A 144179-nucleotide genomic window follows, 5' to 3' on the forward strand; every position below is an offset into this window, starting at 1 on the left:
GTCATGGCAGCACAGCTCGCACCCGTGATATGCTCCTCCTGCACTATGTGGGAAGTCATGGACACTACCAGTGTCCCTGGCGACCATGTGTGCAGGAAGTGTGTCCAGCTGCAGCTACTGGCTAACTGTCTTTCGGAGCTGGAGCTGCGGGTGGATTCACTGTGGAGCATCCGCGATGCTGAGACTATTGTGGATAGCACGTTCAGTGAGGTGGTCACACCACAGGTAAAGATTACGCAAGCAGAAAGGAAATGGGTGACCGCCAGGCAGAGTAAAAGGACTAGGCAGGTAGAGCAGGAGTCCACTGGGGCCATCTCCCTCTCAAACAGATATTCTGCTTTAGATACTGTTGGGGGAGATGGCTTATCAGGGGAAAGCAGCAAGAGCCAGGTTCGGGGCACCACGGGTGGCACTGCTGCACAGGAGGGGAGGAAGAAGAGTGGCAGGGCTATTGTGATAGGGGATTCAATTGTAAGGGGAACAGATAGGCGTTTCTGCGGCCGCAAATGTGACTCCAGGATGGTATGTTGCCTCCCTGATGCTAGGGTCAAGGATGTCACGGAGCAGCTGCAGGGCATTCTGGAGGGGGAGGGTGAACAGCCAGTAGTCTTGGTCCATATTGGTACCAACGACATAGGTAAAAAAATGATGAGGTCCTGCAAGGTGAATTTAAGGAGTTAGGAGATAAATTAAAAAGCAGGACTTCAAAGGTAGTGATCTCAGGATTACTACCGGTGCCACGTGCTAGTGAGAAAAGGAACTGGAGAATTGACAGGATGAATGCGTGGCTGCAGGGATGGTGTAGGAGGGAGGGATTTAGATTCCTGGGACACTGGGGAAGGTGGGACCTGTACAAGCGTGACGGGTTACACCCGAGCAGGACCGGGACCAATGTCCTCGCGGGGGTGTTTGCTAGTGCTGTTGGGGAAGGTTTAAACTAGAGTGGCAGGGGGATGGGAACCTGAGCGGAGAGTCAGAATGGAATAAAGTTGAGAGCAGCAAAAGAGGGGAAGACCCAGGGGAAATCTACAATACAAATAGTACAAACAGTTGTTCAAGAACAAGTGAAAGGGAAAAGCATAGAGCAGCGGAAAGAAAGTGTACTTTAGGCACGACAGATAAAATATAAACTAGAAGGCGTAAGGCGATTAACCCAGCATCAAAGCTGTGGCAGGGGGTTGGGAACCTGAGCAGGGAGACAGAGGAAAGCGTGTCAGGAAGGGACAGAAGGTATGGAGTAAAAGGTAAAGTGTTAAAAAAGGAAAAAGCAGGAACTAAGTGTCACAAAACATATTTGAAAGTTCTTTATCTGAATGCACGTAGCATTCGTAACAAAATGGACGAGTTAACGGCACAAATAACTACGTATGGGAATGATCTTGTGGCCATTACAGAAATATGGCTGCAGGGTGACAACGACTGGGAATTTAAAATGCCAGGGTATTTAACAATCAGGAAGGACAGGCAGGAAGGAAGGGGAGGTGGGGTGGCTATGTTAATAAAGGACGGAATCACTGTAATACAGAGAAATTATATTGGGACAAAGGATCAGGATAATGAAACAGTTTGAGTAGAGATAAGGAATAATAAGGGGCAAAAAACACTCATGGGCGTAGTATATAGGCCTCCTAATAGTTGCAACTCTGCTGGAAGAAGTATTAATCAGGAAATAGTCGGGGCGTGTAATAAGGGAACAGCTATAATTATGGGGGATTTTAACTATCATATTAACTGGACAAATCAAATTGGGCAGGGCAGCCTTGAGGAAGAGTTTATTGAGTGTATTAGGGATGGATTTCTTGAGCAGTATGTAACTGATCCTACAAGGGGGCAAGCAACCTTGGACCTGGTCCTGTGAAATGAGCCAGGATTAATTAATAATGTCCTAGTTAAGGAACCCCTGGGAATGAGTGACCATAACATGGTTACATTCCATATCCAATTAGAGGGTGAGAAGGTTGGTTCTCAAACAAGCATACTGAGCTTGAATAAAGGAGACTATGATGGTATGAGAGCGGAATTGATTTTTGTGGACTGGGAAAATAGATTGAAGGGTAAGACGGTACATGAGCAATGGTGTTCATTTAAGGAGTTATTTTACAACTTTCAAAAAGAATATATTCCACTGAGGAAAACAGGGTGCAAAAGAAATGACAGCCATCCGTGGCAAAGTAAAGAAATTAAGGTTAGTATCCAACTAAAAACAAGGACACATAAGGTAGCCAAACTTAGTGGGAGGATAGAAGATTGGGAAGTCTTCAAAAGACAGCAAAATGTAACGAAAGGATTGATTAAGAAAGGGAAGATAGATTATGAAAATAAATTAGCAAAAAATATAAAAACAGATAGCAAGAGTTTCTACAGTTATATAAAAAGAAAAAGGGTGGCTAAGGCAAACGTAGGTCCCTTAGAGGATGAGACCGGGAAATTAATGGTGGGAAACATGGAGATGGCAAAAATGCTGAACAAATATTTTGTTTCAGTCTTTACGGTAGAGGACACTAAGAATATCCCAACACTGGACAAACAGGGGGCTCCAGGGGGGGAGGAGCTAAATACGATTAAAATCACTAAGGAATTGGTACTCAGTAAATTAATGGGACTCAAGGCGGATAAATCCCCTGGACCTGATGGCTTACATCCTAGGGTCTTGAGGGAAGTGGCAGTAGGGATTGTGGATGCTTTGGTAATAATTTTCCAAAATTCTCTGGACTCGGCAAAGGTCCCGGCAGATTGGAAAACTGCTAAAGTAACACCCTTATTTAAAAAGGGTAGTAGGCAGAAGGCTGGAAATTATAGACCAGTTAGCCTAACATCTGTGGTGGGTAAAATTTTGGAGTCTATTATTAAGGAGACAGTAACGGAACATTTAGATAAACATAATTTAATAGGACAAAGTCAGCATGGCTTTACGAAGGGGCAGTCATGTCTGACAAATTTGCTTGAGGGTGGATAAAGGGGAACCAGTGGACGTAGTGTATTTAGACTTCCAGAAGGCATTCGACAAGGTGCCACATAAAAGATTATTGCTCAAGATAAAGAATCACTGGATTGGGGGTAATATTCAGGCATGGGTGGAGGATTGGTTATCTAACAGGAAGCAGAGAGTTGGGATAAATGGTACATTCTCGGACTGGCAACCAGTAGTCAGTGGTGTTCCACAGGGGTCGGTGCTGGGTCCCCAACTCTTTACAATCTATATTAACGATTTGGAGGAGGGGACCAAGTGTAACATATCAAAGTTTGCAGATGATACAAAGATGGGAGGGAAAGTAGAGAGTGAGGAGGACATAAAAAACCTACAAGGTGATATAGACAGGCTGGGTGAGTGGGCGGAGATTTGGCAGATGCAATACAATATTGGAAAATGTGAGGTTATGCACTTTGGCAGGAAAAGTCAGAGAGCAAGTTATTATCTTAATGGCGAGAAACTGGAAAGTACTGCAGTACAAAGGAATCTGGGGGTCCGAGTGCAAGAAAATCAAAAAGTTAGTATGCAGGTGCAGCAGGTGATCAAGAAGGCCAACGGAATGTTGGCTTTTATTGCTAGGGGGATAGAATATAAAAACAGGGAGGTATTGCTGCAGTTATATAAGGTATTGGTGAGACCGCACCTGGAATACTGCATACAGTTTTGGTGTCCATACTTAAGAAAAGACATACTTGCTCTCGAGGCAGTACAAAGAAAGTTCACTCGGTTAATCCCGGGGATGAGGGGGTGGACATATGAGGAGAGGTTGAATAGATTGGGACTCTACTCATTGGAGTTCTGAAGAATGAGAGGCGATCTTATTGAAACATATAAGATTGTGAAGAGGCTTGATCGGGTGGATGCGGTAAGGATGTTCCCAAGGATGGGTGAAACTAGAACTAGGGGGCATAATCTTAGAATAAGGGGCTGCTCTTTCAAAACTGAGATGAGGAGAAACTTCTTCACTCAGAGGGTAGTAGGTCTGTGGAATTTGCTGCCCCAGGAAGCTGTGGAAACTACATCATTAAATAAATTTAAAACAGAAATAGAGAGTTTCCTGGACGTAAAGGGAATTAGGGGTTCCGGGGAGCGGGCAGGAAATTGGACATGAATTTCGATTTGAGGTTAGGATCAGATCAGCCATGATCTTATGGAATGGCGGAGCAGGCTCGAGGGGCCGATTAGCCTACTCCTGCTCCTATTTCTTATGTTCTTATGTTCATTGTAAAGGAGCCTCTAGATAGCAATGATCACAATATGATTGAATTTCGCATTCAGTTTGAGGGAGAGAAGAGTAAGTCTAAGACTAGTGTTTCAAACTTAAATAAGGGCAATTATGAGGGCATGAAGACAGAGCTGGCTAAAGTGAACTGGGAAATTAGGTTAAGGGATAGGTCAGTAGAGATGCAGTGGCAGACATTTAATGAGATATTTCATAACACTCAGCAAAGATACATTCCAGTGAGAAAGAAAGACTCTCGGGGAAGGATGTACCATCCGTGGCTAACTAAGGAAGTTAAAGATAGTATCAAATTGAAAGAAAAAGCATACAATTCCACGAAGATTAGTGGCAGGTCAGAAGATTGGACAGAAAATAAAAAACAGCAAAGAATGACCAAAAGAATAACGAGGAGGGAGAAATTAGAGTACGAGAGAAAGCTAGCTAGAAATATAAGAACAGATCGTAAGAGTTTATACAGGTATTTAAAACGGAAATGAGGAAGTAAAGTGAGCGTTGGTCCTCTAGAGAGTGAGTCTGGGGAATTAATAATGGAGAATAAGGAAATGGCGGATGAATTGAACAGATATTTTGCGTCCGTTTTCACTGTAGAGGATACAAACAACGTGGTGGAAATAATTGTGAATCAAGAGGAGAAAGGGAGGGAGGAACTTAAAACATTTACAATCAGAGAAAGGTTTCTGAAAAAATTACTAGAACTAAAAGCTGACAACTCCCCAGGTCCTGACTGACTTCATCCTATGGTCTTAAAAGAAGTGGCTGCAGAGATAATAGATGCATTGGTAATAATTTTCCAAAATTCCCTCGATTCTGGAAGGGTCCCATCAGATTGGAAAATAGCGAATGTAACTCCTCTATTCAAGAAAGGAGGGAGACAGAAAGCAGGAAACTACAGGCCTGTTAGCTTAACATCTGTCATAGGGAAAATGCGAGAATCTATTATTAAGGAGGTTATAGCAGGGCACTTAGAAAATCTCAATGCAATCAGGCAGAGTCAACACGGCTTTGTGCAGGGACATCGTGTTTGACTAATTTATTAGAGTTCTTTGAGGAAGTAACAAGCAACGTGGATAAAGGGGATCCTGTGGATGTGGTGTACTTGGATTTCCAGAAGGCTTTTGACAAGGTGCCACATCAAAGGCTACTACACAAAATAAGGGCTCATGGTGTAGGGGGTAACATATTAGCATGGATAAAGGATTGGTGAGCTGACAGGAGACAGAGAGTGGGCATAAGTGGGTCATTTTCAGGTTGGCAAGATGTAACGAGTGGAGTGCCACAGGGACCTCAACTATTTACAATCTATATCAATGACTTGGATGAAGGGACCAAATGTATAGTTGCTAAATTTGCTGTTGACGCAAAGGTAGGTAGGAAAGTAAGTTGTGAAGAGGACGTAAGGAGTCTGCAAAGGAATACAGATATAAAGGAATTTAGAAGAATGAGAGGTGATCTTATTGAAACATATAAGATCCTGAGGGGACTAGAAGGGGTAGATGCTGAGAGGATGTTTCCCCTTGTGGGAGAGACTAGAACTAGGGGCCACAGTTTAAAAATAAGGGGTCTCCCATTTAAGATGGAGATGAGGAGAATTTTTTTCTCTCAGAGGGTCGTGAGTCTGTGGAACTCCCTTCCCCAGAGAGCGGTGGAGGCAGGGTCATTGAATATTTTAAGGCTGAGTTCGATAGATTCCTGATTAACAAGGGAGTCAAAAGTTATAGTAGGTAGACGGGAAAGTAGGGTTGAGGTCACAATCAGATCAGCCATGATCTTATCAAATGGCAGAGCAGGCTCGAGGGGCCGAATGGCCTACTCCTGCTCTTAATTCCTATGTTCGTAAATTCGTATGCCCCATTCCTGTACACATATGGAACACACACAGATACCTTAATAAACCTCACTGCTCCATTCCTGTACACGTCTAGTGCACATACGGATATATTAATAACTCTCACTGTCAAATTTGTGTATACATCTGGTACACACACAGATACATTAATAACACTCACTGCCCCATACCTGTACACATCTACTGCACACACTGGTGCCTTTATAACTCTCACTGCCCCATTCCTGTAGATACCTAGTACACACACAGATAACTTACTAACTCTCACTGTCATATTTCTGTACACATCTGGTACACACACAGATACATTAATAACTCTCTTTGCCCCATTACTGTACACATCTAGTGCACACACAAATAACCTAATAACTCTCTTTGCCCCATTCCTGTACACATCTACTGCACACACAAATAACCTAATAACTCTCTTTGCCCCATTCCTGTACACATCTAGTGCACACACAAATAACCTAATAACTCTCTTTGCCCCATTACTGTACACATCTCGTACACACACACTGCCTTGTTTTTTGTTCATGTTGTTCAAACACTTTTTTGGAAAAATGTTTTTTAAACGATCAAAATGTTGTCTTTAATGTGACAGAATTGAACTAAGAGTGAATGCTTAGTTAATAAATTAACTGGTTAATTTGATGAAGAGATTTGACGAATGGGAGCTTTGCCCTTCTGTTTTCTGTAACTGGCATTAACTAGAAATCAGATTCCCAGCCCAATCAGCAGCTTCCCAACAATGGACAAGAGCCCAATCGGAAAAGTCAGATTTGACTAATTTCTGATAAATCCGCACGACAGTTCCTCACCAGTTGTGAGCAGTGAGTTGTGTCTGTGCTCTGCTGCCCCGTGATCTCAAGGAATGGACTGAGGCTTTGTGAGCTATGAGGGTTTAATGTGGGATCTTTCATAGAATCATAGAATCATAGAAAGTTACGGCACAGAAGGAGGCCATTCGGCCCATCGTGTCAGTGCCGGCCGATAAAGAGCTATCCAGCCTAATCACACTTTCCAGCATTTGGTCCGTAGCCCTGTAGGTTACGGCACTTCAAGTGCACATCCAAGTACTTTTTAAATGAGTTGAGGGTCTCTGCCTCGACCACCCTTTCAGGCAGTGAGTTCCAGACCCCCACCACCCTCTGGGTGAAAAATATTCTCCTCAGCTCCCCTCTAATCCTTCTACCAATTACTTTAAATCTATGCCCCCTGGTCACTGACCCCTCTGCTAAGGGAAATAGGTCCTTCCGGTCCACTCCATCTAGGCCCCTCATAATTTTATACACCTCAATTAAATCTCCCCTCAGCCTCCTCTGTTCCAATGAAAATAACTCCAGCCTATCCAATCTTTCCTCATTGCTAAAATTCTTCAGTCCTGGCAACATCCTCGTAAATCTCCTCTGTACCCTCTCTGAACAAACACACCTTTCCTGTAATGTGGTGACCAGAACTGTACGCAGTACTCAAGCTGTGGCCTAACTAGTATTTTATACAGTTCTAGCATAACCACCCTGCTCTTATATTCTATGCCTTGGCTAATAAAGGAAAGTATCCCGTATGCCTTTTTAACCACCTTATCTACCTGTCCTGCTACCTTCAGGGGTCTGTGGACATGCACTTCAAGGTCCCTTTGTTCCTCTACACCTCTCAGTATCCTCCCATTTATTGTGTATTCCCTTGCCTTGTTTGCCCTCCCCAAATGCATTACCTCACATTTCTCTGGATTGAATTCCATTTGCCACTTTTCTGCCCACCTGACCAATCCATTGATATCTTCCTGCAGTCCACAGCTTTCCTCCTCATTATCAACCACATGGCCGATTCTTGTATCATCTGCAAACTTCTGAATCATGCCCCCAACATTTAGGTCTAAATTATTAATATATACCACAAAAAGCAAGAGACCTGGTACTGAGTCCACCGGAACCCCAATGGAAACTGCCCGAGAGATAAAATGACCTGAGCCTCATTTCTGGAGCAGCGGGTGTGTTTCTAAATCACACCACTGCTCACTGCACAAAAACATTGCAGAGTTAAAATTGGGCCTATTGTCCTTTGGACATCAATCAGTTAAACCACCTTTACACCCGGCCGAATGGTCGGCTCCATTGAAGTCAATGGTTGTAAAATGGGGTGTGAGTAAACAGGGTGGGTGTAAGTGGGGTGGGTGTAAATGGGGTGGGTGTAAATGGGGTGGGTGTAAATGGGGTGGGTGTAAATGGGGTGGGTGTAAATGGGGTGTGAGTAAACAGGGTGGGTGTAAGTGGGGTGGGTGTAAATGGGGTGGGTGGAAATGGGGTGGGTGGAAATGGGGTGGGTGTAAATGGGGTGGGTGTAAATGGGGTGGGTGTAAATGGGGTGTGAGTAAACAGGGTGGGTGTAAGTGGGGTGGGTGTAAATGGGGTGGGTGTAAGTGGGGTGGGTGTAAATGGGGTGGGTGTAAATGGGGTGGGTGGAAATGGGGTGGGTGTAAGTGGGGTGGGTGTAAATGGGCCATCCATCCCAAATATGCCTTGTTCTTGCCAGGGGCTTTAGTTTAAAATCGAGGCTTTTATTCTCCTTGTCATGGACTTGTTTTTCTCCCCCATGACCTCCGACCCCCCCATGATCCCCGATTCTCCCCCACAATATCCGACCTCCCCACGATCTCCGAATCCCCCCCCACCACGATCCTGCCCCACGATCTCCGAACCCCCCCCCACCACGATCCTGCCCCACGATATCCGACCCCCCCCCCCCCCCGCCACGATCCCCGATCCTCCCCCATGATCTCCGACCCCCGCCCAAAAACCTCGACCCTGCCCCACGATATCTGCCCCCCCCCCTCGATGATCTTCGACCCCCTCATAATCTCCGAACCCCCCCACGATCTTCGACCCCCCCACGATCTACCCCCATCTATGACTTACCTGCTGGCATCTGCTCCCTGGATGTTCTCCCATCTGACTGAGGCTGACCTGTTAAGCCGCTGGTCTGTCGGGCGAGAAACCATCAAAAAAAAATTAAAAGACGTCCTTACGTCAAAATCGTAAGGACATCTGGACTTCTGGGTTTCCCATCAGGAATTCCCTCCCCCCGCCCTCTTCCCAGCTTCCGATTAATATTTACCCCTTGATGTCAGTGAGTGAGTGTGACAGCACAGAAGAGGTTGGGGGGCGGGCGGTGAGTGAGGTGATGGAGAGATGGGACTGGATGTCACCAACATACATGTGGAGACTGGCCCTGTGCCTGCAGATGATGCCACCGAGGGGCAGCTTGTAGATGAGGAAGAGGAAGGGGCCAAGGACAGATCCTTGGGGGAATCCAGAGGTAATGGTGCGGGAAGAGAGGAGAAGCCATTGCTGGAGATGTGCTGGCCACATTTGGAGAGGTCGATGTTTAACCGGCGAGGGCAGTCCCACAGAGCTGGAGAATGGAGGACAGGCAATGGAGGAGGATGGTGTGGCCAACTGTATCAAACACTGTGGAGAGGTAGAGGGGGACAAGAAGGGATTCTCACCACAGTCACAGAGGATGTCATTTTGTGAATTTGGCCAGGGCTGTTTCAGTGCTGTGGGGAGGGTGGAAACCAGACTGGATGGATTCAGACAGATTATATCGAGAGAGACGGGCATGGAGTTGGGAGGTGATGATGTATTCGAGGATCTAAGAGAGGAAAGTTGTAGATGGGGCACCATTGGGGGCAAGGTGGGTTTTCTGAGGAGGGGCTGATGATGGCGGTTTTGAAAGCAATGATCCCTAATGAATGGCAGCTGTTCACAATGTCCACCAGCATGGGGTCCACGAGCAAACGTTGAGTGGCCAAGAGTTGAGTGAGTTCTAAAGATGGGCTAGGGGGTAGATGGAGAGAAACTGCAGAGTGATGAGGATCTGGGCTGAACAGGGTGGGGGAGAGGAGGAAAGACAGTGCAAGGGGGAGAAGAAGGGGAGAATTGGCAAAAACAGCTGTGGAGATGGTCTCAATCTGGGAGACAAAGAGGCCCGTGAGATCTTCACACTTGATGTTGGAGGTAATCATAAACCAGGAATTATTTTACTCATTGACATCCCTCTGTTTTTCCCCAAAGCCTCGAACCCTGGAATCTCTTGGATATACAGCAATCTTCATTTGTATCACGGCGATGGAAACAAGGAATGAAAGTACAATGAATGCTTTAAGGACATGCGGTGACTCATTTGAGGTCTGACCTTCTATTATCTGTCACGACTGTTACCTGGAATCAGATTGTCAACCAGGTGAGCACAGTCCTGACAACAGACAAGGGTAGTTCTTGGAAAGTGAGATTGGGACCATTGCTGAGGTGCTGTGATAAGAGGGTATATAAGGAGCAGGAGGAGAGTGCAGCTCATCACTCGACATCACAGCTCGGGAAAATGAAGCCACTTGGTCTTCTAGTGCTGTTAGCCGCATTGGGTGCGATCAGCCTCCATTGTGCTGCAGCAGGTGAGTGACTATAATGCTAATTATCGGTTCAATTGGGGTCTGAACTCAACTAAGACTAACAGAAATGCAGACTCTTCTGGAGATCCATGAACTATCTAAAGGAGAGTAGGAGTGAATGTATTTGGGCTTCTACCACTAGATTCTGAGGACAACGAGTGGTCCTTAGTCTGAGAGGAGTAAGAGATGTTAACATCTCTGCAACAGTGTCAGAGAATTCAGGAGTGACTCAATGTGTTTAGGCTAAAACCACAGCTCAGTGCTTGGTGAGACACCTCCTTCCAACTGATCTCATTATAATGAAATATCGGAACGGGTGGAACCATTGAAAGAGCCCAAAGGTGGCCTGATATCAAGTGAGCAAGGGATAGTCATTGTGCGAAATTAATTCTTCTTTTCTGTGTTCAGTGACCGTGGACAGTCTCCCCATCTTAGTATTTACATTTCTGGGAGAAGTGCTGAAAGAAATTGAGATTTGAGAAGGAGGTCACTGACAGACTGAGGGAGTTGGAGGAAGATGAGGCACCAGGTCCCAGTTGGCTTCATCGAATGTTACTTGAAGAAGTGGCAAGGAAGATTGGCCTTGTCCTTGCCCTTGTCTTAGGGAATCATCAGAAATGAGAGCAGTGCCGGAGGTTTGGAAAGTAGGGAGTGTAACAGCAATCTTTAAAATGGCCACTGGATGACCCAGGACCCAACAGGCCAGAGACTCTCTCATTGGTGGGGGTTAAATCATTACAAGGCATCGTGAAAGAGGGGATAATGAAACTTGGGTACGGGAGGGGAAGAGGGAGTGGGCATCGAATCATGGGAAGAAGATCCTGCCAGACAGACAAGGAGGACCTGGCAGGTAGTGAAGGAGTCCCCTGAGGGCATCTCACTCTCTAATCGGTACTGGTGAGGGAGAGGGTTCCTCTGCGGAGTGCAGCCAGGGCCAAGACCGCAGCACCATGGGTGGCTCAGCTGTACAAGAGGGGAGGAGAAAGATCAGGAGAAGAATAGTGATAGGGGTTTCAATAGTTAGGGGAACAGGCAGGCGTTTCGGCGGCCGCAGACGTGATTCCAGGATGATATGTTGCCTCCCTGTTGCCAGGGTCAAGGATGTCACTGAGCGGCTGCAGAACATTCTGAGGAGGGAGGGTGAACAGCCAGAGGTGGTCCATATAGGTACCAACGACATGGGGAGAAAGAGAAATGAGGTCCTACAGGAAGAGTTTAGGGAGTTAGGAAAGAGATTAATAAGCAGGATCTCAAAGGTAGTAATCTCTGAATGACTCCTGTGACACGCGCTAGTGAATATAGAAATAGGAGGGTAGAGCAGATGAATGCGTGGCTGGAGAGATGGTGCAGGAGGGAGAGCTTTAGATTCCTGGGGCATTGGGATCAGTTCTGGGGGAGGTGGGGCCTGTACAGGCCGGACGGGTTGCACCTCGACAGAGCTGTTATCAATGGCCTCGCAGAGAGGTTCACTAATGCTGCGGGGGAGGGTTTAAACTAATTTGGCAGGGGGATGGGAATCAGCATGTAGCATTGGAAAGGAGAAACAAGGTGTACAAAGGATTGGGAGAGACAGATAGCACTGGAGTAAGAAATATACGGCATTAGGTGAGATCAGACCAAACGAGAATATAAGAAGGTCTAAGATAGGTTTAGATTGCATGTGTGTAAACGTACGAAGCACAGTAAATAAGGTTGGTGAGCTGCAAATAACCACATGGGAATATGATGTCATGGCGATAACGGAGACCTGGTTCAAAAAAGGGCAGAACTGGGTTCTAAATATTCCTGAATACAAGGAGAATATTGCAGTGCTGGAGAGAGAGGATGTCCTGGAGGAATCAAGGACAGAATCTATTTGGTTGGAGTTAAATAACAATACAGGTGCCATTTTACTACTGGATGTATTCTATAGGCCACCAACTAGTGGGCAGGATGTAGAGGAGCAAATTTGCAGAGAAATTACAGAGAGGTGCAAGATCCATAGAATAGTGATAATGGGGTCTTCAACTATCCTAATATAGACTGGGATAGTAATAGTGTAAAGGGCAAAGAGCGGGAGGAATTTCTAAAGTGTGGTCAGGAGAACTTTCTTGACCAGTACGTTTCCTGCCCAACGAGGAAGGAGGCATTGCTGGATCTGGTTCTGGGGAATGAGGTGGGCCAAGTGGAGCAAGTGTCTGTGGGGGAACATTTAAGAAACAGTGATCAAAGTATCATAAGGTTTAGATTAGCTGTGGAAGAGGACCAGGAGCAATCTACAGTAAAAATACTCAATTGGAGGAGGGCCAATTTCAGTGAGATAAGAACGGATCTGGCCCGGGTAAATTGGAATCAAAGATTGGCAGACAAAACTGTAATTGAACAATGGGCGGACTTTAAGGAAGAGATGGTTCAGGTCCAGTCTAGGTACATTCCTACAAGGGGGAAAGGTAGGGCAACTAAAGCCAGAGATCCTTGGATGACGAAAGAGATGGAGAGTAAGTTGAAACAGAAAAAGGACATAGATTTAAGGTGATTGGCAAAAGCACCAAAGGCGACATGAGGATAAACCATTTTACACAGCGAGTGGTTATGATCTGGAATGCACTGCCTGAGGGGATGGTGGAGGCAGATTCAATTGTGACTTTCAAAAGGAAATTGGATTAGTACTTGAAGGGAAAACATTTCCAGGGCTGCGGAGAAAGGGCGGGGGAGTGGGAGCAGCTGGATTGCTCTTGCAGAGATTTGGCACGGACTCGAAGGGCCGAATGGCCTCCTTCCTTGCTGCAACCATTCTATGATTCTATGAATAAGTTTACTGGAGGTCTTCAAAGAAATGGTGAACCTTGCTGACCACAGGAATTGTGTGGGTGCCAGATATCGACATTCCAGCACAGGATACAATCCAATATGTTCTATTTATTTCAGAAGAGTCACTGCGTGGGGAGGATAATTCTGAGTCTGATGTTGCTGACCTACAGATGCGAGAGCTGGGTAAGTGTCAGAAGTGTTAACACGTCCATCTGCCTTTCTGCCTTTCAGACCACAATATGCCCAGGTGCCCCCGACTCTGCATTGGATGAGAGAATTTCAGGGGCACCACAATCGGGGGCAGCGCCCTGGGTTAGAAAAGGGTAAATTGGTCACGATTCCCACCTTCGATCACTCGGCAACCTCCCCTGCTGAGGGTCACCATTCGAGGGCAGGATCCTGGGCCTAGGACTTCCTCCTCAGTAGCCTAGCCTGCCAGCACCTCCTGTCGAGGCTCAGGCAGGTGCCTAAAGGGTGACCATGGCCATGGAACCTCTCCTAGTGAAGAGGTCAATGTCTTAAGGAGTGGGTTGGAATGGAGAAACATTGGAGAGGGAACTACAAGGCCCATTGTCACCCTGAAATTAAATTTATGGGGGACTAAAGGGAGGGAACAGGTTGAAGTGTGAGTGAGTCCGGGGGCAGCCTCTCCATCCCGCTGTGTTCAATGGGCCGAGAAATGAAGATTTCCTGGATTTCTATTGTCAGCATCCTACCCTGACACACAACCCGTGTAAAACAGGAATACAAAGTAAGTAAGCAGGAGACAGCACACATCCCTCACCACTCTTTACTCAGAGAGTGGTTAGAATGTGGAACTCGCTACCATATGGAGTAGTTGAGGTGAATAGCATAGATGCATTTAAGGGGAAGCTCAATAAAGACGAGGGAGAAAGGAATAGAAGGACACGCTGATAGGGTTCGATGAAGAGGGGTGGGAGGAGGCTCCTGTGGACCATAAACACCAGCATGGACCAGTTGGGCCGAAGGGCCTGTTTCTGTGCTGTACATTCGATGTAATTCTATGAGCAAACATCTCCTGTCTGCTGCTTCGAATATCGGAGGGATTGTGGTGAGGATTGATAATGTGAGGAGATATTCTACACTGATAGCAGCGCGAAAATACAACACTTTCTATTGATTTCAGAAGAGGCACTGCGGGAGTTGGATGAATCCGAGTCTGAGTTTCACAATCTACACAATCAAGAACCGGGTAAGTGTCCGGAGAATTAACAAGTCGGTCTGTCGCTCCGCAATAAAGGCCCTTTGCTGTGGAGAAACAGACTGAGGTACAAGTGAGTGGGGCAGCAGCCATTCCTTGTAATCCACTCATCACTTTGAAAAATAAATACAGCTGGGTTTCTGATTTCAGTCCCTGTGTGAATTCAGCCCTGGTGAGAGACTGGATGAGGGTGGGTTATATTCCCCTGGAGATAAGGGCTGGTCTGATTGAGGTCTTTAAACTAATGAATGTATTCATAGTGTAGATGGAGAATGGGGTGAAATTGAACTTCAATGGGGATGGACACAAAACAGGAGGCAGGGGATCGACTGCCCACTATTTGAAGTAGAGGAATATACAGGGCTGTGGGTGGAGGGGGTGCTGGGCAGTGAGATGAGTTCTGGATTACTCTGGTGAAGTGCCGGTAATGTTACGATGGGCTGAACGGCCTCCTTCTGTGCTGTAAACTTGTAACTTTAGGATGAAAACACTTTTGAAATGCTCAAATATCACAGGGTCTGATCTTCCCGAGCTGGAGAGCAATCTTGAGCTGGAAAACATTCTCTCACCCATGGGGCATTCACACTGTAACCTCTTGTATGGATTCTCACCACCATGGCAACACACGAGAGCATTAAATGCCTCTCTCCAAGGCTCATTCCTGCCTTGAGAGTAAATCCTCGCTCTGTGTGGGACTGAGCCATTCAGACCAGCAATGCTCCAGGTTTAGTGAGTGACAGATTAAGTGAGGGGGCTAAACTGTGGAGATGGAGATTAATCTGGGGAAGTGTGAGGTCATCCACTCTGGAGCCGAGGAAGATAAATGGGAATATTTTCTAAATGGGGAGAAACTAGGAACTGTAGAGGAGCAGAGAGATTTGGGAGTCCAAGTTCACAAATCATTGAAAGCCAGGAGACAGGTACAAAAAGTAATCAAAAAGGCCAGTGGAATGTTGGTCTTTATCTCAAGGGGGCTGGAATACAAAGGGGAGGAAATGATGCTTCAGTTGTTTCGAGCCTTGGTCAGACCCCACCTGGAGCACTGCGGTCAATTCTGGGCACCGCACCTCAAGGTGGATAAGTTGGTCTTGGTGGGGAGGCGGTGTGCGGGGGTTGGTGCAGCACAGCTTCACCAGAATCGTACCGGGGTTTAAAGGGTTAAATCATGAGGACAGGTTGAATAGTCTTGGTTTGTATTCCCTCGAGTTTAGACGTTTGAGGGGTGACCTGATCGATGTGTTTAAAATATTTAAAGGAATCGATGGGGTAGATACAGAGAAACTATTTCCTCTGATGGGGGAATCCAGATCAAGCAGACATGATCTTAAAATTCGAGCTCGGCCCGACAGGAGGGAAATCAGGAAGCACTTTTTCACACAAAGGGTGGTAGAAATCTGGAACTCTCTCTCCCAAAAGTCTGTGGATGGTGGGGGACAATGTGAGCTTTCAAGACTGAGATCGATAGATTTTTGTTGGGTAAGGGAATGGAGGGATACGGATCAAAAGGCAGGGAAATGGAGTTGAGATACGGATCAGCCATGATCTAATTGAATGGGGGAGGGGCGAAATGGCCTTCTCCTGTTCCAGGTTTGATCGCTGGTCTGCGCTGAGTGAGCTGATCTGAGATAGATCAGAGTCGGGAGGTTATCTGGTTCAGGAGGGAGTGGGTCCCCTTAAAGGGGCAACACTGCTCGTATTCCCAGATAGACCGTGCTATTTTTTGTCCGTCTGTGTAAAGTGCAGAATAAAACAAGAAGAAATGGGATTTTTTATTGGGAATATAGTTTCTGTTGTCACTGCAGCATTGAATGCTGTAATATACTTTTAGCAATTTGACAATCACCCAGTGCTAAGTAATAACTAGCGAACTTTACCAAACACAGAGGGTGGCGAATAGTAACCGTCTCTCATCCTGTTTCTTTAGTTTCTTCTCCCCGTGAGCTCATCCGGCGCAGTTTCTTCGGCAAAATAAGTAAGTATTTCCTTTTAATGAATGGAACAATACAATAATGAAAGGATTGACAGAGGGACCTGGTTAGAGTAGAGATTCGACCGCTGGGACCCGGTGGGTGTTTGACAAATGGAGCCCAGTGGGCAGGAGGCACCGTGGGTGGACAGTGTCTGACAGGAAAACTGTTTCGATGATTTGTTCTTAGGATGTGGGAAAGGACACATTTATAGCCCAGCCCCCGTTGGCAGAATATTCATTTCATACATTGTATGTACCCATATTTATCTGTGTATACTTAAAAGTATGTATATGTACCTGTACATAGAAGTAACAGTATGTACCTGTATATACTTCTAAATCCCTATATGTACCTGTATGTATTTATATGTAAATATATGACCTGTATGTATTTATAAGTAAATATATATACCTGTTTGTGCTTGTAAGTACATGTATGCTCGCATCGAATTGCATGCTGCCCCTCGGTAACATCAAGTGTAGGCACAGAGTCATCTTTCCAATGTGTGCTGATGACAGCCAGTTCTACCTCTTTACCACTTCTCTGTACTCCCCAATTGGCTTTGTGTTTTCAGGATGTTTGTCAGACAACACAAAGCCTATCAGTGGTTGAAAGAATTGTGGAGAATAGAGTTGGTCGTCAGTCCTGGATGAGTCACAATTCAATTTAAAATCTGTGTCTTTGCCCATAGATCCCTCCTTGGCTTTGTCCCACCGTGTCTCTGCAATCTACTCCACCCCATATCTCCTTCTGAACAGTCCATTCATCTGACTCTGGCCTTTTCTACATACCCAATCCTTTGAACTGGAAATCTGTTCCAGTCTTTTTTCTCCATGTGATCCACTGTCTGGTCCCACTTGCCCCCATATCCTCTTTTTCAAGCAACTATCTAATTCCCTTTGAAAAGAATTGATGGATTTGCTTCAACAGTGGCTTGTGGCAGAGAATTCCACATTCCAACCAGCCTCTGTGTCAAGAATTTGTTTCAAACCTCCCCTTTAATTCTTTCTGTGATGGTCCTAAATTTGTGCCCTCTAATTAGTATGTTGAAGACAGTGGAAACAATCTCTCACAATTTATCTGCTCACAACCCTCCACAATCTTGACAATCTCTATCAGATCACCTGTCTCGGATCCCATGAAAAGAAAGCCCCACCTTCTCAAGTTTCTCTCTATTACTGGGGCCCCCCCATCCCTGGTAACATCCCAGTCAATGATGGTATGAGAGCGGAATTGATTAAAGTGGACTGGGAAAATAGATTAAAGGGTAAGACGGTACATGAGCAGTGGTGTTCATTTAGGGAGTTATTTTACAACTTTCAAAATAAATATATTCCACTGAGGAAAAAAGGGTGTAAAAGAAATGACAGCCATCCGTGGCTAAGTAAAGAAATCAAGGATAGTATCCGACTAAAAACAAGGACATATAAGGTAGCCAAACTTAGTGGGAGGATAGAAGATTGGGAATTCTTCAAAAGACAGCAAAAAGTAACGAAAGGATTGATTAAGAAAGGGAAGTTAGATTATGAAAAGAAATTAGCAAAAAATATAAAAACAGATAGCAAGAGTTTCTACAGTTATATAAAAAGAAAAAGGGTGGCTAAGGCAAACATAGGTACCTTAGAGGATGAGACCGGGAAATTAATGGTGGGAAACATGGAGATGGCAAAAATGCTGAACAAATATTTTGTTTCAGTCTTTACAGTAGAGGACACTAAGAATATCCCAACACTGGACAAACAGGGGACTCTCGGGGAGGAGGAGCTAAATACGATTAAAATCACTCAAGAGATGGTACTCAGTAAAATAATGGGACTCAAGGCGGATAAATCCCCTGGACCTGATGGCTTCCATCCTAGGGTCTTGAGGGAAGTGGCAGTAGGGATTGTGGATGCTTTGGTGATAGTTTTCCAAAATTCCCTGGACTCAGGAGAGGTCCCGGCAGATTGGAAAACTGCTAATGTAACACCGTTATTTAAAAAGGGTAGTAGGCAGAAGGCTGGAAATTATAGGCCAGTTAGCTTAACATCTGTGGTGGGTAGAATTTTGGAGTCTATTATTAAGGAGACAGTAACGGAACATTTAGATAAGCATAATTTAATAGGACAAAGTCAGCATGGCTTTATGAAGGGGAAGTCATGTCTGACAAATTTGCTTGAGTTCTTCGAGGATATAACGTATAGGGTGGATAAAGGGGAACCAGTGGACGTAGTGTATTTAGACTTCCAGAAGGCATTCGACAAGGTGCCACATAAAAGATTATTACTTAAGATAAAAAATCACGGGATTGGGGGTAATATTCTGGCATGGGTGGAGGATTGGTTATCGAACAGGAAGCAGAGAGTTGCGATAAATGGTTCATTTTCGGACTGGCAACCAGTAACCAGTGGTGTTCCACAGGGGTCGGTGCTGGGTCCCCAACTCTTTACAATCTATATTAACGATTTGGAGGAGGGGACCGAGTGCAACATATCAAAATTTGCAGATGATACAAAGATGGGAGGGAAAGTAGAGAGTGAGGAGGACATAAAAAACCTGCAAGGGGATATAGACAGGCTGGGTGAGTGGGCGGAGATTTGGCAGATGCAATATAATATTGGAAAATGTGAGGTTATGCACTTTGGCAGGAAAAATCAGAGAGCAAGTTATTTTCTTAATGGCGAGAGACTGGAAAGTACTGCAGTACAAAGGGATCTGGGGGTCCTAGTGCAAGAAAATCAAAAAGTTGGTATGCAGGTGCAGCAGGTGATCAAGAAGGCCATGATCTTATTGAATGGCGGAGCAGGCTCGAGGGGCCGATTGGCCTACTCCTGCTCCAATTTCTTATGTTCTTATGTTCTAATCTACACTGTACCTTTTCCATTGCTTTTATATCCTTCTTTTGGTAGTTTCACACCAAGGTCCCTGTCTCCTATCCTCCATTTAAACCTTTACAATTCAGGGCTTTTAATTTTCCCTATTCTTATTTCCAAATGTATTTCTTCATGTGTTTTGCAACATTGAACTGCATCTCCCACTTACCTGCCCACCCCATGGCCAATCAGTGTCTTTCACGCTCTTTGCCGGAATGGACCACACTCCCCAATTGGGTGTCATTGGCCAATCACAATATTGTTTCCTCAATGTCTCAGTGCCGATCATTAATGAACGCAGTAAATAAGAGGGGGCCACAATGACATCGGGGAAGATCATAAACCGCACCTTTCCATTCCGACTAACTTCCTTTCCACCCTCGGTCAGTCGTGGTGCTACCGAGCCACTCTTGGTGATGGACATTGAAGTCCCCCACCCAGAGTACATTCTGTGCCCTTGCTACCCTCAGTGCTTCCTCCAAGTGGTGCTCAACATGGAGGAGGACTGATTCATCAGCTGAGGGAGGGCGGTAGGTGATAATCAGCAGAAGGTTTCCTTGCCCATGTTTGACCTGATGCCATGAGATTTCATGGGGTCTGGAGTCAATGTTGAGGACTCCCAGGGCCACTCCCTCCTGACTGTGTATCACTGTACCGCCATCTCTGGTGGGTGTGCCCTGCCGGTGGGACAGGACATACCCAGGGATGGTGATGGCAGAGTCTGGGACATTGGCTGAAAGGTACGATTCTGTGAGTATGGCTATGGTCAGGCTGTTGCTTGACTAGTCTGTGGGACAGCTCTCCCAATTTTGGCACAAGTCCCCAGCTGTTAGTGAGGAGGATTTTGCAGGGTCGACTGGGCTTGGTTTGCCTTTGTCATGTCCAATGCCAGGTGGTCCGTCTGGTTGTATTCTTATTATGACTTTTTGTGGTGAGATTGTATAACTGAGTGACTTGCTGGGCCATTTCAGAGGGCAATTAAGAATCAACCACATTGCTGTGGGTCTGGAGTCACATATAGGCCAGACCGGGTAAGGACGGCAGGCTTCCTTCCCTAAAGGACATTGGTGAACCAGATGGGTTTTTACGACAATCCGGTAGTTTCATGGCCACCATTACTGATACTAGTTTTTTTTAAATTCCAGATTTTATTTAATTATTTGAATTTAAATTCCCCGGCTGCCGTGGCGGGATTGGAAGTCATGACTCCGGATTATTAGTCCGGGCCTCTGGATTACTAGTCCAGTAACATAACCACTGTGCTACCGAACCTGCAGAAAACATCCCCCTGGACAAGTATATCACACCGGGCAGTAAAGCACTCAGTTCTCAGTCCCAATAATGCAGCCCAGCCCTAACCTTATAATCGCTCACTACATCGGTGTGTCATTTCCATTCCCCACATCAGTTATCTCTGAAAGAAAATTTAGTGCCGCATTAGGACACAGTTCTGTGCTACGGCAGTGCATAAGCTAAGCCAGACTAACTGGAGGGGTTTTAAGTAATGCAGCGGAATGAATCGTTAATGAAATAACCTGCAACTTGGAGCAAAATCCCAAAGTGAAAACGGCAGAAAGGTGTAATATTGTCTCCTATTTCAGAAAAAGGTGCGAAGAAGGCATGGCAGAAAATAAAGAATATATTCCGCAAGCCAAAAGATCCAGCTGCTCAGGGAGAAGGTGGGGGAGAGGCTCCGGCTGGGAGAGAGGCTGACACTGAGAAGCGAGTCCTGGGTAAAGTAGCAGAAGTCATTCCCAGTTCCTCTTGTCTCTGAACTGAACTGAACTGAACTGTGAATCGCGGAGAAGCAGACTGCGGAGCTGAAGCACGACTGTCAGATTATTACCTTACTGAAATTTCTTTTTATTTTTCGAAAAGTTTGAATTTCTGGTCCTGCTAAAAGGAACAGGGATTACTGTGCCCTCATCACATACTGATTGACAAACACTCACTTGATGTGCTGTGCCTCCGTGGGGAGCACTCGCCTCTGAGTCAGAAGCTTGTGGGTTTAAGCCCCACTCCAGACACTTGAGCACATAAACCAGGCTGATACTCGAGTGCAGTACTGAGGGAGCACTGCACTGTCAGAGGTGCTGTCTTTCTGATGAGATGTTAAACCGAGGCACCGTCTGCCCTCTCAGGTGGATGTAATAGATCCCATGGCATTATTTCAAGGAGAGCAGGGGAGTTCTCCCTGGTGTCCTGGCCAATATTTATCCCTCAACCAAAGTTCATCACGAAAACAGATCATCTGGTCATTATCACTTTGCTGTTTGTGGGATCTTGCTGTGCGCAAATTGACTGCCGTGTTTCCTACATTACAACAGTGACTACACTTCAAAAGTACTTCATTGGCTGTAAAGCGTTTTGGGATGTCCTGAGGTCATGAAAAGTGCTTTATAAATGCAAGTCTGACTTTTTTCTTACAAGTCCCTAAATGAAACAAAGGCACTAAAGGAAACAATGTGCTCTCCTCACATCTCTGTGATATGTTTGAAATGATTTCTAACTATCACCAAACTCTGGCTAGTTTACTTAACGTAAATCAGCCATTAAATACACAGAGAATGGAGACCCTGATTTCCTTCCGTTGTATTTCCTCAGTTACCTGAAAGGTGATTTACCCTTGTTCCTATCTGATCTAAAACGCTGCACACTGACTGGATTCCCTGAATACCGTGTCTTATTAAACTCGATGCAGTTCGCACGGTTAGTGAAACCTGTCGTGAGTGCAGAGCTGAGATCGGTGCCAGTGAGAAATAAACCAGGGTCAGTTTGGATGTGAGACGGGGTGGGGTCCGTAATGAGCATGGGTAGAAGATGCAAATCAGAGGCAGGTTCGAAACTATTCATAACTTCCTATTCCTTCCCAAATAAAAGAGTTGGTGCCCAAGTGGCATCCCAGCTGGTGTGGTAGAATTTGTCAGCCCATGATCTGGAGATTGGAAGACCCCAGGGTTCCTGGTTGGGATGGCATCCAAAATTTCCAAAGTGTGGACGGTGGTTCTTTCTCCGACTCTGGAAACTCCATGTAATCTCCAGCAGGGCTTTCCTCCCACCTCGCTCTCCCTCTCCCTCAGGCCCTCGCTCCTTCTGTTCTATGGAACCATGAGCCACACAGCCTGTCCCTACCCCACCCAAATGGCCATTCTTCAGCTGTGGCCCAGATGTGTGAGGGCATCAAGTGGCCATTGCAATCCAGCCTGATTCTGTCCTTGCCCCAAGTGTCTGAGCAGCACACACTGCCGAGCGATCGTGCAAATGGGGAGGGTGGGGGGGGGGATGCTGGGGGAATTCACCCTCCTTTCCTGGGAGGAGCATGGAAAGCGTTTGTAGCCCCACCAGCCCTGCTCCACCCAGCAGCTCACAATCAGGCAAAGAGCAATGATGGAACTGGGATCCTGCATTACCAGCAGGGACCACAGTTACCCACCGAGCCACGAGGGGCAGACACCAACCCTGAGTTCAACAGGATTGATGCTGGGATTTTACAAATATTCTTTCTCGTTTCTGAAATATAAAACCTGTGCAATCAGGAAACATTATTCCCAAAAGCAAATTCATTTTTGTTCTTTCTCTTTTTATGCTGTTACATTTCTCATTTGCATTACACAGAGCAGGTGTAATACAGAACAAGGGGGTTCATTACATGGAGCAGGTGTAATACAGAACAAGGGGTTCATTACACAGAGCAGGTGTAATACAGAACAAGGGGGTTCATTACATGGAGCGGGTGTAATACAGAACAAGGGGGTTCATTACATGGAGCGGGTGTAATACAGAACAAGGGGGTTCATTACATGGAGCGGGTGTAATACAGAACAAGGGGGTTCATTACATGGAGTGGGTGTAATACAGAACAAGGGGATTCATTACATGGAGCAGGTGTATTACAGAACAAGGGGATTCATTGCATGGAGCAGGTGTAATACAGAACAAGGGGGTTCATTGCACAGAGCAGGTGTAATACAGAACAAGGGGTTTCAATAAGAACACTGACTAATTTATTTTCTATCTGGTGCAGTTTGATTGATCACAACCCCCACTGGAGAGGACCATTTATTGAAGGATGAACACATCACGCTGTAACTCTGACTATTCGCCTACATGTGCTGAAATGAAGAAATTACTGATCATAATCTGAGCTGAGCAGGAAAATGAGCTGAAATTATTGCTGCTGATTTTGAAATATTTGCTTGTGGGGGTCGGTGTGACTCTGAGACACGGAATTACATCAGCTCATTCCGAAAATACAAACGGGAAAATTGCACAAAACCCAATTATTACAAATGGAAAAAGCAAATATCACTTTAAATTACAGACCAGATCTTCCAACAAGTGCCCGAAAACATCAAACAAATCAGTGCAACATGTTCATAGCGGGCACTGATCGGAGCCCGGGAGAATACTGCTGGTTCAGTCCATTAATAACTGGCCCCAATCAGACTTTAGTTGAAACAGGGACACCCTTTGAACCAGTCACTGATGACGTTCTGATGCTGTAATATTTCAAACAGAATATTGTTAATTAAAATCATATCACTGATGGATTCAGTGCCTCACAGCCCCTCCATTGCCTCACTTGCTCTTAGTGCCTGTACGTTAAACACAACCTAAGGTTGGTTTGCAAAGCATTTTTAAAAAGAATAAAAATAAATAGATGAAACAGTTGGTGTTTCTCAATTTCTTCTGTGATTAATTCTGACCTTCTGCACCGATAGCAGATTCATGTCGTCCATAGAATTCACATTGTTATAACGCAGCCCACACAATATTGGGTGCTGCTTCCATAGCTGAACCATTGCTTACTTGTTGTACTAGTGCAGCATTTACTACAATGTTAGAGTCACTTACAATAATGTACTGAGTCCATTCATTTCCTCAATGTCCACAATATTTACAGCCACCTTTCCCAGGCACTTCTGCCTGTTGATACTGAAGATACTGAACCCATTTCTACTGGAGCATAGAAGGTTCAGAGGAGATTTAATAGAAGGTTTTATTAATAAAACTGTGACAGCAAGTGGCACCAGGGAACGATGTTGAGTAATGACATTGGCCAGTCAATCTCTCTCAAATTTTACAACAACTTGTATTTATATAGAACCTTTCACGTTGTAAAATGTCCCAAGGCGCTTCACAGGAGTGAAATCAGACCAAAAAAGATTGACACTGAGCCAAAGAAGGAGACATTAGGACAGGTGACCAAAAGCTTGCTCACAGAGGTAGATTTTAAGGAGTGTCTTAAAGGAGGAGAGCCAGAGAGGTTTAGGGAGGGAATTCCACAGCTTAAGGCCTAGACGACTGAAAGCACGGCCGCCAATGGTGGGATGAAGGGAGTAGGGGATGGACAAGAGGCCAGAGATGGAGGAACGCAGATTTCTCAGAGGGTTGTAGGGCTGGTTGTGATTACAGAGATAGGGAGGGGTGAAGCCATGGAGGGATTTGAACACGAGGATGAGAATTTTAAATTTGAATTTTAATATAGGTCAGCGAACAGGTGTGATGGGTGAACGGGACTTGGTGCGAGTTAGGATACAGGCAGCGAGTTTTGGATGAGCTCAAGTTTACGTCGGGTGCATGATGGGAGGCCGGCCAGGAGACCATTGGAATAGTCAAGTCTAGAGGTAACAAATGCACGGGTGAGGGTTTCTGCAGCAGATCGGTTGAGGCAGGTGATGTTACAGAGGTTGAAGTAGGCGGTCTTGGTGATGGAGCAGATATAGGATCGGAAGATCAGCTCAGGGTCAAATAGGATGCTGAGTTTGCGAACGGTCTGGGTCAGCCTCAGGCAGCGGCCAGGGAGAGGGATGGAATTTATTCACACCAACTATCAGTATTTCATTCGGACATCAGTCTTTTGGGGACCCAGTCAGCACACCAAACCTCCCCCCTCTACATCTCCTCCCCACCTCCCACCTCAGTCCATCTCCTCCGAGTCCAGTGACTAACTCACTGAAAAGCCCTCACTCCTCCTCATTGCATGCTCCCAGTGTTACTGGCCCCGATTGCCACCTCCGTATACTGTAGACAGGAACTCTGGGGAGAGGGTCGATGTGGGAGATGTTGGTCTGGTTCATCTCTCAAAAACCCAAATGTTACTGTTTCTCCTTCTTAAGATTTTTAAAAATGTATTAATTGTGGAGTTTCTGGCATTCTCACTGGCAGAAGGCAGTCTGCAGGAAGTTCAGAGTCTGAAAGGGGGGGTGGGAGTCTTTCGTTCTAAGTTAGTGCCAGTCAGTAAACAATGCTGACTCAAAGTGAAGGCAAGAGCTGATCAATTTATTAATTATGAGGAGAGATAGGGACGAGGCAAATCCCACTGTGAAAACAGCATTCTGGATCATTCACATATGTCATGGAAAATGGACCAGTTTGTTGGTTTGCAAATCATCTCCCTCCTCTTTTAATTCGGACCAGGAGCCAATGTAGGTCAGTGAGCACAGGAGCACAGGGGTGATGGGAGAACGGGGCTTGGTGCAAGTTAGGATGTGGGCAGCAGAGTTTCGGATGAGCTCAAGTTTATGGAGGGTGCAGGATGGGAGGCCGACCAGGACAGTATTGGATTGGTCTTGTCTGGAGGTAACAAAGGCATGGATGAGGGTTTCAGCAGCAGATGAGCTGAGGCAGGGGTGGAGACGGGTGATGTTACAGAGGTGGAAGTAGGCGGTCTTGGTGATGGAACGGATATGTAGTCGGAAGCTCATCTCAGGGTCAAGTAGGACGCCAAGGTTGCGAACGGTCTGGTTCAGCCTCAGACAGTGGCCGAGGCAGGGATGGAGTTGGTGGCTAGGGAATGGAGTTTGCAGCAGGGACCAAAGACAATGGCTTCGGTCTTCCCAATATTTAGTTGGAGGAAACTTTTGCTCATCCAGTAGTGGGTGTCAGACAAGCAATGTGACAAATGAGAGTTAGTGGAGGGGTTGAGGGAGGTGGTGGTGAGGTAGAGCTGGGTGTCGTCAGCGTACATGTGAAATCTGAGGTTGTGTTTTTGGATGATGTCGCCTAAGGGCAGCATGTAGATGAGAAATAGGAGGGTGTCGAGGATAGATCCTTGGGGGCCTCCAGAGGTGAGGGAGCAGGAAGAGAAGCCATGCTGATGATTTTCTGGCCACGACTAGATAGATAAGAATAGAACCAGGCGAGTGCAGTCCCACCTAACTGGACGACGGAGGAGAGGCAATGGAGGAGGATGGTTTGGTCATCCGTGTCAAAGGCTGCAGACAGGTCGAGAAGGGTGGAATGTCATTTGTGACTTTGATAAGGGCCGTTTCAGTGCTGTAGCAGGGGCAGAAAACTGATTGGAGGGATTCAAACATGGAGTTGTGGGAAAGATGGGCACGGATTTGGGAGACAACAACATGTTCAAGGACTTTGGAGAGGAAAGGGAGGTTGGAGATGGGGTGGTAGTTTGCATGGACAGAGGGGTCAAGGGTGGGTTTTTTGAAGAGGGGTGTGATGACGGCAGATTTGAAGGGGAAGGGGTCAATACCTGAGGAGAGGGAATCATTAAAAAATATCAGCTAACATGGGGGCCAGGAAGGACCACGACCCTCTTTCAACCACTTCGACTCTGTCTCCTCCCTTCCAACCAGATTTTAATCCAATTTGCTCCTCTCCCCCTAATTCTATTCCCCTTAAACTTCTCCAGTAGTCTCCTGTGTGGGACCTTGTGAAATCCTATCTGAAAGTCCCTGCATTTCCAAATCTGCTGCATTTCCCACATACATCATTCCTGCTGCCTGAAAGAACTCAGATTCAGATTGTTGAGCACAATCTTCGTTTCCAAAATCAATTTTGGCCGATTCTATCGGTGCAGGGTACAGTCAGGAAATCATTTCATGGTGGTTTCAGTTTAGGATACAATCAGGAAATCAGTTCACGGTGATATCAGTGTAGGGGTACAGTCAGGAAATCAGTTCACGGTGATATCAGTGTCGGGGTACAGTCAGGAAATCAGTTCACGGTGATATCAGTGTAGGGGTACAGTCAGGAAATCAGTTCACGGTGATATCAGTGTGTGGATACAGTCAGGAAATCAGTTCAACGTAATGTCATTGTGGGGGCATAGTCAGGAAATCAGTTCACGGTGATATCAGTGTCGAGGTGCAGTCAGGAAATCAGCTCAAGGTGATTTCATTGCAGGGGTACAATCAGGAAATCAGTTCACGTGAGATCAGTGTAGGGGTACAATCAGGAAATGAGTTCAAGGTGATATCAGCATCGGGGGAAAGTCAGGAAATGAGTTCACAGTGATATCAGTGTAGGGCTCCAGTCAAGAAATCTGTTCATGGTGATTTCAGTGTCGGGGTACAGTTAAGAAATCATTCCACGGTGGTATCAGTGTAGGGGTATAGCCAGGAAATCAGTTCATGTCGATATCAGTGAATGGATACAGTCACAGAAATCATTTCAAGGTGCTATCAGTATATGGTGTAGTCAAGAAATCAGTTCAAGGCGATATCAATGTATGGTTACAGTTCAAAGTGATATCAGTTTAGGAGTATGGTCAGGAAATGAGCTCACGGTGATATCAGTGTCGGGGTACAGTCAGGAAATCAGTTCACGGTGATATCAGTGTCGGGGTACAGTCAGGAAATCAGTTCACGGTGATATCAGTTTAGGGGTACAGACAGGAAATCAGTTCACGGTGATATCAGTGTAGGGGTACAGTCAGGAAATCAGTTCACGGTGATATCAGTGTAGGGGTACAGTCAGGAAATCAGTTCATGGTGATATCAGTGTCGGGGTACAGTCAGGAAATCAGTTCACGGTGATATCAGTGTAGGGGTACAGTCAGGAAATCAGTTCACGGTGATATCAGTGTCGGGGTACAGTCAGGAAATCAGTTCACGGTGATATCAGTGTCGGGGTACAGTCAGGAAATCAGTTCACGGTGATATCAGTGTCGGGGTACAGTCAGGAAATCAGTTCACGGTGATATCAGTGTCGGGGTACAGACAGGAAATCAGTTCACGGTGATATCAGTGTCGGGGTACAGTCAGGAAATCAGTTCACGGTGATATCAGTGTCGGGGTACAGTCAGGAAATCAGTTCATGGTGATATCAGTGTCGGGGTACAGTCAGGAAATCAGTTCACGGTGATATCAGTGTTGGGGTACAGACAGGAAATCAGTTCACGGTGATATCAGTGTCGGGTACAGTCAGGAAATCATTTCGAGTATTGAAGTCAGTCACATCCTGGCAGGTTTTTTTTGGCACTGAAAATAGGAATCGAGGCTGATGATCGTAGAACGACAAAAGTAATTCCAATTTATAAAAGACGAACTTGAACTTATTTGGTGCCTTTCATGACCTCAGGATGTCCCAAAACTTTTCACAGCCAATTAAGTATTATTGAAGTGTAGTCACTGTCGTAATGTAGGAAATGCAGCAGCCAATGTGTGCACAGCAAGATCCCAGAAACAGCAATGTCATAATGACCAGCTGATCAGTTTTTCAGTGACGTTGGTTGAGAGATAAATGTTGGTCAGGACACCGGGGAGAACACCCCTGCTCTTCTTCGAATAGTGCCATGGGGTCATCTACATCCACCCGAGAGGTCAGACGGGATCTCAGTTTAACGTCTCACCCGAAAGACGGCACCTCCAACAGTGCAGCACTCCCTCAGTGTCAGCATGGATGATTATGTGCTCAAGTCTCAAGTGGGGATTGAGCCACTCAGCGGCGAGAATATTCCCAACTGAGCCACAGGGTATAAATGTAAACCAGGGAACTACAGGATAGTGAGCTACCACTACCCTCTGCTTTCTGTCCCTCAGCCAATTTTGTATCCATGCTGTCCCTTTAATCTCATCGGCATTAATTTTGCGAACAAGTCTATTGTGTGGCACTTTATAAAATGCCTTTGGAAAGTCCAGATACACAACATTAACCGCACTGCCCTCATCAACCCTCTCCGTTACTTCATCAAAGAACTCAAATCAAGTTGGTCAAACATGATTTTCCTTAAAAAGATCTGTGCTGACTTTAATTTATTGGCCCATACTTTTCCAAATGCCAATTAATTTTGCCCCGAATTATTGACTCTAAAAGTTTCCCCACCTCCGACGTTAGGCTGACTGGCCTGTAATTGCCGGGTTTCTCCCTCTCCCCTTTTATGAACAGGGATGTAACATTAGCAATCCTCCAGTCTCCGGCAATATCCCGAGAAATAGAACATATTGTATTGTATCCTGACATTTCAATGTAGAATATTTCCTAAATTACTGCCTATCTCTCTGTTTAATGATCTCCACACACCTGAGATCAGTTATGACTGTTCCTACTTCTGATGACTGCTTATTTCAGTTTCACAGGAGCTGCATGGGGATGGAAAATCGGGTGGTTGTATAATGGGAGGGGTGTATAATGGGCGGGGTGTATAATGGACGGGGTGTATAATGGACGGGGTGTATAATGGGCGGGGTGCATAATGGGCGGGGTGTATAATGGGCAGGGAGTATAATGGGCGGGGTGTATAATTCGCAGTGTGTTTAATGGGCGGGGTGTATAATTCGCATTGTGTATAATGGGCGGGGTGTATAACGGGCGGGGTGAATAATGGGCGGGGTGTATAATGGACGGGGTGTATAATGGACGGGGTGTATAATGGACGGGGTGTATAATTCGCAGTGTGTTTAATGGGCGGGGTGTATAATTCGCATTGTGTATAATGGGCGGGGTGTATAACGGGCGGGGTGAATAATGGGCGGGGTGTATAATGGACGGGATGTATAATGGACGGGGTGTATAATGGGCGGGGTGTATAATTCGCAGTGTGTTTAATGGGCGGGGTGTATAATTCGAAGTGTGTATAATGGGCGGGGTGTATAACGGACGGTGTGTATAACGGGCGGGGTGTATAATGGACGGGGTGTATAATGAACGGGGTGTACAATGGACGGGGTGTATAATGGACGGGGTGTATAATTCGCAGTGTGTATAATGGGCGGGGTGTATAATTCGCAGTGTGTATAATGGGCGGGGTGTATAATTCGCATTGTGTATAATGGGCGGGGTGTATAACGGGCGGGGTGTATAATGGGCGGGGTGTATAATGGGCGGGGTGTATAATGGGCGGGGTGTATAACGGGGGGGTGTATAATGGGCGGGGTGTATAATTCGCAGTGTGTATAATGGACGGGGTGTATAACGGGCGGGGTGAATAATGGGTGGGGTGTATAATTTGCAGTGTGTATGATGGGCGGGGTGTATAATTCGCAGTGTGTATAATGGGCGGGGTGTATAATTCGCATTGTGTATAATGGGCGGGGTGTATAACGGGCGGGGTGAATAATGGGCGGGGTGTATAATGGACGGGATGTATAATGGACGGGGTGTATAATGGGCGGGGTGTATAATGGACGGGGTGTATAATGGGCGGGGTGTATAATGGGCGGGGTGTATAATGAACGGTTGTATCATGGATGTGGTGCATAATGGGCGGGTTGTGTAACGGACGGGGTGTATAATGGACGGGTGTATAACGGGCGGGGTGTATAATGGGCAGGGTGTATCATGGAAGGGTTGTATAACGGGCGGGGTGTATAATGGACGGGTGTATAACGGGCGGGGTGTATAATGGACGGGGTGTATAATGGACGGGTGTATAATGGGCGGGGTGTATAAAGGGCGGGGTGTATAAAGGGCGGGGTGTATAATGGACGGGGTGTATGATGGGCGGGGTGTATAATGGGCGGGGTGTATAATGGACGGGTGTATAATGGGCGGGGTGTATAATGGACGGGGTGTATGATGGGCGGGGTGTATAATGGGCGGGGTGTATAATGGGCGGGGTGTATAATGGGCGGGGTGTATAACGGGCGGGGTGTATATTGGGCAGGGTATTTAACGGGCAGGTGTATAATGGGTGGGGTGTATAATGGGCAGGTGTATAATTGGAGGGGTGTATAACGGGCAGGTGTATAATGGACGGGGTGTACAATGGGCAGGTGTATAATGGGCAGGTGTATAATGGACGGGGTGTATAATGGGCGGGGTGTATAACGGGCGGGGTGTATAATGGGCAGGTGTATAATGGGCGGGGTGTATAATGGGCGGGTATATAATGGACGGGGTGTATAACGGGCAGGTGTATAATGGGCGGGGTGAATAATAGGCAGGTGTATAATGGACGGTTGTATAATGTGCGGGTATATAATGGACGGGGTGTATAACGGGCAGGTGTATAATGGGCGGGGTGAATAATAGGCAGGTGTATCATGGGTGGGTATATAATGGGCGGGGTGTATAAAATTGCAGGTGTATAATGGGTGGGGTGTATCATGGGTGGGGTGTATAATGGGCGCGGTGTATAATGGGCGGGGTGTATAATGCGCAGGTATATAATGGGCGGGGTGTATAATGGGCGGGGTGTATAATGGGCGGGGTGTATAATGGACGGGGTGTATAACGGGCGGGGTGTATAATGGGCAGGTGTATAATGGACGGGGTGTATAATCGGCAGGGTGTATAACGGGCGGGGTGTATAATGGGCAGGTGTATAATGGACGGGGTGTATAATCGGCAGGGTGTATAACGGGCGGGGTGTATAATGGGCAGGTGTATAATGGACGGGGTGTATAATCGGCAGGGTGTATAACGGGCGGGGTGTATAATGGGCAGGTGTATAACGGGCGGGGTGTATAATGGGCAGGTGTATAACGGGCTGGGTGTATAATGTGCAGGGTGTATAATGGGCGGGGTGTATAATGGGCAGGTGTATAATGGGCGGGGTGTATAATGGACGGGGTGTATAACGGGCAGGTGTATAATGGGCGGGGTGTATAATGGGCAGGGTGTATAATGGGCGGGGTGTATAATGGGCGGGGTGTATAATGGACGGGGTGTATAACGGGCGGGGTGTATAATGGGCAGGTGTATAATGGACGGGGTGTATAATCGGCAGGGTGTATAACGGGCGGGGTGTATAATGGGCAGGTGTATAATGGACGGGGTGTATAATCGGCAGGGTGTATAACGGGCGGGGTGTATAATGGGCAGGTGTATAATGGACGGGGTGTATAATCGGCAGGGTGTATAACGGGCGGGGTGTATAATGGGCAGGTGTATAATGGACGGGGTGTATAATCGGCAGGGTGTATAATGGGTGGGGTGTATAATGGGCAGGTGTATAACGGGCGGGGTGTATAATGGGCAGGTGTATAACGGGCGGGGTGTATAATGTGCAGGGTGTATAATGGGCGGGGTGTATAATGGGCAGGTGTATAATGGGCGGGGTGTATAATGGACGGGGTGTATAACGGGCAGGTGTATAATGGGCGGGGTGTATAATGGGCAGGGTGTATAATGTGCAGGGTGTATAATTGGCGGGGTGTATAATGGACGGGGTGTATAATCGGCAGGGTGTATAACGGGCGGGGTGTATAATGGGCAGGTGTATAACGGGCGGGGTGTATAATGGGCAGGTGTATAACGGGCGGGGTGTATAATGTGCAGGGTGTATAATGGGCGGGGTGTATAATGGACGGGGTGTATAATGGGCGGGGTGTATAATGGGCGGGGTGTATAATGGACGGGGTGTATAACGGGCGGGGTGTATAATGGGCAGGTGTATAATGGGCGGGGTGTATAATGGACGGGGTGTATAACGGGCAGGTGTATAATGGGCGGGGTGTATAATGGGCAGGGTTTATAATGTGCAGGGTGTATAATGGGCGGGGTGTATAATGGACGGGGTGTATAATGGGCGGGGTATATAATGGACGGGGTGTATAATGGGCGGGGTGTATAATGGACGGGGTGTATAATGGGCGGGGTGTATAATGGCCGGGGTGTATAATGTGCAGGGTGTATAATGGGCGGGGTGTATAATGGACGGGGTGTATAATGGACGGGGTCTATAATGGGCGGGGTGTATAATGGGCAGGGTGTATAATGTGCAGGGTGTATAATGGGCGGGGTGTATAATGGGCGGGATGTATAATGGACGGGGTGTATAACGGGCAGGGTGTATAATGGGCGGGGTGTATAATGGGCAGGTGTATAATGGGCAGGTGTATAATGGGCAGGTGTATAACGGGCAGGGTGTATAATGTGCAGGGTGTATAATGGGCGGGGTGTATAATGTGCAGGGTGTATAATGGGCGGGGTGTATAATGGGCGTGGTGTATAATGGACGGGGTGTATAATGGGCGGGGTGTATAATGTGCAGGGTGTATAATGGGCGGGGTGTATAATGGGCAGGTGTATAATGGGCAGGTGTATAATGGGCAGGTGTATAATGGGCGGGGTGTATAATGTGCAGGGTGTATAATGGGCGGGGTGTATAATGGGCAGGTGTATAACGGGCGGGGTGTATAATGGGGAGGGTGTATAATGGACGGGGTGTATAATGTGCAGGGTGTATATTGGGCGGGGTGTATAATGGGCGGGGTGTATAATGGGCAGGTGTATAATGGGCGGGGTGTATAACGGGCAGGTGTATAATGTGCAGTGTGTATAATGGGCGGGGTGTATAATGGTCGGGGTGTATAATGGGCAGGTATATAATGGGCGGGGTGTATAATGGGCGGAGTGTATAACGGGCAGGTGTATAATGGGCGGGGTGTATAATGGGCAGGTGTATAATGGGCGGGGTGTATAACGGGCAGGTGTATAATGTGCAGTGTGTATAATGGGCGGGGTGTATAATGGTCGGGGTGTATAATGGGCAGGTATATAATGGGCAGGTGTATAATGGGCGGGGTGTATAATGGGCAGGTGTATAATGGATGGGGTGTCTAACAGGAAACAAAGAAAGAGAAAGAACGAAGGAAAAAGAAAGAGAAAGAAATAAAGAGAACAAAAAAGAAAGAAAAAAGAAAGCGACAGAAAGAAAGAAAGAGCATGAAGGAAAGATCGAGAAAGAAAGAAAAGGAAAGAGTCAGAATGAAAGAGCAAGAAAGAAAGAAAAAGAAAGAAAGAAAGGAAGGAAGAAAGAAAGAAAGAAAGATAAAGAAAGAGAGCAAGAAAGAAATAAACAAAGAATGAGAAGGAAAGAGAAAGAAAGAAAGTGAAACATAGAAACTAGGAGCAGGAGTAGGCCATTCGGCCCTTCGAGCCTGTTCCGCCATTCAATATGATCATGGCTGATCCTCTGTCTCAATACCATATTCCCACTCTCTCCCCATACCCCTTGATGCCTTTTGTGTCTAGAAATTTATCCAGCTCCTTCTTAAATATATTCAGTGACTTGGCCTCCACAACCTTCTGTGGTAGAGAATTCCACAGGTTCACCATCCTCTGAGTGAAGAAATTTCTCCTCATCTCAGTCCTAAATGTCCTACCCACTATCCTGAGACTGTGACCCCTCGTTCTAGACCCTCCAGCCAGGGGAAACATCCTCCCTGCATCCAGTCGGTCTCGCCCCGTCAGAATTTTATATGTTTTAATGAGATCCCCTCTCATTCTTCTAAACTCGAGTGAATACAGGCCGAGTCGACCCAATCTCTCCTCATACGACAGTTCTGCCATCCCAGGAATCAGTCTGGTGAACCTTCGCTGCACTCCCTCTTTGGCAACTATATCCTTTCTTAGGTAAGGAGACCAAAACTGAACACAAAACTCCAGGTGTGGTCTCACCAAGGCCCTGTATAACTGCAGTGAGACATCCTTGCTCCTGTACTCAAATCCTCTTGCAATGAAGGCCAACATACCATTTGTCTTCCTAACTGCTTGCTGCACCTGCATGTTTGCTTTCAGCGACTGGTGTACAAGGAGACTCAGGTCCCTTTGTACATCATCATTCCCCAATCTATCGCCATTTAATAATACTCTGCCTTTCTGTTTTTCCTTCCGAAGTGGATAACTTCACATTTACCCACATTATACTGCACCTGCCATGTATTTGCCCGCTCACTCAACTCATCTAAATCACCTTGAAGCCTCTTTGCATCCTCCTCACAACTCACAATCCCACCTAGTTTTGTGCCATCAGCAAACTTGGAATTATTACATTTGGTTCCCTCATCCAAATCATTGATATATATTGTGAATAGCTGGGGCCCAAGCACTGATCCCTGCGGTACCCCACCAGTCACTGCCTGCCACCCTGAAAAAGACCCATTTATTCCGACTCTCTGTTTCCTGTCTGTTAACCAATTTTCAATCCATGCCAGTATATTCCCCCCAATCCCATGTGCTTTAATTTTGCGCACTAACCTCTAATGTGGGACTTTATCAAAGGCCTTCTGAAAATCCAAATACACCACATCCACTGGTTCTCCCTTATCTATTCTACCAGTTACATCTTTCTTTCTTTCTCTTTCTTTCTCTTTCTGCCTCTTTCATCAAGAAAGAAAAGAGAAATAAAGAAGGAAAGAGAAAGAAGGAAAGAGAAAGAAACAAAGAGAAGTCAAGAAAAAGAGAAGGAAAGAAAACAAAAGGAAAAAGAAAGAAGTAAAGAATGAAAAAGAAAGAAAAAGAAAGAGAGAAAGAAAGAGAATGAAATTAGGAAAGGAATAATTAGCGCCTTTGATGACCTCAGGACGTCGCAAAGTGCTTCACAGACAGTGAAATACGTTTGCTGTGTGGTCACTGTAATGTGGGGAAAGGCATTAAGCAAGTTGTTGATCCGTTACTATTTTTAAATTCATTCTGGAGTTGTGGGCATCACTGGCAAGGCCGGTATTTATTGCCCATCCCAAGTTGCGCTGAGAAGGTGTCGCTGGACCGCCCTCTTGAATTGCTGCAGTAATGGTTTTCCTACAGATGAGAGGCATGCTGGGCCACTTCAGAGGGCAGTTAAGGGTTAACCACGTTGGAGTGGGACTGGAGTCACAGATCAGCCATTACCATCCTCCATTACCATTACTACCTTCCATCACCATCCCTGGGTATGTCCTGTCCCACCGGCAGGACACACCCGCCAGAGATGGCGGTACAGTGATATACAGTCAGGAGGGAGTGGCCCTGGGAGTCCTCAACATTGACTCCGGACCCCATGAAATCTCATGGCATCAGGTCAAACATGGGCAAGGAAACCTCCTGCTGATTATCACCTACCGCCCTCCCTCAGCTGATAAATCAGTCCTCCTCCATGTTGAGCACTACTTGGAGGAAGCACTGAGGGTAGCAAGGGCACAGAATGTACTCTGGGTGGGGGACTTCAATGTCCATCACCAAGAGTGGCTTGCTAGCACCACTACTGTCCAAGCTGGCCGAGTCCTGAAGGACATAGCTGCCAGACTGGGCCTGCGGCAGGTGGTGAGCGAACTAAAGGAGGGAAAAAACTACTTGACCTCGTCCTCACCAATCTACCTGTCGCAGATGCATCTGTCCATGACAGTATTGGTAGGAGTGACCACCGCACAATCCTTGTGGAAACAAGATCCCGGCTTCGCACTGAGGACACCATCCAACGTGTTGTGTGGCACTACCACCGTGCTAAATGGGATAGATTCAGAACAGATCTAGCAGCTCAAAACTGGGCATCCATGAGGCGCTGTGGGCCATCAGCAGCAACAGAACAGTATTCCAGCAAAATCTGTAACCTCATGGCCCGGCATATTCCTCACTCTACCATTGCCAACAAGCCAGGTGGTCAACCCTGGTTCAATGAGGAGTGTAGAAGAGCATGCCAGGAACAGCAACAGGCGTCCAGTATATGAGTTCAAAAGACAAGGCTGAAGCGTTTGCAACCATCTTCAGCCAGAAGTGCCGAGTGGATGATCCATCTCGGCCTCCTCCCGATATCCCCGCCATCACAGAAGCCAGTCTTCAGCCAATTCGATTCACTCCACGTGATATCAAGAAACGGCTGAGTGCACTGGATACAACAAAGGCTATGGGCCCCGACAACATCCCAGCTGTAGTGCTGAAGACTTGTGCTACAGAACTAGCTGCGCCTTTCATCAAAATGTTCCAGGACATCTACAACACTGGCATCTCTCCGACAATGTGGAAAATTGCCCAGGTATGTCCTGTCCACAAAAAGCAGGACAAATCCAATCTGGCCAATTACCGCCCCATCAGTCTACTCTCAATCATCAGCAAAGTGATGGAAGGTGTTGTCGACAGTGCTATCAAGCGGCACTTACTCACCAATAACGTGCTTACTGATGATCAGTTTGGGTTCCGCCAGGACCACTCGGCTCCAGACCTCATTACAGCCTTGGTCCAAACATGGACAAAAGAGCTGAATTCCAAAGGTAAGGTGTGAGGGACTGCCCTTGACATCAAGGCAGCATTTGACCGAGTGTGGCACCAAGGAGCCCCAGTAAAATTGAAGTCAATGGGAATCAGGGGGCAAACTCTCCAGTGGCTGGAATCATACCTAGCACAAAGGAAGATGGTAGTAGTTGTTGGAGGCCAATCATCTCAGCCCAAGCATATTGCTGCAGGAGATCCTCAGGGCAGTGTCCTAGGCCCAACCATCTTCACCTGCTTCATCAATGACCTTCCCTCCATCATAAGCTCAGAAACGGGGATGTTCACTGATGATTGCACAGTGTTCAGTTCCATTCACAACCCCTCAGATAATGAAGCAGTCCGTGCCCGCATGCAGCAAGACCTGGACAACATCCAGGCTTGGGCTCATAAGAGGCAAGTAACATTCACACCAGACAAGTGCCAGGCAATGACCATCTCCAACAAAAGGCAGTCTAACCACCTCCCCTTGACATTCAACGGCATTACCATTGCTGAATTCCACACTATGAACATCCTGGGGGTCACCATTGACCAGAAACTTAACTGGACCAGCCACATAAATACTGAGGCTACATGAGCAGGTCAGAGGCTGGGTATTCTGTGGCGAGTGACTCACCTCCTGACTCCCCAAAGCCTTTCCACCATCCACAAGGTACAAGTCAGGAGTGTGATGGAATACTCTCCACTTGCCTGGATGAGTGCAGCTCCAACAACACTCAAGAAGCTCGACACCATCCAGGACAAAGCAGCCCGTTTGATTGGCACCCCATCCACCACCCTAAACATTCACTCCCTTCACCACCGGCGCACTGTGGCTGCAGTGTGTACCATCCACAGGATGCACAGCAGCAACTCGCCAAGGCTTCTTCGACAGCACCTCACAAACCCACGACCTCTACCACCTGGAAGGATAAGGGCAGCTGGCACATGGGAACAACATCACCTGCACATTCCCCTCCGAGTCACACACCATCCCGACTTGGAAATATATCGCCGTTCCTTCAACGTCGCTGGGTCAAAATCCTGGAACTCCCTTCCTAACAGCACTGTGGGAGAACCTTCACCACACGGACTGCAGCAGTTCAAGAAGGCGGCTCACCACCACCTTCTCAAGGGCAATTAGGGATGGGCAATAAATGCTGGCCTTGCCAGTGATGCCCACATCCCATGGACGAATAAAAAAAAAGCCCAGAGCGGGTAAGAATGGCAGGTTTCCTTCCCTGAAGGACAATTGTGAATCGGCTGTTTCACGGTCACTTTCACTGATGTTTTTGTTAAACTGAATTCAAATTCTTAAACTGCCACGGTGGGTTTTGAACTCGTCTTCTGTGGATTATTAGTCCAGTAACATAGTCCACTGCACCACCGTACCCGGTCTAAGGAGACAAAAATGATGCCAAGTTCCCCATGGAGCAACAGGGGTGTGAGCCCTTGATCTTTTCCCAATGATAGGATTTCCCAAAGTGCAGGGGCACACATGTCAAGCAAAGACTCCTCCTCAACTCCTCTGCGTTGACCACCTGCATCGCAGCCTATGAGACTGGGCCAATTGTCCACACAGCAGGCCCGGTGCCTTCACTTTACGGCAGCCTTCCATTCCCACCAATCTCTGAATATCCTCAGACTGTGAAGGGCCGACTCCTGGGAGATCAAGGATGCCCACCGCAGCCTTGCCTTGTGACCCCCACCGCACACAGAGGCCAAGCACAGATATCACCAGGCCCAATGCCTCAAGGCCCATGTCCACCGAGAAAACTGGCAAGGGCTGACCAACTGCTCCAAAAAACGCCAAACCAACTGACGAAACAAGAATCGCCCCGACATATGAAAACTAGTGGATACACGGGCTTTGTACCTTACGCTGTAGTTATACCCAACATTGTATTGGAGGGACAAATACATGGGAACCTGAACCAAGTCAGAGTGCCACCAACTGAGGCACGCCTGACACTCTAACTGCCTTGAAGTGTCATGGCAAATGTGCCGCCCCCACTATCTCCATTTAAATCAGATGAGTCTGAAGTTCAGGCCTGAACTGGATGTGAAAAGGACATTTCATTGCAGACAGTATTCATTCACATGCCACCATAATTCAAAGAAAAACACTTTTCTGATACCAGCTCCCAGGACGGGTCGGTGGCAGCACACAAGCTGACCAAGTGGTTTCCATTTCTTGAGCTGTGATGTCCCAGTAATGAGCTGCTCGTCGACAGGTGTCACCTTATCAGCACCTTCTCATGAATGCTCCTAATCTCACTTTTCCAAGCAGGCACCTGTCAATTCCCTGTAAGTCTGGTTATCAGGGAGATGATGTGATACCAGTTTCCAGTTAACTACAACGACAGATACTGGACCTTTTGTTCATGTTACTCGAGAGTATCAATTTTTAACCTATTAATGTGCTTGGATGTTGGACTTTGCATTCACAGCTTCACCAACCCCCCTTCATATAGTCTGAATCACCCCAAATGGGCCTTCTGCCTCAGTGCCCAACAAACAATCCCTTCTTGCCTTGAGTTGACACACATATTACACACACACAAACACACACACACGCACAGACACAGACAGATGCCTTAACAACTCCCACTGCCCCATTCCTGTGCACATCTAGTGCAAATACAGATAAGAACATATGAAATAGGAGCAGGAGTCGGCCGTACCGCCCCTCGAGCCTGCTCCACTATTCAATCAGATCATGGCTGATCTTCAACCTCAACTCCACTTTCCTCTCCTTTCCCCAAATCCCTTCATTCCCTCAGTGTCCAAAAATCTATCAATCTCAGTCTTGAATATACTCAATGACTCAGCACCCACAGCCCTCTGGAGTAGAGAATTCCAAAGATTCACAACCCTCTGAGTGAAGACATTTTTCCTCATCTCAGTCCTGAATCGCCGACCCCTTATCCTGAGACTATGTCCCCTAGTTCCAGACTCTCCACCAGGGGAAACAGCCTCTCTGCATCTACCCTGTCAAGCCCTCTAAGAATTGAATACGTTTCAATGAGATCACCTCTCATTCTTCTAAACTTCAGAGTATAGACCCATTCTACTCAATCTCTCCTCAAAGGACAACCCTCTCATCCCAGGAATCAATCCGGTGAATCTTCGTTGCAACCCCTCGAAAGCAAGTATATCCTTCCTTAGGTCAGGGACAGGAGGGTGTGACTGCGAACGAGGCAGGTAAGGGGATCGAGAGGGTAGAAGTGGAGGAGCCTCAGCCTTTGCAATTGTCCAACAGGTTTGAGGTGCTTGCAGCCTGTATGGACGAAAGCGGGGGCTGCAGGGTGGATGAGCAAACTGACCGTGGCACCATGGTACAGGAAGCCATTCAAGCGGGGGGAGTTAGTAGGAATGTAGTGGGAGTGGGGGACAGTATAGTCAGGGGGATAGACACAGTTCTCTGCAGCCGAGAGCAAGAGTCCAGAAGGCTGTGTTGCCTGCCCGGTGCCCGGGTTCGGGACATCTGCTCTGGGCTGGGGAGGAACTTGCAGTGGGAGGGGGAGGATCCAGTTGTTGTGGTCCATGTAGGTACTAACGACATAGGTAGGACGAGGGAAGAGGTTCTGCTCAGGAAGTATGAGCAGCTAGGGGCTAAATTAAAAAACAGAACCTCAAAGATAATAATCTCTGGATTATTACCAGAGCCACAAGCAAATTGGCATAGGGTAAATAAGATTAGAGAGTTAAATTCATGGCTCAAAGATTGGTGTAGGAGAAATGGGTTTCGATTCATGGGGCACTGGCACCAGTACTGGGGAAAGTGGGAGCTGTACTGTTGGGATGGGCTTCATCTGAACCGTGCTGGGGCCAGTGTTCTGGCGAATCGTATAACTAGGGCGGTAGAGAGGGTTTTAAACTAAATAGTGGGGGTGAGGGTTCAAGTAAGGGAAGATGTGATAAATTAAAGAAAGAAGAGAAGGCAAGAGAGCAAGGGAGCAAAAGGGAAATGATAATCAGAGAGTGGCAGGAAGGGACAGAGCATGCAAACTTCAGAGTGCGCCAGTGGATAGGGCTAGCGGTTGCAAAAATAGTAAAAAGGCAGCACTAAAGGCTTTGGGGGAAAATTGGATAAGGGCTGTTTTCGGGTGGGGGTAGCGTGATGTGCCAGTACCCCGTGCCCGACGGTCCCTGCGCAGGCAGCACATGAACTTCAATGCTCCATACCAAGATATCTCCGTGCAGCCAGCGCTACCCCCGCTGCTGAAAGGCTGCACGGAGAATGAGGAAGTTGGAAATGGGGCGTGCACAGCGCACATCATCAGCAGCCTGCACCTCTTAAAGGTGCAGATGCACATTTCAAATGGCAGGTACACAGCTTACAAGGAAGTGGCAGTAGGGATTGTGGATGCTTCGGTAATAATTTTCCAAAATTCTCTGGACTCGGCAAAGGACCCGGCAGATTGGAAAACTGCTAATGTAACACGCTTATTTCAAAAGGGTAGTAGGCAGAAGGCCGGAAGTTATAGACCAGTTAGCCTAACATCTGTGGTGGGTAAAATTTTGGAGTCTATTATTAAGGAGACAGTAGCGGAACATTTGGATAAACATAATTTAATAGGACAAAGTCAGCATGGCTTTACGAAGGGGAAGTCATGTCTGACAAATTTGCTTGAGTTCTTTGAGGACATAACGTACAGGGTGGATAAAGGGGAACCAGTGGACGTAGTGTATTTAGACTTCCAGAAGGCATTCGACAAGGTGCCACATAAAAGATTATTGCTCACGATAAAGAATCACTGGATTGGGGGTAATATTCTGGCATGGGTGGAGGATTGGTTATCTAACAGGAAGCAGAGTTGGGATAAATGGTTCATTCTCGGATTGGCAACCAGTAGCCAGTGGTGTTCCACAGGGGTCAGTGCTGGGTTCCCAACTCTTTACAATCTATATTAACGATTTGGAGGAGGGGACCGAGTGTAACATACCAAAGTTTGCAGATAATACAAAGATGGGAGGGAAAGTAGAGAGTGAGGAGGACATAAAAAAACCTAGAGGGGGATATAGACAGGCTGGGTAAGTGGGCGGAGATTTGGCAGATGCAATACAATATTGGAAAATGTGAGGTTATGCACTTTGGCAGGAAAAGTCAGAGAGCAAGTTATTATCTTAATGGCGAGAAACTGGAAAGTACTGCAGTACAAAGGGATCTGGGGGTCCTAGTGCAAGAAAATCAAAAAGTTAGTATGCAGGTGCAGCTGGTGATCAAGAAGGCCAACAGAATGTTGGCTTTTATTGCTCGGGGGATAGAATATAAAAACAGGGAGGTATTGCTGCAGTTATATCAGGTATTGGTGAGACCGCACCTGGAATACTGCATACAGTTTTGGTCTCCATACTTAAGAGGCAGTACAAAGAAGGTTCACTCAGTTAATCCCGGGGATGAGGGGGCGGACATATGAGGAGAGGTTGAATAGATTGGGACTCTACTCATTGGAGTTCAGAAGAATGAGAGGCAATCTTATTGAAACATATAAGATTGTGAAGGGGCTTGATCGGGTGGATGTGGTAAGGATGTTCCCAAGGATGGGTGAAACTAGAACTAGGGGGCATAATCTTAGAATAAGGGGCTGCTCTTTCAAAACTGAGATGAGGAGAAACTTCTTCACTCAGAGGGTAGTAGGTCTGTGGAATTTGCTGCCCCAGGAAGCTGTGGAAGCTACATCATTAAATAAATTTAAAACAGAAATAGACAGTTTACTAGAAGTAAAGGGAATTAGGGGTTACAGGGAGCGGGCAGGAAATTGGACATGAATTTCGATTTGAGGTTAGTATCAGATCAGCCATGATCTTCTGGAATGGCGGAGCAGGCTCGAGGGGCCGATTGGCCTACTCCTGCTCTTATTTCTTATGTTCTTATGTTCATTGTAAAGGAGCCTCTAGATAGCAGTGATCACAATATGATTGAATTTCGCATTCAGTTTGAGGGAGAGAAGAGTAAGTCTAAGACTAGTGTTTTAAACTTAAATAAGGGCAATTATGAGGGCATGAAGACAGAGCTGGCTAAAGTGAACTGGGAAATTAGGTTAAGGGATAGGTCAGTAGAGATGCAGTGGCAGACATTTAATGAGATATTTCATAACACTCAGCAAAGATACATTCCAGTGAGAAAGAAAGACTCTCGGGGAAGGATGTACCATCCGTGGCTAACGAAGGAAGTTAAAGATAGTATCAAATTGAAAGAAAAAACATACAATTCCACGAAGATTAGTGGCAGGTCAGAAGATTGGACAGAAAATAAAAACAGCAAAGAATGACGAAAAGAATAATGAGGAGGGAGAAATTAGAGTACGAGAGAAAACTAGCTAGAAATACAAGAACAGATAGTAAGAGTTTATACAGGTATTTAAAACGGAAAAGAGTAAGTAAAGTGAGCGTTGGTCCTCTAGAGAGTGAGTCTGGGGAATTAATAATGGAGAATAAGGAAATGGCGGATGAATTGAACAGATATTTTGCGTCCGTTTTCACTGTAGAGGATACAAACAACGTGATGGAAATAATTGTGAATCAAGAGGTGAAAGGGAGGGAGGAACTTAAAACATTTACAATCAGAGAAAGGTTTCTGAAAAAATTACTAGAACTAAAAGTTGACAAATCCCAGGTCCTGACTGACTTCATCCTATGGTCTTAAAAGAAGTGGCTGCAGAGATAATAGATACATTGGTGTAAATTTTCCAAAATTCCCTCGATTCTGGAAGGGTCCCATCAGATTGGAAAATAGTGAATGTAACTCCTCTATTCAAGAAAGGAGGGAGACAGAAAGCTGGAAACGACAGGCCTGTTAGCTTAACATCTGTCATAGGGAAAATGCGAGAATCTATTATTAAGGAGGTTATAGCAGGGCACTTAGAAAATCTCAATGCAATCAGGCAGAGTCAACACGGCTTTGTGCAGGGACATCGTGTTTGACTAATTTATTAGAGTTCTTTGAGGAAGTAACAAGCAACGTGGATAAAGGGGATCCTGTGGATGTGGTGTACTTGGATTTCCAGAAGGCTTTTGACAAGGTGCCACATCAAAGGCTACTACACAAAATAAGGGCTCATGGTGTAGGGGGTAACATATTAGCATGGATAAAGGATTGGTTAGCTATCAGGCGACAGAGATTGGGCATAAATGGGTCATTTTCAGGTTGGCAAGATGTAACGAGTGGAGTGCCACAGGGACCTCAACTATTTACAATCTATATCAATGACTTGGATGAAGGGACCAAATGTATAGTTGCTAAATTTGCTGTTGACGCAAAGGTAGGTAGGAAAGTAAGTTGTGAAGAGGACGTAAGGAGTCTGCAAAGGAATACAGATATAAAGGAATTTAGAAGAATGAGAGATGATCTTATTGAAACATATAAGATCCTGAGGGGACTAGAAGGGGTAGATGCTGAGAGGATATTTCCCCTTGTGGGAGAGACTAGAACTAGGGGCCACAGTTTAAAAATAAGGGGTCTCCCATTTAAGATGGAGATGAGGAGAATTTTTTTCTCTCAGAGGGCCGTGAGTCTGTGGAACTCCCTTCCCCAGAGAGCGGTGGAGGCAGGGTCATTGAATATTTTAAGGCTGAGTTAGATAGATTCCTGATTAACAAGGGAGTCAAAAGTTATAGTAGGTAGACGGGAAAGTAGGGTTGAGGTCACAATCAGATCAGCCATGATCTTATCAAATGGCAGAGCAGGCTCGAGGGGCCGAATGGCCTACTCCTGCTCTTAATTCCTATGTTCGTACATTCGTATGCCCCATTCCTGTACACATATGGAACACACACAGATACCTTAATAAACCTCACTGCTCCATTCCTGTACACGTCTAGTGCACATAGGGATATATTAATAACTCTCACTGTCAAATTTGTGTATACATCTGGTACACACACAGATACATTAATAACTCTCACTGCCCCATACCTGTACACATCTACTGCACACACTGGTGCCTTTATAACTCTCACTGCCCCATTCCTGTAGATACCTAGTACACACACAGATACCTTACCAACTCTCACTGTCATATTTCTGTACACATCTGGTACACACACAGATACATTAATAACTCTCTTTGCCCCATTACTGTACACACAAATAACCTAATAACTCTCTTTGCCCCATTCCTGTACACATCTAGTGCACACACAAATAACCTAATAACTCTCTTTGCCCCATTACTGTACACATCTAGTACACACACACTGCCTTGTTTTTTGTTCATGTTGTTCAAACACTTTTTTGGAAAAATATTTTTTTGAACGATCAAAATGTTGTCTTTAATATGACAGAATTGAACTAAGAGTGAATGCTTAGTTAATAAATTAACTGGTCAATTTGATGAAGAGATTTGACTAATGGGAGCTTTGCCCTTCTGTTCTCTGTAACTGGCATTAACTAGAAATCAGATTCCCAGCCCAATCAGCAGCTTCCCAACAATGGACAAGAGCCCAATCGGAAAAGTCAGATTTGACTAATTTCTGATAAATCCGCACGACAGTTCCTCACCAGTTGTGAGCAGTGAGTTGTGTCTGTGCTCTGCTGCCCCGTGATCTCAAGGAATGGACTGAGGCTTTGTGAGGTATGAGGGTTTAATGTGGGATCTTTCATAGAATCATAGAATCATAGAAAGTTACGGCACAGAAGGAGGCCATTCGGCCCATCGTGTCAGTGCCGGCCGATAAAGAGCTATCCAGCCTAATCACACTTTCCAGCATTTGGTCCGTAGCCCTGTAGGTTACGGCACTTCAAGTGCACATCCAAGTACTTTTTAAATGAGTTGAGGGTCTCTGCCTCGACCACTCTTTCAGGCAGTGAGTTCCAGACCCCCACCACCCTCTGGGTGAAAAATATTCTCCTCAGCTCCCCTCTAATCCTTCTACCAATCACTTTAAATCTATGCCCCCTGGTCACTGACCCCTCTGCTAAGGGAAATAGGTCCTTCCGATCCACTCCATCTAGGCCCCTCATAATTTTATACACCTCAATTAAATCACCCCTCAGCCTCCTCTGTTCCAATGAAAATAACTCCAGCCTATCCAATCTTTCCTCATTGCTAAAATTCTTCAGTCCTGGCAACATCCTCGTAAATCTCCTCTGTACCCTCTCTGAACAAACACACCTTTCCTGTAATGTGGTGACCAGAACTGTACGCAGTACTCAAGCTGTGGCCTAACTAGTATTTTATACAGTTCTAGCATAACCACCCTGCTCTTATATTCTATGCCTTGGCTAATAAAGGAAAGTATCCCATATGCCTTTTTAACCACCTTATCTACCTGTCCTGCTACCTTCAGGGATCTGTGGACATGCACTTCAAGGTCCCTTTGTTCCTCCACACCTCTCAGTATCCTCCCATTTATTGTGTACTCCCTTGCCTTGTTTGCCCTCCCCAAATGCATTACCTCACATTTCTCTGGATTGAATTCCATTTGCCACTTTTCTGCCCACCTGACCAATCCATTGATATCTTCCTGCAGTCCACAGCTTTCCTCCTCATTATCAACCACATGGCCGATTCTTGTATCATCTGCAAACTTCTGAATCATGCCCCCAACATTTAGGTCTAAATTATTAATATATACCACAAAAAGCAAGAGACCTGGTACTGAGTCCACCAGAACCCCAATGGAAACTGCCCGAGAGATAAAATGACCTGAGCCTCATTTCTGGAGCAGCGGGTGTGTTTCTAAATCACACCACTGCTCACTGCACAAAAACATTGCAGAGTTAAAATTGGGCCTATTGTCCTTTGGACATCAATCAGTTAAACCACCTTTACATCCGGCCTCATGGTCGGCTCCATTGAAGTCAATGGTTGTAAAATGGGGTGTGAGTAAACAGGGTGGGTGTAAGTGGGGTGGGTGTAAATGGGGTGGGTGTAAATGGGGTGGGTGTAAGTGGGGTGGGTGTAAATGGGGTGGGTGTAAATGCGGTGGGTGTAAGTGGGCCATCCATCCCAAATATGCCTTGTTCTTGCCAGGGGCTTTAGTTTAAAATCGAGGCTTTTATTCTCCTTGTCATGGACTTGTTTTTCTCCCCCATGACCTCCGACCCCCCCATGATCCCCGATGCTCCCCCACAATATCCGACCTCCCCACGATCTCTGAACCCCCACCACGATCCTGCCCCACTATATCCGACCCCCCCCGCCACGATCCCCGATCCTCCCCCATGATCTCCGACCCCCTCCCAAGAACCTCGACCCTGCCCCACGATATCTGACCCCCCCCCCTCGATGATCTTCGACCCCCTCATAATCTCCGAAACCCCCCACGATCTTCGACCCCCCCACGATCTACCCCCATCTATGACTTACCTGCTGGCATCTGCTCCCTGGATGTTCTCCCATCTGACTGATGCCGAACTGTTAAGCCGGCTGGTCTGTCGGGCGAGAAACCCTCAAAAAAAAATTAAAAGGCGTCCTTACGTCAAAATCGTAAGGACATCCGGACTTCTGGGTTTCCCATCAGGAATTCCCTCCCACCGCCCTCTTCCCAGCTTCCGATTAATATTTACCCCTTGATGTGAGTGAGTGAGTGTGACAGCACAGAAGAGGTTGGGGGGCGGGCGGTGAGTGAGGTGATGGAGAGATGGGACTGGATGTCACCAACATACATGTGGAGACTGGCCCTGTGCCTGCAGATGATGCCACCGAGGGGCAGCTTGTAGATGAGGAAGAGGAAGGGGCCAAGGACAGATCCTTGGGGGAATCCAGAGGTAATGGTGCGGGAAGAGAGGAGAAGCCATTGCTGGAGATGTGCTGGCCACATTTGGAGAGGTCGATGTTTAACCGGCGAGGGCAGTCCCACAGAGCTGGAGAATGGAGGACAGGCAATGGAGGAGGATGGTGTGGCCAACTGTATCAAACACTGTGGAGAGGTAGAGGGGGACAAGAAGGGATTCTCACCACAGTCACAGAGGATGTCATTTTGTGAATTTGGCCAGGGCTGTTTCAGTGCTGTGGGGAGGGTGGAAACCAGACTGGATGGATTCAGACAGATTATATCGAGAGAGACGGGCATGGAGTTGGGAGGTGATGATGTATTCGAGGATCTAAGAGAGGAAAGTTGTAGATGGGGCACCATTGGGGGCAAGGTGGTTTTTCTGAGGAGGGGCTGATGATGGCGGTTTTGAAAGCAATGATCCCTAATGAATGGGAGCTGTTCACAATGTCCACCAGCATGGGGTCCACGAGCAAACGTTGAGTGGCCAAGAGTTGAGTGAGTTCTAAAGATGGGCTAGGGGGTAGATGGAGAGAAGCTGCAGAGTGATGAGGATCTGGGCTGAACAGGGTGGGGGAGAGGAGGAAAGACAGTGCAAGGGGGAGAGGAAGGGGAGAATTGGCAAAAACAGCTGTGGAGATGGTCTCAATCTGGGAGACAAAGAGGCCCGTGAGATCTTCACACTTGGTGTTGGAGGTAATCATAAACCAGGAATTATTTTCCTCATTGACATCCCTCTTTTTTCCCCAAAGCCCCAAACCCTGGAATCTCTTGGATATACAGCAATCTTCATTTGTATCACGGCGATGGAAACAAGGAATGAAAGTACAATGAATGCTTTAAGGACATGCGGTGACTCATTTGAGGTCTGACCTTCTATTATCTGTCACGACTGTTACCTGGAATCAGATTGTCAACCAGGTGAGCACAGTCCTGACAACAGACAAGGGTAGTTCTTGGAAAGTGAGATTGGGACCATTGCTGAGGTGCTGTGATAAGAGGGTATATAAGGAGCAGGAGGAGAGTGCAGCTCATCACTCGACATCACACCTCGGGAAAATGAAGCCACTTGGTCTTCTAGTGCTGTTAGCCGCATTGGGTGCGATCAGCCTCCATTGTGCTGCAGCAGGTGAGTGACTATAATGCTAATTATCGGTTCAATTGGGGTCTGAACTCAACTAAGCCTAACAGAAATGCAGACTCTTCTGGAGATCCATGAACTATCTAAAGGAGAGTAGGAGTGAATGTATTTGGGCTTCTACCACTAGATTCTGAGGACAACGAGTGGTCCTTAGTCTGAGAGGAGTAAGAGATGTTAACATCTCTGCAACAGTGTCAGAGAATTCAGGAGTGACTCAATGTGTTTAGGCTGAAACCACAGCTCAGTGCTTGGTGAGACACCTCCTTCCAACTGATCTCATTATAATGAAATATCGGAATGGGTGGAACCATTGAAAGAGCCCAAAGCTGGCCTGATATCAAGTGAGCAAGGGATAGTCATTGTGCGAAATTAATTCTTCTTTTCTGTGTTCAGTGACCGTGGACAGTCTCCCCATCTTAGTATTTACATTTCTGGGAGAAGTGCTAAAAGAAATTGAGATTTGAGAAGGAGGTCACTGACAGACTGAGGGAGTTGGAGGAAGACGAGGCACCAGGTCCCAGTTGGCTTCATCGAATGTTACTTGAAGAAGTGGCGAGGAAGATTGGCCTTGTCCTTGCCCTTGTCTTAGGGAATCATCAGAAATGAGAGCAGTGCCGGAGGTTTGGAAAGTAGGGAGTGTAACAGCAATCTTTAAAATGGCCACTGGATGACCCAGGACCCAACAGGCCAGAGACTCTCTCATTGGTGGGGGTTAAATCATTACAAGGCATCGTGAAAGAGGGGATAATGAAACTTGGGTACGGGAGGGGAAGAGGGAGTGGGCATCGAATCATGGGAAGAAGATCCTGCCAGACAGACAAGGAGGACCTGGCAGGTAGTGAAGGAGTCCCCTGAGGGCATCTCACTCTCTAATCGGTACTGGTGAGGGAGAGGGTTCCTCTGCGGAGTGCAGCCAGAGCCAAGACCGCAGCACCATGGGTGGCTCAGCTGTACAAGAGGGGAGGAGAAAGGTCAGGAGAAGAATAGTGATAGGGGTTTCAATAGTTAGGGGAACAGGCAGGCGTTTCGGCGGCCGCAGACGTGATTCCAGGATGATATGTTGCCTCCCTAGTGCCAGGGTCAAGGATGTCACTGAGCGGCTGCAGAACATTCTGAGGAGGGAGGGTGAACAGCCAGAGGTGGTCCATATAGGTACCAACGACATGGGTAGAAAGAGAAATGAGGTCCTACAGGAAGAGTTTAGGGAGTTAGGAAAGAGATTAATAAGCAGGATCTCAAAGGTAGTAATCTCTGAATGACTCCTGTGACACGCGCTAGTGAATATAGAAATAGGAGGGTAGAGCAGATGAATGCGTGGCTGGGGAGATGGTGCAGGAGGGAGAGCTTTAGATTCCTGGGGCATTGGGATCAGTTCTGGGGGAGGTGGGGCCTGTACAGGCCGGACGGGTTGCACCTCGACAGAGCTGTTATCAATGGCCTCGCAGAGAGGTTCACTAATGCTGCGGGGGAGGGTTTAAACTAATTTGGCAGGGGGATGGGAATCAGCATGTAGCATTGGAAAGGAGAAACAAGGTGTACAAAGGATTGGGAGAGACAGATAGCACTGGAGTAAGAAATATACGGCATTAGGTGAGATCAGACCAAACGAGAATATAAGAAGGTCGAAGATAGGTTTAGATTGCATGTGTGTAAACGTACGAAGCACAGTAAATAAGGTTGGTGAGCTGCAAATAGCCACATGGGAATATGATGTCATGGCGATAACGGAGATCTGGTTCAAAAAAGGGCAGAATTGGGTTCTAAATATTCCTGAATACAAGGAGAATATTGCAGTGCTGGAGAGAGAGGATGTCCTGGAGGAATCAAGGACAGAATCTATTTGGTTGGAGTTAAATAACAATACAGGTGCCATTTTACTACTGGATGTATTCTACAGGCCACCAACTAGTGGGCAGGATGTGGAGGAGCAAATTTGCAGAGAAATTACAGAGAGGTGCAAGATCCATAGAATAGTGATAATGGGGTCTTCAACTATCCTAATATAGACTGGGATAGTAATAGTGTAAAGGGCAAAGAGCGGGAGGAATTTCTGAAGTGTGGTCAGGAGAACTTTCTTGACCAGTACGTTTCCTGCCCAACGAGGAAGGAGGCATTGCTGGATCTGGTTCTGGGGAATGAGGTGGGCCAAGTGGAGCAAGTGTCTGTGGGGGAACATTTAAGAAACAGTGATCAAAGTATCATAAGGTTTAGATTAGCTGTGGAAAAGGACCAGGAGCAATCGAGAGTAAAATTACTCAATTGGAGGAGGGCCAATTTCAGTGAGATAAGAACGGATCTGGCCCGGGTAAATTGGAATCAAAGATTGGCAGACAAAACTGTAATTGAACAATGGGCGGACTTTAAGGAAGAGATGGTTCAGGTTCAGTCTAGGTACATTCCCACAAGGGGGAAAGGTAGGGCAACTAAAGCCAGAGATCCTTGGATGACGAAGGAGATGGAGAGTAAGTTGAAACAGAAAAAGGACATAGATTTAAGGTGATTGGCAAAAGCACCAAAGGCGACATGAGGAAAAACCATTTTACACAGCGAGTGGTTATGATCTGGAATGCACTGCCTGAGGGGATGGTGGAGGCAGATTCAATTGTGACTTTCAAAAGGGAATTGGATTAGTACTTGAAGGGAAAAAATTTCCAGGGCTACGGAGAATGGGCGGGGGAGTGGGAGCAGCTGGATTGCTCTTGCAGAGATTCGGCACGGACTCGAAGGGCCGAATGGCCTCCTTCCTTGCTGCAACCATTCTATGATTCTATGAATAAGTTTACTGGAGGTCTTCAAAGAAATGGTGAACTTTGCTGACCACAGGAATTGTGTGGGTGCCAGATATCTACATTCCAGCACAGGATACAATCCAATATGTTCTATTTATTTCAGAAGAGTCACTGCGTGGGGAGGATAATTCTGAGTCTGATGTTGCTGACCTACAGATGCGAGAGCTGGGTAAGTGTCAGAAGTGTTAACACGTCCATCTGCCTTTCTGCCTTTCAGACCACAACAGGCCCAGGTGCCCCCGACTCTGCATTGGATGAGAGAATTTCAGGGGCACCACAATCGGGGGCAGCGCCCTGGGTTAGAAAAGGGTAAATTGGTCACGATTCCCACCTTCGATCACTCGGCAACCTCCCCTGCTGAGGGTCGCCATTCGAGGGCAGGATCCTGGGCCTAGGACTTCCTCCTCAGTAGCCTAGCCTGCCAGCACCTCCTGTCGAGGCTCAGGCAGGTGCCTAAAGGGTGACCATGGCCATGGAACCTCTCCTAGTGAAGAGGTCAATGTCTTAAGGAGTGGGTTGGAATGGAGAAACATTGGAGAGGGAACTACAAGGCCCATTGTCACCCTGAAATTAAATTTATGGGGGACTAAAGGGAGGGAACAGGTTGAAGTGTGAGTGAGTCCGGGGGCAGCCTCTCCATCCCGCTGTGTTCAATGGGCCGAGAAATGAAGATTTCCTGGATTTCTATTGTCAGCATCCTACCCTGACACACAACCCGTGTAAAACAGGAATACAAAGTAAGTAAGCAGGAGACAGCACACATCCCTCACCACTCTTTACTCAGAGAGTGGTTAGAATGTGGAACTCGCTACCACATGGAGTAGTTGAGGTGAATAGCATAGATGCATTTAAGGGGAAGCTCAATAAAGACGAGGGAGAAAGGAATAGAAGGACACGCTGATAGGGTTCGATGAAGAGGGGTGGGAGGAGGCTCCTGTGGACCATAAACACCAGCATGGACCAGTTGGGCCGAAGGTCCTGTTTCTGTGCTGTACATTCGATGTAATTCTATGAGCAAACATCTCCTGTCTGCTGCTTCGAATATCGGAGGGATTGTGGTGAGGATTGATAATGTGAGGAGATATTCTACACTGATAGCAGCGCGAAAATACAACACTTTCTATTTATTTCAGAAGAGGCACTGCGGGAGTTGGATGAATCCGAGTCTGAGTTTCACAATCTACACAATCAAGAACCGGGTAAGTGTCGGGAGAATTAACAAGTCGGTCTGTCGCTCCACAATAAAGGCCCTTTGCTGCGGAGAAACAGACTGAGGTACAAGTGAGTGGGGCAGCAGCCATTCCTTGTAATCCACTCATCACTTTGAAAAATAAATACAGCTGGGTTTCTGATTTCAGTCCCTGTGTGAATTCAGCCCTGGTGAGAGACTGGATGAGGGTGGGTTATATTCCCCTGGAGATAAGGGCTGGTCTGATTGAGGTCTTTAAACTAATGAATGTATTCATAGTGTAGATGGAGAATGGGGTGAAATTGAACTTCAATGGGGATGGACACAAAACAGGAGGCAGGGGATCGACTGCCCACTATTTGAAGTAGAGGAATATACAGGGCTGTGGGTGGAGGGGGTGCTGAGCAGTGAGATGAGTTCTGGATTACTCTGGTGAAGTGCCGGTACTGTTACGATGGGCTGAACGGCCTCCTTCTGTGCTGTAAACTTGTAACTTTAGGATGAAAACACTTTGGAAATGCTCAAATATCACAGGGTCTGATCTTCCCGAGCTGGAGAGCAATCTTGAGCTGGAAAACATTCTCTCACCCATGGGGCATTCACACTGTAATCTCTTGTATGGATTCTCACCACCATGGCAACACACGAGAGCATTAAATGCCTCTCTCCAAGGCTCATTCCTGCCTTGAGAGTAAATCCTCGCTCTGTGTGGGACTGAGCCATTCAGACCAGCAATGCTCCAGGTTTAGTGAGTGACAGATTAAGTGAGGGGGCTAAACTGTGGAGATGGAGATTAATCTGGGGAAGTGTGAGGTCATCCACTCTGGAGCCGAGGAAGATAAATGGGAATATTTTCTAAATGGGGAGAAACTAGGAACTGTAGAGGAGCAGAGAGATTTGGGAGTCCAAGTTCACAAATCATTGAAAGCCAGGAGACAGGTACAAAAAGTAATCAAAAAGGCCAGTGGAATGTTGGTCTTTATCTCAAGGGGGCTGGAATACAAAGGGGAGGAAATGATGCTTCAGTTGTTTCGAGCCTTGGTCAGACCCCACCTGGAGCACTGCGGTCAATTCTGGGCACCGCACCTCAAGGTGGATAAGTTGGTCTTGGTGGGGAGGGGGTGTGCGGGGGTTGGTGCAGCACAGCTTCACCAGAATCGTACCGGGGTTTAAAGGGTTAAATCATGAGGACAGGTTGAATAGTCTTGGTTTGTATTCCCTCGAGTTTAGACGTTTGAGGGGTGACCTGATCGATGTGTTTAAAATATTTAAAGGAATCGATGGGGTAGATACAGAGAAACTATTTCCTCTGATGGGGGAATCCAGATCAAGCAGACATGATCTTAAAATTCGAGCTCGGCCCTACAGGAGGGAAATCAGGAAGCACTTTTTCACACAAAGGGTGGTAGAAATCTGGAACTCTCTCTCCCAAAAGTCTGTGGATGGTGGGGGACAATGTGAGCTTTCAAGGCTGAGATCGATAGATTTTTGTTGGGTAAGGGAATGGAGGGATACGGATCAAAAGGCAGGGAAATGGAGTTGAGATACGGATCAGCCATGATCTCATTGAATGGGGGAGGGGCGAAATGGCCTTCTCCTGTTCCAGGTTTGATCGCTGGTCTGCGCTGAGTGAGCTGATCTGAGCCAGATCAGAGTCGGGAGGTTATCTGGTTCAGGAGGGAGTGGGTCCCCTTCAAGGGGCAACACTGCTCGTATTCCCAGATAGACCGTGCTATTTTTTGTCCGTCTGTGTAAAGTGCAGAATAAAACAAGAAGAAATGGGATTTTTTATTGGGAATATAGTTTCTGTTGTCACTGCAGCATTGAATGCTGTAATATACTTTTAGCAATTTGACAATCACCCAGTGCTAAGTAATAACTAGCGAACTTTACCAAACACAGAGGGTGGCGAATAGTAACCGTCTCTCATCCTGTTTCTTTAGTTTCTTCTCCCCGTGAGCTCATCCGGCGCAGTTTCTTCGGCAAAATAAGTAAGTATTTCCTTTTAATGAATGGAACAATACAATAATGAAAGGATTGACAGAGGGACCTGGTTAGAGTAGAGATTCGACCGCTGGGACCCGGTGGGTGTTTGACAAATGGAGCCCAGTGGGCAGGAGGCACCGTGGGTGGACAGTGTCTGACAGGAAAACTGTTTCGATGATTTGTTCTTAGGATGTGGGAAAGGACACATTTATAGCCCAGCCCCCGTTGGCAGAATATTCATTTCATACATTGTATGTACCCATATTTATCTGTGTATACTTAAAAGTATGTATATGTACCTGTACATAGAAGTAACAGTATGTACCTGTATATACTTCTAAATCCCTATATGTACCTGTATGTATTTATATGTAAATATATGACCTGTATGTATTTATAAGTAAATATATATACCTGTTTGTGCTTGTAAGTACATGTATGCTCGCATCGAATTGCATGCTGCCCCTCGGTAACATCAAGTGTAGGCACAGAGTCATCTTTCCAATGTGTGCTGATGACAGCCAGTTCTACCTCTTTACCACTTCTCTGTACTCCCCAATTGGCTTTGTGTTTTCAGGATGTTTGTCAGACAACACAAAGCCTATCAGTGGTTGAAAGAATTGTGGAGAATAGAGTTGGTCGTCAGTCCTGGATGAGTCACAATTCAATTTAAAATCTGTGTCTTTGCCCATAGATCCCTCCTTGGCTTTGTCCCACCGTGTCTCTGCAATCTACTCCACCCCATATCTCCTTCTGAACAGTCCATTCATCTGACTCTGGCCTTTTCTACATACCCAATCCTTTGAACTGGAAATCTGTTCCAGTCTTTTTTCTCCATGTGATCCACTGTCTGGTCCCACTTGCCCCCATATCCTCTTTTTCAAGCAACTATCTAATTCCCTTTGAAAAGAATTGATGGATTTGCTTCAACAGTGGCTTGTGGCAGAGAATTCCACATTCCAACCAGCCTCTGTGTAAAGAATTTGTTTCAAACCTCCCCTTTAATTCTTTCTGTGATGGTCCTAAATTTGTGCCCTCTAATTACTATGTTGAACAATTTTACAACACCAAGTTATAGTCCAGCAATTTTATTTTAAATTCACAAGCTTTCGGAGGCTACCTCCTTCCTCAGGTGAACGATGTTGAAGAGAGTGGAAACAATCTCTCACAATTTATCTGCTCACAACCCTCCACAATCTTGACGATCTCTATCAGATCACCAATCTCGGATCCCATGAAAAGAAAGCCCCACCTTCTCAAGTTTCTCTCTATTACTGGGGCCCCCCCATCCCTGGTAACATCCCAGTCAATCTACACTGTACCTTTTCCATTGCTTTTATATCCTTCTTTTGGTAGCTTCACACCAAGGTCCCTGTCTCCTATCCTCCATTTAAACCTTTACAATTTAGGGCTTTTAATTTTCCCTATTCTTATTTCCAAATGTATTTCTTCATGTATTTTGCAACATTGAACTGCATCTCCCACTTACCTGCCCACCCCATGGCCAATCAGTGTCTTTCACGCTCTTTGCCGGAATGGACCACACTCCCCAATTGGGTGTCATTGGCCAATCACAATATTGTTTCCTCAATGTCTCAGTGCCGATCATTAATGAACGCAGTAAATAAGAGGGGGCCACAATGACATCGGGGAAGATCATAAACCGCACCTTTCCATTCCGACTAACTTCCTTTCCACCCTCGGTCAGTAGTGGTGCTACCGAGCCACTCTTGGTGATGGACATTGAAGCCCCCCACCCAGAGTACATTCTGTGCCCTTGCTACCCTCAGTGCTTCCTCCAAGTGGTGCTCAACATGGAGGAGGACTGATTCATCAGCTGAGGGATGGGCGGTTGGTGATAATCAGCAGAAGGTTTCCTTGCCCATGTTTGGCCTGATGCCATGAGATTTCATGGGGTCCGGAGTCAATGTTGAGGACTCCCAGGGCCACTCCCTCCTGACTGTATATCACTGTACCACCACCTCTGGTGGGTGTGCCCTGCCGGTGGGACAGGACATACCCAGGGATGGTGATGGCAGAGTCTGGGACATTGGCTGAAAGGTATGATTCTGTGAGTATGGCTATGGTCAGGCTGTTGCTTGACTCGTCTGTGGGACAGCTCTCCCAATTATTGGCACAAGTCCCCAGATGTTAGTGAGGAGGATTTTGCAGGGTCGACTGGGCTTGGTTTGCCTTTGTCATGTCCGATGCCAGGTGGTCCGTCTGGTTTTATTCTTATTATGACGAGATTGTACAACTGAGTGACTTGCTTGGCCATTTCAGAGGGTAATTAAGAATCAACCACATTGCTGTGGGTCTGGAGTCACATATAGGCCAGACCGGGTAAGGACGGCAGGTTTCCTTCCCTAAAGGACATTGGTGAACCAGATGGGTTTTTACGACAATCCGGTAGTTTCATGGCCACCATTACTGATACTAGTTTTTTTTTAATTCCAGATTTTATTTAATTATTTGAATTTAAATTCCCCGGCTGCCGTGGCGGGATTGGAAGTCATGACTCCGGATTATTAGTCCGGGCCTCTGGATTACTAGTCCAGTAACATAACCACTGTGCTACCGAACCTGCAGAAAACATCCCCCTGGACAAGTATATCACACCGGACAGTAAAGCACTCAGTTCTCAGTCCCAATAATGCAGCCCAGCCCTAACCTGATAATCGCTCACTACATCGGTGTGTCATTTCCATTCCCCACATCAGTTATCTCTGAAAGAAAATTTAGTGCCGCATTAGGACACAGTTCTGTGCTACGGCAGTGCATAAGCTAAGCCAGACTAACTGGAGGGGTTTTAAGTCATGCAGCGGAATGAATCATTAATGAAAGAACCTGCAACTTGGAGCAAAATCCCAAAGTGAAAACGGCAGAAAGGTGTAATATTGTCTCCTATTTCAGAAAAAGGTGCGAAGAAGCTATTCCAGAAAATAAAGAATATATTCCGCAAGCCAAAAGATCCAGCTGCTCAGGGAGAAGGTGGGGGAGAGGCTCCGGCTGGGAGAGAGGCTGACACTGAGAAGCGAGTCCTGGGTAAAGTAGCAGAAGTCATTCCCAGTTCCTCTTGTCTCTGAACTGAACTGAACTGAACTGCGAATCGCGGAGAAGCAGACTGCGGAGCTGAAGCACGACTGTCAGATTATTACCTTACTGAAATTTCTTTTTATTTTTCGAAAAGTTTGAATTTCTGGTCCTGCTAAAAGGAACAGGGATTACTGTGCCCTCATCACATACTGATTGACAAACACTCACTTGATGTGCTGTGCCTCCGTGGGGAGCACTCGCCTCTGAGTCAGAAGCTTGTGGGTTTAAGCCCCACTCCAGACACTTGAGCACATAAACCAGGCTGATACTCGAGTGCAGTACTGAGGGAGCACTGCACTGTCAGAGGTGCTGTCTTTCTGATGAGATGTTAAACCGAGGCACCGTCTGCCCTCTCAGGTGGATGTAATAGATCCCATGGCATTATTTCAAGGAGAGCAGGGGAGTTCTCCCTGGTGTCCTGGCCAATATTTATCCCTCAACCAAAGTTCATCACGAAAACAGATCATCTGGTCATTATCACTTTGCTGTTTGTGGGATCTTGCTGTGCGCAAATTGACTGCCGTGTTTCCTACATTACAACAGTGACTACACTTCAAAAGTACTTCATTGGCTGTAAAGCGTTTTGGGATGTCCTGAGGTCATGAAAAGTGCTTTATAAATGCAAGTCTGACTTTTTTCTTACAAGTCCCTAAATGAAACAAAGGCACTAAAGGAAACAATGTGCTCTCCTCACATCTCTGTGATATGTTTGAAATGATTTCTAACTATCACCAAACTCTGGCTAGTTTACTTAACGTAAATCAGCCATTAAATACACAGAGAATGGAGACCCTGATTTCCTTCCGTTGTATTTCCTCAGTTACCTGAAAGGTGATTTACCCTTGTTCCTATCTGATCTAAAACGCTGCACACTGACTGGATTCCCTGAATACCATGTCTTATTAAACTCGATGCAGTTCGCACGGTTAGTGAAACCTGTCGTGAGTGTAGAGCTGAGATCGGTGCCAGTGAGAAATAAACCAGGGTCAGTTTGGATGTGAGACGGGGTGGGGTCCGTAATGAGCATGGGTAGAAGATGCAAATCAGAGGCAGGTTCGAAACTATTCATAACTTCCTATTCCTTCCCAAATAAAAGAGTTGGTGCCCAAGTGGCATCCCAGCTGGTGTGGTAGAATTTGTCAGCCCATGATCTGGAGATTGGAAGACCCCAGGGTTCCTGGTTGGGATGGCATCCAAAATTTCCAAAGTGTGGACGGTGGTTCTTTCTCCGACTCTGGAAACTCCATGTAATCTCCAGCAGGGCTTTCCTCCCACCTCGCTCTCCCTCTCCCTCAGGCCCTCGCTCCTTCTGTTCTATGGAACCATGAGCCACACAGCCTGTCCCTACCCCACCCAAATGGCCATTCTTCAGCTGTGGCCCAGATGTGTGAGGGCATCAAGTGGCCATTGCAATCCAGCCTGATTCTGTCCTTGCCCCAAGTGTCTGAGCAGCACACACTGCCGAGCGATCGTGCAAATGGGGAGGGTGGGGGGGGAGTGCTGGGGGAATTCACCCTCCTTTCCTGGGAGGAGCATGGAAAGCGTTTGTAGCCCCACCAGCCCTGCTCCACCCAGCAGCTTACAATCAGGCAAAGAGCAATGATGGAACTGGGATCCTGCATTACCAGCAGGGACCACAGTTACCCACCGAGCCACGAGGGGCAGACACCAACCCTGAGTTCAACAGGATTGATGCTGGGATTTTACAAATATTCTTTCTCGTTTCTGAAATATAAAACCTGTGCAATCAGGAAACATTATTCCCAAAAGCAAATTCATTTTTGTTCTTTCTCTTTTTATGCTGTTACATTTCTCATTTGCATTACACAGAGCAGGTGTAATACAGAACAAGGGGGTTCATTACATGGAGCAGGTGTAATACAGAACAAGGGGTTCATTACACAGAGCAGGTGTAATACAGAACAAGGGGGTTCATTACACGGAGCAGGTGTAATACAGAACAAGGGGTTCATTACATGGAGCAGGTGTAATACAGAACAAGGGGTTCATTACACAGAGCAGGTGTAATACAGAACAAGGGGGTTCATTACATGGAGCGGGTGTAATACAGAACCAGGGGGTTCATTACATGGAGCGGGTGTAATACAGAACAGGGGGATTCATTACATGGAGCAGGTGTAATACAGAACAAGGGGATTCATTACATGGAGCGGGTGTAATACAGAACAAGGGAATTCATTACATGGAGCGGGTGTAATACAGAACAAGGGGATTCATTACATGGAGCGGGTGTAATACAGAACAGGGGGATTCATTACATGGAGCGGGTGTAATACAGAACAAGGGGATTCATTACATGGAGCGGGTGTAATACAGAACAGGGGGATTCATTACATGGAGCAGGTGTAATACAGAACAAGGGGATTCATTACATGGAGCGGGTGTAATACAGAACAAGGGAATTCATTACATGGAGCGGGTGTAATACAGAACAAGGTGATTCATTACATGGAGCGGGTGTAATACAGAACAAGGGAATTCATTACATGGAGCGGGTGTAATACAGAACAAGGGGATTGATTACATGGAGCGGGTGTAATACAGAACTAGGGGTTTCAATAAGAACACTGACTAATTTATTTTCTATCTGGTGCAGTTTGATTGATCACAACCCCCACTGGAGAGGACCATTTATTGAAGGATGAACACATCACGCTGTAACTCTGACTATTCGCCTACATGTGCTGAAATGAAGAAATTACTGATCATAATCTGAGCTGAGCAGGAAAATGAGCTGAAATTATTGCTGCTGATTTAGAAATATTTGCTTGTGGGGGTCGGTGTGACTCTGAGACACGGAATTACATCAGCTCATTCCGAAAACACAAACGGGAAAATTGCACAAAACCCAATTATTACAAATGGAAAAAGCAAATAACACTTTAAATTACAGACCAGATCTTCCAACAAGTGCCCGAAAACATCAAACAAATCAGTGCAACATGTTCATAGCGGGCACTGATCGGAGCCCGGGAGAATACTGCTGGTTCGGTCCATTAATAACTGGCCCCAATCAGACTTTAGTTTAAACAGGGACACCCTTTGAACCAGTCACTGATGACGTTCTGATGCTGTAATATTTCAAACAGAATATTGTTAATTAAAATCATATCACTGATGGATTCAGTGCCTCACAGCCCCTCCATTGCCTCACTTGCTCTTAGTGCCTGTACGTTAAACACAACCTGAGGTTGGTTTGCAAAGCATTTAAAAAAAGAATAAAAATAAATAGATGAAACAGTTGGTGTTTCTCAATTTCTTCTGTGATTAATTCTGACCTTCTGCACTGACAGCAGATTCATGTCGTCCATAGAATTCACATTGTTATAACGCAGCCCACACAATATTGGGTGCTGCTTCCATAGCTGAACCATTGCTTACTTGTTGTACTAGTGCAGCATTTACTACAATGTTAGAGTCACTTACAATAATGTACTGAGTCCATTCATTTCCTCAATGTCCACAATATTTACAGCCACCTTTCCCAGGCACTTCTGCCTGTTGATACTGAAGATACTGAACCCATTTCTACTGGAGCATAGAAGGCTCAGAGGAGATTTAATAGAAGGTTTTATTAATAAAACTGTGACAGCAAGTGGCACCAGGGAACGATGTTGAGTAATGACATTGGCCAGTCAATCTCTCTCAAATTTTACAACAACTTGCATTTATATAGAACCTTTAACATTGTAAAATGTCCCAAGGCGCTTCACAGGAGTGAAATCAGACCAAAAAAGATTGACACTGAGCCAAAGAAGGAGACATTAGGACAGGTGACCAAAAGCTTGCTCACAGAGGTAGATTTTAAGGAGTGTCTAAAGGAGGAGAGCCAGAGAGGTTTAGGGAGGGAATTCCACAGCTTAAGGCCTAGACGACTGAAAGCACGGCCGCCAATGGTGGGATGAAGGGAGTAGGGGATGGACAAGAGGCCAGAGATGGAGGAACGCAGATTTCTCAGAGGGTTGTAGGGCTGGTTGTGGTTACAGAGATAGGGAGGGGCGAAGCCATGGAGGGATTTGAACACGAGGATGAGAATTTTAAATTTGAATTTTAATATTGGTCAGCGGACAGGTGTGATGGGTGAACGGGACTTGGTGCGAGTTAGGATACAGGCAGCGAGTTTTGGATGAGCTCAAGTTTACGTCGGGTGCAAGATGGGAGGCGGGCCAGGAGACCATTGGAATAGTCAAGTCTAGAGGTAACAAATGCACGGATGAGGGTTTCTGCAGCAGATCGGTTGAGGCAGGTGGTGTTACAAAGGTTGAAGTAGGCGGTCTTGGTGATGGAGCAGATATAGGATCGGAAGATCAGCTCAGGGTCAAATAGGATGCTGAGTTTGCGAACGGTCTGGGTCAGCCTCAGGCAGCGGCCAGGGAGAGGGATGGAATTTATTCACACCAACTATCAGTATTTCATTCGGACATCAGTCTTTTGGGGACCCAGTCAGCACACCAAACCTCCCCCCTCTACATCTCCTCCCCACCTCCCACCTCAGTCCATCTCCTCCGAGTCCAGTGACTAACTCACTGAAAAGCCCTCACTCCTCCTCATTGCATGCTCCCAGTGTTACTGGCCCCGATTGCCACCTCCGTATACTGTAGACAGGAACTCTGGGGAGAGGGTCGATGTGGGAGATGTTGGTCTGGTTCATCTCTCAAAAACCCAAATGTTACTGTTTCTCCTTCTTAAGATTTTTTAAAATGTATTAATTGTGGAGTTTCTGGCATTCTCACTGGCAGAAGGCAGTCTGCAGGAAGTTCAGAGTCTGAAAGGGGGGGTGGGGGTCTTTCGTTCTAAGTTAGTGCCAGTCAGTAAACAATGCTGACTCAAAGTGAAGGCAAGAGCTGATCAATTTATTAATTATGAGGAGAGATAGGGACTAGGCAAATCCCACTGTGAAAACAGCATTCTGGATCATTCACATATGTCATGGAAAATGGACCAGTTTGTTGGTTTGCAAATCATCTCCCTCCTCTTTAAATTCGGACCAGGAGCCAATGTAGGTCAGTGAGCACAGGAGCACAGGGGTGATGGGAGAACGGGGCTTGGTGCAAGTTAGGATGTGGGCAGCTGAGTTTCGGATGAGCTCAAGTTTATGGAGGGTGCAGGATGGGAGGCCGACCAGGACAGTATTGGATTGGTCTTGTCTGGAGGTAACAAAGGCATGGATGAGGGTTTCAGCAGCAGATGAGCTGAGGCAGGGGTGGAGACGGGTGATGTTACAGAGTTGGAAGTAGGCGGTCTTGGTGATGGAACGGATATGTAGTCGGAAGCTCATCTCAGGGTCAAGTCGACGCCAAGGTTGCGAACGGTCTAGTTCAGCCTCAGACAGTGGCCGAGGCAGGGATGGAGTTGGTGGCTAGGGAATGGAGTTTGCAGCAGGGACCAAAGACAATGGCTTCGGTCTTCCCAATATTTAGTTGGAGGAAACTTTTGCTCATCCAGTAGTGGGTGTCAGACAAGCAATGTGACAAATGAGAGTTAGTGGAGGGGTTGAGGGAGGTGGTGGTGAGGTAGAGCTGGGTGTCGTCAGCGTACATGTGAAATCTGAGGTTGTGTTTTCGGATGATGTCGCCTAAGGGCAGCATGTAGATGAGAAATAGGAGGGTGTCGAGGATAGATCCTTGGGGGCCTCCAGAGGTGAGGGAGCGGGAAGAGAAGCCATGCTGATGATTTTCTGGCCACGACTAGATAGATAAGAATAGAACCAGGCGAGTGCAGTCCCACCTAACTGGACGACGGAGGAGAGGCAATGGAGGAGGATGGTTTGGTCATCCGTGTCAAAGGCTGCAGACAGGTCGAGAAGGGTGGAATGTCATTTGTGACTTTGATAAGGGCCGTTTCAGTGCTGTAGCAGGGGCAGAAAACTGATTGGAGGGATTCAAACATGGAGTTGTGGGAAAGATGGGCACGGATTTGGGAGACAACAACATGTTCAAGGACTTTGGAGAGGAAAGGGAGGTTGGAGATGGGGTGGTAGTTTGCATGGACAGAGGGGTCAAGGGTGGGTTTTTTGAAGAGGGGTGTGATGATGGCAGATTTGAAGGGGAAGGGGTCAATACCTGAGGAGAGGGAATCATTAAAAAATATCAGCTAACATGGGGGCCAGGAAGGGCCATGACCCTCTTTCAACCACTTCGACTCTGTCTCCTCCCTTCCAACCAGATTTTAATCCAATTTGCTCCTCTCCCCCTAATTCTATTCCCCTTAAACTTCTCCAGTAGTCTCCTGTGTGGTACCTTGTGAAATCCTATCTGAAAGTCCCTGTACACCAAATCTGCTGCATTTCCCACATACATCATTCCTGCTGCCTGAAAGAACTCAGATTCAGATTGTCAAGCACAATCTTCGTTTCCAAAATCAATTTTGGCCGATTCAATCGGTGCAGCGTACAGTCAGGAAATCATTTCATGGTGATTTCAGTTTAGGGTACAATCAGGAAATCAGTTCATGGTGATATCAGTGTAGGGGTACAGTCAGGAAATCAATTCAAGGTGATATCAGTGTAGGGGTACAGTCAGGAAATCAGTTCAAGGTGATATCAGTGTAGGGGTACAGTCAGGAAATCATTTCATGGTGATTTCAGTTTAGGATACAATCAGGAAATCAATTCAAGGTGATATCAGTGTCGGGGTACAAACAGGAAATCCGTTCACGGTGATATCAGTGTCGGGGTACAGTCAGGAAATAAGTTCACGGTGATATCAGTGTATGGATACAGTCAGGAAATCAGTTCAACGTAATGTCATTGTGGGGGCATAGTCAGGAAATCAGCTCAAGGTGATTTCATTGTAGGGGTACAATCAGGAAATCAGTTCACGTGAGATCAGTGTTGGGGTACGATCAGGAAATGAGTTCAAGGTGATATCAGTAGCGGGGGAAAGTCAGGAAATGAGTTCACAGTGATATCAGTGTAGGGCTACAGTCAAGAAATCTGTTCACGGTGATTTCAGTGTCGGGGTACAGTTAAGAAATCATTCCACGGTGGTATCAGTGTAGGGGTATAGCCAGGAAATCAGTTCATGTCGATATCAGTGAATGGATACAGTCACAGAAATCATTTCAAGGTGCTATCAGTATATGGTGTAGTCAAGAAATCAGTTCAAGGCGATATCAATGTATGGTTACAGTTCAAAGTGATATCAGTTTAGGAGTACAGTCAGGAAATGAGCTCACGGTGATATCATTGTAGGGGTACAGTCAGGAAATGAGCTCACGGTGATATCATTGTAGGGGTACAGTCAGGAAATCAGTTCATGGTGATATCAGTGTCGGGGTACAGTCAGGAAATCAGTTCATGGTGATATCAGTATCGGGGTACAGTCAGGAAATCAGTTCATGGTGATATCAGTGTCGGGGTACAGTCAGGAAATCAGTTCACGGTGATATCAGTGTCGGGGTACAGTCAGGAAATCAGTTCACGGTGATATCAGTGTAGGGGTACAGTCAGGAAATCAGTTCACGGTGATATCAGTGTCGGGGTACAGTCAGGAAATCAGTTCACGGTGATATCAGTGTCGGGTACAGTCAGGAAATCAGTTCACGGTGATATCAGTGTAGGGGTACAGTCAGGAAATCAGTTCACGGTGATATCAGTGTCGGGGTACAGTCAGGAAATCAGTTCATGGTGATATCAGTGTCGGGGTACAGTCAGGAAATCAGTTCATGGTGATATCAGTGTAGGGGTACAGTCAGGAAATCAGTTCATGGTGATATCAGTGTTGGGGTACAGTCAGGAAATCAGTTCACGGTGATATCAGTGTCGGGGTACAATCAGGAAATCAGTTCACGGTGATATCAGTGTCGGGGTACAGTCAGGGAATCAGTTCACGGTGATATCAGTGTCGGGGTACAGTCAGGAAATCAGTTCATGGTGATATCAGTGTTGGGGTACAGTCAGGAAATCAGTTCACGGTGATATCAGTGTCGGGGTACAATCAGGAAATCAGTTCACGGTGATATCAGTGTAGGGGTACAGTCAGGAAATCAGTTCATGGTGATATCAGTGTCGGGGTACAGTCAGGAAATCAGTTCATGGTGATATCAGTGTTGGGGTACAGTCAGGAAATCAGTTCACGGTGATATCAGTGTCGGGGTACAGTCAGGAAATCAGTTCACGGTGATATCAGTGTAGGGGTACAGTCAGGAAATCAGTTCACGGTGATATCAGTGTCGGGGTACAGTCAGGAAATCAGTTCATGGTGATATCAGTGTTGGGGTACAGTCAGGAAATCAGTTCACGGTGATATCAGTGTCGGGGTACAATCAGGAAATAAGTTCACGGTGATATCAGTGTCGGGGTACAATCAGGAAATCAGTTCACGGTGATATCAGTGTAGGGGTACAGTCAGGGAATCAGTTCACGGTGATATCAGTGTCGGGGTACAGTCAGGAAATCAGTTCACGGTGATATCAGTGTCGGGGTACAGTCAGGAAATCAGTTCATGGTGATATCAGTGTTGGGGTACAGTCAGGAAATCAGTTCACGGTGATATCAGTGTCGGGTACAGTCAGGAAATCATTTCATGGTGATATCAGTGTCGGGGTACAGTCAGGAAATCAGTTCACGGTGATATCAGTGTCGGGTACAGTCAGGAAATCAATTCATGGTGATATCAGTGTCGGGTACAGTCAGGAAATCAGTTCACGGTGATATCAGTGTAGGGTTACAGTCAGGAAATCAGTTCACGGTGATATCAGTTTCGGGTACAGTCAGGAAATCAGTTCACGGTGATATCAGTGTCGGGTACAGTCAGGAAATCAGTTCACGGTGATATCAGTGTAGGGGTACAATCAGGAAATCAGTTCACGGTGATATCAGTGTCGGGTACAGTCAGGAAATCAGTTCACGGTGATATCAGTGTCGGGGTACAATCAGGAAATCAGTTCATGGTGATATCAGTGTCGGGGTACAGTCAGGAAATCAGTTCACGGTGATATCAGTGTCGGGTACAGTCAGGAAATCAGTTCACGGTGATATCAGTGTAGGGGTACAGTCAGGAAATCAGTTCACGGTGATATCAGTGTCGGGTACAGTCAGGAAATCAGTTCACGGTGATATCAGTGTAGGGGTACAATCAGGAAATCAGTTCACGGTGATATCAGTGTCGGGTACAGTCAGGAAATCAGTTCACGGTGATATCAGTGTCGGGGTACAATCAGGAAATCAGTTCATGGTGATATCAGTGTCGGGGTACAGTCAGGAAATCAGTTCACGGTGATATCAGTGTCGGGTACAGTCAGGAAATCAGTTCACGGTGATATCAGTGTAGGGGTACAGTCAGGAAATCAGTTCACGGTGATATCAGTGTAGTGGTACAGTCAGGAAATCAGTTCACGGTGATATCAGTGTCGGGGTACAGTCAGGAAATCAGTTCATGGTGATATCAGTGTCGGGGTACAGTCAGGAAATCAGTTCACGGTGATATCAGTGTCGGGGTACAATCAGGAAATCAGTTCACGGTGATATCAGTGTAGGGGTACAGTCAGGGAATCAGTTCACGGTGATATCAGTGTCGGGGTACAGTCAGGAAATCAGTTCATGGTGATATCAGTGTTGGGGTACAGTCAGGAAATCAGTTCACGGTGATATCAGTGTCGGGGTACAGTCAGGAAATCAGTTCAAGTTGATATCAGTGTAGGGGTACAGTCAGGAAATCATTTCAAGTTGATATCAGTGTAGGGGTACAGTCAGGAAATCAGTTCAAGTTGATATCAGTGTAGGGGTACAGTCAGGAAATCAATTCAAGTTGATATCAGTGTCGGGGTACAGTCAGGAAATCAATTCAAGTTGATATCAGTGTCGGGGTACAGTCAGGAAATCAATTCAAGTTGATATCAGTGTCGGGGTACAGTCAGGAAATCATTTCATGGTGATATCAGTGTCGGGGTACAGTCAGGAAATCAGTACACGGTGATATCAGTGTAGGGGTACAGTCAGGAAATCAGTTCACGGTGATATCAGTGTCGGGGTACAGTCAGGAAATCAGTTCACAGTGATATCAGTGTAGGGGTACAGTCAGGAAATCAGTTCACGGTGATATCAGTGTCGGGGTACAGTCAGGAAATCAGTTCACAGTGATATCAGTGTAGGGGTACAGTCAGGAAATCAGTTCATGGTGATATCAATGTCGGGGTACAGTCAGGAAATCAGTTCAAGGTGATATCAGTGTCAGGGTACAGTCAGGAAATCAGTTCACGGTGATATCAGTGTCGGGGTACAGACAGGAAATCAGTTCACAGTGATATCAGTGTAGGGATACAGTCAGGAAATCAGTTCACGGTGCTTTCAGTGTCGGGTACAATCAGGAAATGAGTTCACGGTGATATCAGTGTCGGGGTACAGTCAGGAAATCAGTTCACGGTGATATCAGTGTCGGGGTACAGTCAGGAAATCAGTTCACGGTGATATCAGTGTCGGGGTACAGTCAGGAAATCAGTTCACGGTGATATCAGTGTCGGGGTACAGTCAGGAAATCAGTTCACGGTGATATCAGTGTCGGGTACAATCAGGAAATCAGTTCACGGTGATATCAGTGTCGGGGTACAGTCAGGAAATCAGTTCACGGTGATATCAGTGTCGGGGTACAATCAGGAAATCAGTTCACGGTGATATCAGTGTCGGGGTACAGTCAGGAAATCAGTTCACGGTGATATCAGTGTAGGGTTACAGTCAGGAAATCAGTTCACGGTGATATCAGTGTCGGGTACAGTCAGGAAATCAGTTCACGGTGATATCAGTGTAGGGGTACAGTCAGGAAATCAGTTCACGGTGATATCAGTGTCGGGTACAGTCAGGAAATCATTTCGAGTATTGAAGTCAGTCACATCCTGGCAGGTTTTTTTCGGCACTGAAAATAGGAATCGAGGCTGATGATCGTAGAACGACAAAAGTAATTCCAATTTATAAAAGACGAACTTGAACTTATTTGGTGCCTTTCATGACCTCAGGACGACCCAACATTTTCACAGCCAATTAAGTATTATTGAAGTGTGGTCACTGTCGTAATGTAGGAAATGCAGCAGCCAATGTGTGCACAGCAAGATCCCAGAAACAGCAATGTCATAATGACCAGCTGATCATTTTTTCATGATGTTGGTTGAGAGATAAATGTTGGTCAGGACACCGGGGAGAACACCCCTGCTCTTCTTCGAATAGTGCCATGGGGTCATCTACATCCACCCGAGGGGTCAGACGGGATCTCAGTTTAACGTCTCACCCGAAAGACGGCACCTCCAACAGTGCAGCACTCCCTCAGTGTCAGCATGGATTATTATGTGCTCAAGTCTCAAGTGGGGATTGAGCCACTCAGCGGCGAGAATATTCCCAACTGAGCCACAGGGTATAAATGTAAACCAGGGAACTACAGGATAGTGAGCTACCACTACCCTCTGCTTTCTGTCCCTCAGCCAATTTTGTATCCATGCTGTCCCTTTAATCTCATCGGCATTAATTTTGCGAACAAGTCTATTGTGTGGCACTTTATCAAATGTCTTTGGAAAGTCCAGATACACAACATTAACCGCACTGCCCTCATCAACCCTCTCCGTTCCTTCATCAAAGAACTCAAATCAAGTTGGTCAAACATGATTTTCCTTAAACAGATCTGTGCTGACTTTAATTTATTGGCCCATACTTTTCCAAATGCCAATTAATTTTGCCCCGAATTATTGACTCTAAAAGTTTCCCCACCTCCGACGTTAGGCTGACTGGCCTGTAATTACAGGGTTTCTCCCTTTCCCCTTTTATGAACAGGGATGTAACATTAGCAATCCTGCAGTCTCCGGCAATATCCCGAGAAATAGAACATATTGTATTGTATCCTGACATTTCAATGTAGAATATTTCCTAAATTACTGCCGACCTCTCTGTTTAATGATCTCCACACACCTGAGATCAGTTATGACTGTGCCTACTTCTGATGACTGCTTATTTCAGTTTCACAGGAGCTGCATGGGGATGGAAAATCGGGTGGTTGTATAATGGACGGGGTGTATAATGGGCGGGGTGTATAATGGGCGGGGTGTATAATGGACGGGTGTATAATGGGCAGGGAGTATAATGGGCGGGGTGTATAATGGGCGGGGTGCATAATGGGCGGGGTGTGTAATGGGCGGGGTGTATAATGGGTGTGGTGTATAATGGACGGTGTGTATAATGGGTGGGGTGTATAATGGGCGGGGTGTATAATGGACGGGGTGTATAATGGGCGGGGTGTATAATGGGCGGGGTGTATAATGGGCAGGGTGTATAATGGGCGGGGTGTATAATGGACGGGGTGTATAATGGACGGGGTGTATAATGGACGGGGTGTATAATGGGCGGGGTGTATAATGGGCAGGGTGTATAATGGACGGGGTGTATAATGGACGGGGTGTATAATGGACGGGGTGTATAATGGACGGGGTGTATAATGAACGGAGTGTATAATGGACGGGGTGTATAATGGACGGGGTGTATAATGGACGGGGTGTATAATGGGCGGGGTGTATAATGGGCGGGGTGTATAATGGGCAGGGTGTATAATGGGCGGGGTGTATAATGGACGGGGTGTATAATGGACGGGGTGTATAATGGACGGGGTGTATAATGGACGGGGTGTATAACGAACGGGGTGTATAATGGACGGGGTGTATAATGGGCGGGGTGGAAATGGGCGGGGTGTATAATGGACGGGGTGTATAATGGACGGGGTGTATAATGAACGGAGTGTATAATGGACGGGGTGTATAATTGACGGGGAGTACAATGGGCGGGGTGTATAATGGACGGGGTGTATAATGGACGGGGTGTATGATGGACGGGGTGTATAACGGACGGTGTGTATAACGGGCGTGGTGTATAATGGGCGGGGTGTATAATGAACGGAGTGTATAATGGACGGGGTGTATAATGGACGGGGTGTACAATGGGCGGGGTGTATAATGGACGGGGTGTATAATGGACGGGGTGTATGATGGACGGGGTGTATAACGGACGGTGTGTATAACGGGCGGGGTGTATAATGGACGAGGTGTATAATGGACGGGGTGTACAATGGACGGGGTGTATAATGGACGGGGTGTATAATGGGCGGAGTGTATAATGGACGGGGTGTATAACGGACGGTGTGCATAACGGGCGGGGTGTATAATGGGTGGCATGTATAATGGACGGGCTGTATAATGGACGGGGTGTATAATTCGCAGTGTGTATAATGGGCGGGGTGTATAATTCGCAGTGTGTATAATGGGCGGGGTGTGTAATTCGCAGTGTGTATAATGGGCGGGGTGTATAACGGGTGGGGTGAATAATGGGCGGGGTGTATAATTCGCAGTGTGTATAATGGGCGGGGTGTATAATTCGCAGTGTGTATAATGGGCGGGGTGTGTAATTCGCAGTGTCTATAATGGGCGTGGTGTATAACGGGCGGGGTGAATAATGGGCGGGGTGTACAATGGACGGGGTGTATAATGGACGGGGTGTATAATGGACGGGGTGTATAATTCGCAGTGTGTATAATGGGCGGGGTGTATAATTCGCAGTGTGTATAATGGGCGGGGTGTGTAATTCGCAGTGTGTATAATGGGCGGGGTGTATAATTCGCAGTGTGTATAATGGGCGGGGTGTGTAATTCGCAGTGTGTATAATGGGCGGGGTGTATAACGGGCGGGGTGAATAATGGACGGGGTGTATAATGGGCGGAGTGTATAATGGGCAGAGTGTATAATGGGCGGGGTGTATAATGGGCGGAGTGTATAATGGGCAGGGTGTATAATGGCGGAGTGTATAATGGGCAGGGTGTATAACGGACGGGGTGTATAATGGCGGAGTGTATAATGGGCGGGGTGTATAATTCGCAGTGTGTATAATGGACGGGGTGTATAATGGGCGGAGTGTATAATGGGCGGGGTGTATAATTCGCAGTGTGTATAATGGACGGGGTGTATAATTCGCAGTGTGTATAATGGGCGGAGTGTATAATGGGCGGAGTGTATAATGGGCGGGGTGTATAATGGCGGAGTGTATAATGGGCGGGGTGTATAATTCGCAGTGTGTATAATGGACGGGGTGTATAATGGGCGGAGTGTATAATGGGCGGGGTGTATAATTCGCAGTGTGTATAATGGACGGGGTGTATAATGGGCGGAGTGTATAATGGGCGGGGTGTATAATTCGCAGTGTGTATAATGGACGGGGTGTATAACAGGCGGGGTGAATAATGGGCTGGGTGTATAATTCGCAGTGTGTATAATGGGCGGGGTATATAATTCGAAGTGTGTATAATGGGCGGGGTGTATAATTCGCAGTGTGTATAATGGGCGGGGTGTATAATGGGTGGGGTGTATAATGGGCGGGGTGTATAATGGGTGGGGTGTATAATGGGCGGGGTGTATAATTCGCAGTGTGTATAATGGGTGGGGTGTATAATGGGCGGGGTGTATAATGGGCGGGGTGTATAATGGGCAGGGTGTATAATGGGCGGGGTGTATAATGGGTGGGGTGTATGATGGGCAGGGTGTATAATGGGCGGGGTGTATAATGGGTGGGGTGTATGATGGGCGGGGTGTATAATGGGCGGGGTGTATAATGGACGGGGTGTATGATGGACGGATGTACAATGGGCGGGGTGTATAATGGGTGGGGTGTATGATGGGCGGGGTGTATGATGTACGGGTGTATAATGGGCGGGTGTACAATGGGCGGGGTGTATAATTGGTGGGGTGTATGATGGGCGGGGTGTATAATGGGTGGGGTGTATGATGGGCGGGGTGTATAATGGGCGGGGTGTATAATGGACGGGGTGTATAATGGGTGGGGTGTATGATGGGCGGGGTGTATAATGGGTGGGGTGTATGATGGGCGGGTGTACAATGGGCGGGGTGTATAATGGGTGGGGTGTATGATGGACGGGGTGTATGATGGACGGGTGTATAATGGGCGGGTGTATGATGGGCGGGGTGTATAATGGGCGGGGTGTATAATGGACGGGGTGTATGATGGACGGGTGTATAATGGGCGGGTGTATAATGGGCGGGGTGTATGATGGGCGGGGTGTATAATGGGCGGGTGTATAATGGACTGGGTGTATAATGGGCGGGGTGTATAATGGGCAGGGTGTATAATGGGCGGGGTGTATAATGGGTGGGGTGTATGATGGGCGGGTGTATAATGGGCGGGGTGTATAATGGGCGGGGTGTATGATGGGCGGGGTGTATAATGGGCGGGGTGTATAATGGACGGGGTGTATGATGGACGGGTGTATAATGGGCGGGTGTATAATGGGCGGGGTGTATGATGGACGGGTGTATAATGGGCGGGGTGTATAATTGGCGGGGTGTATGATGGACGGGTGCATAATGGGCGGGGTGTATAATGGACGGGGTGTATGATGGGCGGGCTGTATAAGGGGCGGGGTGTATAATGGGCGGGGTGTATAACGGACGGGGTGTATAATGGACGGGTGTATAATGGGCGGGGTGTATAATGGACGGGGTGTATAATGGACGGGGTGTATGATGGACGGGTGTATAACGGGCGGGGTGTATAATGGGCGGGGTGTATAATGGACGGGGTGTATAATGGGCGGGGTGTATAATGGACGGGGTGCATAATGGACGTGTTGTTTTGATGGGCGGGGTGTATAATCGGCGGGGTGCATAATGGACGTGTTGTTTTGATGGACGGGGTGTATAATGGGCGGGGTGTATAATGGACGGGTGTATAATGGGCGGGGTGTATAATGGACGGGGTGTATGATGGGTGGGGTGTATAATGGGTGGGGTGTATAACGGGCGGGGTGTATATTGGGCAGGGTATATAACGTGCAGCTGTATAATGGGCGGGGTGTATAATGAACGGGTGTATAATGGACGGGGTGTATAATGAATCGGGTGTATAATGGACGGGGTGTATAATGAACGGGTGTATAATGGACGGGGTGTATAATGGGCGGGGTGTATGATGGGCGGGGTGTATAATGGGCGGGGTGTATAATGGGCGGGTATATAATGGGCGTGGTGTATAACGGGCGGGGTGTATAAAATTGCAGGTGTATAATGGGTGGGGTGTATAATGGGCGGGTATATAATGGGCGGGGTGTATAACAGGCGGGGTGTATAATGGGCGGGGTGTATAATGGGCGCGGTGTATAATGGGCGGGGTGTATAATGGGCAGGTATATAATGGGCGGGGTGTATAATGGGCGCGGTGTATAATGGGCAGGTGTATAATGGGCGGGGTGTATAATAGGCAGGTGTATAATGGACGGGGTGTCTAACAGGAAAGAAAGAAAGAGAAAGAACGAAGGAAAAAGAAAGAGAAAGAAATGAAGAGAACAAAAAAGAAAGATAAAAGAAAGCGACAGAAAGAAAGAGCATGAAAGAAAGAACGAGAAAGAAAGAAAAGGAAAGAGTCAGAATGAAAGAGCAAGAAAGAAAGAAAAAGAAAGAAAGAAAGGAAGGAAGAAAGACAGAAAGAAAGAAAAAGAAAGAGAGCAAGAAAGAAATAAACAAAGAATGAGAAGGAAAGAGAAAGAAAGTGAAACATAGAAACTCGGAGCAGGAGTAGGCCATTCGGCCCTTCGAGCCTGTTCCGCCATTCAATATGATCATGGCTGATCCTCTATCTCAATACCATATTCCCACTCTCTCCCCATACCACTTGATGCCTTTTGTGTTTAGAAATCTATCTCGCTCCTTCTTAAATATATTCAGTGACTTGGCCTCCACAGCCTTCTGTGGTAGAGAATTCCACAGGTTCACCATCCTCTGAGTGAAGAAATTTCTCCTCATCTCAGTCCTAAATGTCCTACCCCCTATCCTGAGACTGTGACCCCTCGTTCTAGACCCTCCAGCCAGGGGAAACATCCTCCCTGCATCCAGTCGGTCTCGCCCCGTCAGAATTTTATATGTTTTAATGAGATCCCCTCTCATTCTTCTAAACTCAAGTGAATACACGCCGAGTCGACCCAATCTCTCCTCATACGACAGTTCTGCCATCCCAGGAATCAGTCTGGTGAACCTTCGCTGCACTCCCTCTATGGCAACTATATCCTTTCTTAGGTAAGGAGACCAAAACTGAACACAAAACTCCAGGTGTGGTCTCACCAAGGCCCTGTATAACTGCAGTGAGACATCCTTGCTCCTGTACTCAAATCCTCTTGCAATGAAGGCCAACATACCATTTGCCTTCCTAACTGCTTGCTGCACCTGCATGTTTGCTTTCAGCGACTGGTGTACAAGGACACCCAGGTCCCTTTGTACATCAACATTTCCCAATCTATCGCCATTTAATAATACTCTGCCTTTCTGTTTTTCCTTCCGAAGTGGATAACTTCACATTTACCCACATTATATTGCACCTGCCATGTATTTGCCCGCTCACTCAACTAGTCTAAATCACCTTGAAGCCTCTTTGCATCCTCCTCACAACTCACAATCCCACCTAGTTTTGTGTTATCAGCAAACTTGGAATTATTACATTTGGTTCCCTCATCCAAATCATTGATATATATTGTGAATAGCTGGGGCCCAAGCACTGATCCCTGTGGTATCCCACTAGTCACTGCCTGACACCCCGAAAAAGACCCATTTATTCCTACTCTCTGTTTCCTGTATGTTAACCAATTCTCAATCCATGCCAGTATATTCCCCCCAATCCCATGTGCTTTAATTTTGCGCACTAACCTCTTATGTGGGACTTTATCAAAGGCCTTCTGAAAATCCAAATACACCACATCCACTGGTTCTCCCTTATCTATTCTACCAGTTACATCTTTCTTTCTTTCTCTTTCTTTCTCTTTCTGCCTCTTTCATCAAGAAAGAGAAGAGAAAAAAAGAAGGAAAGAGAAAGAAGGAAAGAGAAATAAACAAAGAGAAGTAAAGAAAGAAAGAGAGAAGGAAAGAAAACAAAAAGGAAAAAGAAAGAAGTAAAGAATGAAAAAGAAAGAAAAAGAAAGAGAGAAAGAAAGAGAAAGAAATTAGGAAAGGAATAATTAGCGCCTTTGATGACCTCAGGACGTCCCAAAGTGCTTCACAGACAGTGAAATACGTTTGCTGTGTGGTCACTGTAATGTGGGGAAAGGCATTAAGCAAGTTGTTGATCCGTTACTATTTTTAAATTCATTCTGGAGTTGTGGGCATCACTGGCAAGGCCGGTATTTATTGCCCATCCCAAGTTGCGCTGAGAAGGTGTCGCTGGACCGCCCTCTTGAATTGCTGCAGTAATGGTTTTCCTACAGATGAGAGGCATGCTGGGCCACTTCAGAGGGCAGTTAAGGGTGAACCACGTTGGAGTGGGACTGGAGTCACAGATCAGCCATTACCATCCTCCATTACCATTACTACCTTCCATCACCATCCCTGGGTATGTCCTGTCCCACCGGCAGGACACACCCACCAGAGATGGCGGTACAGTGATATACAGTCAGGAGGGAGTGGCCCTGGGAGTCCTCAACATTGACTCCGGACCCCATGAAATCTCATGGCATCAGGTCAAACATGGGCAAGGAAACCTCCTGCTGATTATCACCTACCGCCCTCCCTCAGCTGATGAATCAGTCCTCCTCCATGTTAAACACCACTTGGAGGAAGCACTGAGGGTAGCAAGGGCACACAATGTACTCTGGGTGGGGGACTTCAATGTCCATCACCAAGAGTGGCTTGCTAGCACCACTACTGTCCGAGCTGGCCGAGTCCTGAAGGACATAGCTGCCAAACTGGGCCTGCGGCAGGTGGTGAGCGAACTAAAGGAGGGAAAAAACTACTTGACCTCGTCCTCACCAATCTACCTGTCGCAGATGCATCTGTCCATGACAGTATTGGTAGGAGTGACCACCGCACAGTCCTTGTGGAAACAAGATCCCGGCTTCGCACTGAGGACACCATCCAACGTGTTGTGTGGCACTACCACCGTGCTAAATGGGATAGATTCAGAACAGATCTAGCAGCTCAAAACTGGGCATCCATGAGGCGCTGTGGGCCATCAGCAGCAACAGAACAGTATTCCAGCAAAATCTGTAACCTCATGGCCCGGCATATTCCTCACTCTACCATTGCCAACAAGCCAGGGGGTCAACCCTGGTTCAATGAGGAGTGTAGAAGAGCATGCCAGGAACAGCAACAGGCGTCCAGTATATGAGTTCAAAAGACAAGGCTGAAGCGTTTGCAACCATCTTCAGCCAGAAGTGCCGAGTGGATGATCCATCTCGGCCTCCTCCCGATATCCCCGCCATCACAGAAGCCAGTCTTCAGCCAATTCGATTCACTCCACGTGATATCAAGAAACGGCTGAGTGCACTGGATACAACAAAGGCTATGGGCCCCGACAACATCCCAGCTGTAGTGCTGAAGCCTTGTGCTACAGAACTAGCTGCGCCTTTCATCAAAATGTTCCAGGACATCTACAACACTGGCACCTCTCCGACAATGTGGAAAATTGCCCAGGTATGTCCTGTCCACAAAAAGCAGGACAAATCCAATCTGGCCAATTACCGCCCCATCAGTCTACTCTCAATCATCAGCAAAGTGATGGAAGGTGTTGTCGACAGTGCTATCAAGCGGCACTTACTCACCAATAACGTGCTTACTGATGATCAGTTTGGGTTCCGCCAGGACCACTCGGCTCCAGACCTCATTACAGCCTTGGTCCAAACATGGACAAAAGAGCTGAATTCCAAAGGTAAGGTGTGAGGGACTGCCCTTGACATCAAGGCAGCATTTGACCGAGTGTGGCACCAAGGAGCCCCAGTAAAATTGAAGTCAATGGGAATCAGGGGGCAAACTCTCCAGTGGCTGGAATCATACCAAGCACAAAGGAAGATGGTAGTAGTTGTTGGAGGCCAATCATCTCAGCCCAAGCATATTGCTGCAGGAGATCCTCAGGGCAGTGTCCTAGGCCCAACCATCTTCACCTGCTTCATCATTGACCTTCCCTCCATCATAAGCTCAGAAACGGGGATGTTCACTGATGATTGCACAGTGTTCAGTTCCATTCACAACCCCTCAGATAATGAAGCAGTCCGTGCCCGCATGCAGCAAGAACTGGACAACATCCAGGCTTGGGCTCATAAGAGGCAAGTAACATTCACACCAGACAAGTGCCAGGCAATGACCATCTCCAACAAGAGACAGTCTAACCACCTCCCCTTGACATTCAACGGCATTACCATTGCTGAATTCCACACCATGAACATCCTGGGGGTCACCATTGACCAGAAACTTAACTGGACCAGCCACATAAATACTGAGGCTACATGAGCAGGTCAGAGGCTGGGTATTCTGTGGCGAGTGACTCACCTCCTGACTCCCCAAAGCCTTTCCACCATCCACAAGGCACAAGTCAGGAGTGTGATGGAATACTCCCCACTTGCCTGGATGAATGCAGTTCCAACAACACTCAAGAAGCTCGACACTATCCAGGACAAAGCAGCCCGTTTGATTGGCACCCCATCCACCACCCTAAACATTCACTCCATTCACCACCGGCACACTGTGGCTGCAGTGTGGACCATCCACAGGATGCACTGCAGCAACTCGCCAAGGCTTCTTCGACAGCACCTCACAAACCCACGACCTCTACCACCTGGAAGGATAAGGGCAGCTGGCACATGGGAACAACATCACCTGCACATTCCCCTCCGAGTCACACACCATCCCGACTTGGAAATATATCGCCGTTCCTTCAACGTCGCTGGGTCAAAATCCTTGAACTCCCTTCCTAACAGCACTGTGGGAGAACCTTCACCACACGGACTGCAGCGGTTCAAGAAGGCGGCTCACCACCACCTTCTCAAGGGCAATTAGGGATGGGCAATAAATGCTGGCCTTGCCAGTGATGCCCACATCCCATGGACGAATAAAAAAAAAAGGCCAGAGCGGGTAAGAATGGCAGGTTTCCTTCCCTGAAGGACAATTGTGAATCGGCTGTTTCACGGTCACTTTCACTGATGTTTTTGTTAAACTGAATTCAAATTCTTAAACTGCCACGGTGGGTTTTGAACTCATGTTCTCTAGATTGTTAGTCCAGTAACATAGTCCACTGCACCACCGTACCCGGTCTAAGGAGACAAAAATGATGCCAAGTTCCCCATGGAGCAACAGGGGTGTGAGCCCTTGATCTTTTCCCAATGATAGGATTTCCCAAAGTGCAGGGGCACACATGTCAAGCAAAGACTCCTCCTCAACTCCTCTGCGTTGACCACCTTCATCGCAGCCTATGAGACAGGGCCAATTGTCCACACAGCAGGCCCGGTGCCTTCACTTTACGGCAGCCTTCCATTCCCACCAATCTCTGAATATCCTCAGACTGTGAAGGGCCGACTCCTGGGAGATCAAGGATGCCCACCACAGCCTTGCCTTGTGACCCCCACCGCACACAGAGGCCAAGCACAGATATCACCAGGCCCAATGCCTCAAGGCCCATGTCCACCGAGAAAACTGGCAAGGGCTGACCAACTGCTCAAAAAAACGCCAAACCAACTGACGAAACAAGAATCGCCCCGACATATGAAAACTAGTGGATACACGGGCTTTGTACCTTACGCTGTAGTTATACCCAACATTGTATTGGAGGGACAAATACATGGGAACCTGAACCAAGTCAGAGTGCCACCAACTGAGGCACGCCTGACACTCTAACTGCCTTGAAGTGTCATGGCAAATGTGCCGCCCCCACTATCTCCATTTAAATCAGATGAGTCTGAAGTTCAGGCCTGAACTGGATGTGAAAAGGACATTTCATTGCAGACAGTATTCATTCACATGTCACCATAATTCAAAGAAAAACACTTTTCTGATACCAGCTCCCAGGACGGGTCGGTGGCAGCACACAAGCTGACCAAGTGGTTTCCATTTCTTGAGCTGTGATGTCCCAGTAATGAGCTGCTCGTCGACAGGTGTCACCTTATCAGCACCTTCTCATGAATGCTCCTAATCTCACTTTTCCAAGCAGGCACCTGTCAATTCCCTGTAAGTCTGGTTATCAGGGAGATGATGTGATACCAGTTTCCAGTTAACTACAACGACAGATACTGGACCTTTTGTTCGTGGTACTTGAGAGAAGAGCTCGTTGTTTGAAATTTTTAACCTATTAATGTGCTTGAATGATGGACTTTGCATTCACAGCTTCACCAACCCCCCTTCATAGAGTCTGAATCACCCCTAACACACACACACACACACACACACACAGGTGCATTAAAAACTCCCACTGCCCCATTCCTGTGCACAGCTGGTACACACACAGATAAGAACATATGAAATAGGAGCAGGAGTCGGCCGTACCGCCCCTCGAGCCTGCTCCACTATTCAATCAGATCATGGCTGATCTTCAACCTCAACTCCACTTTCCTCTCCTTTCCCCAAATCCCTTCATTCCCTCAGTGTCCAAAAATCTATCAATTTCAGTCTTGAATATACTCAATGACTCAGCACCCACAGCCCTCTGGAGTAGAGAATTCCAAAGATTCACAACCCTCTGAGTGAAGACATTTTTCCTCATCTTGATCCTAAATGGCCGACCCCTTATCCTGAGACTATGTCCCCTAGTTCCAGACTCTCCACCAGGGGAAACAGCCTCTCTGCATCTACCCTGTCAAGCCCTCTAAGAATTGAATACGTTTCAATGAGATCACCTCTCATTCTTCTAAACTTCAGAGTATAGACCCATTCTACTCAATCTCTCCTCAAAGGACAACCCTCTCATCCCAGGAATCAATCTGGTGAATCTTCGTTGCAACCCCTCGAAAGCAAGTATATCCTTCCTTAGGTCAGGGACAGGAGCGTGTGACTGCGAACGAGGCAGGTAAGGGGATCGAGAAGGTAGAAGTGGAGGAGCCTCAGCCTTTGCAATTGTCCAACAGGTTTGAGGTGCTTGCAGCCTGTATGGACGAAAGCGGGGGCTGCAGGGTGGATGAGCAAACTGACCGTGGCACCATGGTACAGGAAGCCATTCAAGCGGGGGGAGTTAGTAGGAATGTAGTGGGAGTGGGGGACAGTATAGTCAGGGGGATAGACACAGTTCTCTGCAGCCGAGAGCAAGAGTCCAGAAGGCTGTGTTGCCTGCCCGGTGCCCGGGTTCGGGACATCTGCTCTGGGCTGGAGAGGAACTTGCAGTGGGAGGGGGAGGATCCAGTTGTTGTGGTCCATGTAGGTACTAACGACATAGGTAGGACGAGGGAAGAGGTTCTGCTCAGGAAGTATGAGCAGCTAGGGGCTAAATTAAAAAGCAGAACCTCAAAGATAATAATCTCTGGATTATTACCAGAGCCACAAGCAAATTGGCATAGGGTAAATAAGATTAGAGAGTTAAATTCGTGGCTCAAAGATTGGTGTGGGAGAAATGGGTTTCGATTCATGGGGCACTGGCACCAGTACTGGGGAAAGTGGGAGCTGTACTGTTGGGACGGCCTTCATCTGAACCGTGCTGGGGCCAGTGTTCTGGCGAATCGTATAACTCGGGCGGTCGAGAGGGCTTAAAATAAATAGTGGGGGTGAGGGTTCAAGTAAGGGAAGATGTGATAAATTAAAGAAAGAAGAGAAGGCAAGAGAGCAAGGGAGCAAAAGGGAAATGATAATCAGAGAGTGGCAGGAAGGGACAGAGCATGCAAACTTCAGAGTGCGCCAGTGGATAGGGCTAACGGTTGCAAAAATAGTAAAATGACAGCACTAAAGGCTTTGGGGGAAAATTGGATAAGGGCCGTTTTCGGGTGGGGGTAGCGTGATGTGCCAGTACCCCGTGCGCGACGGTCCCTGCGCAGGCAGCACATGAACTTCAATGCTCCATACCAAGATATCTCCGTGCAGCCTGCGCTACCCCCGCTGCTGAAAGGCTGCACGGAGAATGAGGAAGTTGGAAATGGGGCGTGCACAGCGCACATCATCAGCAGCCTGCACCTCTTAAAGGTGCAGATGCACATTTCAAATGGCAGGTACACAGCTTACAAGGAAGTGGCAGTAGGGATTGTGGATGCTTCGGTAATAATTTTCCAAAATTCTCTGGACTCGGCAAAGGTCCCGGCAGATTGGAAAACTGCTAATGTGAACACGCTTATTTCAAAAGGGTAGTAGGCAGAAGGCCGGAAATTATAGACCAGTTAGCCTAACATCTGTGGTGGGTAAAATTTTGGAGTCTATTATTAAGGAGACAGTAGCGGAACATTTGGATAAACATAATTTAATAGGACAAAGTCAGCATGGCTTTACGAAGGGGAAGTCATGTCTGACAAATTTGCTTGAGTTCTTTGAGGACATAACGTACAGGGTGGATAAAGGGGAACCAGTGGACGTAGTGTATTTAGACTTCCAGAAGGCATTCGACAAGGTGCCACATAAAAGATTATTGCTCACGATAAAGAATCACTGGATTGGGGGTAATATTCTGGCATGGGTGGAGGATTGGTTATCTAACAGGAAGCAGAGTTGGGATAAATGGTTCATTCTCGGATTGGCAACCAGTAGCCAGTGGTGTTCCACAGGGGTCGGTGCTGGGTCCCCAACTCTTTACAATCTATATTAACGATTTGGAGGAGGGGACCGAGTGTAACATACCAAAGTTTGCAGATAATACAAAGATGGGAGGGAAAGTAGAGAGTGAGGAGGACATAAAAAAACCTAGAGGGGGATATAGACAGGCTGGGTAAGTGGGCGGAGATTTGGCAGATGCAATACAATATTGGAAAATGTGAGGTTATGCACTTTGGCAGGAAAAGTCAGAGAGCAAGTTATTATCTTAATGGCGAGAAACTGGAAAGTACTGCAGTACAAAGGGATCTGGGGGTCCTAGTGCAAGAAAATCAAAAAGTTAGTATGCAGGTGCAGCTGGTGATCAAGAAGGCCAACAGAATGTTGGCTTTTATTGCTCGGGGGATAGAATATAAAAACAGGGAGGTATTGCTGCAGTTATATCAGGTATTGGTGAGACCGCACCTGGAATACTGCATACAGTTTTGGTCTCCATACTTAAGAGGCAGTACAAAGAAGGTTCACTCAGTTAATCCCGGGGATGAGGGGGCGGACATATGAGGAGAGGTTGAATAGATTGGGACTCTACTCATTGGAGTTCAGAAGAATGAGAGGCAATCTTATTGAAACATATAAGATTGTGAAGGGGCTTGATCGGGTGGATGTGGTAAGGATGTTCCCAAGGATGGGTGAAACTAGAACTAGGGGGCATAATCTTAGAATAAGGGGCTGCTCTTTCAAAACTGAGATGAGGAGAAACTTCTTCACTCAGAGGGTAGTAGGTCTGTGGAATTTGCTGCCCCAGGAAGCTGTGGAAGCTACATCATTAAATAAATTTAAAACAGAAATAGACAGTTTCCTAGAAGTAAAGGGAATTAGGGGTTACGGGGAGCGGGCAGGAAATTGGACATGAATTTCGATTTGAGGTTAGTATCAGATCAGCCATGATCTTCTGGAATGGCGGAGCAGGCTCGAGGGGCCGATTGGCCTACTCCTGCTCTTATTTCTTATGTTCTTATGTTCATTGTAAAGGAGCCTCGAGATAGCAGTGATCACAATATGATTGAATTTCGCATTCAGTTTGAGGGAGAGAAGAGTAAGTCTAAGACTAGTGTTTTAAACTTAAATAAGGGCAATTATGAGGGCATGAAGACAGAGCTGGCTAAAGTGAACTGGGAAATTAGGTTAAGGGATAGGTCAGTAGAGGTGCAGTGGCAGACATTTAATGAGATATTTCATAACACTCAGCAAAGATACATTCCAGTGAGAAAGAAAGACTCCAGGGGAAGGATGTACCATCCGTGGCTAACGAAGGAAGTTAAAGATAGTATCAAATTGAAAGAAAAAGCATACAATTCCACGAAGATTAGTGGCAGGTCAGAAGATTGGACAGAAAATAAAAACAGCAAAGAATGACTAAAAGAATAATGAGGAGGGAGAAATTAGAGTACGAGAGAAAACTAGCTAGAAATATAAGAACAGATAGTAAGAGTTTATACAGGTATTTAAAAAGGAAAAGAGTAAGTAAAGTGAGCGTTGGTCCTCTAGAGAGTGAGTCTGGGGAATTAATAATGGAGAATAAGGAAATGGCGGATGAATTGAACAGATATTTTGCGTCCGTTTTCACTGTAGAGGATACAAACAACGTGATGGAAATAATTGTGAATCAAGAGGTGAAAGGGAGGGAGGAACTTAAAACATTTACAATCAGAGAAAGGTTTCTGAAAAAATTACTCGAACTATAAGCTGACAAATCCCAGGTCCTGACTGACTTCATCCTATGGTCTTAAAAGAAGTGGCTGCAGAGATAATAGATACATTGGTGTAAATTTTCCAAAATTCCCTCGATTCTGGAAGGGTCCCATCAGATTGGAAAATAGTGAATGTAACTCCTCTATTCAAGAAAGGAGGGAGACAGAAAGCTGGAAACGACAGGCCTGTTAGCTTAACATCTGTCATAGGGAAAATGCGAGAATCTATTATTAAGGAGGTTATAGCAGGGCACTGAGAAAATCTCAATGCAATCAGGCAGAGTCAACACGGCTTTGTGCAGGGACATCGTGTTTGACTAATTTATTAGAGTTCTTTGAGGAAGTAACAAGCAACGTGGATAAAGGGGATCCTGTGGATGTGGTGTACTTGGATTTCCAGAAGGCTATTGACAAGGTGCCACATCAAAGGCTACTACACAAAATAAGGGCTCATGGTGTAGGGGGTAACATATTAGCATGGATAAAGGATTGGTTAGCTATCAGGCGACAGAGATTGGGCATAAATGGGTCATTTTCAGGTTGGCAAGATGTAACGAGTGGAGTGCCACAGGGACCTCAACTATTTACAATCTATATCAATGACTTGGATGAAGGGACCAAATGTATAGTTGCTAAATTTGCTGTTGACGCAAAGGTAGGTAGGAAAGTAAGTTGTGAAGAGGACGTAAGGAGTCTGCAAAGGAATACAGATATAAAGGAATTTAGAAGAATGAGAGATGATCTTATTGAAACATATAAGATCCTGAGGGGACTAGAAGGGGTAGATGCTGAGAGGATATTTCGCGTTGTGGGAGAGACTAGAACTAGGGGCCACAGTTTAAAAATAAGGGGTCTCCCATTTAAGATGGAGATGAGGAGAATTTTTTTCTCTCAGAGGGTCGTGAGTCTGTGGAACTCCCTTCCCCAGAGAGCGGTGGAGGCAGGGTCATTGAATATTTTAAGGCTGAGTTCGATAGATTCCTGATTAACAAGGGAGTCAAAAGTTATAGTAGGTAGACGGGAAAGTAGGGTTGAGGTCACAATCAGATCAGCCATGATCTTATCAAATGGCAGAGCAGGCTCGAGGGGCCGAATGGCCTACTCCTGCTCTTAATTCCTATGTTCGTACATTCGTATGCCCCATTCCTGTACACATATGGAACACACACAGATACCTTAATAAACCTCACTGCTCCATTCCTGTACACGTCTAGTGCACATACGGATATATTAATAACTCTCACTGTCAAATTTGTGTATACATCTGGTACACACACAGATACATTAATAACTCTCACTGCCCCATACCTGTACACATGTACTGCACACACTGGTGCCTTTATAACTCTCACTGCCCCATTCCTGTAGATACCTAGTACACACACAGATACCTTACCAACTCTCACTGTCATATTTCTGTACACATCTGGTACACACACAGATACATTAATAACTCTCTTTGCCCCATTACTGTACACACAAATAACCTAATAACTCTCTTTGCCCCATTACTGTACACATCTAGTACACACACACTGCCTTGTTTTTTGTTCATGTTGTTCAAACACTTTTTTGGAAAAATATTTTTTTGAACGATCAAAATGTTGTCTTTAATGTGACAGAATTGAACTAAGAGTGAATGCTTAGTTAATAAATTAACTGGTTAATTTGATGAAGAGATTTGACGAATGGGAGCTTTGCCCTTCTGTTCTCTGTAACTGGCATTAACTAGAAATCAGATTCCCAGCCCAATCAGCAGCTTCCCAACAATGGACAAGAGCCCAATCGGAAAAGTCAGATTTGACTAATTTCTGATAAATCCGCACGACAGTTCCTCACCAGTTGTGAGCAGTGAGTTGTGTCTGTGCTCTGCTGCCCCGTGATCTCAAGGAATGGACTGAGGCTTTGTGAGGTATGAGGGTTTAATGTGGGATCTTTCATAGAATCATAGAATCATAGAAAGTTACGGCACAGAAGGAGGCCATTCGGCCCATCGTGTCAGTGCCGGCCGATAAAGAGCTATCCAGCCTAATCACACTTTCCAGCATTTGGTCCGTAGCCCTGTAGGTTACGGCACTTCAAGTGCACATCCAAGTACTTTTTAAATGAGTTGAGGGTCTCTGCCTCGACCACTCTTTCAGGCAGTGAGTTCCAGACCCCCACCACCCTCTGGGTGAAAAATATTCTCCTCAGCTCCCCTCTAATCCTTCTACCAATCACTTTAAATCTATGCCCCCTGGTCACTGACCCCTCTGCTAAGGGAAATAGGTCCTTCCGATCCACTCCATCTAGGCCCCTCATAATTTTATACACCTCAATTAAATCACCCCTCAGCCTCCTCTGTTCCAATGAAAATAACTCCAGCCTATCCAATCTTTCCTCATTGCTAAAATTCTTCAGTCCTGGCAACATCCTCGTAAATCTCCTCTGTACCCTCTCTGAACAAACACACCTTTCCTGTAATGTGGTGACCAGAACTGTACGCAGTACTCAAGCTGTGGCCTAACTAGTATTTTATACAGTTCTAGCATAACCACCCTGCTCTTATATTCTATGCCTTGGCTAATAAAGGAAAGTATCCCATATGCCTTTTTAACCACCTTATCTACCTGTCCTGCTACCTTCAGGGATCTGTGGACATGCACTTCAAGGTCCCTTTGTTCCTCCACACCTCTCAGTATCCTCCCATTTATTGTGTACTCCCTTGCCTTGTTTGCCCTCCCCAAATGCATTACCTCACATTTCTCTGGATTGAATTCCATTTGCCACTTTTCTGCCCACCTGACCAATCCATTGATATCTTCCTGCAGTCCACAGCTTTCCTCCTCATTATCAACCACATGGCCGATTCTTGTATCATCTGCAAACTTCTGAATCATGCCCCCAACATTTAGGTCTAAATTATTAATATATACCACAAAAAGCAAGAGACCTGGTACTGAGTCCACCAGAACCCCAATGGAAACTGCCCGAGAGATAAAATGACCTGAGCCTCATTTCTGGAGCAGCGGGTGTGTTTCTAAATCACACCACTGCTCACTGCACAAAAACATTGCAGAGTTAAAATTGGGCCTATTGTCCTTTGGACATCAATCAGTTAAACCACCTTTACATCCGGCCTAATGGTCGGCTCCATTGAAGTCAATGGTTGTAAAATGGGGTGTGAGTAAACAGGGTGGGTGTAAGTGGGGTGGGTGTAAATGGGGTGGGTGTCAGTGGGGTGGGTGTAAATGGGGTGGGTGTAAGTGGGCCATCCATCCCAAATATGCCTTGTTCTTGCCAGGGGCTTTAGTTTAAAATCGAGGCTTTTATTCTCCTTGTCATGGACTTGTTTTTCTCCCCCATGACCTCCGACCCCCCCATGATCCCCGATGCTCCCCCACAATATCCGACCTCCCCACGATCTCCGAACCCCCCCCCACCACGATCCTGCCCCACGATATCCGACCCCCCCCCCCCCGCCACGATCCCCGATCCTCCCCCATGATCTCCGACCCCCTCCCAAGAACCTCGACCCTGCCCCACGATATCTGACACCCCCCCCTCGATGATCTTCGACCCCCTCATAATCTCCGAAACCCCCCACGATCTTCGACCCCCCCATGATCTACCCCCATCTATGACTTACCTGCTGGCATCTGCTCCCTGGATGTTCTCCCATCTGACTGAGGCTGACCTGTTAAGCCGGCTGGTCTGTCGGGCGAGAAACCCTCAAAAAAAAATTAAAAGGCGTCCTTACGTCAAAATCATAAGGACATCCGGACTTCTGGGTTTCCCATCAGGAATTCCCCTCCCCCCGCCCTCTTCCCAGCTTCCGATTAATATTTACCCCTTGATGTGAGTGAGTGAGTGTGACAGCACAGAAGAGGTTGGGGGGCGGGCGGTGAGTGAGGTGATGGAGAGATGGGACTGGATGTCACCAACATACATGTGGAGACTGGCCCTGTGCCTGCAGATGATGCCACCGAGGGGCAGCTTGTAGATGAGGAAGAGGAAGGGGCCAAGGACAGATCCTTGGGGGAATCCAGAGGTAATGGTGCGGGAAGAGAGGAGAAGCCATTGCTGGAGATGTGCTGGCCACATTTGGAGAGGTCGATGTTTAACCGGCGAGGGCAGTCCCACAGAGCTGGAGAATGGAGGACAGGCAATGGAGGAGGATGGTGTGGCCAACTGTATCAAACACTGTGGAGAGGTAGAGGGGGACAAGAAGGGATTCTCACCACAGTCACAGAGGATGTCATTTTGTGAATTTGGCCAGGGCTGTTTCAGTGCTGTGGGGAGGGTGGAAACCAGACTGGATGGATTCAGACAGATTATATCGAGAGAGACGGGCATGGAGTTGGGAGGTGATGATGTATTCAAGGATCTAAGAGAGGAAAGTTGTAGATGGGGCACCATTGGGGGCAAGGTGGGTTTTCTGAGGAGGGGCTGATGATGGCGGTTTTGAAAGCAATGATCCCTAATGAATGGGAGCTGTTCACAATGTCCACCAGCATGGGGTCCACGAACAAACGTTGAGTGGCCAAGAGTTGAGTGAGTTCTAAAGATGGGCTAGGGGGTAGATGGAGAGAAGCTGCAGAGTGATGAGGATCTGGGCTGAACAGGGTGGGGGAGAGGAGGAAAGACAGTGCAAGGGGGAGAGGAAGGGGAGAATTGGCAAAAACAGCTGTGGAGATGGTCTCAATCTGGGAGACAAAGAGGCCCGTGAGATCTTCACACTTGGTGTTGGAGGTAATCATAAACCAGGAATTATTTTACTCATTGACATCCCTCTTTTTTCCCCAAAGCCCCAAACCCTGGAATCTCTTGGATATACAGCAATCTTCATTTGTATCACGGCGATGGAAACAAGGAATGAAAGTACAATGAATGCTTTAAGGACATGCGGTGACTCATTTGAGGTCTGACCTTCTATTATCTGTCACGACTGTTACCTGGAATCAGATTGTCAACCAGGTGAGCACAGTCCTGACAACAGACAAGGGTAGTTCTTGGAAAGTGAGATTGGGACCATTGCTGAGGTGCTGTGATAAGAGGGTATATAAGGAGCAGGAGGAGAGTGCAGCTCATCACTCGACATCACACCTCGGGAAAATGAAGCCACTTGGTCTTCTAGTGCTGTTAGCCGCATTGGGTGCGATCAGCCTCCATTGTGCTGCAGCAGGTGAGTGACTATAATGCTAATTATCGGTTCAATTGGGGTCTGAACTCAACTAAGCCTAACAGAAATGCAGACTCTTCTGGAGATCCATGAACTATCTAAAGGAGAGTAGGAGTGAATGTATTTGGGCTTCTACCACTAGATTCTGAGGACAACGAGTGGTCCTTAGTCTGAGAGGAGTAAGAGATGTTAACATCTCTGCAACAGTGTCAGAGAATTCAGGAGTGACTCAATGTGTTTAGGCTGAAACCACAGCTCAGTGCTTGGTGAGACACCTCCTTCCAACTGATCTCATTATAATGAAATATCGGAACGGGTGGAACCATTGAAAGAGCCCAAAGCTGGCCTGATATCAAGTGAGCAAGGGATAGTCATTGTGCGAAATTAATTCTTCTTTTCTGTGTTCAGTGACCGTGGACAGTCTCCCCATCTTAGTATTTACATTTCTGGGAGAAGTGCTAAAAGAAATTGAGATTTGAGAAGGAGGTCACTGACAGACTGAGGGAGTTGGAGGAAGACGAGGCACCAGGTCCCAGTTGGCTTCATCGAATGTTACTTGAAGAAGTGGCGAGGAAGATTGGCCTTGTCCTTGCCCTTGTCTTAGGGAATCATCAGAAATGAGAGCAGTGCCGGAGGTTTGGAAAGTAGGGAGTGTAACAGCAATCTTTAAAATGGCCACTGGATGACCCAGGCCCAACAGGCCAGAGACTCTCTCATTGGTGGGGGTTAAATCATTACAAGGCATCGTGAAAGAGGGGATAATGAAACTTGGGTACGAGAGGGGAAGAGGGAGTGGGCATCGAATCATGGGAAGAAGATCCTGCCAGACAGACAAGGAGGACCTGGCAGGTAGTGAAGGAGTCCCCTGAGGGCATCTCACTCTCTAATCGGTACTGGTGAGGGAGAGGGTTCCTCTGCGGAGTGCAGCCAGAGCCAAGACCGCAGCACCATGGGTGGCTCAGCTGTACAAGAGGGGAGGAGAAAGATCAGGAGAAGAATAGTGATAGGGGTTTCAATAGTTAGGGGAACAGGCAGGCGTTTCGGCGGCCGCAGACGTGATTCCAGGATGATATGTTGCCTCCCTAGTGCCAGGGTCAAGGATGTCACTGAGCGGCTGCAGAACATTCTGAGGAGGGAGGGTGAACAGCCAGAGGTGGTCCATATAGGTACCAACGACATGGGTAGAAAGAGAAATGAGGTCCTACAGGAAGAGTTTAGGGAGTTAGGAAAGAGATTAATAAGCAGGATCTCAAAGGTAGTAATCTCTGAATGACTCCTGTGACACGCGCTAGTGAATATAGAAATAGGAGGGTAGAGCAGATGAATGTGTGGCTGGAGAGATGGTGCAGGAGGGAGAGCTTTAGATTCCTGGGGCATTGGGATCAGTTCTGGGGGAGGTGGGGCCTGTACAGGCCGGACGGGTTGCACCTCGACAGAGCTGTTATCAATGGCCTCGCAGAGAGGTTCACTAATGCTGCGGGGGAGGGTTTAAACTAATTTGGCAGGGGGATGGGAATCAGCATGTAGCATTGGAAAGGAGAAACAAGGTGTACAAAGGATTGGGAGAGACAGATAGCACTGGAGTAAGAAATATACGGCATTAGGTGAGATCAGACCAAACGAGAATATAAGAAGGTCGAAGATAGGTTTAGATTGCATGTGTGTAAACGTACGAAGCACAGTAAATAAGGTTGGTGAGCTGCAAATAGCCACATGGGAATATGATGTCATGGCGATAACGGAGACCTGGTTCAAAAAAGGGCAGAATTGGGTTCTAAATATTCCTGAATACAAGGAGAATATTGCAGTGCTGGAGAGAGAGGATGTCCTGGAGGAATCAAGGACAGAATCTATTTGGTTAGAGTTAAATAACAATACAGGTGCCATTTTACTACTGGATGTATTCTATAGGCCACCAACTAGTGGGCAGGATGTAGAGGAGCAAATTTGCAGAGAAATTACAGAGAGGTGCAAGATCCATAGAATAGTGATAATGGGGTCTTCAACTATCCTAATATAGACTGGGATAGTAATAGTGTAAAGGGCAAAGAGCGGGAGGAATTTCTGAAGTGTGGTCAGGAGAACTTTCTTGACCAGTACGTTTCCTGCCCAACGAGGAAGGAGGCATTGCTGGATCTGGTTCTGGGGAATGAGGTGGGCCAAGTGGAGCAAGTGTCTGTGGGGGAACATTTAAGAAACAGTGATCAAAGTATCATAAGGTTTAGATTAGCTGTGGAAAAGGACCAGGAGCAATCGAGAGTAAAATTACTCAATTGGAGGAGGGCCAATTTCAGTGAGATAAGAACGGATCTGGCCCGGGTAAATTGGAATCAAAGATTGGCAGACAAAACTGTAATTGAACAATGGGCGGACTTTAAGGAAGAGATGGTTCAGGTCCAGTCTAGGTACATTCCCACAAGGGGGAAAGGTAGGGCAACTAAAGCCAGAGATCCTTGGATGACGAAAGAGATGGAGAGTAAGATGAAACAGAAAAAAGACATAGATTTAAGGTGATTGGCAAAAGCACCAAAGGCGACATGAGGAAAAAACATTTTACACAGCGAGTGGTTATGATCTGGAATGCACTGCCTGAGGGGATGGTGGAGGCAGATTCAATTGTGACTTTCAAAAGGGAATTGGATCAGTACTTGAAGGGAAAAGATTTTCAGGGCTACAGAGAAAGGGCAGGGGAGTGGGAGCAGCTGGATTGCTCTTGCAGAGATTCGGCACGGACTCAAAGGGCCGAATGGCCTCCTTCCTTGCTGCAACCATTCTATGATTCTATGAATAAGTTTACTGGAGGTCTTCAAAGAAATGGTGAACCTTGCTGACCACAGGAATTGTGTGGGTGCCAGATATCTACATTCCAGCACAGGATACAATCCAATATGTTCTATTTATTTCAGAAGAGTCACTGCGTGGGGAGGATAATTCTGAGTCTGATGTTGCTGACCTACAGATGCGAGAGCTGGGTAAGTGTCAGAAGCGTTCACACGTCCATCTGCCTTTCTGCCTTTCAGACCACAACAGGCCCAGGTGCCCCGACTCTGCATTGGATGAGAGAATTTCAGGGGCGCCACGATCGGGGGCAGCGCCCTGGGTTAGAAAAGGGTAAATTGGTCACGATTCCCACCTTCAATCACTCGGCAACCTCCCCTGCTGAGGGTCGCCATTCGAGGGCAGGATCCTGGGCCTAGGACTTCCTCCTCAGTAGTCTAGCCTGCCAGCACCTCCTGTCGAGGCTCAGGCAGGTGCCTAAAGGGTGACCATGGCCATGGAACCTCTCCTAGTGAAGAGGTCAATGTCTTAAGGAGTGGGTTGGAATGGAGAAACATTGGAGAGGGAACTACAAGGCCCATTGTCACCCTGAAATTAAATTTATGGGGGACTAAAGGGAGGGAACAGGTTGAAGTGTGAGTGAGTCCGGGGGCAGCCTCTCCATCCCGCTGTGTTCAATGGGCCGAGAAATGAAGATTTCCTGGATTTCTATTGTCAGCATCCTACCCTGACACACAACCCGTGTAAAACAGGAATACAAAGTAAGTAAGCAGGAGACAGCACACATCCCTCACCACTCTTTACTCAGAGAGTGGTTAGAATGTGGAACTCGCTACCACATGGAGTAGTTGAGGTGAATAGCATAGATGCATTTAAGGGGAAGCTCAATAAAGACGAGGGAGAAAGGAATAGAAGGACACGCTGATAGGGTTCGATGAAGAGGGGTGGGAGGAGGCTCCTGTGGACCATAAACACCAGCATGGACCAGTTGGGCCGAAGGTCCTGTTTCTGTGCTGTACATTCGATGTAATTCTATGAGCAAACATCTCCTGTCTGCTGCTTCGAATATCGGAGGGATTGTGGTGAGGATTGATAATGTGAGGAGATATTCTACACTGATAGCAGCGTGAAAATACAACACTTTCTATTTATTTCAGAAGAGGCACTGCGGGAGTTGGATGAATCCGAGTCTGAGTTTCACAATCTACACAATCAAGAACCGGGTAAGTGTCGGGAGAATTAACAAGTCGGTCTGTCGCTCCACAATAAAGGCCCTTTGCTGCGGAGAAACAGACTGAGGTACAAGTGAGTGGGGCAGCAGCCATTCCTTGTAATCCACTCATCACTTCGAAAAATAAATACAGCTGGGTTTCTGATTTCAGTCCCTGTGTGAATTCAGCCCTGGTGAGAGACTGGATGAGGGTGGGTTATATTCCCCTCGAGATAAGGGCTGGTCTGATTGAGGTCTTTAAACTAATGAATGTATTCATAGTGTAGATGGAGAATGGGGTGAAATTGAACTTCAATGGGGATGGACACAAAACAGGAGGCAGGGGATCGACTGCCCACTATTTGAAGTAGAGGAATATACAGGGCTGTGGGTGGAGGGGGTGCTGAGCAGTGAGATGAGTTCTGGATTACTCTGGTGAAGTGCCGGTACTGTTACGATGGGCTGAACGGCCTCCTTCTGTGCTGTAAACTTGTAACTTTAGGATGAAAACACTTTTGAAATGCTCAAATATCACAGGGTCTGATCTTCCCGAGCTGGAGAGCAATCTTGAGCTGGAAAACATTCTCTCACCCATGGGGCATTCACACTGTAATCTCTTGTATGGATTCTCACCACCATGGCAACACACGAGAGCATTAAATGCCTCTCTCCAAGGCTCATTCCTGCCTTGAGAGTAAATCCTCGCTCTGTGTGGGACTGAGCCATTCAGACCAGCAATGCTCCAGGTTTAGTGAGTGACAGATTAAGTGAGGGGGCTAAACTGTGGAGATGGAGATTAATCTGGGGAAGTGTGAGGTCATCCACTCTGGAGCCGAGGAAGATAAATGGGAATATTTTCTAAATGGGGAGAAACTAGGAACTGTAGAGGAGCAGAGAGATTTGGGAGTCCAAGTTCACAAATCATTGAAAGCCAGGAGACAGGTACAAAAAGTAATCAAAAAGGCCAGTGGAATGTTGGTCTTTATCTCAAGGGGGCTGGAATACAAAGGGGAGGAAATGATGCTTCAGTTGTTTCGAGCCTTGGTCAGACCCCACCTGGAGCACTGCGGTCAATTCTGGGCACCGCACCTCAAGGTGGATAAGTTGGTCTTGGTGGGGAGGGGGTGTGCGGGGGTTGGTGCAGCACAGCTTCACCAGAATCGTACCGGGGTTTAAAGGGTTAAATCATGAGGACAGGTTGAATAGTCTTGGTTTGTATTCCCTCGAGTTTAGACGTTTGAGGGGTGACCTGATCGATGTGTTTAAAATATTTAAAGGAATCGATGGGGTAGATACAGAGAAACTATTTCCTCTGATGGGGGAATCCAGATCAAGCAGACATGATCTTAAAATTCGAGCTCGGCCCGACAGGAGGGAAATCAGGAAGCACTTTTTCACACAAAGGGTGGTAGAAATCTGGAACTCTCTCTCCCAAAAGTCTGTGGATGGTGGGGGACAATGTGAGCTTTCAAGACTGAGATCGATAGATTTTTGTTGGGTAAGGGAATGGAGGGATACGGATCAAAAGGCAGGGAAATGGAGTTGAGATACGGATCAGCCATGATCTAATTGAATGGGGGAGGGGCGAAATGGCCTTCTCCTGTTCCAGGTTTGATCGCTGGTCTGCGCTGAGTGAGCTGATCTGAGCCAGATCAGAGTCGGGAGGTTATCTGGTTCAGGAGGGAGTGGGTCCCCTTAAAGGGGCAACACTGCTCGTATTCCCAGATAGACCGTGCTATTTTGTGTCCGTCTGTGTAAAGTGCAGAATAAAACAAGAAGAAATGGGATTTTTTATTGGGAATATAGTTTCTGTTGTCACTGCAGCATTGAATGCTGTAATATACTTTTAGCAATTTGACAATCACCCAGTGCTAAGTAATAACTAGCGAACTTTACCAAACACAGAGGGTGGCGAATAGTAACCGTCTCTCATCCTGTTTCTTTAGTTTCTTCTCCCCGTGAGCTCATCCGGCGCAGTTTCTTCGGCAAAATAAGTAAGTATTTCCTTTTAATGAATGGAACAATACAATAATGAAAGGATTGACAGAGGGACCTGGTTAGAGTAGAGATTCGACCGCTGGGACCCGGTGGGTGTTTGACAAATGGAGCCCAGTGGGCAGGAGGCACCGTGGGTGGACAGTGTCTGACAGGAAAACTGTTTCGATGATTTGTTCTTAGGATGTGGGAAAGGACACATTTATAGCCCAGCCCCCGTTGGCAGAATATTCATTTCATACATTGTATGTACCCATATTTATCTGTGTATACTTAAAAGTATGTATATGTACCTGTACATAGAAGTAACAGTATGTACCTGTATATACTTCTAAATCCCTATATGTACCTGTATGTATTTATATGTAAATATATGACCTGTATGTATTTATAAGTAAATATATATACCTGTTTGTGCTTGTAAGTACATGTATGCTCGCATCGAATTGCATGCTGCCCCTCGGTAACATCAAGTGTAGGCACAGAGTCATCTTTCCAATGTGTGCTGATGACAGCCAGTTCTACCTCTTTACCACTTCTCTGTACTCCCCAATTGGCTTTGTGTTTTCAGGATGTTTGTCAGACAACACAAAGCCTATCAGTGGTTGAAAGAATTGTGGAGAATAGAGTTGGTCGTCAGTCCTGGATGAGTCACAATTCAATTTAAAATCTGTGTCTTTGCCCATAGATCCCTCCTTGGCTTTGTCCCACCGTGTCTCTGCAATCTACTCCACCCCATATCTCCTTCTGAACAGTCCATTCATCTGACTCTGGCCTTTTCTACATACCCAATCCTTTGAACTGGAAATCTGTTCCAGTCTTTTTTCTCCATGTGATCCACTGTCTGGTCCCACTTGCCCCCATATCCTCTTTTTCAAGCAACTATCTAATTCCCTTTGAAAAGAATTGATGGATTTGCTTCAACAGTGGCTTGTGGCAGAGAATTCCACATTCCAACCAGCCTCTGTGTAAAGAATTTGTTTCAAACCTCCCCTTTAATTCTTTCTGTGATGGTCCTAAATTTGTGCCCTCTAATTACTATGTTGAACAATTTTACAACACCAAGTTATAGTCCAGCAATTTTATTTTAAATTCACAAGCTTTCGGAGGCTACCTCCTTCCTCAGGTGAACGATGTTGAAGAGAGTGGAAACAATCTCTCACAATTTATCTGCTCACAACCCTCCACAATCTTGACGATTTCTATCAGATCACCAATCTCGGATCCCATGAAAAGAAAGCCCCACCTTCTCAAGTTTCTCTCTATTACTGGGGCCCCCCCATCCCTGGTAACATCCCAGTCAATCTACACTGTACCTTTTCCATTGCTTTTATATCCTTCTTTTGGTAGCTTCACACCAAGGTCCCTGTCTCCTATCCTCCATTTAAACCTTTACAATTTAGGGCTTTTAATTTTCCCTATTCTTATTTCCAAATGTATTTCTTCATGTATTTTGCAACATTGAACTGCATCTCCCACTTACCTGCCCACCCCATGGCCAATCAGTGTCTTTCACGCTCTTTGCCGGAATGGACCACACTCCCCAATTGGGTGTCATTGGCCAATCACAATATTGTTTCCTCAATGTCTCAGTGCCGATCATTAATGAACGCAGTAAATAAGAGGGGGCCACAATGACATCGGGGAAGATCATAAACCGCACCTTTCCATTCCGACTAACTTCCTTTCCACCCTCGGTCAGTAGTGGTGCTACCGAGCCACTCTTGGTGATGGACATTGAAGTCCCCCACCCAGAGTACATTCTGTGCCCTTGCTACCCTCAGTGCTTCCTCCAAGTGGTGCTCAACATGGAGGAGGACTGATTCATCAGCTGAGGGATGGGCGGTTGGTGATAATCAGCAGAAGGTTTCCTTGCCCATGTTTGGCCTGATGCCATGAGATTTCATGGGGTCTGGAGTCAATGTTGAGGACTCCCAGGGCCACTCCCTCCTGACTGTATATCACTGTACCGCCATCTCTGGTGGGTGTGTCCTGCCGGTGGGACAGGACATACCCAGGGATGGTGATGGCAGAGTCTGGGACATTGGCTGAAAGGTACGATTCTGTGAGTATGGCTATGGTCAGGCTGTTGCTTGACTCGTCTGTGGGACAGCTCTCCCAATTATTGGCACAAGTCCCCAGATGTTAGTGAGGAGGATTTTGCAGGGTCGACTGGGCTTGGTTTGCCTTTGTCATGTCCGATGCCAGGTGGTCCGTCTGGTTTTATTTTTGTTATGACGAGATTGTACAACTGAGTGACTTGCTTGGCCATTTCAGAGGGTAATTAAGAATCAACCACATTGCTGTGGGTCTGGAGTCACATATAGGCCAGACCGGGTAAGGACGGCAGGCTTCCTTCCCTAAAGGACATTGGTGAACCAGATGGGTTTTTACGACAATCCGGTAGTTTCATGGCCACCATTACTGATACTAGTTTTTTTTTAATTCCAGATTTTATTTAATTATTTGAATTTAAATTCCCCGGCTGCCGTGGTGGGATTGGAAGTCATGACTCCGGATTATTAGTCCGGGCCTCTGGATTACTAGTCCAGTAACATAACCACTGTGCTACCGAACCTGCAGAAAACATCCCCCTGGACAAGTATATCACACCGGACAGTAAAGCACTCAGTTCTCAGTCCCAATAATGCAGCCCAGCCCTAACCTGATAATCGCTCACTACATCGGTGTGTCATTTCCATTCCCCACATCAGTTATCTCTGAAAGAAAATTTAGTGCCGCATTAGGACACAGTTCTGTGCTACGGCAGTGCATAAGCTAAGCCAGACTAACTGGAGGGGTTTTAAGTCATGCAGCGGAATGAATCATTAATGAAAGAACCTGCAACTTGGAGCAAAATCCCAAAGTGAAAACGGCAGAAAGGTGTAATATTGTCTCCTATTTCAGAAAAAGGTGCGAAGAAGCTATTCCAGAAAATAAAGAATATATTCCGCAAGCCAAAAGATCCAGCTGCTCAGGGAGAAGGTGGGGGAGAGGCTCCGGCTGGGAGAGAGGCTGACACTGAGAAGCGAGTCCTGGGTAAAGTAGCAGAAGTCATTCCCAGTTCCTCTTGTCTCTGAACTGAACTGAACTGAACTGCGAATCGCGGAGAAGCAGACTGCGGAGCTGAAGCACGACTGTCAGATTATTACCTTACTGAAATTTCTTTTTATTTTTCGAAAAGTTTGAATTTCTGGTCCTGCTAAAAGGAACAGGGATTACTGTGCCCTCATCACATACTGATTGACAAACACTCACTTGATGTGCTGTGCCTCCGTGGGGAGCACTCGCCTCTGAGTCAGAAGCTTGTGGGTTTAAGCCCCACTCCAGACACTTGAGCACATAAACCAGGCTGATACTCGAGTGCAGTACTGAGGGAGCACTGCACTGTCAGAGGTGCTGTCTTTCTGATGAGATGTTAAACCGAGGCACCGTCTGCCCTCTCAGGTGGATGTAATAGATCCCATGGCATTATTTCAAGGAGAGCAGGGGAGTTCTCCCTGGTGTCCTGGCCAATATTTATCCCTCAACCAAAGTTCATCACGAAAACAGATCATCTGGTCATTATCACTTTGCTGTTTGTGGGATCTTGCTGTGCGCAAATTGACTGCCGTGTTTCCTACATTACAACAGTGACTACACTTCAAAAGTACTTCATTGGCTGTAAAGCGTTTTGGGATGTCCTGAGGTCATGAAAAGTGCTTTATAAATGCAAGTCTGACTTTTTTCTTACAAGTCCCTAAATGAAACAAAGGCACTAAAGGAAACAATGTGCTCTCCTCACATCTCTGTGATATGTTTGAAATGATTTCTAACTATCACCAAACTCTGGCTAGTTTACTTAACGTAAATCAGCCATTAAATACACAGAGAATGGAGACCCTGATTTCCTTCCGTTGTATTTCCTCAGTTACCTGAAAGGTGATTTACCCTTGTTCCTATCTGATCTAAAACGCTGCACACTGACTGGATTCCCTGAATACCATGTCTTATTAAACTCGATGCAGTTCGCACGGTTAGTGAAACCTGTCGTGAGTGTAGAGCTGAGATCGGTGCCAGTGAGAAATAAACCAGGGTCAGTTTGGATGTGAGACGGGGTGGGGTCCGTAATGAGCATGGGTAGAAGATGCAAATCAGAGGCAGGTTCGAAACTATTCATAACTTCCTATTCCTTCCCAAATAAAAGAGTTGGTGCCCAAGTGGCATCCCAGCTGGTGTGGTAGAATTTGTCAGCCCATGATCTGGAGATTGGAAGACCCCAGGGTTCCTGGTTGGGATGGCATCCAAAATTTCCAAAGTGTGGACGGTGGTTCTTTCTCCGACTCTGGAAACTCCATGTAATCTCCAGCAGGGCTTTCCTCCCACCTCGCTCTCCCTCTCCCTCAGGCCCTCGCTCCTTCTGTTCTATGGAACCATGAGCCACACAGCCTGTCCCTACCCCACCCAAATGGCCATTCTTCAGCTGTGGCCCAGATGTGTGAGGGCATCAAGTGGCCATTGCAATCCAGCCTGATTCTGTCCTTGCCCCAAGTGTCTGAGCAGCACACACTGCCGAGCGATCGTGCAAATGGGGAGGGTGGGGGGGGAGTGCTGGGGGAATTCACCCTCCTTTCCTGGGAGGAGCATGGAAAGCGTTTGTAGCCCCACCAGCCCTGCTCCACCCAGCAGCTTACAATCAGGCAAAGAGCAATGATGGAACTGGGATCCTGCATTACCAGCAGGGACCACAGTTACCCACCGAGCCACGAGGGGCAGACACCAACCCTGAGTTCAACAGGATTGATGCTGGGATTTTACAAATATTCTTTCTCGTTTCTGAAATATAAAACCTGTGCAATCAGGAAACATTATTCCCAAAAGCAAATTCATTTTTGTTCTTTCTCTTTTTATGCTGTTACATTTCTCATTTGCATTACACAGAGCAGGTGTAATACAGAACAAGGGGGTTCATTACACGGAGCAGGTGTAATACAGAACAAGGGGTTCATTACATGGAGCAGGTGTAATACAGAACAAGGGGTTCATTACACAGAGCAGGTGTAATACAGAACAAGGGGGTTCATTACATGGAGCGGGTGTAATACAGAACCAGGGGGTTCATTACATGGAGCGGGTGTAATACAGAACAGGGGGATTCATTACATGGAGCAGGTGTAATACAGAACAAGGGGATTCATTACATGGAGCGGGTGTAATACAGAACAAGGGAATTCATTACATGGAGCGGGTGTAATACAGAACAAGGGGATTCATTACATGGAGCGGGTGTAATACAGAACAAGGGGATTCATTACATGGAGCGGGTGTAATACAGAACAGGGGGATTCATTACATGGAGCGGGTGTAATACAGAACAAGGGGATTCATTACATGGAGCGGGTGTAATACAGAACAAGGGGGATTCATTACATGGAGCGGGTGTAATACAGAACAAGGGGATTCATTACATGGAGCGGGTGTAATACAGAACAGGGGGATTCATTACATGGAGCAGGTGTAATACAGAACAAGGGGATTCATTACATGGAGCGGGTGGAATACAGAACAAGGGAATTCATTACATGGAGCGGGTGTAATACAGAACAAGGTGATTCATTACATGGAGCAGGTGGAATACAGAACAAGGGAATTCATTACATGGAGCGGGTGTAATACAGAACAAGGGGATTGATTACATGGAGCGGGTGTAATACAGAACTAGGGGTTTCAATAAGAACACTGACTAATTTATTTTCTATCTGGTGCAGTTTGATTGATCACAACCCCCACTGGAGAGGACCATTTATTGAAGGATGAACACATCACGCTGTAACTCTGACTATTCGCCTACATGTGCTGAAATGAAGAAATTACTGATCATAATCTGAGCTGAGCAGGAAAATGAGCTGAAATTATTGCTGCTGATTTAGAAATATTTGCTTGTGGGGGTCGGTGTGACTCTGAGACACGGAATTACATCAGCTCATTCCGAAAACACAAACGGGAAAATTGCACAAAACCCAATTATTACAAATGGAAAAAGCAAATAACACTTTAAATTACAGACCAGATCTTCCAACAAGTGCCCGAAAACATCAAACAAATCAGTGCAACATGTTCATAGCGGGCACTGATCGGAGCCCGGGAGAATACTGCTGGTTCAGTCCATTAATAACTGGCCCCAATCAGACTTCAGTTTAAACAGGGACACCCTTTGAACCAGTCACTGATGACGTTCTGATGCTGTAATATTTCAAACAGAATATTGTTAATTAAAATCATATCACTGATGGATTCAGTGCCTCACAGCCCCTCCATTGCCTCACTTGCTCTTAGTGCCTGTACGTTAAACACAACCTAAGGTTGGTTTGCAAAGCATTTAAAAAAAGAATAAAAATAAATAGATGAAACAGTTGGTGTTTCTCAATTTCTTCTGTGATTAATTCTGACCTTCTGCACTGACAGCAGATTCATGTCGTCCATAGAATTCACATTGTTATAACGCAGCCCACACAATATTGGGTGCTGCTTCCATAGCTGAACCATTGCTTACTTGTTGTACTAGTGCAGCATTTACTACAATGTTAGAGTCACTTACAATAATGTACTGAGTCCATTCATTTCCTCAATGTCCACAATATTTACAGCCACCTTTCCCAGGCACTTCTGCCTGTTGATACTGAAGATACTGAACCCATTTCTACTGGAGCATAGAAGGCTCAGAGGAGATTTAATAGAAGGTTTTATTAATAAAACTGTGACAGCAAGTGGCACCAGGGAACGATGTTGAGTAATGACATTGGCCAGTCAATCTCTCTCAAATTTTACAACAACTTGCATTTATATAGAACCTTTAACATTGTAAAATGTCCCAAGGCGCTTCACAGGAGTGAAATCAGACCAAAAAAGATTGACACTGAGCCAAAGAAGGAGACATTAGGACAGGTGACCAAAAGCTTGCTCACAGAGGTAGATTTTAAGGAGTGTCTAAAGGAGGAGAGCCAGAGAGGTTTAGGGAGGGAATTCCACAGCTTAAGGCCTAGACGACTGAAAGCACGGCCGCCAATGGTGGGATGAAGGGAGTAGGGGATGGACAAGAGGCCAGAGATGGAGGAACGCAGATTTCTCAGAGGGTTGTAGGGCTGGTTGTGGTTACAGAGATAGGGAGGGGCGAAGCCATGGAGGGATTTGAACACGAGGATGAGAATTTTAAATTTGAATTTTAATATTGGTCAGCGGACAGGTGTGATGGGTGAACGGGACTTGGTGCGAGTTAGGATACAGGCAGCGAGTTTTGGATGAGCTCAAGTTTACGTCGGGTGCAAGATGGGAGGCGGGCCAGGAGACCATTGGAATAGTCAAGTCTAGAGGTAACAAATGCACGGATGAGGGTTTCTGCAGCAGATCGGTTGAGGCAGGTGGTGTTACAAAGGTTGAAGTAGGCGGTCTTGGTGATGGAGCAGATATAGGATCGGAAGATCAGCTCAGGGTCAAATAGGATGCTGAGTTTGCGAACGGTCTGGGTCAGCCTCAGGCAGCGGCCAGGGAGAGGGATGGAATTTATTCACACCAACTATCAGTATTTCATTCGGACATCAGTCTTTTGGGGACCCAGTCAGCACACCAAACCTCCCCCCTCTACATCTCCTCCCCACCTCCCACCTCAGTCCATCTCCTCCGAGTCCAGTGACTAACTCACTGAAAAGCCCTCACTCCTCCTCATTGCATGCTCCCAGTGTTACTGGCCCCGATTGCCACCTCCGTATACTGTAGACAGGAACTCTGGGGAGAGGGTCGATGTGGGAGATGTTGGTCTGGTTCATCTCTCAAAAACCCAAATGTTACTGTTTCTCCTTCTTAAGATTTTTTAAAATGTATTAATTGTGGAGTTTCTGGCATTCTCACTGGCAGAAGGCAGTCTGCAGGAAGTTCAGAGTCTGAAAGGGGGGGTGGGGGTCTTTCGTTCTAAGTTAGTGCCAGTCAGTAAACAATGCTGACTCAAAGTGAAGGCAAGAGCTGATCAATTTATTAATTATGAGGAGAGATAGGGACTAGGCAAATCCCACTGTGAAAACAGCATTCTGGATCATTCACATATGTCATGGAAAATGGACCAGTTTGTTGGTTTGCAAATCATCTCCCTCCTCTTTAAATTCGGACCAGGAGCCAATGTAGGTCAGTGAGCACAGGAGCACAGGGGTGATGGGAGAACGGGGCTTGGTGCAAGTTAGGATGTGGGCAGCTGAGTTTCGGATGAGCTCAAGTTTATGGAGGGTGCAGGATGGGAGGCCGACCAGGACAGTATTGGATTGGTCTTGTCTGGAGGTAACAAAGGCATGGATGAGGGTTTCAGCAGCAGATGAGCTGAGGCAGGGGTGGAGACGGGTGATGTTACAGAGTTGGAAGTAGGCGGTCTTGGTGATGGAACGGATATGTAGTCGGAAGCTCATCTCAGGGTCAAGTCGACGCCAAGGTTGCGAACGGTCTAGTTCAGCCTCAGACAGTGGCCGAGGCAGGGATGGAGTTGGTGGCTAGGGAATGGAGTTTGCAGCAGGGACCAAAGACAATGGCTTCGGTCTTCCCAATATTTAGTTGGAGGAAACTTTTGCTCATCCAGTAGTGGGTGTCAGACAAGCAATGTGACAAATGAGAGTTAGTGGAGGGGTTGAGGGAGGTGGTGGTGAGGTAGAGCTGGGTGTCGTCAGCGTACATGTGAAATCTGAGGTTGTGTTTTCGGATGATGTCGCCTAAGGGCAGCATGTAGATGAGAAATAGGAGGGTGTCGAGGATAGATCCTTGGGGGCCTCCAGAGGTGAGGGAGCGGGAAGAGAAGCCATGCTGATGATTTTCTGGCCACGACTAGATAGATAAGAATAGAACCAGGCGAGTGCAGTCCCACCTAACTGGACGACGGAGGAGAGGCAATGGAGGAGGATGGTTTGGTCATCCGTGTCAAAGGCTGCAGACAGGTCGAGAAGGGTGGAATGTCATTTGTGACTTTGATAAGGGCCGTTTCAGTGCTGTAGCAGGGGCAGAAAACTGATTGGAGGGATTCAAACATGGAGTTGTGGGAAAGATGGGCACGGATTTGGGAGACAACAACATGTTCAAGGACTTTGGAGAGGAAAGGGAGGTTGGAGATGGGGTGGTAGTTTGCATGGACAGAGGGGTCAAGGGTGGGTTTTTTGAAGAGGGGTGTGATGATGGCAGATTTGAAGGGGAAGGGGTCAATACCTGAGGAGAGGGAATCATTAAAAAATATCAGCTAACATGGGGGCCAGGAAGGGCCATGACCCTCTTTCAACCACTTCGACTCTGTCTCCTCCCTTCCAACCAGATTTTAATCCAATTTGCTCCTCTCCCCCTAATTCTATTCCCCTTAAACTTCTCCAGTAGTCTCCTGTGTGGTACCTTGTGAAATCCTATCTGAAAGTCCCTGTACACCAAATCTGCTGCATTTCCCACATACATCATTCCTGCTGCCTGAAAGAACTCAGATTCAGATTGTCAAGCACAATCTTCGTTTCCAAAATCAATTTTGGCCGATTCAATCGGTGCAGCGTACAGTCAGGAAATCATTTCATGGTGATTTCAGTTTAGGGTACAATCAGGAAATCAGTTCATGGTGATATCAGTGTAGGGGTACAGTCAGGAAATCAATTCAAGGTGATATCAGTGTAGGGGTACAGTCAGGAAATCAGTTCAAGGTGATATCAGTGTAGGGGTACAGTCAGGAAATCATTTCATGGTGATTTCAGTTTAGGATACAATCAGGAAATCAATTCAAGGTGATATCAGTGTCGGGGTACAAACAGGAAATCCGTTCACGGTGATATCAGTGTCGGGGTACAGTCAGGAAATAAGTTCACGGTGATATCAGTGTATGGATACAGTCAGGAAATCAGTTCAACGTAATGTCATTGTGGGGGCATAGTCAGGAAATCAGCTCAAGGTGATTTCATTGTAGGGGTACAATCAGGAAATCAGTTCACGTGAGATCAGTGTTGGGGTACGATCAGGAAATGAGTTCAAGGTGATATCAGTAGCGGGGGAAAGTCAGGAAATGAGTTCACAGTGATATCAGTGTAGGGCTACAGTCAAGAAATCTGTTCACGGTGATTTCAGTGTCGGGGTACAGTTAAGAAATCATTCCACGGTGGTATCAGTGTAGGGGTATAGCCAGGAAATCAGTTCATGTCGATATCAGTGAATGGATACAGTCACAGAAATCATTTCAAGGTGCTATCAGTATATGGTGTAGTCAAGAAATCAGTTCAAGGCGATATCAATGTATGGTTACAGTTCAAAGTGATATCAGTTTAGGAGTACAGTCAGGAAATGAGCTCACGGTGATATCATTGTAGGGGTACAGTCAGGAAATGAGCTCACGGTGATATCATTGTAGGGGTACAGTCAGGAAATCAGTTCATGGTGATATCAGTGTCGGGGTACAGTCAGGAAATCAGTTCATGGTGATATCAGTATCGGGGTACAGTCAGGAAATCAGTTCATGGTGATATCAGTGTCGGGGTACAGTCAGGAAATCAGTTCACGGTGATATCAGTGTCGGGGTACAGTCAGGAAATCAGTTCACGGTGATATCAGTGTAGGGGTACAGTCAGGAAATCAGTTCACGGTGATATCAGTGTCGGGGTACAGTCAGGAAATCAGTTCACGGTGATATCAGTGTCGGGTACAGTCAGGAAATCAGTTCACGGTGATATCAGTGTAGGGGTACAGTCAGGAAATCAGTTCACGGTGATATCAGTGTCGGGGTACAGTCAGGAAATCAGTTCATGGTGATATCAGTGTCGGGGTACAGTCAGGAAATCAGTTCATGGTGATATCAGTGTAGGGGTACAGTCAGGAAATCAGTTCATGGTGATATCAGTGTTGGGGTACAGTCAGGAAATCAGTTCACGGTGATATCAGTGTCGGGGTACAGTCAGGAAATCAGTTCATGGTGATATCAGTGTAGGGGTACAGTCAGGAAATCAGTTCATGGTGATATCAGTGTTGGGGTACAGTCAGGAAATCAGTTCACGGTGATATCAGTGTCGGGGTACAGTCAGGAAATCAGTTCACGGTGATATCAGTGTCGGGGTACAATCAGGAAATCAGTTCACGGTGATATCAGTGTCGGGGTACAGTCAGGGAATCAGTTCACGGTGATATCAGTGTCGGGGTACAATCAGGAAATCAGTTCACGGTGATATCAGTGTAGGGGTACAGTCAGGAAATCAGTTCATGGTGATATCAGTGTCGGGGTACAGTCAGGAAATCAGTTCATGGTGATATCAGTGTTGGGGTACAGTCAGGAAATCAGTTCACGGTGATATCAGTGTCGGGGTACAGTCAGGAAATCAGTTCACGGTGATATCAGTGTAGGGGTACAGTCAGGAAATCAGTTCACGGTGATATCAGTGTCGGGGTACAGTCAGGAAATCAGTTCATGGTGATATCAGTGTTGGGGTACAGTCAGGAAATCAGTTCACGGTGATATCAGTGTCGGGGTACAATCAGGAAATAAGTTCACGGTGATATCAGTGTCGGGGTACAATCAGGAAATCAGTTCACGGTGATATCAGTGTAGGGGTACAGTCAGGGAATCAGTTCACGGTGATATCAGTGTCGGGGTACAGTCAGGAAATCAGTTCATGGTGATATCAGTGTTGGGGTACAGTCAGGAAATCAGTTCACGGTGATATCAGTGTCGGGTACAGTCAGGAAATCATTTCATGGTGATATCAGTGTCGGGGTACAGTCAGGAAATCAGTTCACGGTGATATCAGTGTCGGGTACAGTCAGGAAATCAGTTCACGGTGATATCAGTGTAGGGGTACAGTCAGGAAATCAGTTCACGGTGATATCAGTGTCGGGTACAGTCAGGAAATCAGTTCACGGTGATATCAGTGTAGGGGTACAATCAGGAAATCAGTTCACGGTGATATCAGTGTCGGGTACAGTCAGGAAATCAGTTCACGGTGATATCAGTGTCGGGGTACAATCAGGAAATCAGTTCATGGTGATATCAGTGTCGGGGTACAGTCAGGAAATCAGTTCACGGTGATATCAGTGTCGGGTACAGTCAGGAAATCAGTTCACGGTGATATCAGTGTAGGGGTACAGTCAGGAAATCAGTTCACGGTGATATCAGTGTCGGGTACAGTCAGGAAATCAGTTCACGGTGATATCAGTGTAGGGGTACAATCAGGAAATCAGTTCACGGTGATATCAGTGTCGGGTACAGTCAGGAAATCAGTTCACGGTGATATCAGTGTCGGGGTACAATCAGGAAATCAGTTCATGGTGATATCAGTGTCGGGGTACAGTCAGGAAATCAGTTCACGGTGATATCAGTGTCGGGTACAGTCAGGAAATCAGTTCACGGTGATATCAGTGTAGGGGTACAGTCAGGAAATCAGTTCACGGTGATATCAGTGTAGGGGTACAGTCAGGAAATCAGTTCACGGTGATATCAGTGTCGGGGTACAGTCAGGAAATCAGTTCATGGTGATATCAGTGTCGGGGTACAGTCAGGAAATCAGTTCACGGTGATATCAGTGTCGGGGTACAATCAGGAAATCAGTTCACGGTGATATCAGTGTAGGGGTACAGTCAGGGAATCAGTTCACGGTGATATCAGTGTCGGGGTACAGTCAGGAAATCAGTTCATGGTGATATCAGTGTTGGGGTACAGTCAGGAAATCAGTTCACGGTGATATCAGTGTCGGGGTACAGTCAGGAAATCAGTTCAAGTTGATATCAGTGTAGGGGTACAGTCAGGAAATCATTTCAAGTTGATATCAGTGTAGGGGTACAGTCAGGAAATCAGTTCAAGTTGATATCAGTGTAGGGGTACAGTCAGGAAATCAATTCAAGTTGATATCAGTGTCGGGGTACAGTCAGGAAATCAATTCAAGTTGATATCAGTGTCGGGGTACAGTCAGGAAATCATTTCATGGTGATATCAGTGTCGGGGTACAGTCAGGAAATCAGTACACGGTGATATCAGTGTAGGGGTACAGTCAGGAAATCAGTTCACGGTGATATCAGTGTAGGGGTACAGTCAGGAAATGAGTTCACGGTGATATCAGTGTCGGGGTACAGTCAGGAAATCAGTTCACGGTGATATCAGTGTCGGGGTACAGTCAGGAAATCAGTTCACAGTGATATCAGTGTAGGGGTACAGTCAGGAAATCAGTTCACGGTGATATCAATGTCGGGGTACAGTCAGGAAATCAGTTCAAGGTGATATCAGTGTCAGGGTACAGTCAGGAAATCAGTTCACGGTGATATCAGTGTAGGGGTAGAGTCAGGAAATCAGTTCACGGTGATATCAGTGTAGGGGTACAGTCAGGAAATCAGTTCACGGTGATATCAGTGTCGGGGTACAGTCAGGAAATCAGTTCATGGTGATATCAGTGTCGGGGTACAGTCAGGAAATCAGTTCACGGTGATATCAGTGTCGGGGTACAATCAGGAAATCAGTTCACGGTGATATCAGTGTAGGGGTACAGTCAGGGAATCAGTTCACGGTGATATCAGTGTCGGGGTACAGTCAGGAAATCAGTTCACGGTGATATCAGTGTCGGGGTACAGTCAGGAAATCAGTTCAAGTTGATATCAGTGTAGGGGTACAGTCAGGAAATCATTTCAAGTTGATATCAGTGTAGGGGTACAGTCAGGAAATCAGTTCAAGTTGATATCAGTGTCGGGGTACAGTCAGGAAATCAATTCAAGTTGATATCAGTGTCGGGGTACAGTCAGGAAATCAATTCAAGTTGATATCAGTGTCGGGGTACAGTCAGGAAATCATTTCATGGTGATATCAGTGTCGGGGTACAGTCAGGAAATCAGTACACGGTGATATCAGTGTAGGGGTACAGTCAGGAAATCAGTTCACGGTGATATCAGTGTAGGGGTACAGTCAGGAAATCAGTTCACGGTGATATCAGTGTCGGGGTACAGTCAGGAAATCAGTTCACGGTGATATCAGTGTCGGGGTACAGTCAGGAAATCAGTTCACAGTGATATCAGTGTAGGGGTACAGTCAGGAAATCAGTTCACGGTGATATCAGTGTCGGGGTACAGTCAGGAAATCAGTTCACGGTGATATCAATGTCGGGGTACAGTCAGGAAATCAGTTCAAGGTGATATCAGTGTCAGGGTACAGTCAGGAAATCAGTTCACGGTGATATCAGTGTCGGGGTACAGACAGGAAATCAGTTCACAGTGATATCAGTGTAGGGATACAGTCAGGAAATCAGTTCACGGTGCTTTCAGTGTCGGGTACAATCAGGAAATGAGTTCACGGTGATATCAGTGTCGGGGTACAGTCAGGAAATCAATTCACGGTGATATCAGTGTCGGGGTACAGTCAGGAAATCAGTTCACGGTGATATCAGTGTCGGGGTACAGTCAGGAAATCAGTTCACGGTGATATCAGTGTCGGGGTACAGTCAGGAAATCAGTTCACGGTGATATCAGTGTCGGGTACAATCAGGAAATCAGTTCACGGTGATATCAGTGTCGGGGTACAGTCAGGAAATCAGTTCACGGTGATATCAGTGTCGGGGTACAATCAGGAAATCAGTTCACGGTGATATCAGTGTCGGGGTACAGTCAGGAAATCAGTTCACGGTGATATCAGTGTAGGGTTACAGTCAGGAAATCAGTTCACGGTGATATCAGTGTCGGGTACAGTCAGGAAATCAGTTCACGGTGATATCAGTGTAGGGGTACAGTCAGGAAATCAGTTCACGGTGATATCAGTGTCGGGTACAGTCAGGAAATCATTTCGAGTATTGAAGTCAGTCACATCCTGGCAGGTTTTTTTCGGCACTGAAAATAGGAATCGAGGCTGATGATCGTAGAACGACAAAAGTAATTCCAATTTATAAAAGACGAACTTGAACTTATTTGGTGCCTTTCATGACCTCAGGACGACCCAACATTTTCACAGCCAATTAAGTATTATTGAAGTGTGGTCACTGTCGTAATGTAGGAAATGCAGCAGCCAATGTGTGCACAGCAAGATCCCAGAAACAGCAATGTCATAATGACCAGCTGATCATTTTTTCATGATGTTGGTTGAGAGATAAATGTTGGTCAGGACACCGGGGAGAACACCCCTGCTCTTCTTCGAATAGTGCCATGGGGTCATCTACATCCACCCGAGGGGTCAGACGGGATCTCAGTTTAACGTCTCACCCGAAAGACGGCACCTCCAACAGTGCAGCACTCCCTCAGTGTCAGCATGGATTATTATGTGCTCAAGTCTCAAGTGGGGATTGAGCCACTCAGCGGCGAGAATATTCCCAACTGAGCCACAGGGTATAAATGTAAACCAGGGAACTACAGGATAGTGAGCTACCACTACCCTCTGCTTTCTGTCCCTCAGCCAATTTTGTATCCATGCTGTCCCTTTAATCTCATCGGCATTAATTTTGCGAACAAGTCTATTGTGTGGCACTTTATCAAATGTCTTTGGAAAGTCCAGATACACAACATTAACCGCACTGCCCTCATCAACCCTCTCCGTTCCTTCATCAAAGAACTCAAATCAAGTTGGTCAAACATGATTTTCCTTAAACAGATCTGTGCTGACTTTAATTTATTGGCCCATACTTTTCCAAATGCCAATTAATTTTGCCCCGAATTATTGACTCTAAAAGTTTCCCCACCTCCGACGTTAGGCTGACTGGCCTGTAATTACAGGGTTTCTCCCTCTCCCCTTTTATGAACAGGGATGTAACATTAGCAATCCTGCAGTCTCCGGCAATATCCCGAGAAATAGAACATATTGTATTGTATCCTGACATTTCAATGTAGAATATTTCCTAAATTACTGCCGACCTCTCTGTTTAATGATCTCCACACACCTGAGATCAGTTATGACTGTGCCTACTTCTGATGACTGCTTATTTCAGTTTCACAGGAGCTGCATGGGGATGGAAAATCGGGTGGTTGTATAATGGACGGGGTGTATAATGGGCGGGGTGTATAATGGGCGGGGTGTATAATGGACGGGTGTATAATGGGCAGGGAGTATAATGGGCGGGGTGTATAATGGGCGGGGTGCATAATGGGCGGGGTGTGTAATGGGCGGGGTGTATAATGGGTGTGGTGTATAATGGACGGTGTGTATAATGGGTGGGGTGTATAATGGGCGGGGTGTATAATGGACGGGGTGTATAATGGGCGGGGTGTATAATGGGCGGGGTGTATAATGGGCAGGGTGTATAATGGGCGGGGTGTATAATGGACGGGGTGTATAATGGACGGGGTGTATAATGGACGGGGTGTATAATGGGCGGGGTGTATAATGGGCAGGGTGTATAATGGACGGGGTGTATAATGGACGGGGTGTATAATGGACGGGGTGTATAATGGACGGGGTGTATAATGAACGGAGTGTATAATGGACGGGGTGTATAATGGACGGGGTGTATAATGGACGGGGTGTATAATGGGCGGGGTGTATAATGGGCGGGGTGTATAATGGGCAGGGTGTATAATGGGCGGGGTGTATAATGGACGGGGTGTATAATGGACGGGGTGTATAATGGACGGGGTGTATAATGGACGGGGTGTATAACGAACGGGGTGTATAATGGACGGGGTGTATAATGGGCGGGGTGGAAATGGGCGGGGTGTATAATGGACGGGGTGTATAATGGACGGGGTGTATAATGAACGGAGTGTATAATGGACGGGGTGTATAATTGACGGGGTGTACAATGGGCGGGGTGTATAATGGACGGGGTGTATAATGGACGGGGTGTATGATGGACGGGGTGTATAACGGACGGTGTGTATAACGGGCGTGGTGTATAATGGGCAGGGTGTATAATGAACGGAGTGTATAATGGACGGGGTGTATAATGGACGGGGTGTACAATGGGCGGGGTGTATAATGGACGGGGTGTATAATGGACGGGGTGTATGATGGACGGGGTGTATAACGGACGGTGTGTATAACGGGCGGGGTGTATAATGGACGAGGTGTATAATGGACGGGGTGTACAATGGACGGGGTGTATAATGGACGGGGTGTATAATGGGCGGAGTGTATAATGGACGGGGTGTATAACGGACGGTGTGCATAACGGGCGGGGTGTATAATGGGTGGCATGTATAATGGACGGGCTGTATAATGGACGGGGTGTATAATTCGCAGTGTGTATAATGGGCGGGGTGTATAATTCGCAGTGTGTATAATGGGCGGGGTGTGTAATTCGCAGTGTGTATAATGGGCGGGGTGTATAACGGGTGGGGTGAATAATGGGCGGGGTGTATAATTCGCAGTGTGTATAATGGGCGGGGTGTATAATTCGCAGTGTGTATAATGGGCGGGGTGTGTAATTCGCAGTGTCTATAATGGGCGTGGTGTATAACGGGCGGGGTGAATAATGGGCGGGGTGTACAATGGACGGGGTGTATAATGGACGGGGTGTATAATGGACGGGGTGTATAATTCGCAGTGTGTATAATGGGCGGGGTGTATAATTCGCAGTGTGTATAATGGGCGGGGTGTGTAATTCGCAGTGTGTATAATGGGCGGGGTGTATAATTCGCAGTGTGTATAATGGGCGGGGTGTGTAATTCGCAGTGTGTATAATGGGCGGGGTGTATAACGGGCGGGGTGAATAATGGACGGGGTGTATAATGGGCGGAGTGTATCATGGGCAGAGTGTATAATGGGCGGGGTGTATAATGGGCGGAGTGTATAATGGGCGGGGTGTATAATGGCGGAGTGTATAATGGGCAGGGTGTATAACGGACGGGGTGTATAATGGCGGAGTGTATAATGGGCGGGGTGTATAATTCGCAGTGTGTATAATGGACGGGGTGTATAATGGGCGGAGTGTATAATGGGCGGGGTGTATAATTCGCAGTGTGTATAATGGACGGGGTGTATAATTCGCAGTGTGTATAATGGGCGGAGTGTATAATGGGCGGAGTGTATAATGGGCGGGGTGTATAATGGCGGAGTGTATAATGGGCGGGGTGTATAATTCGCAGTGTGTATAATGGACGGGGTGTATAATGGGCGGAGTGTATAATGGGCGGGGTGTATAATTCGCAGTGTGTATAATGGACGGGGTGTATAATGGGCGGAGTGTATAATGGGCGGGGTGTATAATTCGCAGTGTGTATAATGGACGGGGTGTATAACAGGCGGGGTGAATAATGGGCTGGGTGTATAATTCGCAGTGTGTATAATGGGCGGGGTATATAATTCGAAGTGTGTATAATGGGCGGGGTGTATAATTCGCAGTGTGTATAATGGGCGGGGTGTATAATGGGTGGGGTGTATAATGGGCGGGGTGTATAATGGGTGGGGTGTATAATGGGCGGGGTGTATAATTCGCAGTGTGTATAATGGGTGGGGTGTATAATGGGCGGGGTGTATAATGGGCGGGGTGTATAATGGGCAGGGTGTATAATGGGCGGGGTGTATAATGGGTGGGGTGTATGATGGGCAGGGTGTATAATGGGCGGGGTGTATAATGGGTGGGGTGTATGATGGGCGGGGTGTATAATGGGCGGGGTGTATAATGGACGGGGTGTATGATGGAAGGATGTACAATGGGCGGGGTGTATAATGGGTGGGGTGTATGATGGGCGGGGTGTATGATGGACGGGTGTATAATGGGCGGGTGTACAATGGGCGGGGTGTATAATTGGTGGGGTGTATGATGGGCGGGGTGTATAATGGGTGGGGTGTATGATGGGCGGGGTGTATAATGGGCGGGGTGTATAATGGACGGGGTGTATAATGGGTGGGGTGTATGATGGGCGGGGTGTATAATGGGTGGGGTGTATGATGGGCGGGTGTACAATGGGCGGGGTGTATAATGGGTGGGGTGTATGATGGACGGGGTGTATGATGGACGGGTGTATAATGGGCGGGTGTATGATGGGCGGGGTGTATAATGGGCGGGGTGTATAATGGACGGGGTGTATGATGGACGGGTGTATAATGGGCGGGTGTATAATGGGCGGGGTGTATGATGGGCGGGGTGTATAATGGGCGGGTGTATAATGGACTGGGTGTATAATGGGCGGGGTGTATAATGGGCAGGGTGTATAATGGGCGGGGTGTATAATGGGTGGGGTGTATGATGGGCGGGTGTATAATGGGCGGGGTGTATAATGGGCGGGGTGTATGATGGGCGGGGTGTATAATGGGCGGGGTGTATAATGGACGGGGTGTATGATGGACGGGTGTATAATGGGCGGGTGTATAATGGGCGGGGTGTATGATGGACGGGTGTATAATGGGCGGGGTGTATAATTGGCGGGGTGTATGATGGACGGGTGCATAATGGGCGGGGTGTATAATGGACGGGGTGTATGATGGGCGGGCTGTATAAGGGGCGGGGTGTATAATGGGCGGGGTGTATAACGGACGGGGTGTATAATGGACGGGTGTATAATGGGCGGGGTGTATAATGGACGGGGTGTATAATGGACGGGGTGTATGATGGACGGGTGTATAACGGGCGGGGTGTATAATGGGCGGGGTGTATAATGGACGGGGTGTATAATGGGCGGGGTGTATAATGGACGGGGTGCATAATGGACGTGTTGTTTTGATGGGCGGGGTGTATAATCGGCGGGGTGCATAATGCACGTGTTGTTTTGATGGACGGGGTGTATAATGGGCGGGGTGTATAATGGACGGGTGTATAATGGGCGGGGTGTATAATGGACGGGGTGTATGATGGGTGGGGTGTATAATGGGTGGGGTGTATAACGGGCGGGGTGTATATTGGGCAGGGTATATAACGTGCAGCTGTATAATGGGCGGGGTGTATAATGAACGGGTGTATAATGGACGGGGTGTATAATGAATCGGGTGTATAATGGACGGGGTGTATAATGAACGGGTGTATAATGGACGGGGTGTATAATGGGCGGGGTGTATGATGGGCGGGGTGTATAATGGGCGGGGTGTATAATGGGCGGGTATATAATGGGCGTGGTGTATAACGGGCGGGGTGTATAAAATTGCAGGTGTATAATGGGTGGGGTGTATAATGGGCGGGTATATAATGGGCGGGGTGTATAACAGGCGGGGTGTATAATGGGCGGGGTGTATAATGGGCGCGGTGTATAATGGGCGGGGTGTATAATGGGCAGGTATATAATGGGCGGGGTGTATAATGGGCGCGGTGTATAATGGGCAGGTGTATAATGGGCGGGGTGTATAATAGGCAGGTGTATAATGGACGGGGTGTCTAACAGGAAAGAAAGAAAGAGAAAGAACGAAGGAAAAAGAAAGAGAAAGAAATGAAGAGAACAAAAAAGAAAGATAAAAGAAAGCGACAGAAAGAAAGAGCATGAAAGAAAGAACGAGAAAGAAAGAAAAGGAAAGAGTCAGAATGAAAGAGCAAGAAAGAAAGAAAAAGAAAGAAAGAAAGGAAGGAAGAAAGACAGAAAGAAAGAAAAAGAAAGAGAGCAAGAAAGAAATAAACAAAGAATGAGAAGGAAAGAGAAAGAAAGTGAAACATAGAAACTCGGAGCAGGAGTAGGCCATTCGGCCCTTCGAGCCTGTTCCGCCATTCAATATGATCATGGCTGATCCTCTATCTCAATACCATATTCCCACTCTCTCCCCATACCACTTGATGCCTTTTGTGTTTAGAAATCTATCTCGCTCCTTCTTAAATATATTCAGTGACTTGGCCTCCACAGCCTTCTGTGGTAGAGAATTCCACAGGTTCACCATCCTCTGAGTGAAGAAATTTCTCCTCATCTCAGTCCTAAATGTCCTACCCCCTATCCTGAGACTGTGACCCCTCGTTCTAGACCCTCCAGCCAGGGGAAACATCCTCCCTGCATCCAGTCGGTCCAGCCCCGTCAGAATTTTATATGTTTTAATGAGATCCCCTCTCATTCTTCTAAACTCAAGTGAATACACGCCGAGTCGACCCAATCTCTCCTCATACGACAGTTCTGCCATCCCAGGAATCAGTCTGGTGAACCTTCGCTGCACTCCCTCTATGGCAACTATATCCTTTCTTAGGTAAGGAGACCAAAACTGAACACAAAACTCCAGGTGTGGTCTCACCAAGGCCCTGTATAACTGCAGTGAGACATCCTTGCTCCTGTACTCAAATCCTCTTGCAATGAAGGCCAACATACCATTTGCCTTCCTAACTGCTTGCTGCACCTGCATGTTTGCTTTCAGCGACTGGTGTACAAGGACACCCAGGTCCCTTTGTACATCAACATTTCCCAATCTATCGCCATTTAATAATACTCTGCCTTTCTGTTTTTCCTTCCGAAGTGGATAACTTCACATTTACCCACATTATATTGCACCTGCCATGTATTTGCCCGCTCACTCAACTAGTCTAAATCACCTTGAAGCCTCTTTGCATCCTCCTCACAACTCACAATCCCACCTAGTTTTGTGTTATCAGCAAACTTGGAATTATTACATTTGGTTCCCTCATCCAAATCATTGATATATATTGTGAATAGCTGGGGCCCAAGCACTGATCCCTGTGGTATCCCACTAGTCACTGCCTGACACCCCGAAAAAGACCCATTTATTCCTACTCTCTGTTTCCTGTATGTTAACCAATTCTCAATCCATGCCAGTATATTCCCCCCAATCCCATGTGCTTTAATTTTGCGCACTAACCTCTTATGTGGGACTTTATCAAAGGCCTTCTGAAAATCCAAATACACCACATCCACTGGTTCTCCCTTATCTATTCTACCAGTTACATCTTTCTTTCTTTCTCTTTCTTTCTCTTTCTGCCTCTTTCATCAAGAAAGAGAAGAGAAAAAAAGAAGGAAAGAGAAAGAAGGAAAGAGAAATAAACAAAGAGAAGTAAAGAAAGAAAGAGAGAAGGAAAGAAAACAAAAAGGAAAAAGAAAGAAGTAAAGAATGAAAAAGAAAGAAAAAGAAAGAGAGAAAGAAAGAGAAAGAAATTAGGAAAGGAATAATTAGCGCCTTTGATGACCTCAGGACGTCCCAAAGTGCTTCACAGACAGTGAAATACGTTTGCTGTGTGGTCACTGTAATGTAGGGAAAGGCATTAAGCAAGTTGTTGATCCGTTACTATTTTAAAATTCATTCTCGAGTTGTGGGCATCACTGGCAAGGCCGGTATTTATTGCCCATCCCAAGTTGCGCTGAGAAGGTGTCGCTGGACCGCCCTCTTGAATTGCTGCAGTAATGGTTTTCCTACAGATGAGAGGCATGCTGGGCCACTTCAGAGGGCAGTTAAGGGTTAACCACGTTGGAGTGGGACTGGAGTCACAGATCAGCCATTACCATCCTCCATTACCATTACTACCTTCCATCACCATCCCTGGGTATGTCCTGTCCCACCGGCAGGACACACCCGCCAGAGATGGCGGTACAGTGATATACAGTCAGGAGGGAGTGGCCCTGGGAGTCCTCAACATTGACTCCGGACCCCATGAAATCTCATGGCATCAGGTCAAACATGGGCAAGGAAACCTCCTGCTGATTATCACCTACCGCCCTCCCTCAGCTGATGAATCAGTCCTCCTCCATGTTAAACACCACTTGGAGGAAGCACTGAGGGTAGCAAGGGCACAGAATGTACTCTGGGTGGGGGACTTCAATGTCCATAACTAAGAGTGGCTTGCGAGCACCACGACTGTCCAAGCTGGCCGAGTCCTGAAGGACATAGCTGCCAAACTGGGCCTGCGGCAGGTGGTGAGCGAACTAAAGGAGGGAAAAAACTACTTGACCTCGTCCTCACCAATCTACCTGTCGCAGATGCATCTGTCCATGACAGTATTGGTAGGAGTGACCACCGCACAGTCCTTGTGGAAACAAGATCCCGGCTTCGCACTGAGGACACCATTTAACGTGTTGTGTGGCACTACCACCGTGCTAAATGGGATAGATTCAGAACAGATCTAGCAGCTCAAAACTGGGCATCCATGAGGCGCTGTGGGCCATCAGCAGCAACAGAACAGTATTCCAGCAAAATCTGTAACCTCATGGCCCGGCATATTCCTCACTCTACCATTGCCAACAAGCCAGGTGGTCAACCCTGGTTCAATGAGGAGTGTAGAAGAGCATGCCAGGAACAGCAACAGGCGTCCAGTATATGAGTTCAAAAGACAAGGCTGAAGCGTTTGCAACCATCTTCAGCCAGAAGTGCCGAGTGGATGATCCATCTCGGCCTCCTCCCGATATCCCCGCCATCACAGAAGCCAGTCTTCAGCCAATTCGATTCACTCCACGTGATATCAAGAAACGGCTGAGTGCACTGGATACAACAAAGGCTATGGGCCCCGACAACATCCCAGCTGTAGTGCTGAAGACTTGTGCTACAGAACTAGCTGCGCCTTTCATCAAAATGTTCCAGGACATCTACAACACTGGCATCTCTCCGATAATGTGGAAAATTGCCCAGGTATGTCCTGTCCACAAAAAGCAGGACAAATCCAATCTGGCCAATTACCGCCCCATCAGTCTACTCTCAATCATCAGCAAAGTGATGGAAGGTGTTGTCGACAGTGCTATCAAGCGGCACTTACTCACCAATAACGTGCTTACTGATGATCAGTTTGGGTTCCGCCAGGACCACTCGGCTCCAGACCTCATTACAGCCTTGGTCCAAACATGGACAAAAGAACTGAATTCCAAAGGTAAGGTGTGAGGGACTGCCCTTGACATCAAGGCAGCATTTGACTGAGTGTGGCACCAAGGAGCCGCAGTAAAATTGAAGTCAATGGGAATCAGGGGGCAAACTCTCCAGTGGCTGGAATCATACCTAGCACAAAGGAAGATGGTAGTAGTTGTTGGAGGCCAATCATCTCAGCCCAAGCATATTGCTGCAGGAGATCCTCAGGGCAGTGTCCTAGGCCCAACCATCTTCACCTGCTTCATCAATGACCTTCCCTCCATCATAAGCTCAGAAACGGGGATGTTCACTGATGATTGCACAGTGTTCAGTTCCATTCACAGCCCCTCAGATAATGAAGCAGTCCGTGCCCGCATGCAGCAAGACCTGGACAACATCCAGGCTTGGGCTCATAAGAGGCAAGTAACATTCACACCAGACAAGTGCCAGGCAATGACCATCTCCAACAAGAGGCAGTCTAACCACCTCCCCTTGACATTCAACGGCATTACCATTGCTGAATTCCACACCATGAACATCCTGGGGGTCACCATTGACCAGAAACTTAACTGGACCAGCCACATAAATACTGAGGCTACATGAGCAGGTCAGAGGCTGGGTATTCTGTGGCGAGTGACTCACCTCCTGACTCCCCAAAGCCTTTCCACCATCCACAAGGCACAAGTCAGGAGTGTGATGGAATACTCTCCACTTGCCTGGATGAGTGCAGTTCCAACAACACTCAAGAAGCTCGACACCATCCAGGACAAAGCAGCCCGTTTGATTGGCACCCCATCCACCACCCTAAACATTCACTCCCTTCACCACCGGCGCACTGTGGCTGCAGTGTGTACCATCCACAGGATGCACTGCAGCAACTCGCCAAGGCTTCTTTGACAGCACCTCACAAACCCACGACCTCTACCACCTGGAAGGATAAGGGCAGCTGGCACATGGGAACAACATCACCTGCACATTCCCCTCCGAGTCACACACCATCCCGACTTGGAAATATATCGCCGTTCCTTCAACGTCGCTGGGTCAAAATCCTTGAACTCCCTTCCTAACAGCACTGTGGGAGAACCTTCACCACACGGACTGCAGTGGTTCAAGAAGGCGGCTCACCACCACCTTCTCAAGGGCAATTAGGGATGGGCAATAAATGCTGGCCTTGCCAGTGATGCCCACATCCCATGGACGAATAAAAAAAAAAGCCCAGAGCGGGAAAGAATGGCAGGTTTCCTTCCCTGAAGGACAATTGTGAATCGGCTGTTTCACGGTCACTTTCACTGATGTTTTTGTTAAACTGAATTCAAATTCTTAAACTGCCACGGTGGGTTTTCAACTCGTGTTCTCTGGATTATTAGTCCAGTAACATAGTCCACTGCACCACCGTACCCGGTCTAAGGAGACAAAAATGATGCCAAGTTCCCCATGGAGCAACAGGGGTGTGAGCCCTTGATCTTTTCCCAATGATAGGATTTCCCAAAGTGCAGGGGCACACATGTCAAGCAAAGACTCCTCTTCAACTCCTCTGCGTTGACCACCTGCATCGCAGCCTATGAGACAGGGCCAATTGTCCACACAGCAGGCCCGGTGCCTTCACTTTACGGCAGCCTTCCATTCCCACCAATCTCTGAATATCCTCAGACTGTGAAGGGCCGGCTCCTGGGAGATCAAGGATGCCCACCGCAGCCTTGCCTTGTGACCCCCACCGCACACAGAGGCCAAGCACAGATATCACCAGGCCCAATGCCTCAAGGCCCATGTTCACCGAGAAAACTGGCAAGGGCTGACCAACTGCTCCAAAAAACGCCAAACCAACTGACGAAACAAGAATCGCCCCGACATATGAAAACTAGTGGATACACGGGCTTTGTACCTTACGCTGTAGTTATACCCAACATTGTATTGGAGGGACAAATACATGGGAACCTGAACCAAGTCAGAGTGCCACCAACTGAGGCACGCCTGACACTCTAACTGCCTTGAAGTGTCATGGCAAATGTGCCGGCCCCACTATCTCCATTTAAATCAGATGAGTCTGAAGTTCAGGCCTGAACTGGATGTGAAAAGGACATTTCATTGCAGACAGTATTCATTCACATGCCACCATAATTCAAAGAAAAACACTTTTCTGATACCAGCTCCCAGGACGGGTCGGTGGCAGCACACAAGCTGACCAAGTGGTTTCCATTTCTTGAGCTGTGATGTCCCAGTGATGAGCTGCTCGTCGACAGGTGTCACCTTATCAGCACCTTCTCATGAATGCTCCTAATCTCACTTTTCCAAGCAGGCACCTGTCAATTCCCTGTAAGTCCGGTTATCAGGGAGATGATGTGATACCAGTTTCCAGTTAACTACAACGACAGATACTGGACCTTTTGTTCGTGGTACTTGAGAGAAGAGCTCGTTGTTTGAAATTTTTAACCTATTAATGTGCTTGGATGATGGACTTTGCATTCACAGCTTCACCAACCCCCCTTCATAGAGTCTGAATCACCCCTAATGGGCCTTCTGCCTCAGTGCCCAACAAACAATCCCTTCTTGCCTTGAGTTGACACACATATTACACACACACACACACACACACACAGGTGCATTAAAAACTCCCACTGCCCCATTCCTGTACACATCTGGTACACACACAGATAAGAACATATGAAATAGGAGCAGGAGTCGGCCGTACCGCCCCTCGAGCCTGCTCCACTATTCAATCAGATCATGGCTGATCTTCAACCTCAACTCCACTTTCCTCTCCTTTCCCCAAATCCCTTCATTCCCTCAGTGTCCAAAAATCTATCAATCTCAGTCTTGAATATACTCAATGACTCAGCACCCACAGCCCTCTGGAGTAGAGAATTCCAAAGATTCACAACCCTCTGAGTGAAGACATTTTTCCTCATCTCGATCCTAAATGGCCGACCCCTTATCCTGAGACTATGTCCCCTAGTTCCAGACTCTCCACCAGGGGAAACAGCCTCTCTGCATCTACCCTGTCAAGCCCTCTAAGAATTGAATACGTTTCAATGAGATCACCTCTCATTCTTCTAAACTTCAGAGTATAGACCCATTCTACTCAATCTCTCCTCAAAGGACAACCCTCTCATCCCAGGAATCAATCTGGTGAATCTTCGTTGCAACCCCTCGAAAGCAAGTATATCCTTCCTTAGGTCAGGGACAGGAGGGTGTGACTGCGAACGAGGCAGGTAAGGGGATCGAGAAGGTAGAAGTGGAGGAGCCTCAGCCTTTGCAATTGTCCAACAGGTTTGAGGTGCTTGCAGCCTGTATGGACGAAAGCGGGGGCTGCAGGGTGGATGAGCAAACTGACCGTGGCACCATGGTACAGGAAGCCATTCAAGCGGGGGGAGTTAGTAGGAATGTAGTGGGAGTGGGGGACAGTATAGTCAGGGGGATAGACACAGTTCTCTGCAGCCGAGAGCAAGAGTCCAGAAGGCTGTGTTGCCTGCCCGGTGCCCGGGTTCGGGACATCTGCTCTGGGCTGGGGAGGAACTTGCAGTGGGAGGGGGAGGATCCAGTTGTTGTGGTCCATGTAGGTACTAACAACATAGGTAGGACGAGGGAAGAGGTTCTGCTCAGGAAGTATGAGCAGCGAGGGGCTAAATTAAAAAGCAGAACCTCAAAGATAATAATCTCTGGATTATTACCAGAGCCACAAGCAAATTGGCATAGGGTAAATAAGATTAGAGAGTTAAATTCGTGGCTCAAAGATTGGTGTGGGAGAAATGGGTTTCGATTCATGGGGCACTGGCACCAGTACTGGGGAAAGTGGGAGCTGTACTGTTGGGACGGCCTTCATCTGAACCGTGCTGGGGCCAGTGTTCTGGCGAATCGTATAACTAGGGCGGTAGAGAGGGTTTTAAACTAAATAGTGGGGGTGAGGGTTCAAGTAAGGGAAGATGTGATAAATTAAAGAAAGAAGAGAAGGCAAGAGAGCAAGGGAGCAAAAGGGAAATGATAATCAGAGAGTGGCAGGAAGGGACAGAGCATGCAAACTTCAGAGTGCGCCAGTGGATAGGGCTAGCGGTTGCAAAAATAGTAAAAAGACAGCACTAAAGGCTTTGGGGGAAAATTGGATAAGGGCCGTTTTCGGGTGGGGGTAGCGTGATGTGCCAGTACCCCGTGCCCGACGGTCCCTGCGCAGGCAGCACATGAACTTCAATGCTCCATACCAAGATATCTCCGTGCAGCCTGCGCTACCCCCGCTGCTGAAAGGCTGCACGGAGAATGAGGAAGTTGGAAATGGGGCGTGCACAGCGCATGTCATCAGCAGCCTGCACCTCTTAAAGGTGCAGGTGCACATTTCAAATGGCAGGGACACAGCTTACAAGGAGAAGGGAAAGATGGCCACGAGGATAGCAGGACCTGCACGAGAGAGGGCTCCACGCTTCTCCGATGATGCACTGGAAGCCCTGTTGGAAGGGGTGGACGAAAGGAGAGCCAACATGTACCCACAGGGTGGCAGGAGACTCTCCAGACTGCAGCTCCGCAGGCATTGGCAGGCTGTGGCACAGGAAGTCAATGCCAGGAGTATGGCACCTCGCACATGGGTGCAGAGCCGAAAGAAGTTCAATGATTTGACACGAGTGGTGAAGGTAAGTGAATGTAAGTGTCATGTGGCATATCCTACCAACTGCACCACTGCTCCATGCATCACACCCCGTCACCCACCCACCAACAAACACTGCCCATCCATACACAATGCTGCACTTGGCATGCTGCATCTTACCTGCACATAGAACCACACTTGCAGGCCACACAACCACCACTCACAGGTCACACAAACTGGCAGCTATTCGACCATGACAGGTACATCACCCACACACCTTGCAGGATATTCACTGACACACTGTCCTCTGTTTTACAGGAGAAGGTGGCGCATTACAGCCAGCAGCAGGATGGACCTGAGGGTGGACGGGCACATTTACACATCCTCACCCCCCTAGAGGAGACAGTGCTTAGGATCATTGGACAGGCCGTCGCTGCATCCGTGACAACATGCCGCGCTGGAGGTCCCGGTGAAGGGGGTCTCTGCATATCTAGTGCTCCTTCTCCTTTCCCACATCTCCCTCCTCCCATAATCTTTCCTGACTCACGTGCTGCACCTCTTACTTGCTCCTCTCCCCACTCCACAACCCAACCTGTTTCCCTTTGTCATTGCAGATACCCAAGAACACATGGCAGCATCTGAGGAGGAGGAGGAGGAGGGTGGGGGGGACACTGAAGCCACACCGTCACTCGATCTGACACTTGCTTCCACCAGCTCAGAGACTGACACTGAGCGTCCTTTAGAGGGTAGGTTAGAGGAGGGATCTGCACGTGGTGAGACACCGAGCACAAGTGCTCAGGAGCCGGGGCGGAGGGAACGGATACCACAGGTGCCAGCTCACCGGAGGGCGAGGCCACTCACTAGTTCTGCTGCAGAGGAGTCAGATGAGGACTTCGATGGGCCAGGCTACAGAAGACGGCTGATGGGTGTACACCACCAAATCCTTGGGGCACTGCAAAGCCTGTCAGAAAGCCTGCGCACAATGAGAAGGGGCATGGAGGAGTCCAGCTCCAACTTGGTGCAGCGCTTTGTGCAGAGCTTGGAGCCCATCCTTTCCAACATGGAACGGGTGGTCACCTCCATCAGAGCACCTGTGGAACCCACCATGATGCAGCATCTGATGACTGATGTCACAGCTTCCATTGCAGCACAAACATCCGCCATCCAAGGTCTGACTGCTGCATTTGGAGCTCAGACTGCTGATATCGTGGCTCTGGGGACCACTGTGGAACGGGGCTTCCAGGGCATCACAGCGCTCCAGCAATCCGTTCTCCAGCTGATCACCAGGATTGCTGAGGCACCGCCCCGGGAGAGTGGCAGTGGTGCCATGGCAGTCGGACCTGCTGTCCTCTATCAGGACGACAGCCTTCCTGCTCCCACCCCTGCCACTCCGCCAGTGCCCCTGTTGTTGCCTATCGGCCAGCCAGGCCAGACTGCTGCAGCCCATGCTGAGATGGTGCAGCCTGAAGCCGGACCCTCCCGGCCCAGAGCTGCTCGAGGTCGTCCTCCAAGGCCATCTGCACGCACCTCCATTGAAGGTCAGCAGTCTCCCACCACCCATGCTCTAGGCACTGGGGAAGCACCTTGTAGGAGCACTAGGATAGGTAAATGCACCAACAACAGGCACTAAGGGAATGCAGAAGGGTGAATAGTTCTGTTATGTTTGCTTAATTTCATTTAATCATTGATAAATGAGACTTTGATTTTGCATTTGGTGGTGGATTTTATTTATGCAATGAGCTGAGAGGGACACCAATGTGTGATCAGATGGAGGGTGATTTGATTGACTTGTGGCAGCGGAAAGGTGGGGAATGTAGGACTGTTGGTGATCTGGGGGATGTAGTTCACATTATTGATAGTGGGCACGGATCAGGCGAGCACACAGAGCCCTTGCAGACATGGCGTGTGGTTCCTGTTGCACCCTTGCGTCTTCTTCCACTTCCTCTTCCAGCTCCATCCCCTCCTCCTCCTCCTCCTCCTCAGCCTCTTCCTCCTCCTCCACAGCCTCTTCCTCCTCAGCCTCCGCCTCCTCCTCCTCCTCCTCCACCTCTGGCTCAGGGTCTTCTCCAATCATTGTTGGCAAAGGCTGGTCCCTCATGATGGCGAGGTTGTGCAGCATGCAGCAGACCACCACGAATCTGCCCACCCGCTCAGTGGAGCACTGCGGGGCTCCTCCAGACCGGTCCAGGCAGCGGAAGCGATGTTTGAGGAGGCCTACGGTGTACTTCATGATGCTGCGTGTGGCAGCATGGCTCTCATTATAGGCCTGCTGTGCACGTGTGCATGGGTTCCTGACCGGTGTCATGAGCCGTGGCGTGAGCGGACAGCCCTTGTCACCCAGTAGCCAGCCTTTGACTTGCCGAGTCGGGTGAAAGATAGCTGGCACATTGGACTGCCGCATGACGAAGGTGTCGTGACTGCTCCCGGTCACAGGAAGAAATAATGGGGGCTTGTGAAAAAGGAACAGCGATCATCATGGGTGATTTCAATCTACATATAGATTGGAAGAATCTGATTGGCAAAGGTAGCCTGGAAGATGATTTCATAGAGTGCTTTCGGGACAGTTTCTTAGAGCAGCATGTTCTAGGGCCAACCAGAGAGCAGGATTTCTAGATCTGGTAATGTGTAAAGAGACAGGATTAATTAATGACAACGGTGTGCGGACAACACAGTGTGAACGGAGAGTTTGGTAAGTGTGGGAGTTTAAGGTTTAATCTCTTTAAAATCTAGTGCACATTGCTTTCAACTGTTTAAGTTCAATTTTAAAGTTTAAATTTTTAAGTTTCTGTCAGGCTTCAGCAGAGAGAGCTGCTGTAGCAAGTTAATTGGTTAGCTAGATTAAACTGGTACCTGAAGGTGGGGCAGGCCTGACTCATCTGAGTCACAAACTGTAGAAATACTGGGGCTTGTCGGTGCGACAGCACGGTGTGCGGACAACACAGTGTGAACGGAGAGTTTGGTGAGTGTGGGAGTTCGGTGAAGTGGGGGAAGGAGGTGCTGCTTTGCCTTGCTTTTCCGAACTTTTTCCCCAGAGCGGCAGTGGACCTGAGAGTAGAAGACTGAGATTGGGGAATAAAAGCAGCAGCAGACCTGCAACAAGAGACAACGACTGTGCGACATCACAGGTGAGGCAGGAGAGTCCGAGAGGTGAGCACAGTATAAAAGGAGAGACCTAGAGCGGGAGGAGAGTCTGAGAGTCTAAGGCAAGTCATGGCAGCACAGCTCGCACCTGTGATATGCTCCTCCTGCACTATGTTGGAAGTCATGGACACGACCAGTGTCCCTGGCGACCATGTGTGCAGGAAGTGTGTCCAGCTGCAGCTACTGGCTAACTGTCTTTCGGAGCTGGAGCTGCGGGTGGATTCACTGTGGAGCATCCGCGATGCTGAGACTATCGTGGATAGCACGTTCAGTGAGGTGGTCACACCGCAGGTAAAGATTACGCAAGCAGAAAGGAAATGGGTGGCCGCCAGGCAGAGTAAAAGGACTAGGCAGGTAGAGCAGGAGTCCACTGGGGCCATCTCCCTCGCAAACAGATATTCTGCTTTAGATACTGTTGGGGGAGATGGCTTATCAGGGGAAAGCAGCAAGAGCCAGGTTCGGGGCACCACGGGTGGCTCTGCTGCACAGGAGGGGAGGAAGAAGAGTGGCAAGGCTATCGTAATAGGGGATTCAATTGTAAGGAGAACAGATAGGTGTTTCTGTGGCCGCAAACGTGACTCCAGGATGGTATGTTGCCTCCCTGATGCTAGGGTCAAGGATGTCACGGAGCGGCTGCAGGGCATTCTGGAGGGGGAGGGTGGACAGCCAGTAGTCTTGGTCCATATTGGTACCAACGACATAGGTAAAAAAAAGATGAGGTCCTGCAAGGTGAATTTAAGGAGTTAGGAGATAAATTAAAAAGCAGGACTTCAAAGGGAGTGATCTCAGGATTACTACCGGTGCCACGTGCTAGTGAGTATAGGAACAGGAGAATAGACAGGATGAATGCGTGGCTGCAGGGATGGTGTAGGAGGGAGGGATTTAGATTCCTGGGACATTGGGACTGGTTCTGGGGAAGGTGGGACCTGTACAAGCGTGACGGGTTACACCCGAGCAGGACCGGGACAAATGTCCTCGCGGGGGTGTTTGCTAGTGCTGTTGGGGAAGGTTTAAACTAGAGTGGCAGGGGGATGGGAACCTAAGCGGGGAGTCAGAATGGAATAAAGTTGAGAGCAGCAAAAGAGGGGAAGACCCAGGGGAAATCTACAATACAAATAGTACAAACAGTTGTTCAAGAACAAGTGAAAGGGAAAAGCATAGAGCAGAGGAAAGAAAGTGTACTTTCGGCACGACAGATAAAATAAAAACTAGAAGGCGTAAGGCGATTAACCCAGCATCGAAGCTGTGGCAGGGGGTTGGGAACCTGAGCAGGGAGACAGAGGAAAGCGTGTCAGGAAGGGACAGAAGGTATGGAGTAAAAGGTAAAGTGTTAAAAAAGGAAAAAGCAGGAACTAAGTGTCACAAAACATATTTGAAAGTTCTTTATCTGAATGCAAGATTGGGAAGTCTTCAAAAGACAGCAAAAAGTAACAAAAGGATTGATTAAGAAAGGGAAGATAGATTATGAAAATAAATTAGCAAAAAATATAAAAACAGATAGCAAGAGTTTCTACAGTTATATAAAAAGAAAAAGGGTGGCTAAGGCAAACGTAGGTCCCTTAGAAGATGAGACCGGGAAATTAATGGTGGGAAACATGGAAATGGCGAAAATGCTGAACAAATATTTTGTTTCAGTCTTTACAGTAGAGGACACTAAGAATATCCCAACACTGGACAAACAGGGGGCTCTGGGGGGGAGGAGCTAAATACGATTAAAATCACTAAGGAATTGGTACTCAGTAAATTAATGGGACTTAAGGCGGATAAATCCCCTGGACCTGATGGCTTACATCCTAGGGTCTTGAGGGAAGTGGCAGTAGGGATTGTGGATGCTTTGGTAATAATTTTCCAAAATTCTCTGGGCTCGGCAAAGGTCCCGGCAGATTGGAAAACTGTTAATGTAACACCCTTATTTAAAAAGGGTAGTAGGCAGAAGGCTGGAAATTATAGACCAGTTAGCCGAACATCTGTGGTGGGTAAAATTTTGGAGTCTATTATTAAGGAGACAGTAATGGAACATTTAGATAAACATAATTTAATAGGACAAAGTCAGCATGGCTTTACGAAGGGGAAGTCATGTCTGACAAATTTGCTTGAGGGTGGATAAAGGGGAACCAGTGGACGTAGTGTATTTAGACTTCCAGAAGGCATTCGACAAGGTGCCACATAAAAGATTATTGCTCAAGATAAAGAATCACTGGATTGGGGGTAATATTCTGGCATGGGTGGAGGATTGGTTATCTAACAGGAAGCAGAGAGTTGGGATAAATGGTTCATTCTCGGACTGGCAACCAGTAGTCAGTGGTGTTCCACAGGGGTCGGTGCTGGGTCCCCAACTCTTTACAATCGAAATTAACGATTTGGAGGAGGGGACCGAGTGTAACATATCAAAGTTTGCAGATGATACAAAGATGGGAGGGAAAGTAGAGAGTGAGGAGGACATAAAAAACCTACAAGGGGATATAGACAGGCTGGGTGAGTGGGCGGAGATTTGGCAGATGCAATACAATATTGGAAAATGTGAGGTTATACACTTTGGCAGGAAAAGTCAGAGAGCAAGTTATTATCTCAATGGCGAGAAACTGGAAAGTACTGCAGTACAAAGGGATCTGGGGGTCCGAGTGCAAGAAAATCAAAAAGTTAGTATGCAGGTGCAGCAGGTGATCAAGAAGGCCAACGGAATGTTGGCTTTTATTGCTAGGGGGATAGAATATAAAAACAGGGAGGTATTGCTGCAGTTATATAAGGTATTGGTGAGACCGCACCTGGAATACTGCATACAGTTTTGGTGTCCATACTTAAGAAAAGACATACTTGCTCTCGAGGCAGTACAAAGAAAGTTCACTCGGTTAATCCCGGGGATGAGGGGGCGGACATATGAGGAGAGGTTGAATAGATTGGGACTCTACTCATTGGAGTTCAGAAGAATGAGAGGCGATCTTATTGAAACATATAAGATTGTGAAGAGGCTTGATCGGGTGGATGCGGTAAGGATGTTCCCAAGGATGGGTGAAACTAGAACTAGGGGGCATAATCTTAGAATAAGGGGCTGCTCTTTCAAAACTGAAATGAGGAGAAACTTCTTCACTCAGAGGGTAGTAGGTCTGTGGAATTTGCTGCCCCAGGAAGCTGTGGAAACTACATCATTAAATAAATTTAAAACAGAAATAGAAAGTTTCCTGGAAGTAAAGGGAATTAGGGGTGACGGGGAGCGGGCAGGAAATTGGACATGAATTTCGATTTGAGGTTAGGATCAGATCAGCCATGATCTTGTGGAATGGCGGAGCAGGCTCGAGGGGCCGATCAGCCTACTCCTGCTCCTATTTCTTATGTTCTTATGTTCTTATGTTCATTGTAAAGGAGCCTCTAGATAGCAGTGATCACAATATGATTGAATTTCGCATTCAGTTTGAGGGAGAGAAGAGTAAGTCTAAGACTCGTGTTTTAAACTTAAATAAGGGCAATTATGAGGGCATGAAGACAGAGCTGGCTAAAGTGAACTGGGAAATTAGGTTAAGGGATAGGTCAGTAGAGGTGCAGTGGCAGACATTTAATGAGATATTTCATAACACTCAGCTAAGATACATTCCAGTGAGAAAGAAAGACTCCAGGGGAAGGATGTACCATCCGTGGCTAACTAAGGAAGTTAAAGATAGTATCAAATTGAAAGAAAAAACATACAATTCCACGAAGATTAGTGGCAGGTCAGAAGATTGGACAGAAAATAAAAAACAGCAAAGAATGACTAAAAGAATAATGAGGAGGGAGAAATTAGAGTACGAGAGAAAGCCAGCTAGAAATATAAGAACAGATAGTAAGAGTTTCTACAGGTATTTAAAAAGGAAAAGAGTAAGTAAAGTGAGCGTTGGTCCTCTAGAGAGTGAGTCTGGGGAATTAATAATGGAGAATAAGGAAATGGCGGATGAATTGAACAGATATTTTGCATCCGTTTTCACTGTAGAGGATACAAATAACGTGGTGGAAATAATTGTGAATCAAGAGGTGAAAGGGAGGGAGGAACTTAAAACATTTACAATCAGGGAAAGGTTTCTGAAAAAATTACTAGAACAAAAAGCTGACAAATCCCCAGGTCCTGACTGACTTCATCCTATGGTCTTAAAAGAAGTGGCTGCAGAGATAATAGATGCATTGGTAATAATTTTCCAAAATTCCCTCGATTCTGGAAGGGTCCCATCAGATTGGAAAATAGCGAATGTAACTCCTCTATTCAAGAAAGGAGGGAGACAGAAAGCAGAAAACGACAGGCCTGTTAGCTTAACATCTGTCATCGGGAAAATGCGAGAATCTATTATTAAGGAGGTTATAGCAGGGCACTTCGAAAATCTCAATGCAATCAGGCAGAGTCAACACGGCTTTGTGCAGGGACATCGTGTTTGACTAATTTATTAGAGTTCTTTGAGGAAGTAACAAGCAACGTGGATAAAGGGGATCCTGTGGATGTGGTGTACTTGGATTTCCAGAAGGCTTTTGACAAGGTGCCACATCAAAGGCTACTACACAAAATAAGGGCTCATGGTGTAGGGGGCAACATATTAGCATGGATAAAGGATTGGTTAGCTGACAGGAGACAGAGAGTGGGCATAAATGGGTCATTTTCAGGTTGGCAAGATGTAACGAGTGGAGTGCCAAAGGGACCTCAACTATTTACAATCTATATCAATGACTTGGATGAAGGGACAAAATGTATGGTTGCTAAATTTGCTGATGACACAAAGGTAGGTCGGAAAGTAAGTTGTGAAGAGGACGTAAGGAGTCTGCAAAGGAATACAGATATAAAGGAATTTAGAAGAATGAGAGGTGATCTTATTGAAACATATAAGATCCTGAGGGGACTAGAAGGGGTAGATGCTGAGAGGATATTTCCCCTTGTGGGAGAGACTAGAACTAGGGGCCACAGTTTAAAAATAAGGGGTCTCCCATTTAAGATGGAGATGAGGAGAATTTTTTTCTCTCAGAGGGCCGTGAGTCTGTGGAACTCCCTTCCCCAGAGAGCGGTGGAGACAGGGTCATTGAATATTTTAAGGCTGAGTTCGATAGATTCCTGATTAACAAGGGAGTCAAAAGTTATAGTAGGTAGACGGGAAAGTAGGGTTGAGGTCACAATCAGATCAGCCATGATCTTATCAAATGGCAGAGCAGGCTCGAGGGGCCGAATGGCCTACTCCTGCTCTTAATTCCTATGTTCGTACATTCGTATGCCCCATTCCTGTACACATATGGAACACGCACAGATACCTTAATAAACCTCACTGCTCCATTCCTGTACACGTCTAGTGCACATACGGATATATTAATAACTCTCACTGTCAAATTTGTGTATACATCTGGTACACACACAGATACATTAATAACTCTCACTGCCCCATACCTGTACACATCCACTGCACACACTGGTGCCTTTATAACTCTCACTGCCCCATTCCTGTAGATACCTAGTACACACACAGATAACTTACTAACTCTCACTGTCATATTTCTGTACACATCTGGTACACACAGATACATTAATAACTCTCACTGCCTCATTCCTGTACACATCCACTGCACACACAAATAACCTAATAACTCTCTTTGCCCCATTACTGTACACATCTACTGCACACACAAATAACCGAAAACTCTCTTTGCCCCATTACTGTACACATCTAGGACACACACACTGCCTTGTTTTTTGTTCATGTTGTTCAAACACTTTTTTGGAAAAATATTTTTTTAAACGATCAAAATGTTGTCTTTAATGTGACAGAATTGAACTAAGAGTGAATGCTTAGTTAATAAATTAACTGGTTAATTTGATGAAGAGATTTGATGAATGGGAGCTTTGCCCTTCTGTTCTCTGTAACTGGCATTAACTAGAAATCAGATTCCCAGCCCAATCAGCAGCTTCCCAACAATGGACAAGAGCCCAATCGGAAAAGTTAGATTTGACTAATTTCTGATAAATCCGCACGACAGTTCCTCACCAGTTGTGAGCAGTGAGTTGTGTCTGTGCTCTGCTGCCCCGTGATCTCAAGGAATGGACTGAGGCTTTGTGAGGTATGAGGGTTTAATGTGGGATCTTTCATAGAATCATAGAATCATAGAAAGTTACGGCACAGAAGGAGGCCATTCGGCCCATCGTGTCAGTGCCGGCCGATAAAGAGCTATCCAGCCTAATCACACTTTCCAGCATTTGGTCCGTAGCCCTGTAGGTTACGGCACTTCAAGTGCACATCCAAGTACTTTTTAAATGAGTTGAGGGTCTCTGCCTCGGCCACTCTTTCAGGCAGTGAGTTCCAGACCCCCACCACCCTCTGGGTGAAAAATATTCTCCTCAGCTCCCCTCTAATCCTTCTACCAATCACTTTAAATCTATGCCCCCTGGTCACTGACCCCTCTGCTAAGGGAAATAGGTCCTTCCGATCCACTCTATCTCGGCCCCTCATAATTTTATACACCTCAATTATATCTCCCCTCAGCCTCCTCTGTTCCAATGAAAATAACTCCAGCCTATCCAATCTTTCCTCATTGCTAAAATTTTTCAGTCCTGGCAACATCCTCGTAAATCTCCTCTGGACCCTCTCTGTACAAACATACCTTTCCTGTAATGTGGTGACCAGAACTGTACGCAGTACTCAAGCTGTGGCCTAACTAGTATTTTATACAGTTCTAGCATAACCACCCTGCTCTTATATTCTATGCCTTGGCTAATAAAGGAAAGTATCCCATATGCCTTTTTAACCACCTTATCTACCTGTCCTGCTACCTTCAGGGGTCTGTGGACATGCACTCCAAGGTCCCTTTGTTCCTCTACACCTCTCAGTATCCTCCCATTTATTGTGTGCTCCCTTGCCTTGTTTGCCCTCCCCAAATGCATTACCTCACATTTCTCTGGATTGAATTCCATTTGCCACTTTTCTGCCCACCTGACCAATCCATTGATATCTTCCTGCAGTCCACAGCTTTCCTCCTCATTATCAACCACATGGCCAATTCTTGTATCATCTGCAAACTTCTGAATCATGCCCCCAACATTTAGGTCTAAATTATTAATATATACCACAGAAAGCAAAAGACCTGGTACTGAGTCCACCAGAACCCCAATGGAAACTGCCCGAGAGATAAAATGACCTGAGCCTCATTTCTGGAGCAGCGGGTGTGTTTCTAAATCACACCACTGCTCACTGCACAAAAACATTGCAGAGTTAAAATTGGGCCTATTGTCCTTTGGACATCAATCAGTTAAACCACCTTTACACCCGGCCTAATGGTCGGCTCCATTGAAGTCAATGGTTGTAAAATGGGGTGTGAGTAAACAGGGTGGGTGTAAGTGGCGTGGGTGTAAATGGGGTGGGTGTAAGTGGGGTGGGTGTAAATGGGGTGGGTGTAAATGGGATGGGTGTAAATGGGGTGGGTGTAAATGGGGTGGGTTCAAGTGGGGTGGGTGTAAGTGGGGTGGGTGTAAGTGGGGTGGGTGTAAATGGGGTGGGTGTAAATGGGGTGGGTGTAAGTGGGCCATCCATCCCAAATATGCCTTGTTCTTGCCGGGGGCTTTAGTTTAAAATCGAGGCTTTTATTCTCCTTGTCATGGACTTGTTTTTCTCCCCCATGACCTCCGACCCCCCCATGATCCCCGATTCTCCCCCACAATATCCGACCTCCCCACGATCTCTGAACCCCCCCCATGATCCTGCCCCACGATATCCGACCCCCCCCGCCACGATCCCCGATCCTCCCCCATGATCTCCGACCCCCTCCCAACAAACTCGACCCTGCCCCACGATATCTGACCCCCCCCCCCGATGATCTTAGACCCCCTCATAATCTCCGAAACCCCCCACGATCTTCGACCCCCCCACGATCTACCCCCATCTATGACTTACCTGCTGGCATCTGCTCCCTGGATGTTCTCCCATCTGACTGAGGCTGACCTGTTAAGCCGGCTGGTCTGTCGGGCAAGAAACCCTCAAAAAAAAATTAAAAGACGTCCTTACGTCAAAATCGTAAGGACATCTGGACTTCTGGGTTTCCCATCAGGAATTCCCCTCCCCCCGCCCTCTTCCCAGCTTCCGATTAATATTTACCCCTTGATGTGAGTGAGTGAGTGTGACAGCACAGAAGAGGTTGGGGGGCGGGCGGTGAGTGAGGTGATGGAGAGATGGGACTGGATGTCACCAACATACATGTGGAGACTGGCCCTGTGCCTGCAGATGATGTCACCGAGGGGCAGCTTGTAGATGAGGAAGAGGAAGGGGCCAAGGACAGATCCTTGGGGGAATCCAGAGGTAATGGTGCGGGAAGAGAGGAGAAGCCATTGCTGGAGATGTGCTGGCCACATTTGGAGAGGTCGATGTTTAACCGGCGAGGGCAGTCCCACAGAGCTGGAGAATGGAGGACAGGCAATGGAGGAGGATGGTGTGGCCAACTGTATCAAACACTGTGGAGAGGTAGAGGGGGACAAGAAGGGATTCTCACCACAGTCACAGAGGATGTCATTTTGTGAATTTGGCCAGGGCTGTTTCAGTGCTGTGGGGAGGGTGGAAACCAGACTGGATGGATTCAGACAGATTATATCGAGAGAGACGGGCATGGAGTTGGGAGGTGATGATGTATTCGAGGATCTAAGAGAGGAAAGTTGTAGATGGGGCACCATTGGGGGCAAGGTGGGTTTTCTGAGGAGGGGCTGATGATGGCGGTTTTGAAAGCAATGATCCCTAATGAATGGGAGCTGTTCACAATGTCCACCAGCATGGGGTCCACGAACAAACGTTGAGTGGCCAAGAGTTGAGTGAGTTCTAAAGATGGGCTAGGGGGTAGATGGAGAGAAGCTGCAGAGTGATGAGGATCTGGGCTGAACAGGGTGGGGGAGAGGAGGAAAGACAGTCCAAGGGGGAGAGGAAGGGGAGAATTGGCAAAAACAGCTGTGGAGATGGTCTCAATCTGGGAGACAAAGAGGCCCGTGAGATCTTCATACTTGGTCATGATGTGGAGGTAATCATAAACCAGGAATTATTTTACTCATTGACATCCCTCTTTTTTTCCCCAAAGCCTCGAACCCTGGAATCTCTTGGATATACAGCAATCTTCATTTGTATCACTACGATGGAAACAAGGAATGAAAGTACAATGAATGCTTTAAGGACATGCGGTGACTCATTTGAGGTCTGACCTTCTATTATCTGTCACGACTGTTACCTGGAATCAGATTGTCAACCAGGTGAGCACAGTCCTGACAACAGATAAGGGTAGTTCTTGGAAAGTGAGATTGGGACCATTGCTGAGGTGCTGTGATAAGAGGGTATATAAGGAGCAGGAGGAGAGTGCAGCTCATCACTCGACATCACAGCTCGGGAAAATGAAGCCACTTGGTCTTCTAGTGCTGTTAGCCGCATTGGGTGCGATCAGCCTCCATTGTGCTGCAGCAGGTGAGTGACTATAATGCTAATTATCGGTTCAATTGGGGTCTGAACTCAACTAAGACTAACAGAAATGCAGACTCTTCTGGAGATCCATGAACTATCTAAAGAAGAGTAGGAGTGAATGTATTTGGGCTTCTACCACTAGATTCTGAGGACAACGAGTGGTCCTTAGTCTGAGAGGAATAAGAGATGTTAACATCTCTGCAACAGTGTCAGAGAATTCAGGAGTGACTCAATGTGTTTAGACTAAAACCACAGCTCAGTGCTTGGTGAGACACCTCCTTCCAACTGATCTCGTTATAATCAAATATCGGAATGGGTGGAACCATTGAAAGAGCCCAAAGGTGGCCTGATATCAAGTGAGCAAGGGATAGTCATTGTGCGAAATTAATTCTTCTTTTCTGTGTTCAGTGACCGTGGACAGTCTCCCCATCTTAGTATTTACATTTCTGGGAGAAGTGCTAAAAGAAATTGAGATTTGAGAAGGAGGTCACTGACAGACTGAGGGAGTTGGAGGAAGACGAGGCACCAGGTCCCAGTTGGCTTCATCGAATGTTACTTGAAGAAGTGGCGAGGAAGATTGGCCTTGTCCTTGCCCTTGTCTTAGGGAATCATCAGAAATGAGAGCAGTGCCGGAGGTTTGGAAAGTAGGGAGTGTAACAGCAATCTTTAAAATGGCCACTGGATGACCCAGGACCCAACAGGCCAGAGACTCTCTCATTGGTGGGGGTTAAATCATTACAAGGCATCGTGAAAGAGGGGATAATGAAACTTGGGTACGGGAGGGGAAGAGGGAGTGGGCACCGAATCATGGGAAGAAGATCCTGCCAGACAGACAAGGAGGACCTGGCAGGTAGTGAAGGAGTCCCCTGAGGGCATCTCACTCTCTAATCGGTACTGGTGAGGGAGAGGGTTCCTCTGCGGAGTGCAGCCAGAGCCAAGACCGCAGCACCATGGGTGGCTCAGCTGTACAAGAGGGGAGGAGAAAGATCAGGAGAAGAATAGTGATAGGGGTTTCAATAGTTAGGGGAACAGGCAGGCGTTTCGGCGGCCGCAGACGTGATTCCAGGATGATATGTTGCCTCCCTGGTGCCAGGGTCAAGGATGTCACTGAGCGGCTGCAGAACATTCTGAGGAGGGAGGGTGAACAGCCAGAGGTGGTCCATATAGGTACCAACGACATAGGTAGAAAGAGAAATGAGGTCCTACAGGAAGAGTTTAGGGAGTTAGGAAAGAGATTAATAAGCAGGATCTCAAAGGTAGTAATCTCTGAATGACTCCTGTGACACGCGCTAGTGAATATAGAAATAGGAGGGTAGAGCAGATGAATGCGTGGCTGGAGAGATGGTGCAGGAGGGAGAGCTTTAGATTCCTGGGGCATTGGGATCAGTTCTGGGGGAGGTGGGGCCTGTACAGGCCGGACGGGTTGCACCTCGACAGAGCTGTTATCAATGGCCTCGCAGAGAGGTTCACTAATGCTGCGGGAGAGGGTTTAAACTAATTTGGCAGGGGGATGGGAATCAGCATGTAGCATTGGAAAGGAGAAACAAGGTGTACAAAGGATTGGGAGAGACAGATAGCACTGGAGTAAGAAATATACGGCATTAGGTGAGATCAGACCAAACGAGAATATAAGAAGGTCTAAGATAGGTTTAGATTGCATGTGTGTAAACGTACGAAGCACAGTAAATAAGGTTGGTGAGCTGCAAATAGCCACATGGGAATATGATGTCATGGCGATAACGGAGACCTGGTTCAAAAAAGGGCAGAACTGGGTTCTAAATATTCCTGAATACAAGGAGAATATTGCAGTGCTGGAGAGAGAGGATGTCCTGGAGGAATCAAGGACAGAATCTATTTGGTTGGAGTTAAATAACAATACAGGTGCCATTTTACTACTGGATGTATTCTATAGGCCACCAACTAGTGGGCAGGATGTAGAGGAGCAAATTTGCAGAGAAATTACAGAGAGGTGCAAGATCCATAGAATAGTGATAATGGGGTCTTCAACTATCCTAATATAGACTGGGATAGTAATAGTGTAAAGGGCAAAGAGCGGGAGGAATTTCTGAAGTGTGGTCAGGAGAACTTTCTTGACCAGTACGTTTCCTGCCCAACGAGGAAGGAGGCATTGCTGGATCTGGTTCTGGGGAATGAGGTGGGCCAAGTGGAGCAAGTGTCTGTGGGGGAACATTTAAGAAACAGTGATCAAAGTATCATAAGGTTTAGATTAGCTGTGGAAAAGGACCAGGAGCAATCTAGAGTAAAATTACTCAATTGGAGGAGGGCCAATTTCAGTGAGATAAGAACGGATCTGGCCCGGGTAAATTGGAATCAAAGATTGGCAGACAAAACTGTAATTGAACAATGGGCGGACTTTAAGGAAGAGATGGTTCAGGTCCAGTCTAGGTACATTCCCACAAGGGGGAAAGGTAGGGCAACTAAAGCCAGAGATCCTTGGATGACGAAAGAGATGGAGAGTAAGATGAAACAGAAAAAAGACATAGATTTAAGGTGATTGGCAAAAGCACCAAAGGCGACATGAGGAAAAACCATTTTACACAGCGAGTGGTTATGATCTGGAATGCACTGCCTGAGGGGATGGTGGAGGCAGATTCAATTGTGACTTTCAAAAGGGAATTGGATCAGTACTTGAAGGGAAAAAATTTTCAGGGCTACAGAGAAAGGGCAGGGGAGTGGGAGCAGCTGGATTGCTCTTGCAGAGATTCGGCACGGACTCAAAGGGCCGAATGGCCTCCTTCCTTGCTGCAACCATTCTATGACTCTATGAATAAGTTTACTGGAGGTCTTCAAAGAAATGGTGAACCTTGCTGACCACAGGAATTGTGTGGGTGCCAGATATCTACATTCCAGCACAGGATACAATCCAATATGTTCTATTTATTTCAGAAGAGTCACTGCGTGGGGAGGATAATTCTGAGTCTGATGTTGCTGACCTACAGATGCGAGAGCTGGGTAAGTGTCAGAAGCGTTCACACGTCCATCTGCCTTTCTGCCTTTCAGACCACAACAGGCCCAGGTGCCCCGACTCTGCATTGGATGAGAGAATTTCAGGGGCGCCACGATCGGGGGCAGCGCCCTGGGTTAGAAAAGGGTAAATTGGTCACGATTCCCACCTTCAATCACTCGGCAACCTCCCCTGCTGAGGGTCGCCATTCGAGGGCAGGATCCTGGGCCTAGGACTTCCTCCTCAGTAGCCTAGCCTGCCAGCACCTCCTGTCGAGGCTCAGGCAGGTGCCTAAAGGGTGACCATGGCCATGGAACCTCTCCTAGTGAAGAGGTCAATGTCTTAAGGAGTGGGTTGGAATGGAGAAACATTGGAGAGGGAACTACAAGGCCCATTGTCACCCTGAAATTAAATTTATGGGGGACTAAAGGGAGGGAACAGGTTGAAGTGTGAGTGAGTCCGGGGGCAGCCTCTCCATCCCGCTGTGTTCAATGGGCCGAGAAATGAAGATTTCCTGGATTTCTATTGTCAGCATCCTACCCTGACACACAACCCGTGTAAAACAGGAATACAAAGTAAGTAAGCAGGAGACAGCACACATCCCTCACCACTCTTTACTCAGAGAGTGGTTAGAATGTGGAACTCGCGACCACATGGAGTAGTTGAGGTGAATAGCATAGATGCATTTAAGGGGAAGCTCAATAAAGACGAGGGAGAAAGGAATAGAAGGACACGCTGATAGGGTTCGATGAAGAGGGGTGGGAGGAGGCTCCTGTGGACCATAAAGACCGGCATGGACCAGTTGGGCCGAAGGTCCTGTTTCTGTGCTGTACATTCGATGTAATTCTATGAGCAAACATCTCCTGTCTGCTGCTTCGAATATCGGAGGGATTGTGGTGAGGATTGATAATGTGAGGAGATATTCTACACTGATAGCAGCGTGAAAATACAACACTTTCTATTGATTTCAGAAGAGGCACTGCGGGAGTTGGATGAATCCGAGTCTGAGTTTCACAATCTACACAATCAAGAACCGGGTAAGTGTCGGGAGAATTAACAAGTCGGTCTGTCGCTCCGCAATAAAGGCCCTTTGCTGCGGAGAAACAGACTGAGGTACAAGTGAGTGGGGCAGCAGCCATTCCTTGTAATCCACTCATCACTTCGAAAAATAAATACAGCTGGGTTTCTGATTTCAGTCCCTGTGTGAATTCAGCCCTGGTGAGAGACTGGATGAGGGTGGGTTATATTCCCCTGGAGATAAGGGCTGGTCTGATTGAGGTCTTTAAACTAATGAATGTATTCATAGTGTAGATGGAGAATGGGGTGAAATTGAACTTCAATGGGGATGGACACAAAACAGGAGGCAGGGGATCGACTGCCCACTATTTGAAGTAGAGGAATATACAGGGCTGTGGGTGGAGGGGGTGCTGGGCAGTGAGATGAGTTCTGGATTACTCTGGTGAAGTGCCGGTACTGTTACGATGGGCTGAACGGCCTCCTTCTGTGCTGTAAACTTGTAACTTTAGGATGAAAACACTTTGGAAATGCTCAAATATCACAGGGTCTGATCTTCCCGAGCTGGAGAGCAATCTTGAGCTGGAAAACATTCTCTCACCCATGGGGCATTCACACTGTAATCTCTTGTATGGATTCTCACCACCATGGCAACACACGAGAGCATTAAATGCCTCTCTCCAAGGCTCATTCCTGCCTTGAGAGTAAATCCTCGCTCTGTGTGGGACTGAGCCATTCAGACCAGCAATGCTCCAGGTTTAGTGAGTGACAGATTAAGTGAGGGGGCTAAACTGTGGAGATGGAGATTAATCTGGGGAAGTGTGAGGTCATCCACTCTGGAGCCGAGGAAGATAAATGGGAATATTTTCTAAATGGGGAGAAACTAGGAACTGTAGAGGAGCAGAGAGATTTGGGAGTCCAAGTTCACAAATCATTGAAAGTCAGGAGACAGGTACAAAAAGTAATCAAAAAGGCCAGTGGAATGTTGGTCTTTATCTCAAGGGGGCTGGAATACAAAGGGGAGGAAATGATGCTTCAGTTGTTTCGAGCCTTGGTCAGACCCCACCTGGAGCACTGCGGTCAATTCTGGGCACCGCACCTCAAGGTGGATAAGTTGGTCTTGGTGGGGAGGGGGTGTGCGGGGGTTGGTGCAGCACAGCTTCACCAGAATCGTACCGGGGTTTAAAGGGTTAAATCATGAGGACAGGTTGAATAGTCTTGGTTTGTATTCCCTCGAGTTTAGACGTTTGAGGGGTGACCTGATCGATGTGTTTAAAATATTTAAAGGAATCGATGGGGTAGATACAGAGAAACTATTTCCTCTGATGGGGGAATCCAGATCAAGCAGACATGATCTTAAAATTCGAGCTCGGCCCTACAGGAGGGAAATCAGGAAGCACTTTTTCACACAAAGGGTGGTAGAAATCTGGAACTCTCTCTCCCAAAAGTCTGTGGATGGTGGGGGACAATGTGAGCTTTCAAGACTGAGATCGATAGATTTTTGTTGGGTAAGGGAATGGAGGGATACGGATCAAAAGGCAGGGAAATGGAGTTGAGATACGGATCAGCCATGATCTAATTGAATGGGGGAGGGGCGAAATGGCCTTCTCCTGTTCCAGGTTTGATCGCTGGTCTGCGCTGAGTGAGCTGATCTGAGATAGATCAGAGTCGGGAGGTTATCTGGTTCAGGAGGGAGTGGGTCCCCTTAAAGGGGCAACACTGCTCGTATTCCCAGATAGACCGTGCTATTTTGTGTCCGTCTGTGTAAAGTGCAGAATAAAACAAGAAGAAATGGGATTTTTTATTGGGAATATAGTTTCTGTTGTCACTGCAGCATTGAATGCTGTAATATACTTTTAGCAATTTGACAATCACCCAGTGCTAAGTAATAACTAGCAAACTTTACCAAACACAGAGGGTGGCGAATAGTAACCGTCTCTCATCCTGTTTCTTTAGTTTCTTCTCCCCGTGAGCTCATCCGGCGCAGTTTCTTCGGCAAAATAAGTAAGTATTTCCTTTTAATGAATGGAACAATACAATAATGAAAGGATTGACAGAGGGACCTGGTTAGAGTAGAGATTCGACCGCTGGGACCCGGTGGGTGTTTGACAAATGGAGCCCAGTGGGCAGGAGGCACCGTGGGTGGACAGTGTCTGACAGGAAAACTGTTTCGATGATTTGTTCTTAGGATGTGGGAAAGGACACATTTATAGCCCAGCCCCCGTTGGCAGAATATTCATTTCATACATTGTATGTACCCATATTTATCTGTGTATACTTAAAAGTATGTATATGTACCTGTACATAGAAGTAACAGTATGTACCTGTATATACTTCTAAATCCCTATATGTACCTGTATGTATTTATATGTAAATATATGACCTGTATGTATTTATAAGTAAATATATATACCTGTTTGTGCTTGTAAGTACATGTATGCTCGCATCGAATTGCATGCTGCCCCTCGGTAACATCAAGTGTAGGCACAGAGTCATCTTTCCAATGTGTGCTGATGACAGCCAGTTCTACCTCTTTACCACTTCTCTGTACTCCCCAATTGGCTTTGTGCTGTCAGGATGTTTGTCAGACAACACAAAGCCTATCAGTGGTTGAAAGAATTGTGGAGAATAGAGTTGGTCGTCAGTCCTGGATGAGTCACAATTCAATTTAAAATCTGTGTCTTTGCCCATAGATCCCTCCTTGGCTTTGTCCCACCGTGTCTCTGCAATCTACTCCACCCCATATCTCCTTCTGAACAGTCCATTCATCTGACTCTGGCCTTTTCTACATACCCAATCCTTTGAACTGGAAATCTGTTCCAGTCTTTTTTCTCCATGTGATCCACTGTCTGGTCCCACTTGCCCCCATATCCTCTTTTTCAAGCAACTATCTAATTCCCTTTGAAAAGAATTGATGGATTTGCTTCAACAGTGGCTTGTGGCAGAGAATTCCACATTCCAACCAGCCTCTGTGTAAAGAATTTGTTTCAAACCTCCCCTTTAATTCTTTCTGTGATGGTCCTAAATTTGTGCCCTCTAATTACTATGTTGAACAATTTTACAACACCAAGTTATAGTCCAGCAATTTTATTTTAAATTCACAAGCTTTCGGAGGCTACCTCCTTCCTCAGGTGAACGATGTTGAAGACAGTGGAAACAATCTCTCACAATTTATCTGCTCACAACCCTCCACAATCTTGACGATCTCTATCAGATCACCAATCTCGGATCCCATGAAAAGAAAGCCCCACCTTCTCAAGTTTCTCTCTATTACTGGGGCCCCCCCATCCCTGGTAACATCCCAGTCAATCTACACTGTACCTTTTCCATTGCTTTTATATCCTTCTTTTGGTAGCTTCACACCAAGGTCCCTGTCTCCTATCCTCCATTTAAACCTTTACAATTTAGGGCTTTTAATTTTCCCTATTCTTATTTCCAAATGTATTTCTTCATGTATTTTGCAACATTGAACTGCATCTCCCACTGACCTGCCCACCCCATGGCCAATCAGTGTCTTTCACGCTCTTTGCCGGAATGGACCACACTCCCCAATTGGGTGTCATTGGCCAATCACAATATTGTTTCCTCAATGTCTCAGTGCCGATCATTAATGAACGCAGTAAATAAGAGGGGGCCACAATGACATCGGGGAAGATCATAAACCGCACCTTTCCATTCCGACTAACTTCCTTTCCACCCTCGG

This window comes from Heptranchias perlo, chromosome 31 (genome assembly GCF_035084215.1).
Source record: "Heptranchias perlo isolate sHepPer1 chromosome 31, sHepPer1.hap1, whole genome shotgun sequence".
Taxonomy (NCBI): domain Eukaryota; kingdom Metazoa; phylum Chordata; class Chondrichthyes; order Hexanchiformes; family Hexanchidae; genus Heptranchias; species Heptranchias perlo.